The sequence below is a fragment of the Thunnus maccoyii genome, chromosome 15 (genome assembly GCF_910596095.1).
Source record: "Thunnus maccoyii chromosome 15, fThuMac1.1, whole genome shotgun sequence".
Lineage (NCBI taxonomy): Eukaryota > Metazoa > Chordata > Actinopteri > Scombriformes > Scombridae > Thunnus > Thunnus maccoyii.
Window position 1 is genome coordinate 15081810 of NC_056547.1, and position 100998 is coordinate 15182807.

At 39.2% G+C, this 100998-nt stretch overlaps 1 long non-coding RNA gene across 3 annotated transcripts; it reads right to left on the bottom strand.

Annotated features, from left to right (window-relative positions):
- Positions 1-22295: 22295 nt before the first annotated feature.
- On the bottom strand, positions 22296-100192 carry LOC121912548. 3 transcript variants are annotated; one of them, XR_006100101.1, is made up of 3 exons: positions 99441-100192; positions 23926-23984; positions 22296-23468 (listed from the first exon to the last, which is right to left on the bottom strand). It is a non-coding gene; the product is annotated as an uncharacterized LOC121912548 (long non-coding RNA). The 3 variants fall into 3 exon arrangements; XR_006100100.1 differs by having other exon boundaries at positions 99445-100191; XR_006100102.1 differs by lacking the exon at positions 99441-100192 and adding an exon at positions 28992-29857.
- Positions 100193-100998: the final 806 nt, after the last annotated feature.

A 100998-nucleotide genomic window follows, 5' to 3' on the forward strand; every position in this document is an offset into this window, starting at 1 on the left:
TTTACTATCACATAAGACAAAGTAAAAGCAGCTAAAACTCATATTTGAGAAGCTGAAACTAGATAATGTCAGCAGAGGACACAGCTATAACCTGCTGCGATAGTCTAAATCTGCTGAATATCATAGAAGTTATAGGTCTTTGTCAACTTTAATGTGTCTGTCTACCATATGTATGGCCTACTTGGAGGTGGGAGCAATTTACATGTAAATATAAATAAGTCTAAACAATAATGATTGATAGACAATGTCTGTCTCCACAAGAAGCCTCAGTTGGACCTTAATTTAATGTCAAAACCTTTAACTTGACTGTAACAGCTTTCTCTGTTAATATTGGTTTTAAACTACAGTGATTCCAATCACATCTGAATGGGAACATGAAAGCAGCTTCGCTCTTTGCTAGTAATTATATCTCAGACGTCGTTCGGGGGGCTCATCCCATCCGAATGGGGCTTTTGTCTCTCTGTCTCTGTCTCGCTCTCGCCCCACTTCAAGAACACCAAATGAAGACCATATTAACAGTCATGTATAGATGAGTGATGTCATCTTTCCTCAAAACCCTCATTGATGTGAGGGTACAGATCATAATCAACATGATTGATAACTACAACCTTCCAGGACGAGCGTGTGCGTGTGTGTGTGTGTGTTATGCAGGGAGAGACTGGGCAAGGAGGTGAACAAGAGAGACCGATGGAGAGGTATTGAGTGGGTAGGGGGGGGGGGCGAAGAGATTTAGGGTGAGAGTATGTGAGGAAGCAAGATTAAGAGACAAAGAGGCAGTGAACAAGAGAATAAAAGAGAGAAAGACAGAGGGAGAACGAGAGAATGAAATAGAGAAAGAGACAGAGTTGTACAGCACTCTATCACACCAAACAAGAGTAATTTTAAGGCCTTAAGGGTCTTTCACACACTTGATGGATGGTTTTGTGTGTGCCCATGTGTGTGTGTGTGTGTAGGAGTGAGAGGGAGAGAGGGAGAGAGAGAGAGAGAGAGAGAGGAGTGCCAGTGTGTGTGTCATTGCTGCCTCCAGTGGCAGAAAGGCAGAAAATTATGAAAATGATGACTGTGATGGCTTTGTACTGAACTGCATATCCTCCTATTTCCTTCATATTAAACACACACACATTTCCAAATATACAAGTAGCTATAACACAGCAAAACATACACACTATCTCATTTGTGTATCACATAGATGTACCTATTATCATATATACATTCTCTCTTTTTTTAAAGACTGTTTTGTAATCATTTATTCTTCTATACTATCTATAGTTAGTGTACTTTTATGTATTGTAGCCCACATGGACTCATAAGACGCTGAAAATAAAGTAGCAGTAGTGAAGCACTTGTCAGACTTACATAACCTAACCCCTAACCCATCGTACAAACAATAAATAAACTTTGTCTCCTGTCATAAGCTCTAAAAATAAAACCTGGCACAAAAAGGTTTCCTTCCTAAAACAAGTCTTTTATCATCCAGCCAGAAAAAACCCCATCAGAAATGAAGCACATTTAACTAAAGAGTTTGGCCTTTAAATCATAAATAGAGCACATATTCAGTCTCATCTAAAACTCATAATAAACTAGGCCTTTTCTCTTCCAGGAGACAGTTACACCTGCCTGTTTTAGCTAACTACAATGTAGCTGAGTGTGAGTGTACACATAGAGATCTCTGTCTTTTAGTTAAATTCTTTTTAATAAAAAAAAATTAATTAATCATTCAAAATGAAGATTTCACCACACTAATCAAAGGGTGCCCTTGCATGTCACAGGTATATTTACAAGTCAAATAATGTCACATTTATGTTTGGACGTTCCCGTCCCAAATCACCTGTGATGGCCAAAACTTATATATAGTACTATAGTAGACTTGTATGTGGTAGTTACATAGTGAATATAATGTATGTTATATAGTGTATATGTGCAAACAATTTGTTGTCTTTTCCCCTTACATTCTCAGGTATTAAACTTGTACAACATACTCTAGCATTTCTGGTGATTAGTGGGACAAAAACATCATGTTAAATTAGTCTCTGTGAAAATATGATCAGCATTTTTCTGTATTTTCTGCCATTTTAAAGACCAAATGATTTGTTGACCAATCAGCAGATGAATCGACAATGAGAATTATTAGCAACCCTAAAACACTCATATAGTTCAGAGCTGCAATGATTAGTCGATTCATCAATTAGTCAACCAACAGAAAATTAATTGCCAACTATTTTGATAATCAATTCATCGTTTTGAGTCATTTTTTTAAGAAAAACAATGCTAAAATTCTCTGGTTTCAGCTTCTTAAATGTGAATATTCTCTGTTTTCTTTAGTCCTCTATGATAACAAACTGAATATCTTTGGGTTGTGGACTGTTGATTAGAACAAAACAGGTTTGAGGTTGCTTCTTTTTCACTATTTTCTGACATTTTAAAGACTGACCGGCTAATCGGTTAATCTAGATAATAATCAGCCGATTAATCAATAATGAAAATAATCATTAGTTACAGCATAAACACATTTCACTTCCTCCATAGAGCAAGGTCAACATGATAGTGTGATCCAGGAGCATGATGGGACGCATTATGCCTGCTCTATTCTATTCTGTTCTATTGTATTTTGCTGAATTCAAGGTCTCTCTATTTGTGAAGTTGTCTAGAAGTCTATAATTTTCTGGCCTAGTTGTACTGCCACTGGCCCAAAACTCCGCTCATTCATCAAAATGTCTCTTTTAAACAATCCCCTCTGTCTTATCCTCTCTCTCCCTCTGCGTCATTCTCTCCTCCTCTCGTTTCTCCCTGCCTCCCCTCTCTTCTTTTCCTGCTCCCGCTGTCTCTCCCTGGCAGTGTCTTAATTTTCACATCAAAGATGCTTTCTTGGCACGACTGTCAAAAATCAACAATATTTCCTAAGCCGTTCTGAATGCGGTGCTGTTTCGCACAATTGAATCAAAACAGTATAGAGAATTGAGAAAGTAAACAGATTATGTCACGCTCTAAAAAGAAAAGGTACTTTACGATACAAATAATTGCTTTCTGGCTTATATTAACGGTGAAACCACTTAAGGATTGTTTAATTGCCAAGGCAAGAGCTCTGGGTTCTGTGGAGGAACTTTGTTTGTAATGGCACTAAATGAAAACCATCCTGGCATCTTGCAACACAAGACCTCTCTAATATTATTCACATAACATGAATTTTATGCTTTTCTTCCACTCTATGAAAATATCTGTTTCTTTGTCATTCCCTGTCTCTGTCTTTCTATAAATATTTTTCTATCTGTGTGCTTTTCTGCCCTTCTTTCTGGTTGTTTCTATTGTTTCCTGCTCGTCTCATGATGTAAATCTGACTATCTGAATCCCAGTCTTTGCATCTCTTTGAGCTGTGGCAGGAATTTGTAATTATTTTGCCTTCGAAACTCATAAAACATGTTCAGCTAAAGCCCTGTGACACACACACACACACACACAGGCACACACACACACACATATGCGCATATCGGTCTTGTCCTGTTTGTAATTATCAATCCATTTGGGGATTTGAGGATTTTCTCTGTAAAACTTAAAGGCTTGTTTTTCTGTTGAACAAAACCACATCAGAAAGCACACACACACAAACACAAGAAGACACACAAATGATGAAACACATATACAAAAAGACTTCATTGTCTAACATGGAAATTATACGCACAACCTCACGCACTTGTACACACACACACACACACACACACACACAAAAACACACGCACAGGCGCCACTAGAATCTCCAAGGAGTGGAAGCCACAATGTTTGAAGATAAGATTTTTTTTCTTCCTCTTCTTCTTCTTCTTCTTTGTTCCTCTTCTTCTTTGTATGTGAGTGTTTGTGTGTGTGTTTGTGTGGCTCTTAGGCCTCTTGTGAAAAAGGAAGTTTGAGGGATTCAACTTTATGAAACATATTTGTCATAAAATGACGCACTGCACTAACTCACTCTTATGGTGCAAACTTTATACACGTAATTTCATGTACAAAAACTCATACACATGAGCTCCGGTAAACTGTCAGAGATACTTTGCAGATCTTTTTCAGAAGTGGAAGGACTACTTCCCATAATGCATTGCAACAAAGTCCTATCACAGCTGAGAGTAATCATGATTCAATTACAGACTGGATTGAACTCTTACCTCACTGACTCAGGAATTACTTACAACATATCCGAAATATCTGAGAATACGTAAACATACTAACACACGAATTTTTAGACACTGGCGCAGTTTGGTTTTTTTTCATTTTTCAAGGGGGAAAACAATCCAATAATTTACAGGAAGTTGTTTTCAACATTTAAAAAAAAAGACAAAAATGTAAAAAATAAAATGTTGCAGCTCATAACTAGAAACTAAATCTGAGCGGTCCTGACCACAAGAGCACCTTGTTTACGGTAAACTGCGGCGCTCTCCTGCAGAAGTAAACACATCTTTTTAATGCCTGTGGACATAATATTTGGATGAAAATCTCTGTTAACTAACCAACTTTCTTTGAAAATTTTGAATATTTCTCGGTTAAAATCTGTTTAAAAAGGACTGAAAACAGAAAAATAGGATACAGATGCTTCGCAGAGGGAGTGATTATTGAAGTGTCTTTCTGCGCACACCTGACATTTCCAAGCCAGAAAGAAAATGCTCTCTTCAAAGTTGATTCCTTAACTCCTATACAGGATAGTTGGATGAGGCATGACCCTTTGAGAAAGAAACATACTGCAGCTCTGCAGTAACACACCCACACACACACACACACACACACACAGTACAGCTTTGCTCTCTAGACACATAAAAACACACAACACATTTCTATAGTGTGTCAGCGCGAGTTTAAAAACCCATTTGTCATTTTTGTCCCATGTTTCCCTAAAACAATGACACAAGCTTTTGTCCCAACATTGTGATGAATACACAGTATGCACGCACAGACACAAAAGGGGAGGAAGCGTGGCTTTTTTTGATGACGTTAAGAATCTTATTGAATTAATTATATTGCTTCAAAATATATTATTAGTATACCAGAAAATAAAACCCAAACCCAAATTAAAAAAACACACATAAGCTGTGTTTGTGAGCATGTGCTTGTACAGTGTCTGTTTAATAACATCCTTGAAAAACAACTGATATTTGTAGAGCCTGGTTTGGAACATTCTTGTTTTGTGAAGCTATTTGTAATGAAAATGAGAGGAGAGGAGAAAAACTGTTGGCTCTTTTATACAGAGAACCCTCATGATAGCCGTAAAGAAGATCCGTCACTAAGCCGCCTTTGCTGTTTCACATTGAACCAGCTCCTATATGTGCTTTTACAAAGCACGCCAGCGTTCCAGATTCAGAGGTGTGATGTGTAACACAACAGCGTCAGCTCCGTGTCCTGCCATGCCAGCTGTCCCTTTTACAAAGACATCGATCCGACTCTGTGATTACCTCCGTAGCCACCTTATTGGCGGAGCAACTCTGGCCCGCCGACTCCGTGTCCGTACTTGTTTTTACAAAACAGCGAGGAAGAATAAAGGCTCGGCGTTCCCGCCTTGAACAAGCTGTGTAAATGGGGCTTATGTCTTTTTCAAATTATTCAAGGGACACCAATTTTACATGTGAAGATGTGCTGCAACTAACGATTATTTTCATTTTTTTCTCAATTAATCGATTAGTTTGTTTGTTATGTAATGTCAGAAAATGGTGAAAAATGTCAATCACTGTTTCCCAAAGCCCAAGATGACGACCTCAAATGTCTTGTTTTGTCCACGACCCATAGAGGACTAAAGAAACCAGAAAATATTCACATTTAAGAAGCTGGGATAAGAGAATTTGGACATTTTCTTCTTAAATAATGACTCAAAACAATTATCGATTATCAAAATGGTTGGCGATTAATTTAATAGTTTGCAACAAATCAATTATTCATTGTAGCTCCACAACGATTAGACAATTAATCGATTAGTCGAACCTCAGAAAATTAATCAGAAACTATTTTGACAACCGATTAATCGTTTCAGGTATTTTTCAAGCAACAATGCTACATATGTTGGTTCCAGTTTCTTAAATGTGAAGATTAGCGGTTTTTCCTTGTTATATGACAGCTGAATAGTTGACTATCTTAACATTTTAGACTGTTAGTCAGACAAAACAAGCAAACCATGGCCTCTGAGAAATTGTGTTTCTATTTTTTAACATTTCATAGACTAAACGATTAATCTAACTAATCAAGAAAATAATCGGCAGATGAATCGATAATAGAAATAATCATTAGTTGCAGCCCTGGTCGACTTGTCATGGTCAGTGCAGCACAGCCTGTGAAAGCCTGAAAGATGTATAATATCTTCTGTGGCTCCGAAGGAGCTTTGTCATGTCAGAAAATAACCCTGATGATGTAATATTGATGTCATCAGTGTTATCTCGAGCTTGGTGACCAGAATTTTAAATCAGAAAGACTACATTTAAAACTGGGACATAAGCATTTAAGATCAAAACATAATCATTCACCAGGCAGGGAGGGTCGTATGAAAGATGCTATCAAGTTGCATTATGGGACTTTTTTGAACTTTGACCATTACTGATGACAAACAGAACATCTGAGCCTTTACTGCTTTAATTTTGACCTGTGTCTTGCACGTTCTCTATCTTTATGATATTGCAATACTAAATCACTGCCAGGTTAAAAAGACAAATAATATAATTCCTTTAGGGATTATTTGAGCATGTTTGCATAAAATGTTGTTGTTTCTTCTGCTGCTGAAACTAAACATTTTGCTTCCTGTGCACCACAGCTTTTTAATAAATCATATTTCTCCTTAATGGATAGGCCTGAACAGTCTAAGTTGTACCTGCTAAAGTCATTATAAAGATCCTTTTGGTATTTGACGGTTTAACAGCCAACTATAAACAGTATGACAGAGCAAAAGAGTGAGAGGAAAAAGTCAGACACAAACCACAAGTAACAAAAATACCTCTAAATAACTTCAGACTCCAATAGGATTTTATGTTCATAATTTAAAATGTGTTTTTCAAAGTCGTATATATCACATTTCAATTTTGGGCATTTAGATGTGGCTGAGAGCATAAATCGTCACCAAAAATAACAAGAAAACCATCCAGTTGAATTATAACAACAACAGAATGTTAATCACGAATCAATTAGTTTGATAATGATTCAGTAAGTTTCAATATTACAGTACAATAATCTGGAGCTCGACATGGGTCATGCTGAGTCCCTAATTAACACAAGTGCTATTATATTTTAATGAGACTGGGTCCCAGGGTGAGAGACCACATTTACTCAGTTTGGGTCCCCACATGCAGGAGAATTAATATGTTTTGATGAGTCGGTGCCAGGCAGAGTGACTCCATTTACTCATCTTGGCTCCCTGGCTGAGATCTGAAATAACTCTTCCTCAAATGACTTCTTGTCCCTGGTTGAGTATGTTCGACATGAACAGGCAGTATTGACGGCTCAGAAACAGAGAAGTTTCAAAAAGCTCTTAAACTTGTTTAGATTTCAGAACCAGAGCTTTGAGTGAGTCCTGTCAATCGCAAATTTTACATTCAGTGATGTTTTCCTAAAAAACACAGCGTAATATACTGGTTCAGTTTTAAATCAATATGTTTTGATTATTTTCCGTGTTGTTATTGACGCTGCAGGATTTAGGCGAAAAATAAATCAGTGAAACCTAAAGTAACTAGGGCGTTTCCAACCACAAAACCTCAGTGCCTCACAAGATATTTACAAACATATTTATACAAATAACAGCAAATTTATACAAATAACAGCATCATATTTTTTTACCAAAATATGTTAGCATAAATTCCCAGGTCACCGATTAGAAGCTGGAATATATTTGATTAGTTTTGAACATTTACTGGGATGCCAAAAGCTCATTTTGATAACATGAGAGTGCATCTTGGCACCACTGGAATGGGCATCATTTCAAAGAGTTCCTATGCAAATTGTCAACCAGCAGCACTGATCATTATATATTTATCTGATATGGTATCCTTGAACCAGTGGAACAGGCTATTAAACAAATATGAGCAAGGCTGTTTTAGCCTTCTGCAACATTTACAGCTGATGAATCAGTGTTCTCGTTTGACCCTGACCTTACATGACTTTGCTACACTTTGGTACAAGATTGAATCTAAAAAATTAATGCATCGGGCACTCAAATGGGATCATACCATAAATTCAAAAGCTATGGGTGATTAAATATTAGCACAGTGAAGTTTTGATAAAACATCCTATCTATCACTATAACATTTCAAAAAGTCAACATGCTAAAACCACAGTTCTTTGCAAGTGTGTCCAAACTTTTTGGAGACTGGTAGCATATATATACTAAGGGTGTGTGAAATGATACAGATACATTTGTAACAGTATGATACACTGCAATACAAAGCCGATTTGATTAATCTGCCATAAGGAAATTACATCTTTACTTTTTAAAGGGTAGGTCCATTATTTTTTGTTTTTTTTTCAGGTTTTTATATCATTCTGTAGCTTTTAGTGTCAAAATGCCATTTTCCTACGCCCTTCTAAAAACTTTTTCCCATGTGACCTGATGTAGGTTGCTGCATGATGACGTTACTACATATAAACTGATATAAACGCCTTGGCCTGCCTAGCCAGTAGCCACAGAGATGGACTGAGCACTCACTGTTGCTGCTGCTCAACAGTTTAAAAAATGAACTCTGAGATCAAGTAAACACGACGTTACGTAAATGATAAATTAAATAACACAGATAATGACTTAATTTAAAACTCTGGAGCCCGTGTCTGTCGCTATTCAACAACTGGCCCAAAATCCAAGGTATTAAACAAAGCAAACAGCTGCAAAACTTCCAGCTTCATTAGAGGACATTAATTAGATGTGTTGGACATATTTAACAATTAATTAACATTTAATCAAAATTGCCGCAGCCTTCAATAGTACCCCAGTCTCCCCATAACGAACACAGACTGACCGGTTTAATATAAAATAATCTGCAGACCTACATGATGGAGTGATGTGTGTGTTCACTGTATCTAACGTTAGCCCAGCTGCTGGAAACAGCTGCTCAGCTGGACAGATGTCCCGGGGACGAACAATACTGTTGCTCCGACTTTATCTGTCCATTTACTGCCACCACTAAAATGCATTCATACTAAAAGCAGGCGAGTGTTGCTTATACAGTTCATCACTTATGTGTTGATTTTGCTGGAATCATGTGTAATTAGAGTCCTGCTGTCTGACACTCAGCTCTCAGCCTGCATTAACCGAGCAGCTGCTTCTGTTCAAGATGCTAATTTAGCATTAGCATGAGCCTCAGGTGGGTGAACCGTAGAGCCGCCAGACAACAACTCAGTGTAATTTTCACATCTTTATGATTCAGAGTTCATCGACAGGACTGCCTCAGTGAGCAGAGTGAGGAATGCTACGAGTATTTTCTTCCTAAGAGGGCAAGGAGGAGCATTTGTTTTACAGATTGTGCGGCCCTTACAGGTGGTCATCAAACACTCCTGGAACTCAATCTCATTAAAAAAGTAAGAGGCTCCACCTGGTGGCACACCACACAGCCCTCGTCTTCTGCATTATCAGTTAATATATTTTAAGTGGTGAAATTATTAACGGCAATTAACCGATAATCGATTAATCATTGCCATCCCTTAACACATATCCATGTAAATAAAACAGCTCATGGCCTCAGTAGCAGGTTTCCCTTCAACCATTACTCGCCTTGTGCTGAAGCTGCTTTTGGTAACACTGCCCTCATAAATTTGTAGCAACATGTGTGGTTTGCCTGCCATATTTTATGATACTAACGCACATTTTGAAGACTGCAAATGCAATGTAAACTTCAGACAGCGGTGAACACGGTGGTACCGACATTTCTTTCAGTGTGAGAATGTTGTGGATAGATGGGCAGCATGAGAGGGGCAGGCCACACCAACACACACAAACACACACACACACACACACACACACACACACACACACACATACAGAGGTTACAGGCACAGTGCAGTGAGACTTGATCGTTTTGTGACACCCATATCAATTTTTCCCAATTTTATGGAGAATTTGGGTCAAATCTATGGTCGTTTATCAATGTAGCTGAATCTCTGACTCTTGTTTCAGTTTTTCATTACATATCGGTTAATTTTTACACCCGTACAGTACCTGTCAAAAGTTTGGGCACACCTTCTCAATCAAGTGATTGAGAAGGTGTGCCCAAACTTTTGACTGGTACTGTATATAGATGTCTATATATAGATATCAATAGTAGTCTTCTTCTGTGACACACAACATTGGATAACTGAAGTGGCCAACACTAATTTTCTTGAGGCTGGGCCATTGTCAGACTGCAATCATCTTCTGATCCCAAAAGGAGACACACACGACTCAAGCCTTGGCAACCAAGTGAAATTGACATATTACACTGTAAATAGCCCAACAAACAAGTGATTATATTTAGTAATCATTGGCTGGAACTTCCCTGCTGGTGCAGACGAGTACCTCGGACAGCTCCTTTGCTGCTGAAAGCAACAACATCAGCGTCTCAGTGAGCGCCAGCCCCATTTCTAGAAAACTGACAAATATTTGTATTGAAAATAAGTTCAGACGACCTCAGATTACTGACAGAATTTTTTGTGCTACAAAATAGGACTTACTGCAGGACTGAATAACAGACTTGTTAAGGTGGAGATTGGTTGCAGTGTGCCTGACTGTGAAGTGGAAAAGGATTTCTGACATCCAAAATGAAAGGTGCCATAGCCAGACAATCACCTTGGCAGGTGTGAGACTGTCACAGTTTAAAGGCAGATTAGTGGTGTTCAGGTTTCTCTGGGTTTTAAAAATATCAAATACGCCAGTGAACTACCAATTAAATGTGAGAACACGGCATACCCAATTCTCTCCATCTCTCTCTTTCCCTAAATCTCCTTCTCTCTGCGTCTACATTTCTCTCTCTCCGTTTCTCTCGCTGTCTCTCTGCCCTTTGGTGTCACTTCTCTGTTCTGGCATTTAAGAGACAAATGCTAGTGTGTCACCCTTGTCACTCATAGCACACACACACATGCACACGCACAGCTAAATGCTAGAGTGTCAGCAGGCCTGTCAAGTCCAGTGCCAGCGCACAGGGACCTCTCAACTTAGCAGGAAACACATACACACACACACACACAAAAAACGTAGACACAAATCACGTAGAAACATGCAGAGATGCACAGCCGGACACAGTGAGAGGGGGAAATTAACAATATGCAAACAAGTAGCCCACCATGAGTTGTTGACACCTAAGCAATGGAAACACAATTACTCTCCTCTCTACCAACACAGACACACACACACACACACACACAGAAACTAAACAACAGTAGGCTTCAAAGGCTGTGCAGGAGTGAAACAAAGATTCAATTCCCCTGGTGTTTGGTACCAGAAGCAGATGGTGACAGAACTTGGCAGCAGAAGCAGTTTGGTACCACAGTGATGTATAGACAGTCTTTGCTATTACTTTATACTAGACAGTTTGAACCATTACACTTTGAGTAATAGTCCTGCTTGTTTCCACTCTATCTTGGTTCATAAGCTTTTTTTGTTTCTTTAAAAGGAACATGCCAGCTCTGTTTACCCAACTCCGTTTACTACAAATCGTTCATATACTACACTATTGTTGACCATTTTGCAAACCATGTTATATTGATTTTTTACAAATGTTTTCCTACCTTCCAAGGACCTATTGGTTTCCATGGATTTCCATATGGTATAAAAATCAAATGGCAGACTCCTGAAACTTGTTTGAACTGAGTAATGTATAACAGTAAACGTCAAGTTTGTATTAACTTCTGTCAAAGTTAGGTAACTTTTCTCAATCTCCGAAGCAGGTTTCAAGATTATGATATTTGATTTTTATACTCTATACCTCACACTACACTAAAAGTCAGGTTCAAAATGTAGATATTCTATGGCATGCATTGGAAAATGGTCAGCAGTACTATGAAGTACACGTGATTTGTAGTCACAAAGCTAAAATTGCGATTTGTAGTCATGGATCTAAAAGTTGTATGGTTCTTTAAAAGCACAGCATCTAGGGTTTTAGATATTAGAGACAGTAAACAAAGACAGTAAACAAACCTGCAAGAATACATGCACTTCTAACTTGATTCTAACCAAATGCAATTGAGGCAGTGTTTTTGTAGAAGACTGCATTTGATGCTGATGATTTTGAAAAGCGAATCGCATGATATGTTTCTACAATTACCAACAGACACTAGTAGAAAAGAGTATTGATGTCTGGTTCTAAAACACTAGACGGAAGATTTTCAGTCTAGTTGTCGACCTTGCTGTATGCCGTCAGATGTCTATATTTGAAAAGAACAAGTGAAATCAATCTTCAAGAAATATTGTACTTGCCAATACTTAAACCTTTTCGCTGCCATTTCTGGTTTCATTTCCAAACAATAGCTCACTGTTATGTTTCATTTAACACTAAGTATTGTGAATGCAGCCTAGGTTGGTAACCAAAGTAATGTGGCTTGATACTAGTCCATAACATTACAGCACAGATGTTTATTACGTCAGAGTGTACAAGATGCTGACAGCTCAAGTGAATAAAGAGGATATCTGTTAACATTCAAAATTTACAAACAGTATTTCTGCACACACTGTTTTTTTGCTATAAGGCTGAATTTGTACATAACAATTATTAATGTTTTAGTATGATGAGGTAATGATCATGAATTGTTTATTGTACATCATGTATGTTATATATTGTGTTGAGACAAAGATCTTCTATGAACACCATGTAAAATAAAGATCTTTTCAAATTTCAATCCTCCCTCTGTCTCTCTTTGTCTCTAGGGAAGCTGAAGTTGACAAGGTTCAGACACATCGTGCCATCACAACCCCAAACAGAGGACCCACTTAAAGCTGGTACAGAGGTTACAGTGCCCACACACCCACACACACAGATCAGAGTGTCATCAGTTGGCATATGTGACCTGACAGCCTTCAGAAAAGGAGAGAGAGAGAGACATGAAGAGAGACAGAGATAAATGCAGCACTGTACTGTACTGTACTATATGTGTAACTTTGTGCAGAAAGTCAGAGTCAGTCATCTAATAAACTATGTAACAACACACACATACCCACACAGAAACTTTCTCCCACACACTCTGTCCTATCTAGACTTTAGGACAGCTCTTATATAGTAATGTATTATTCATATGAAGACTTGTGTGTGTGGCTCTGAGTATATGAGTGAGAGTGACTGAGACAGAGGATGTGTATATGTGTGTGCACACAAAAGTAAGTGAAAAATGCAGTGCATCTGTCCATGCGAGTGTGTGCGTGTGTGCGTGTGTGTGTGAGGTGGCACTGCATTTAGAGGCGAGCGGCAGGTAAATTGAGGTCAGGTGAAGTCAAAAGAAAAAGCCAGACAAAAGTCAGAGTCCCAACACACACACACACACACAGAGTGAGACAGAGAGAGAGAGAGAGAGAGACAGACAGAGAGAGAGAGAGAGAGAGAGAGAGCAGTAAATCTATAATTATAAACAGCAGTTGGCTTACTTCATTGGCTCAGCATATTTTGGAGTACATGGTCAGAGGAGCATTTCTCGGCATTCGTGTGTGTGTGTGTTCTATTCTTTTTTTAATGTTGTCACATGCTGCAAAATGTACATTTACCACCTTACATTTAGCAAACAAATAAATGTCACTGTTTGGGCCACATACATTTCAAAATGTAAAAGAAAAAAAAAACTATTGCCATATTTGCTTATAATACTTGTGGTGAAGTGCATTTTGGTGATATTTGGTGATAATTTAATGCCAGAAAATGCATTTTTATGAACACTTTATAGTGATTTTGAACACAAAATAAGGTTGGCGACAAATCACCACAGTGGGTTCATGACACTGGTCCATACCAGACAGTGATGAAGCAGGTCGGATTCAGATGATAACGAAACTAAAAGAGACATTGTTGTGAAGTCACTAACCATTAATGTTGATAAAGTTAATGTTAATGTTTGTATTATAGATAATTTCTTATCAAATTTAGCCTGTTCTTTTTCTAGAAAGCAAGCCCACTACAATTCTTGTCTCTGATGTGGAGTTTTTTGACCACAGGCAGGTGATAAGATACACAGTCCTGTCATCAGCAAAGAAAAGGAAAAAGAAGACTGCAAGCTAGTAAACATGGATGTAACAATGCTTCAATGTTTCACAAAGTGAAAAGAAATCAGCTTTACAAATGTTTTATGAGAAATAAAATGCATTCAACATGTTTGTTAGACCTCAGGGAAACACTCCACAGGATGCCTTTAATTTAAGGGCTCATGAATGTGTACACACTCATTTCCAACTCAATGTCCACACAGGAGTATCCATGGCTCTCCAATGGCTGCATGTCAGCACACTGTACAGCATGTGTGTTGCTGTTTTATCCGTTTGCATCCTCAGTCATCTCATCTTTTAACATGAGTTGGATATCTTACCTTAGAGACCATTCATCTCCTGGCTGTTCTGGCATGTTTCACACTTTCAATTAACCTGTCAGTGTGTTTTATCGGATGACTGTACATCTTCAGTTTATCTGCCACCGTAGCCTGCACACATCCTCACAACACTTCATATCGACCTGATGGTATGAGTGATTTACGGCTGTCATGTCCCTACTGTTGACTTTTACTTTTATACTGTGTTTATGCTCAGTTCAAGTACCATCATCTTCCTCTCCATCTATAAATCAATAATAGCCGAGTTGGTTACATGTGTTCAGTAACTGGTATTTTTTCAATCTGTTAAAAAAACAGTGATGCTGCCATTATTATTATCATAACAGCTTTACAAAAGTCATGCTTGCTTGGGTTTCATTCACTGTTGATGTCAAAATGAATTGCTCAGATGCAAAATGAGCAGGATTTTAACCTTTGACTGTTGTTTGTGTGTGTGTGTGTGTGTACCCCCGTCACACTCTGTGTGTACTGTACGGTGAGAAACTGCAGTCACATCCAAGAAGTAATCCCGAGGCCTGCAGAGAAGAGATTCAAAGATTGAAAGAGAGGGATGAAAAGTTCTAACAGCCATGATAAACACCGGGAGAAAGAGATTGGATGGAGATGTAAGGGCATCGACCGACACTTAAGCTTCAACAGGACAAATAAAAACTCCTCAGTGGCAATCAAGCTGGGCAGGAGCAGTGGGAATGGGGGAGTTTACAAGATATAATACCCCAAAAGACAGCGAGAAGAGAGGAGGGTGATGATTCGGCGAGAGAGACAGCTCGATGTTTTAAAATCAGCAGCAGAGGCACACAGACATAGAGAGAACGTCGGTGTGATTGTACTGCCAACCATAAACCTAAGAGACAACCGCTGTTATTGAGCTGTCACTGTGGAGGTCAACTCAGTACCACAAAGTCTGTGTGTATGTGTGTGTGTGTGTGTGTGTGTGTGTATCTTAGAGAAAATCAAAATAAAACTGTATTTGGGCACACTGTGTTTTCACAGCACTAAAAAGGAGAACGAGGTGCCGGTGGTAAACATGAGCTGACGTGTTCCTGCTCAGCAGATTTCAAGATGCTGGTCTCGTAAGTTATCTCCTCTCCACTCCTCCTCATGATATCCCCCTGTCATCTCTTGCGACACACATGAGGATACTATTTAGAGGGTGCAGAAATTATTGCTGTTGTTAAATTCTTTGCAGGACTCTAAACTTTCAGCTCCAACCTAGAAAAGTATAAAAAATAGTGAGGCTGTTATAGGGAACATGAATCCTGGCTGTGCTGCTGTTTGTAAGCCTCACATGTACTTTTACTTGATACTGACCTTTACGCACAAATACTGCATACAGAAATAGCAGCTATGTTATTATTGTGAAAGGTCAGTGTGAATGGCTTATACGTACATACTGTATGAATTTGAAGGTGTGTATGTACACCTGTGTGTGTGTGCAAGTGCATACATATATTTTAGATTACTGCAGAGAGCCTCATAAATCCTTCTCTCTTGTGTTCTCTAACTGACCTGGACTAACTTTTTTGTGGTGTGTGTAAGCATGCGTGTGTGTTCACTTTCAGGTTTTGGACCTGTAATTGCATCGTTGCTGGAAAAATCATTTCTCAATGCAGGTAGAATAAATCAGAAATAAATCAAAAAAGCAATAACTTTTTCTTTTTTTTTTTGCCTCACTCACATACCCTAACTCTGCACACACTGATCCCTTCTCTTTCTCGCTGACACACGCCTATGCAGTAATGTTCATTAGGGGTATTTCCATGGTCACACACACACAATGACTTGCATATGCGCATAGGTTCACACACACTGCTAAAACAGCATTTTGTCCATAAAGTCTATTTCCATGGTTAAGTTGTGATGAATGGGACTCAGTTGAAGTCAATGAGATAGCGCAATGCCATAATTCAATTCAACACACACTCATGCACACGCACATGCGCACACACACCACCAAGTGTGGGCCATAATTCAACATTTTGCATATACACACTTAGAGACACACACTCTCACATTTGTGCACAGAGTCAATGAGACCGCAGTGTACCATAATTCACTGTAAAGATAAATGCCCAGTGTGCATTATCACTGAGTCTATGCGGCTGGCTGCCGTGCGTGTGTGTGTGTGTGTGTGTGTGTGTGTGTGTGTGTATGTGTGTGTCTATGCATTACAGGAAGTGGGAGAAAGTGTGTTTTGTGTGTTTGCATTATTGCTGAGTCCCCCTAATGGGGTGACGTTAGAACATATGGATATACACACACTTTAGGCAGTTTATACTGCCTATTTGTGCTCATGAAAACTTCAATATATTCATTTTTATAAATTGTGTATCTTACTTTAAGGGGCTCTAAGCTGTGATTTATAAAAAAAGTATGTTCTACAGGGGAAAAAATCCTTTCCAGTGAGGTGCGTGGGTTATGGGTTAAAATCATCCAGGCAGACATGTTGCTTCCAAACTTCCAAAAACTCAAATAAATTAGCCTTTAATGAGGGCTTGAGGGAAAAATACTACCTTGAAAGCGCAATAAGTGAGGGCAAATGGTTTAAGTTAAAAAGAAGTGTGGTTTTCTGTGTGTTTTTATCTTTTTCCATTGAGATGTTTGTGAGGTATTTGAGGTGTTTGTGAAATGCGATTGCAAGCCCCTCATATGTTTTGGAAGTTCATTGTGTTATTTAAAGGTTACATTTGGCAGCTCTATATTGTGAGTGCCAGGAAAATATGAGGGGAAAGCAAGCAGGATTGAGCTGATTTTATTGAAAAAAGAATCAGCAGGATCAGGGCCTTTATTTAATGTGAATCACTAACACAACAGGGTGTAAAAGCTTTCTAACATCAGTTGGCGTCACCACATGAATTAACAGGGGTTAATTCCTGACATATGCTGTAGTACTAAGTGGAGTCAGAACAGCTTGTTGACTGAACTACTACAGTTTTACCTTTGGATTGTGGAAATAGACGATATGATTAGATCACAGACAGCGAGGCCGAGTGGTTAAGATGTAAGAAGCCCCATGGAGAGGATTATAAACATATACTGTGAGCAGGAGCACTGACTCTCCTTGTTGCATCCCTTTAGTTGTGGAAAAAAGTGCATTAACTCACCTTTACCTAAATACACATTTGAGGTACTTCACTTGAGTACTTGATTCAGATTGCTTAAGCACAAAGGATTCGCAGAAAAACAATGTGTTAATTTTATCGCATTGATTGTAGCTGTTTACTGTCTGCTCTGTTTACACCATGCCAGAGCTGCATTAAGTTACTGCTAATGCTACTGCCGCAACTTCACAGTAAAAGAATTCAACTGGCAAAACACAGGGTGGCTTTTACTGTGGAGCCACAGAGAACACTGCAGTTGGCGCCGACTGCAATTGTTCATCAAAAATGCATCGGCATAACAAGACTGTCAGTTTTTTTTGGATCATTTATAATTTTTGAAAGCGAGTAATGGAACAAGAAGCAGGAGCCACAGTGAGCTGTTAGATGAAAAGCTACAAGAGACAGGCTGCACACCTCCAACTCCCCAACAAGGTAACCAGCTTTACTGTGCTCTGCTGTGTTGTGTGGGAAACTACTCGTGCAGTGTGCGGTATAAAGTCAGATTGCATTTGCAATCATTTTTTACTGACTTCTTTATTAAAACAAGTTTGTTGGCTGCACCGTAAACAGATACACCGGCTGCTCTTCTGTTGGTTTTCCCATAAAGTAGCTGCTCAAGTAGTGTTTTCTGTAGTATTAAAACACACTTGCTGTTACCACAGTAACCACAGATGTTGCCAAATCAACTGGGACTGAAATGTTAAGGATTACAACTTAAACTCTCTCACAGGGACCCAGCTGACCCTCCGCAAAAAGTCCAGTGTTCAAAATTCGCTGGCTAAGATCACTGCATTATTACTTCATTTTGGTTCTGATGTACTTTATTGTCCCCGTGGGGAAAATGTCAGGCTTCATCACGCTGTAGATCTGCCTTGATTACAAAAAAACACATAGATAAAAATGCAGCTCAACCACATTTCAAAGAGTAACAAATAAGTACGTAACCCCATGTAACACGTGTACACATCAGCACAATCTGTTCTGGCATCCAAAGACAACACCCTCTACTCTTTGAATGTTTTGTGACAGCTACAGTATCACTTTCCTTCTGGAAAACACAGAGTTTTGCTGAAACGCTGTCAGTGAAAACAAGCATTAAATGGGACGACAACTCTTTTCCTCTGGGCCCGAAAAACAAATTAGGTCATGCCGCTTCACCCTGCAGTTCTGGAAAAGATGTAACTTGTAGTTTTTGTTGAACTTTTAACACTCCTGCAGAAGGTGATACCAGATTCCCCATGTTCAGAGTTGCGGCGCAGATGGCTGGTCTAGGCCAAAGGTTAAGAAACAGAAGCTATTAATAACACTTCTCTGTCTGCAACTCTTCATCTTCCTCCCCTCATTAGCCCTCTCTGTCAGTTTATGCCTTTTTAGAGGATAAACTTTATTACCCCTGTAGGGAAATTGGGTTGGTCAAATGCAATAAAAAGGATACACGATGAATTATACAGCAATCTACACTCATCCTTCACTCCCACTCAAACATCAATCCCATGCTTACCCATGTACACACATGCCCTCACACCATCCCGTGCACGCACGCACACACACAACCACCCCCACACAAGAGAGATTAGGCTTCAATAAAAGTCAAAGCATTTGAAAACAAATGTAAAATACAGTGCCTGCTCTTCCCTCTCTCACATTCCTTCTCATCTTTTTCCATCTATCAGTTATTACATTTCATGTCTCAGTTATTCTCTCTGAGAGTAGGTCCACATTAAGCTGGATATATTTGAAAATGCACTCTGCACTTGCATTTTGACGTAATTTTTTTTGTACAGAAACATTTTGTAAAAATCCCTGTCCACAATGAAACATGTAAACTGCAGGAACAGTTAAAACTGCTCATCTTTATCCTATTTTGATTGTGTAGTCCAGTCCGTTCTGTGCCCTCCTGCTCATGATCACGTACACTTCAATTTAATACAGCCAAGATTTAGTTGTTTTTATTTTTATGTTTCTGTTACTGCTGTCAGACAACTGAAAAAGTATAAAATATGACATTGAAAATTCATTTTTGACCATGGGACTAGTGGGCTTAAGAAATAATCATAATGTCCATTTACTAGCTATTACATCATATGTCACGTCATAAATCCTACTACTATGTTAACCAGGCCCTCAGCGCTGATAAGTGGATCAAATCAGTATTTTATGATCACGAGTCAGCTAACAAAATTTATAGGAATTCTGATTAATGACAACATATGTCTTGGAAATGAGTTGAGTGATCACAGAGAGGATTACAGGCGACAGAAAGTTGTGCCCAACCAAGCTTACGTCAATGTTTTCCAAAAGCTTAGTTTCCTCGTTTTACCCTCATCCACGCTCAGATACTTTGCCATTGTTTTTCAATTGATCGACTTTGAAGAGCACTTTCATAAAGCTTTGTTTTCAAATGAGAAAAACACTGGATTAGTGTGGACAGACAGCTCATTATCTGAGGAATTATCTATCTATTTTAATCTATAAGGGACAATTCTGCAACTCTTGATTTTACAAAGCAATGCCAATTTTCAGTGCCAATGCAAGACACACAGTAGAGTTCCTTTTATGTAGCCAGGCGGTGGAGATCATGGTAGTAGTTCATCAGACTTCTAGCAGGAGGACAGAGTTCGTGCACTGTGACCTGCAACTAATGTTTGCTTCCTGTAAACCATAGTTTGTTTATCATATCCACAATGTTTCTCTAATCTTTACTATATAGTTGCTATGTGCAGAAAAGGCGAGAATTATAAAAGCATCATCATTAAGTGTAATGCAGGCGTTTGCAGAATATTGGAATATCAATGTTCTTGTCTGGCGATTGGGTTGGGATAGAGGTCAAAACAGAGAGAAATATGCACTAGTGTGGACATAGTCTCAAGCTGTGTCTCAATGTGCGTACTTCTGTATTTACACTTGGTATTTTGAGTGTGCGTTCACTGACAAATATGGCAAAATGCAGTGCACTATGAGTACCCAGATGGTGCACTCATAACAGTCAAAAAGTTCAGTGTGAAACGCTGGACACTTCTCACCCTCAATGGTCACCATCTTGGCTACGTAGCAGAAGAGGAGTTGTTAATTTAGCAGTCTGTAATGATTTGATATCGCAAACGTTAACACAAGCTAGCTAGTGTGTGTTAATGTTGTTGGTGTGTGTGTGTGTGTGTGTGTGTGTGTGCGGGTTGAGGCCTGGAGGGAGTGTTGACCCCAGCTTTAACGAAAAAACCTGAAACAAAAATATAAGGTTGGTTGACTGTCTTTCCACTATTTCAATTATTGTTTGAGTTGATGAAGAGGTAACTTTAAAATATGTCAGTGTGATACTACATTCATGTTACTCCAGCTATGTGGATGCTGTAATAGAAACTCTACGTAATTACTTACTTTACTTTTTTCTGGAGCAAGTAGTTAGTAGCCCCAGGACATGTAATACCAGTGTTTCCCCTCTATGCATTCAACAGTGGTGGCAGACAGCCAATACTAAATTAAGCACCGCTGTTGAAAATTTTACAGTTTATTATTCATGATGTTTGGTGTACACTCAGTGTACAGTATTCATAACACAAATTAACTGAGGATGATTTTATATTACTTACATATTTTCAGCATACATTTTAGCCTATATACTATTTCTATTAAGCACAAGCTGCTAGACAAAAATCATAGGGGAAACACTGAATACTGTAAGGAATAGGCAAGGAATGACATTTCAAAAGTTTGATTTGAAACTAGAGTGTTTTTTTGTTTTTTGCTGTCCTTCCTCCGCAAGACCTGAAGTGCCCCAGAACTGGGGTCAGCACAGGGGGTGAGACCAGTGCTGCATCTTGCAAGTAGTACAGTTTGATGGATGAGGCAATCGGGGGCAGGCTGTCACTAACGCCGCCTGTCCTCATTGCCTTATCTACCCAGGATGTGGCGATGGTCGAACCCCCCTCTGTGGTGACCCTAGAACGGGACACAGCCACAACATCCATGACATCTACCCCAAATAGGCAGCGGGTGGATGTCGTGGAGGTTTTAAGGGATCTGTGGGAGATAGACGAGAGGTTTGAGCTGAGGCTCAGACAGATGGAGGCGAAGGTGATAGAGAGAGGAGACGAGAGCCAGAGAGGCAGCTGTGAGGGAGGAGAGGAGACAATATGAGGCTGTGGAGAGGGAGGAGAGGAGACACCGTGAGGCTGTGGTGAGGGAGGAGAGGAGACAACGTGAGGCTGTGGTGAGGGAGGAGAGGAGACAACGTGAGGCTGTGGTGAGGGAGGAGAGGAGACACTGTGAGGATGTAGAGAGGGAGAAGAGGAGACAATTTGAGGCTGTAGAGAGGGAGGAACGTTTTTTTTTTTTAAATGAGGGAGAGAGAGAGGAGAGACAGGGAGATTGCTGCTAGGGAGGAGCATTTCCTGGCAATCCTTGAGAAATTAGTAAACAAATAATAATAAAAAAAACCTTTATTATCTGCTCTGTCTGTTGTTATTGTTACTCTAGATCTTTAGTCAATCACAAATAAATGTTCATACATATGGAAAGGCAAGGCAAGTTTATTTGTATAGCACATTTTAACAAGAGAATTCAAAGTGCTTTAGGACAGCGCAAAAGAAACACATTATAAAAGGACATTTAAACACAATTAAAAATAGTTATTATAGAGTTAATATACATATTAATGTTCCAATTAAGCACAATGATTTATTAATTTTTTAAAATGTATTTATATTCATTTATATATAATTTATTTATATTTATTATTATATTTATTTATTTACTTATTTATAAGGACAACACATTAATCAGCATGTGCCAGTGTTAGCAAGCTCGCTAATTTTCAACTGCAGTCCGCTGGCAAGATGTTTTGAAACCTATAAAGTGATCAAATTTACAGAACAAAGACAATAAGATGCCATAAGAACAGCAACAAAACAAGAACTCTCAAGACAGACCACAAGCCGTGCAGGGCAACAGGAAACAGCGAGACATCAGTACAATAATATAGTACAAAAATTTACAGAGCATAGTCGTGATTTGGTGCACAACACAGCATTGTCATCCCGTGCCTGTCCTCTGCTCCACAGATGGCGCCTGGAGGTGCTGGTTCTGGGTGGTCCCCTGCTGCTGCCTCCATCAACATCCTCTGGCTCCAACAGGTCCCCATTGCTGAGACAGATGTTGTACAGGACTGTGTAGCAGGCGATGACCTCCGGGACATAGAGGGCTTCAAGAAGATGGACCTCCACCTGATCTTTGGGATGCCAAAAGCTCTCTCCACAATACATCTCGCTTTAGACAGGTGACTATTTAAGCAAACGTGGAGTTGGTTGTGGAGAGGCTGTCTGTAAGGGGTCATGAGGGTGATGGGTTGTTTGAGGCAGGGGTAGCCATCATCCCCAATGACGCAGAACCCTGGTGGAGGGTATTTCTGTTGCTAATAAATGGGGGTTGTGCTTTAACACCATCGCGGCCCAGGGAAACAGATGAATACATGAATGAACTTGGCTCTGTGGTCACAGACAGCCTGAAACTGAACAGAATAGAATAGTTTTCTATTCAGGTAACAGGCTGCGTCCTCTGTTGGTGGCTTCACACGGACGTGGCAGCCATAAATGCTTCCAACTACCCTTCTAAAGGCTGCTGACCTGGCTAAATGTGTGAAACATGGACCCAGGTGAGGCAAATCCTCCTCAGGTGGAAGGCAGATGACCTAGGGGAGGAGAGAGAAGACTTTCCTGCTGGTTATGTGGACTGCCCGGTGCATGGTGGCTTGGGGCATATCAAAGGCTCTGGCCACAACACAACATGAGGTACCACTACGAAGACCAAGGCCTCAATGACGGGTCCCCATCTGTGGTCACACATTGTGCCTAGGCTGGCCTTCAGACCATTGAAAGATGCCTTGGAGAGATGGAAGCAAGCTATAAGTAACATAGAGTAGTGCATAAATGAATGGAAAATACGAACAGAATCTTTTTTGGTGTTTATTCTGTTGCCTCTGCTTTCACTCTTATACTGTCACTGTATGTTGGTGTGAAGAACAATTAGAACATAGACAATTATGACTTAAAATGATAGTTTATTAGGTAAGTATAGGTACTGCTGCATAACAGTAGGCTGCAAGTTACGTATGTTGCATTTTCACTTTGCATGTCACTATCAGACATTAGCAAATAAATGTAGATAAATGTGCTTTTATGTAATGATCAGGCTAGCTAGAGCACAGATAATTACAACTATAAATCACAGTTTGTTTATTAGGTAAGTTTGACATAAGGGTAACGCTGCACAACAATAGTCTAGTCTATGGGCTGCGTAGATCACAGTAAAAACAATGTGTAAATCAACATACTAGTACCTTTTCAGTTTGTAGGAGGAGCCGGAGGACGCTTCGTCCTCAGTGTAATCCCCACCTCGCTTGAAACAGAGAGCACACACAAGCAAGAAAAATGAAAAGCACGTTCATTTTTAATAAAAATTGAAGTAAGCAAACGAGCTGGCAGATATTTTGGCGGGTGACAATCGCAGTCAAACGTTGGCAATAACGCTCCACCTGGTTGGAATTCACCGTTAAAAAGAAGAAGAAGCGGGCAAATGCTGCGATCGTCATTTCCGGTAAGTGCATAACGGCCGTGTTCAATTTGAGACAACACTACCCTGTCGAAATCCACACACGCAAGTACACGGTGTACAACCATTTTAAAGTCATGCTCTCTACCGTCTCTGTCTCCTTTACTCTTCACAAGTATTGCACTCTTTCACTGTCTCTTTCTCTCCCTCATTTCTTACACATATTTCTGTTTCCCTGTCTCTCTCTCTAGCTGGCTCTTGTAGCAATGGCAGCCTGTCTGTTCAAATCCATCTTCCACCAGTACAACACAAACACACACACACACACATACACACACACACCACATACATCATTGGAGGGGAAACAAATTATTCCAGGACAGGAGAACTGTTTTGTTTGGTTTACCCTTGTTTGTTTTCTCTCCCTCTCTCCATCCAACAGATGGGGTATTTTAATGAAATCAGCCTTGCCTGTTCCCATCTGTGTGAGAAATGAATTTCACCATTTTTTAAATGAGGGAATTTACAATGAGACAGGCTGGAAAGCAGGGAACCCCTGCAACGAGTTTTATTTTTTTCTTTCCTTTGACTCTCCTCAGTTCTTGTACCTATTGTGCTTTGACTGCATTTGTCTGTGTCTCTTTGTGCCTGTCTGTCTATCTGTCTTTCTACTTTTCAGTACAGAGCCTTTCTTTCATATATTTCATGTTTTTGTTACTCTGCATGTTTTTGTTGAAACAGCGTATCCTTGTCAAAACTGTTTATTCACAGTTAACGTACTATGTGTAGCTTTTTAAACATCAGCGTATAATTTCAGTGTTCAGTTTCAATCATCAATTCATTGTCATTGTCAAGAGAATGTGGTAAAGAAAACTGGCTGGTAGTATTAATCAGTTAAGTTATTTTGCCTTTAGTTATTCACCCATTCTCAAACTATCTTCCTATGTGCTTTAGCTTATTTCAGCATCAGTTACCCATAAAGCAACACATGTACAGTAGCTGATTTCACCTGTAAGAGGACCTGGTGGCACACTACGTGTATTTAGTGTGGTAGCAAGGAGAGGTCACCACACCTGTTGGTGAAGGTCTCATTTGATTAAACGATACTAATATTTTTACATTTTGTAATACTTAACTGGTGTTAAAATACTTTTGAAATACACTTAAAGAGGACATAACATGCACATGTTCTATATTTATATTCTACTGGTATATCTTGCATAATTTACTAAATACTCCTTATACTGGTCCTTTATACAGCCCCTTGGTTCAGCCTCCGTCTGAAACAGGCCGTGTGAGCAACTGTCTCTTTAAGGTCGCCCTCCTTAGCTCCGGGGGCTTGGTAAACATACAATAGTAGCCAGATTTCGCTTCTTTTTCCCAATCCTTTTTTTCTTGACATAGAAACTTCTCAAATACATCTGCAAATGTTCGAGCCCGAATCCGATCCGAAATATGCAAGTGAACAATGCAAACAACCCATGGAACAACCTTAGTAACAGACGGACAGCTGTTTGTGGGGATGTGCGAACAATCTGACGTCAGTTTGATGGGGAAGTAGAGGTAACTTTGGAAACAAAGTTTCGAGTCAAAAACCTGGACTTCTGACTTGAAGATGGCATTTTTACATACATTCACCTCAAGTTTTGGAACTCTGTGTATAAATATATAACAGTATATATATAAAAGCATGATTTTTCCCCTTTAACAGAATGTTTTTTGTGACATTGTGTTTTCAAAATTGTTTTAATGGTCCTTATCACATTCTCTCTGTCTTCTCTTTTCTTTCTTTGTGTACTGCTGTGCTGCATGATAAAGTAAAATTGTTTAAACAAATCAAAAATTCTTGAAATGTTCTCTGCAACAATGAGTATTGGTATTTTACTATCTTAATTCATTAAATGGCTTCTAAAAGTCATAATACTCACTTGTACAGCACTCAAAAATTGTTGTCCTTTAACAATTGTCATTGTTGCATTTTATAAATATAAAAGGTTCTGTAGGTTTCTTTATGTGTGCTCTGAGTTTTAAGACTCATTGGACTCATTCAAAACTGAATTCTGTTTTGAATGAGTCCAAAGCGTAGTTTTACAAAAAGGGCTATCAATCAGAAAAGGTTGCTGAATGAAATGTTTACTTTTCGGAGACGTCGGGTTTTCATCTGTCAGCAACTTGAGGTGTGTGTTGTGATTTCAAAAGGAGAGTGTTTGCATGCGTGTTTGCTTGTACACATGCATCTGTGCCTGTGAAAATTTACGCATGTGTTTGTAAGGAGCCGTGTGTGCCGGCACATATGTGCATGGCAGTGTGTTTTCTTAGGTGTGTTTTCAGGAAGGGAGCTGTCAGACATGATGACTGACGTCACCCTCATTATGCACACACCCACACATACACACAAATGCACACAAGTAAGTTGGCAGGTTAAGGCAGTTAACTACTGAGAAAACAGAGAAGTCATTCAGACAAACTGCACCTGCTTTGAAACGGCTTAACAAGCAATTACACAGGAAGAGAGAAATACACACTCTAGAAAACACACACACATAGAGATAGCTAAATTCAATTCCAAGCAGACTATTGGGAAGTAGCCAGAATAATTACTGATATTACTGGTGAAATAGAGACAGAGAAGGAGAAAGAGAGGATTAAAGACTGAAAGAGACCGATCTTAAACATTTAAATTTAACTGAGAAGCACTTTTCTGTCACACTAGCTGTGTGAGTGTGTGTGTGTGTGCATACGTTTGTGTGTGTGCAAGACACAGGTGATGCGTCAGTAATACACTCGTTGCGGCAGCAATTAAAATATGCAAATCCAGGAGTGTCGGGGCAGAATCTGATAGGCTATGCTTAACTGCACTCCGTGTTGATTGATCATGAATATACATGAGCCAATTCTGCATTTGATCAGAAAATCACTAATGCATACACACTTACAGATAGATTAGATAGATTAGATAAACAGATAGATTTTCTTTGTTTTAGTCAAGATTCTGGCTGCAGCACTCTGAACTAGCTGTAGTTTTCTTATAGACTTTTTAGATAATCCAGTAAAAAGGGAATTACAGTAGTCTAAACAGCTAGTAATAAAAGCATGAATAAGGATGAAAAAGGATGTTTGACCTTTTTAAAATGACATCTAAGTCTAAGTCATCTGAGTCTAAGATCACTCTCAAGTTTGTGATGTGAGTTTCAATCTGTTTGCTAAGACCACCAAGCACTGAGTGCAGTTTCTCTCTTGCTGCTTTGGGTCCTATTATAGATAGATAACATATGTGTGTATCCATGTGCTTACATACAGTATACACAGCTGTGAGACTGCTGTGTGTGTGTATGAATATGAATCTGTGTGTTATGATTGTAAACAAATATGCAAGTCTGCATCATCCTTATAACCCTCATCATCAGGACTCGGGCTACATGCCTGGAAACTATGCAAATAATTTTTGCTCCAAAAATATGGTAATGAGGCTTGAACGCAGAATTAATTAGACCTCCAACGTTCTACGGAGACTCTACAAACTCTTCCAGCCGTCAAACTGTGTGAAGTGTGATTATGAGATCATTTGCATATTAGTCCTATTAAGGGACATTAGCAGAACCTCTTGGTCATATTAGACTTAAAAAACAGGTGTTTACTTGTTACATTAATGTGGGATGTGAAAGGTCAACAGGTCAACAACCCACTGTGGCTGGGAAAGTCTGAGCAGCAGGACGAATTAATGAATGAGTAATTTATGCTTCAGCAAAAAAGTGTTTTGAGACAAAGTGCTGGCCGACAGAACTTTGTCACAGGATATTTTGTATTAATAGCTCAGCGTTAATGCACATTGTTACTATGGCACCTAGATTGCAAGTAAGGCACAGCAGGATACAATGAAGTGAATTTCTGGATATTTTGAAAGAGCAGGGAGAAAATTTTAAAGCTGTACTTAATCATTATTTTTGTATGAACAATGGGTCAAATGACAGAGAATTACTGTATCACCTGACTGCAGTTCCCCTCAAGTTTTAGATTTTTTTTTTAAGTCTTTGCTCTGATTTTACTGCCAAGAACTTTTACTTTTTGGTTCACTCTCAACCACCTTCATTAGCGTTGTCTGCGGCTACAAAAGGCATCTGTTTTCAGATAAAACACTCTTATACTACCTGCCCAGCACCAAATGGCAGAGAGACAAAGTTAACAACTAGATGGTAAGCATAGTTGAGCCTTAAGTATCTGAGGAGCCAGATATTTCCCTCAGGAGTTGGTGAAGACTGAGAGCAAGCAAAAACTAAAAGAGTACACTCAGTAGAGTGCAGATCTCTGCCAGGTCTGTACAGTCAAGATGGTGGCAAAGATAACAGAAACAGATTTATTCATGTCGTATCGTGCCTAACTTTAGTGGATCATAACATATCAGGTATGGAATTAATCAGCAGATGCTCTGGTTCAAGATGAAACCAAACCTTTCTATGTACGTCCGTTTTTGGCCACAAGAAAGGCCAAAATGTGGCCTGCAAAAGGCTAGGTAAGCCTATTTTTAGCCTATTTTTAGCCTAGCTGATTGCAGGAAAAGCCTTTTGCTATGTCATAAAGCATATCATAAAATCGTGAGGACTGCTGAAAAGACAAAAGTGTAAGCTCTGCAATAGGCTCATAAGGAATGAAAAATTATGAATCACCAAAACCACGAGAGATGCCTGAGTATACAGTCATAAATGTGCACAAAATGCAAGATTAGCTGCGGACAGATACACACACACACGCACACACACACAGACATGCGCACACACACGACCAAACACATAATCCCCTCCAGGCTTACACCTGGCGGAGATAAAAAGAGCTTAAAGGAGATAATAATGGACTTACATTCATCAGGTGGAAATAAACACGACTCCAAATGAATGATAATTCTCCTGCGTATTAGCTGGATGTGTAAACTGCAATTGTTTGCTAACATATTTGCTATAATAACTCTTTAATGTGCTAGTGTGCCAAAGTTATGTTTCGGACTTGCCATGCTGTCCCCAAGTGGCCAAGAAATCTATGAAAATGTACTTTAAATTTGATTTAAAATGCATTAATCACTTTTGGGCCACTAGGGGGCATAAAAACAAACATCAAAACAAGCTAACAGATGCACAGTCAGTGCTCAGTGTACCCAGTTGGAGTTGTTTTTCTAGTCACCTGACAAAGTCCAATATTCACTCTCTTTTTACCACTAGTTCAGTCTCTTCCAACTTCTGAGAAAACTATCTGCATCTATCGCTCTCCAACTCTTTGTCTTTCTTCACTATCTGTCACTTGCTATTTCTGTCTACTGTTTAGTAATGGAAAGATGTGGGGAGACGCCTTCATGGCTCCACTTGATTCCTAATAACCTGAACAGGGACCTGAGACTGGCCAGATCCAAATTGTATACAGTCAGGCTGGGTTGGGTCTGTATTGCTTCAAGTCTGTGTGTCAATATACAGTATACAGTGTTTCCCTGATATTCATTCAGCAGCGGCGCACCGCTACGTTATTGTGGATTTTTTAGTCATCTTCACTCTCTTTGTTCGTCAAAGGACATCTACGTGTTTTTGCAGGAGTAGTGTTGCGCCGTTAAGGAATAAAGCAGTGCGTGTGTGTGTATGTGTGTGTAAATGTGCGTGTGTAGTTGCACGACCGCAGAGGGCGAGCGGCAGAAATATGACGTGAACGCGAGTGGAGCAGAGGAAAAGTTTAGCAGTAAGTTGTCAATCTGGCAGTAAATGTACAGTACAGACTGTGTCAGTTAATAAATGCTGCAGCTCCTCAAGAAAATACTCATCTATCGAAGGGGGTTAGCCCCGAAGTTAGCAACAACGCGTTAGCTTAACTTGACCAGGTTCACTTAAGGTGGACTGACTTTTAAAGTGGACCAGCAATTCTCATTTTAGTGTCAATCTCAGCCGCTCTTTAACAGAGAACGGAAAAGTGTGTGGCTGATGAGTCTCTGTCATATGCCCCCACATACGCCACCCCCCCCGCCCCCCCGCCGCTCCGAACAGTCAACCTAGGGGAAACACTGGTATATAATACCTAAGTGGATCCAAGAGGACTCTCTGTCAGCTCTGATCACATAATGCATCATGATCATCACAGCAGAAAGATATATTTGCTGACAAAAGAGGGAGAGTATGAACTGTGAAGTGAGGGGAAAAGTAACATGCTTTGCTACTCTTTACAAATGCAGTTGTTTGTTCATTTGTGGTGCATTATGCTGCTGCCGGTGTTGAGTCTATTTAGGTCTGTTTTGGATCAGGTCTAATTATCCTCAAGTCCCATTCAGATCAGGGATCTTTTTTTGCATTTTGTATTTATGCATTTCAGGTTCAGGTTGGTTTTCCATGGGTTTGTTTTGAATGGTGTAAGTTTTGGACTTAAGACGACCTAATAGTGGGTTCATGAAAATATTTTCCATTAAATAGTTTTGGATTAATGAGAAACTGAGACTGAATCATACATATTCATGGGCTGTAAAACCAAAACAATAGATTACAAGAGGCAATTTTTTTTATTTCTATTCATTTAACCATTATTTAACCAGCCCCATTTAGGTTGGAAACCTCTTTCGCAAGTCAGACCATGCCAGGACAGCAGCATTAAAGGACAATATAACAGCAGGCACACAGATAAAACAATACTACAAACTAATGCACTCTATTTATCTCTAGTTTGGGTGATTCCAGGCCTTCATAAAGTCATCCAGTTCAATATTAATATCAAAATATTGATTAATGCAGGTTTCAGGCTGTAAGATTAAAGTGCCCTTGAGCATTTTAATGACCCCACAGCCCATTCGGAGGAGCAGCCGTGTAATGTCTTTTTACAGTGGAGAAGTTACTGAACTGTGTGAATGAGAAGCAGAGCAGCGCTTATGAAGAGGTTGGACTCTCAGCAAACAGCCCCCGGGAAAATAAAGGAATCACTGATACTGATTAGTATTCAGATATTCTTCTTAACAGGGTTGGCTTATCGCACGTCTCTGTGTCATTATGTTCACCAGCTCCACTCGCTGTCTGTCATTTAGCAAGTTTCAGGTCAGTGGGCTCCAAGCAGGCTTTCAGCAGTGTGCCCTCGTTCAAATTACAGACAGGAAATGTAGACATGAATGACAAACAGCGAGAGGCACTGTGCTCAGAGAGAGCAAACAGCATGTACTAATATCTGTGGGTTTGTTTGTGTGCATGTGTGTTAGTGTGTATGTGTTTTAAGGTGCGGCAGAGAGCCCCATTAATTATGCTTTTCTGTAATCTGCTTCTAGTGTGAATGAACTCTTTTGTGTGTGTATGTGTGTGTGTATGTGTCTGTGTGTGCTGAGAGGTTTATCAGGGCTAAGCATAATGCTTGTGTGTATTGGGGAGGATAAAATGAATCATTACTACTACATGATTCATTGCTAAAGTCTACCATTACTGCTACTGCAGGGCCTGAACTTTTAAAGCTGAATAAGTGAAAATGGATTCTGGCTTTTCTTCAGGGGGCTAATCTTTGAGCTTCTGATCTTGCTGCGGTTCATTTGAATGGACATTTTTAATATGAGTTCAAATAACACAGACAGTAGTTTCTTCCACTTTTGACAAAACTGTTATGGTAACTAATATGAGGACAAGAGATGTAATAAGAGGAAGTTCTTGTAGTGTTATTTTCTCAGTGTTTTGAGTGTCATTGCATCAGACGCCTCTGGTTTTAGAGTAAACTGCTGCAATAAATGCTGCCAAGATTATTTCATTCAGGCGGTAACTAAATCTCATGTGAGCTTTGTATGTTTTATTTACTGAATCGGTGTTTCTCCTATAATTATAACGACAAGAACCCCCACCAGGCCAAAAAAATATTTTTTAATGCCAAAAATAAAGCCAAATATCCATTCATTTGGAAATCAATAGCGTTTGGGAGCCTCCATGTAGCACTGTTCCGATACATGAGTCAACCTCTGTGTCGTTACCTGGGAAACTATTGGTAGCGTAGCTCCGTTAAGGAATAGGGCAGTGCCTAATATGTGTGCGTAGCGGGTGGGAAAGAGCGAGTGGCAGAAAAGTGAAAGTTAACACGAGTGGAGTAGAGGAAAAGGTTAGCAGTAAGTTGTCAGTCTGGCAGTAAATGTACAGTACAGACTCCAGTGTAACAGTTAATAAACGTTGCAGCTTCTCAAAACCAAGAAAAGTCACGTCTGTTGTTCCCCCAACTGCTGGAAAAGTGAATGGGGTTAGCTCAAAAGTTAGCAACAATGGGTTACCCCCCCCCCATTGATTTCCTGCATGTAGTCATGTGTGAATGGGAGCAGGGATCGATATTCAGGGAAATCTGTACTGACAATTTCCCACTTCCTAGTAACATTTCAGGGAAAATGCCAGTGCGGCTGTGTTGTAAATGAAAGCAGTAACACTGCAGGGACAAACACGTAAAGGGTTATATCCGTCTGACGAAGGACGTTTTTACGTGGAGCTAGTGAACCAATCACAAGACTCCACTGATGATGTATTTGAATTTGAATGTGACTTATTTGCGTTTGCCTTGTCAATGCTAAACTTGTTAAATATTAAATACGTTACAAGAACATTGGCACCAGACAAAAACAGCTCCTCCACCATGTTCCTGAAAATAACAAGAGACATACATCCGGCCTTGCCCCATCTTCTTCTTCTTCTGTTGAGTTTTATGGCGGTTGGCATCCATAAGTGTTGCATGACCACCATCTGCTGGACTGTCCCTTGCCCCATCTATTCCGGCATTGCCATGGCATGTGTGAAAAGGCGCAAGACAAAAATGTTCCTGAATGTAGCTGCATGTGTGAATAGTGAAAATCACTGGTGGTGTCTGAAAGGTTATCCCAGTAATTTACCAGGAACTATGTGTGTAAGAGGCTTTACTTAATGATGTTTTTATATATTGTATTATATATATTGTAAGATACATTTGCTGCAAGGTATTATTTGCCAATGAGGGACAAAGAAACATCACAAGTTACTGTATATATATTTCAAAATATTGTATTGTAATATAAATTAAACAAAATAATTTTAATTTATGCCAAGATCACTATAAAGTGACTAAAACAAACCACATACTTTTTTACCTTCTACAGTATAATACAGAAATATTATACATATCTGTTTTGGATCTGAGCTGAAACTTAACTAAAATAAAATCTGAAATAGTTTTATGTTTATCTCTGATAAATGTTATCGATACCAGCAGCTTATACTGTATAACTGCTCCACATTATTTTTTATCAGCTCTGACTTTTTACTAACTGCTGAGATTTAGACATGTAACGCTACGGCCATCAGACTGTGAGAGCTACAGTATATCCGTCATTTTCAACACATTCACAAGTGTAGTCAGGGACCGCACACATTGATGCGTCACTTTTCCATCCAACTTACAGTATATCACTCATCACACATAAAATTAAAGACTAATGACTCCCTGGAGGGAGACTGGGTCATTTCAGAAGCAAAAGACGATAAATATGGATACCAATATAAATATTTGCCTAAAATTCCTAACAAATCAATCAGACTTGTATGTGTGTGTGTGTTTTTTGCCCTGTATGTGTGGTAGCACGTCCTCGCTATGTGTTTGTATCTGTCTCCCAGTAAAGCATGACTGCCGAAACTGTGTTTTAATGAATTTAATGGTTCCATCATTTCTCTATCAACAATCAATGCTGGTGTTCCCCAAACACACACACACACACACACACACACACACACACTTCATACACATGTTGATTCTACGTTGGTGTTCCTCATTATTTACTTCTGGAGAAACATGCCAACTGGAAAAGTGACTAAGCAGATGTGTGTGCGTGTGTGTGCATCTGGGGTGTTTATGTGTGCATGTGCAAGAATTTGTTAAGTAATCTGACTGTGGAATTGAATTATGTCATCATAGAAACAAGGATTAGGTTATCGGATGTTTAAGAATGGTCAATTAGTGTCACTACCGCAACATATGTGAGAGGAAAACGAGAAAGGCAGAGAGGCATGAAGAGCATTGAGAGAGAGAGAGAGAAAGAGAGGTGCACGTGGGGAAATGAGGAGGGAAAGAAAGAGGAAAAGAGAAGAAGAAGAAAGAAATCTTTATCACAAATTTATCCTCCTAACATTGGCTTCACTGATGTGCCCATTTTGATCTTTGACCTGCCCAGAGTTGAAAACCAGGAAGAGAGTATCCTTTTTGGAGATTGATACAGAAAAAAATATAATTTCTTTGGATGCCAGGTATGTACAAGAAGCACAAGTAGCTTGTCGGGGAGATGTCTGAACCACAAACAAAGCTTACTTCGACTCAAGACAGAGACAGAGACCGTCATAAAGAGAGATTCAAAAAAAAAAAAAAAAAGCCAGAGAGAGAAAAAAGAGACAAGGAGGAAAAGAAAGGAGAAGAGAGAACCAAATGAAGCAGTCATCAGACTTCAAAGCATCCTTTTATCCGATTTGTTTAGAATTTTAAATCGCCAGTCCAGATCCACCAAAACAAAAGATGAAACGATAATCCGATAATTGTTACAACGTTTCACAGAGGGAAAATATTTCTGAATATATTTACGTGTTTATGTGATCACTGGAGTGAAATGTGCTTAAAGCATTATAAAATGTTTAATTTCCGTTTAAGTTGATTTGTGTTTTTTCCTTTTGTTTGTTAGATTGAGCTTTCTGGTTATAGTGGGCATCTGCGTGTGTGTGTGTGTGTGTGTGTGTGTGTGTGTGTGTGTGAGAAAGAAAGCGAGAGTTAATGGAATAAAGACCAATTGTCTACATGTGTGTTTGTGTATACGTCCATTGCTGTATACATGCCATCCAATCTGACTTCTGGGCATTTTGCAGACAGCACTTTTTGACATTTAGTCTTCCCTATTCTATTTTATTTTATATCTGGATTTGTACTTTCCATTCATCAGGACTGCAATAATCTAACCTGAGCTTTAAGTTTTGCAGTGTGAAGTACAACTATATTGAATGCATTATACAGGCTTGGTGATACCAGCATTCACAGCAAAACACTTTCTCATTTCAGTGGAATCACCACGATCTGCAGATTTGCTCTTGGAGGTAACATAAATTCATGTATTGTTTTCGCACAGAGTTCAAGTTTGGTGAACTATTACTCATAAAATTGTCACTGTTGACCAACTATAAACCATCTTATTAGTGCTGACATTTCAGAAAACTGAGGCAACCAGAGCCAAACTGGAGGAAGCTAACATATTAGCTATGACCACAAGTAAATAGTCTTTACGTCACCAAGCTTCCAGCACCACATATTTCACAATAGTCAAAATGTTGCAAGTCACAATGTTAGTAGTGCCTCTTTCTGGTGAAACTGTGCCCTGAATGCATAGCTGCGTGAGAGCCTCAGTGAAACTAATGAGGTTATGCAAAGGTTTGTGAAATTACCATGACCACTAATGAATATCTTTATATTAACAGTTTAAATGACTATATTGTAAAAAGGGTTTGGTCATTATGATGAAACCACAAAGAATTATCAACTGACTTCCCTCAGCTCTACGGGGCTTTTTAGCATCTTTAAGCTCATCGTTTTGGTTTTACAGCCCACATTCTTACCGTTTTGGTTCATCTCACCGCTCTTATCAACCTTGTAGCAGGCACCTCTGATTAACCAACTATACACTACCTGCTCAGCACCAAACGACATGCAGACTAAGTTGACAAAAGTGAAAAAAGTGGAGCATTAGCCGCTAAAGAGCCAAATATTCCTCAGAAGTTGGTGGAGACCAAAACAGAGCTAGAACAGAGAATGAATATTGGACTTGGCCAGAAACACAACTCCAAGTAATAGGCATAAGGAAGTCTTTGCTAACACCTTCACAATAACATCTTTATAAGGAGTTAAAATTTCAATGCTGTGTTTACAGCTTGTTGTCATTTCAACTTTGAATCCTCGAGTCTCAGTGATGAAAGCACTGATGTTACCAAACACACAGCATGTTTATTTTCTACAGCTAAAGGCAGTAAGGTTATTTCATGTGTATCTTTACAAAAATAAACTCTAAATAAAACTGCCAGTTACATCAATGTTAGAATTATTCTAGTCAGCTACTGTACAGCTTGGTGTTCATGAAATTGTTATTCTAGAGAGAAGTGCCCACACACTGAGTCAGTGCTCCCAAAACTCAGTGTGTGGCCACATTTTATAGAATTTCTTTTGTGTTTGTGCCAACTGCACCTGATACAACATTGGGACATGCATAAACTACGTTGCAGTGTGTGAAGTTGTTACCATGAAGGGCTTGTGGATGATTCTGATGTCTGTATTCTAATCACTTAGCAGGCAAGTTCATTGGTGGGCCAATCTCCCAAAATCCCAGTGTGGTTTTTTTTAACAACTGTTAAATTAGTTCATAGCTGCGAGCGCTTCGTTGAAAGTAAACTGATCAATGCAGCCTGTTCTTCTGAACACTGTTCATACATCCTCGTTTACGTGGAAATGCCTGTTTAGACAATCTGCCCTTCAAAATATCCCAAGGCCATGTAATTTTACACAGAGTGGACAGGGGCAGCTTTTCCATTCGTGGGGTTAATCACATGTTGGTAGGGTACTACGGTGCCAGAGGGGGAGAGAGGAAAAAAAAAAAAAGAGGACACACAGAAGAAAAACAGGATCAAGTGAGGAAGAGAAAGATAGTGGTGATGGAAGACAGAGGAGGGAACTTGATGTTTGACATAAACACTTACCTGCTGTATAGGCAAGGATGGATTACTGAGTAGATCAATAGAAAAACTGCCCCCGGACCTCTGACCATGGAGGTCTCAGCCTGGGCAGAACTGAAGGCGAGACCTCTGGCAGTGAGAGGCCTCTGGGCACAGGGTGAATATTACAAATCTAAAATGTGTGTGGCAATTCAGCTCCTGAATGTGAGTGAATAAATTATAGCATGATGTGAAATAAATCAAGAATGTTTTGGGTGCCTGGAGCAGTGTTTCCCAACAGTGGAGATCAGGCGCCCCAAAAGATGAAGAAAATGAGAGGAAAAAGAGAAAAAGCATTTCAATTATACAATTTTTTTTCTTCTTTTTTTCATTTTTTCATGGTAAATACTTAATATTTTTTCTCTTCAGGTCTGTAAAAACACTAAAAACAAAAATCTGGGAGGGAAAAATCACTCACTGCTCCAAACTCACGTCCACACTAAAGGTCATATAACCTTTAATGAGGGGTCACAATTTTGAGTCATAGGTAGTCGGGGGTAGAGCTAGAGCAACAAATTAATCAGGCTGATACATCAGTCGATATTAGACATCGCTAACGGTCTGTCATGTAAGTTACAAGAAATGTACAGTACAGAACCCAACCCAGCAACATTCAGGGGCTTACCGTGACATTCACAAGTACCTTTAATGGACATTCAGGAGACTTATTTGCTAGGAAAGATATAGAAACAATGATCCAATTGCATAGTTAGTCCACCAAAGAGCACTGACAAGTTTATTTTTCAAGTGTAAAACATCTCATATCTTGTCTTCTTTAATTAAGTTCCAGTTTCGGGGATCCTTGTACACATATTTGAGTCATATTCTTCTTTTTGTAACATAAATATAACAGACTATCAGCTGATACATGGTTATTACATTATTTTTAACTCTCAAACATAGATAATGGGATGGGCCCCAAAAACGCACTATACATAGGGGTTCAGTTACAGACCACAAAACTTAGGAAATACTGTCTTACAGCAGTGGTTTTACAACTTTTTAAAACATACATAAAAATAATTTACTCTGGTGGTCCAATGTTTACAGTGTATTCTTTTTTTTTTTTTAAATGAGAGAAGTCATTTTATAATGTAAAGCCCTGATCAGACAACCAGACTGCAACTGTCATCAGAGGAGGACTTTTCTGTAGGAGACTGCACTGAACACAAGCAATACGATTAACTATTCAACTGTCTTTTTAAAGTATTTCAGATTCTCATTGAACGCAGACAGATTACACTCAATTACACGGGTCACGCCGGCGAGCAGAACATCTCAACACCTCAATTGAGCTTTTATGGTATAGATTAGTTTGAAAGGAAACACCACTGTTTATTATGTTGAATATGTTAGTTTGAAAAGATGAATAGAGTAATAGTTGTAGCGGCTGCAGCGGCCTCTTTACCCCTGAATCTGTCTTTGCCAACATACATACCGTATGTATACAAATACGCACATAAGCATATTCATATACACACTACTGCTTTGGGTTGGCAACAGAGACAGAGACATCTTTGTCATTCCTCCCTCCCTCTCTCTCTCTCTCCCTCTCTCTCTCTCTCTCTCTCTCTCTCTCTGTCTGTATATTTCTGTTTATATTCATCCCACTCTTTGAAGTGGTCATAACATTGCGTGTTAGTTTTGATGCTCTAATGAATAGACTGTTTTCATGTGACGCACTGGAAAATGGAAACTATGATTCTCTCTCTCTCTTTCACTGTTTCTCTCACCCGTAGCACTCCTCCTCCTCTCAGCTTTCACCTCCTCTTTTTATCTCCTTGACCTATCATTGTATTTTTGTTATTGCTTTAGGTAATTATGTCTCATCATCTCCTGCAGCATCCTGCCCTCTGTCTTGTTTTCTGTCTCTTTAGCCGACTCATTGTTTTTTTTCCCCTCTCACTTTGTCCCCTATATCATTATTATCACTTTGCTTGTTATCTTATAATCACGCAATTTTATATTTCTCTCTCTGTCTTTCTTACCCCGTCGTCTGTTAACCCACTTTGTGTTTGAGTTATTTATTCATTTATGTGTGTGTGTGCGGTTTTCTTTTTATAATTGTGTTGGGAAATCTGTATGGGGCAACGTACAAGACGTCATGTTGTGATCATCATCGTATTTGTCGGAGCTGATCCTAATCAGTAGCTTTTAATGATCAAAAATCTCTGATCAGAGAGAGAGAGAGGAAAATCGAGAGAGATGCAAGCAGAAAAGTTTTCTATTTCATCTTGTGGCGGGTCAGCAGAAACTGACTTATTTTTTAACTTACTTAAATATACAAATTCCAAAACTACATGTAGCTTTACAAAGTCTATGAAATGGATTTTTTACAATGAAACACATTCAAACTATTGATTTCTTAAACCAATACATTCGCTGCTGTACAGTGTAACTCTGTTGTTGTTGCTGTCTTGAACTGTTTTTCTCTTTCCCCCTTTTAAATTGTTGCATTTTTCTTTTTTCTTTTTTTTAGTTGTTGCAGCTCCTCTTTTATGTCAAATTTGCATGACAGTTTTTATACAAAGTTTGTTTCATGTCTCAAAGCCTAGCAAATCCAAGTCCTAGTCCTTTCACTATTGTGCAGCCTGTTTCAAAGACACATGAATGTAAGTTTTAAAACATTGTTATTCTTTACACTTAAGAAAAAGACAGAAAAAAAGAAAAAGAAATGATTCTTTTTTTATTGCTGTAGGACTCTGACCTGAGTCAGACTGTATTATAAACAACTTGTTGCTTTTCATTCTTTTCCACCAAGAACTATAAAAAACTTAATATGTGAGTTTAAAATACATAGGCGTATTTATTTATCTTGGTAAATTTGCAAAGGAAAAGGGACAGGAGCTGTGGCCAAACCCTGCTAAACTATGGTAACGGTCCACTGAACTGACACTTTCATAAAAAAAAAGCCAGTTCCCAGACTTTCCACAGTTGTCATATATCCAGGTCTGTGAGTATGCATGTATGTGTAAAAGAGGGGAGAGGAGAAAGAGTGCTTGTGTATTCTGAATATGTGTGTGTGTGTGTGTGTGTGTGCGTGCGTGTGATTGCTTTCCCCCTGTTTTGTGTGATTAGATTTGTCTCCTTTACCTTCAGGGTTGTTGTTTTTGTCTGCCAGCCAGTATATAAAAGCTATGGGTTTACACACACACACCCACACCACACACACACACACACACACACACACACACACACACACACACACACACACACAGAGAGTGATATGAAAGCCCATCGTCTCCCTTTCACACAAAAAAACACACACACATTAAAGACCCTTGTGGCACAGCAGTGCATAGTCATGGATGGGCGCCAATAATTCATCTATACTACAGTATTACTCATGTAGAACACACACACACACACACACACACACAGTACACACACATGGCGAAACCATTAGTTGCTCTAAGCTGCAGACAACACTCAAAGCTTTGTGTAATAACAACCGCTTTTGTCGAGGGTAATAAAAGGTTTATAGTAATGAAATGTATTAACATTTTTAACTGAAGCTTTTAAAGTTATGAAATACGCAAATGCAGCGGCAAAGAAGCATTTATGTGCAGGAATCTATCAGGTCTTCTATCAGAGCTATCAGGTATTCTATAAAAGCTTGAAAAATAATTGCTGAGAAAAGACGCTCTATTGTCATCCTGGGGTTTATACACAGTACTGGAAATTCAGCAAAATGCATTTACTCTTAATGGGAACACAATAATTTACGTGGCCAAGCAGGTAAGTATCAGGAGTGAAATACTGATTTAATATCTTGTAAAATTACCTTTAAGGGGTGTCAAAGATAACAAAAAGGTTATAAGAGACAAAACCCAAGTATATCCATGTACTGTGTCTCTATCGAAAATCAAAAATGAAGCTGTATTAAACCCAGGGCGCTCATTTAGATTAGCCGTGACCTGATCTGTCTTTCTCTCACTGTTTATTTTGTGCTGTGTTACAAAGCAGGGAAAAAAGTAAACAAGCAAAGCTGATGAAATGCCAAAAGTAGCAGACATTTTGACAGCAGACATTTTGACATGTCACAGTAAGATAAACACAGGTATATTTAATTACAGTAACGATGACTGCATTCTATTTAGATGTGTCAGTGAATGTGATAAGTGTTAATTTGAAATATATCATAAACTTTAATTTGTCAGGAATTTGTGGACACCTCCACACCAGCTGTGCAGTGTTTTGGCATCTGATAAGCTTTAAAACTAACGGATGTAAAACTCAAACTGGTCTTCATCCTCTCATCCGTAACACATCCACACCGACGCAGCCGCCTGTGACATGTGTTCGCTGAGCAGCCGAAACTGACCAGCAACAAATGGAGAGGATGTAAGCATATACTCTTAAGCTGCATAACATTTCTATCCGAAATAAAAAAAAACGTATACATTTGAATAATTGTTGTACCAGAAGGACGTTATATGGGTTGAGGAGGCTCTGTAATGGAAAATAAATTTAAAGATTTGCTCTGGATACTGTGACTCATTACTGTTCTAAGCAGGAAATCAGTAACCTGTAATGGATTAAACATCGAGAGGGTAACTTTCCTAACTTTTCAGCTGGTTCGCATGAAGAATGTCTAAAAACGAAAATGGAAATAATTCATTTCAGTGCTGTTTGTGTCTCGCGCTGGCGTCGTTAATTTTTGCCACTGCGACTCTTCTGCTGCAACTTGGTCACAGCTTGTTGATTTTTCAAAAGGTACAGTCCGTTTTCCAGTCTGTGCTGCCACCACCACCACCACCGCTGCCCTCCCACACACACACACACACACACACACACAGATACAGTACATAACACACACAACTGGACAGCAGTTCCCTTGTATTACCCAATGTCATCATGTCAAAGCTGTGAGTCAGAGGATGTTGACTGCACAATTAAAGGAAAATTCCACCCTCAGGTACTCTTTCGCTTTTAGATATCATCAATCCGTGATGCTCGGCAAATTCCAGTAGTTATTTTGTGATTAAGTGTTGCAATTTACTCCTTCGGTGTACCCACTCCCTCTCAACCTGCCATCTAACTCCAGTTAATGCTTTCCTGCACTTCCCAGAATGACTTTAACCAATCCCCTCTGATGAAATGAACTTGTTGCTTGCTTTCTGTGTAGGTGGAGGGAGCAGTAGTGACACGAAGAGAGTGAGATTTGTTCCTATCAAGGAAAAGTGAGTCACACTCTGCAGTCAAAATACAACGTGTCTTGAAGCTGCAATGCATTATGGACTATCCAGGCAACCGTGGGCGGAGGAATTCATACCCGGTTCCTGCTCTGCAGTGGACTTCACACTTTATTATTGTTGACTGTCAATTAAAAAGTCTTAAAAGATGCCCTGAAGGAATGACACTGACTCCTGACTGTTATGACTGATGTTTTAGCCGAATTAAATATGTTGTGCCATTAAAATCTACTTAGCTGCACCGGAAATATCACAGCATGATGTGACTACATCTTCAGCTTCGTACAATATTCATATTCAATATATCCATATTTTCCAAATTTGTGCTCTTATGTTCAGTTCAGCTGAGAGTGGGAACTCTCTCAGATCATTTCATATCTTATTTTCAGATAAATTCACAAATTAGCTTTTACTCGACTAGACAGTCATCTATTCTTCATTGTTCCAAACTTCTTACTAGCAGAAAGTCTATATATTAGTTATTTAGACTTTCAGTTCCTCCCTACATTATGGTCTAAATGTTGTTTCATTTTTTGCCTGTAAACAGCCACATTAATTAAAGTCTAATAAATATCACAATCAAAACAACATGTGTAATATGTACAGTATATTATAGCAGAATATAATGTAATGCAACTTCTTTTGATGTCATGTAATCACCCAGTTTCCAACAAGATACAGAGATCCTTTTGGAACTCTTTTTCTTTTGTTAGTCCTACAACACATGTTTTAAAAAGACTTTTCTGTTATTTAATTATGTTTTGTTTTTGCTTTGACATTGTGAATATTGTTTTATGTTATTTATAAGCTATATGTAATGAATAAGCTCTCTTGGGTCTTTCTTTTTTTTTTCTCTCTGCACACAATTGAAAGTAATTGTATTTTTATCTGTTTAAATGTTGTAAAACTGAAACAAATGCAGCCAATAAGGCGCAACAATTAAGGAAAATAGCACCACAATAGGACCCAGAATTCTTTATGAAAAAATTTGTAAATGGTTTTAAGGTGGATTTTTTCCAATAACTTAATTTGTCAGGAACACAATTGTTCTCATTGTTGGATTGATATTTGTAAGACTTTTTGGCCGACTAGCTTTTTTATCGGTGTACTACCACCCTGAGGCATATTAAATCTGATTCTTCTCCTCTGGGGCTAGTATTTACTCTTCTGCCAGCTGTATATGAGCACTTTTGACAATGCTAGTTTGTACCATCAACAGTGAAATTCAGAGCTTTAACCGCTACAAATCAGCCCATGACACAAGAATATACTGCCCCAATTTCCAACCTCCTGTCTCTGCTGGAGGCATGTTGCCTGTGTATCGTCTGTAGACAGAGCTATCTGATTCGCAGGATGATGCTTAGAAATTAGTATGAAAATAAACCTGCCATCACATCGAGAATAATCACTTCGACTGGAAACCCTTAACCACAGGGTATGTTTCCCTCAGGATGTTTTCGCCTCGCCTCTCCTCGCCTCTACTCTCCTCTCCTTCAGTTTCTGGTTAAATGTCAGAAACAATGAGGTTGTGTGATGATTTTACTACTATAACACTCCGTAGCAGGAGCAGGATTGCACACACACACAGACGCACATTTTATTAATGTAAAACTAGAGCAGCAGGCATGTAACACATGTGGTTCAAATACAGAAAGGGCCCTCATGTATTAGAAACAGCAGTTAGTGAGCAACACACACATTCACACGCACACACACACACACACACACATACACACACACAGGTATAGTGAATAATGGCAGGTTTGTGTGTCTGGCTGGAATATTGAATTTATTATTCCTGTTGTGGAGGCAAGCAGACCGGATACATATAAGGTTGTTATGGCGAGACAGATAGACAGATTTGGAAATATTACTCATGTAATCCACATTCCAGTAGAAAACCCAACTCCACCTCTGCCATTTTTTTCATTTTACAGCTTGACACTGTTTACCACATGCGGCCAAAAGCGTCATTTTTTTTGAGCTTTGTGGTAAAACCAAACAGTTTCCCTTTGACACAAATGTGTTTTAATATTTCAGAATGTGGTATGAAGGGTCTTCCGCAGCGCCAGGATCAACTGAATCACAATGTCAGCTGTCAGTTACAGTAAAGAAAAATTAAACTACAGCAACTTCTTCATTATAAAAGAGCGTAACCTTTTGGGAAAAACTTGATTAAACCCATTAAAACAAGTAATAGGCCATCTCTCTTGTGGTAAAAACTATGCTGATGTTGTGCTAGTCAGACACTTTTAGGATCACTTTGTTGCCCTTTTCTCTGAGGTGTGTTGTTGGGGAAAAGGGAGCCATAAACAGCGGCAGAAAGTGTTTTCAAAGTCAACCATAGTGCATGATGGGACAGCAGAGACCTCCCTCTTCTTAAATATATCTTAAAAATGGTCTTGTGTGATCACAAAGAAAAAGTAAATGCTGCTACATGGCAACACCAACACAGGGGATGAGAACCACTGAGAGATGTTGGAGCATTTCTTATTCCCTCCACTCCACCGGTCCAGGAGCGGCAACTGTCTGGCTGACAGCCCACTTTCCAAGCTGGAGCGTCTTGTAAGGTATTGCATTACCGTATATTTTATTTATCTGCTTTTACATCTATAAAGAATGGTGCTATTCATTGCTGTTGTTCGTCTTGCTCGGCAAAATGGTTCAGCAAATGGTAAAAGGAACGAATAGGCCTGTTATTTCTGAGACAAATAACTGTCTCCAAGGTGAAACTACCCTCCGTCTCTGTGCTTATTCTGTTTTTTTTTTATTTTTTTTTTTATTCTTAGCTCTTTTCTCTCCGGGGACCATTTGAGGGTCAGAAGAGGATTTTCAGGGCACTGAGCCTGGGCCTTTTGGTTGCTGCTAATGATGATTTAGGGGTTGAAGCTTATTCTACTGCTGTGCTCCTTGCTTGTCAAGCTGCATGACAGTAATTCTAATGTAAAAATGTAAAACTGGACAAATATACATTTTAGCAAATATGACTGCTCAACCTGTGACAAAAAGCGTCAAAGACAAAGTCATTTTCTATTTAGTAGACCTGACAGTCTTTTGTTGCTATTTTGTAGCTTATTGGAAATAATCCATGGTAAACAATGCATGTGCACGCACATAAAAACACACAAGCAAGCCCCTGTCAGCTACATAAATGCACAAACTGATATTGTTTATCTAGCTTTCTCTGTGCAACAGACAGACTCACATTGACACATTATTGTGTAATTTCACTGATATATTCTACCAGCCTTTTATATTTTACAGGGGACACATCGTGCACATGTCCAGGTCTTTATTTTTATTCTGGGGCTCTACTGGGATATCTTTGCATGATTTACAGTTTAAAAAAAACTCCATATTTAGGAGGCTTTCATGAAATGGAAACTTCTCAAATACATCCGTAAATGTTCAAGCCTGAATCTGAGCTGAAATATGCGAGTGGACAACAGTCCGTGGAACAACCTTAGCGGCAAAGACTGTGGAACAGACGGCTGTTTGTGGGCGAACAATCTCCTCATCATGAGCAGCAAGTAGAGGTGATATTGCAAATGAAGTGTTCAGAGCAGGCTGGGCTTTTGACTTGCAGGGGAGCATTTTTACATATGTTCACCTCAGGTTTTGGAACTTCGACCATGTTTAACACAGGCATCCGACATCATAACAGTATTAAAAAAGAAAGAACAGAAAATCACAAAAAGCATAATATGTCCCCTTTAACATTTCTTACATTCTCATGAATCAAAAAGGTGTTTTTTCCCTACTGAAAAAGGAGAATTTGATAACTGTGATGAGCAGAAAAGTCAACATAAAAATTCAAAAGATCATACTACAAACAAGCTAGAGTCTTTCAAAGTAATTAAAAAAAATAATGATGAAACTACTTGTGCTGAAAATACTAATTTTCTTATCTGATTTTCACCAGAATATCTGCATATGTGATTATTGGGTTTTAAAAAATACTAATATATTCCTACATTTCCTTTAAAATACTGCAACAAACTATATAAATACACAAAATCACACATAAAAATTAACTAAACAAACATTCAGAAAATATCTCAAACACACAGATACACACAGCCTATTATCAATGATCTACGCCTGCATTGCAACAACACACGCACACAGACACACACACACCAACACGGACAAACACTCAGGCAGTCCAGCTCATTGCCAATGATGTATGTGTCCAATAGAGACAGTATTGATTAGCACTATGTGGCAACAACAGATAGCTTACTGTCAACTGTAAAATATTCTCAACTGTGTGTTTGTGTGTGTGTGTGTGTGTGTGAGCGAGTGTACACTGTGCAAGGACAGTTTAACGTATAGTTAACTTTGTTTGTGTGTTTTTATGTGCACATTTGTGTCCTCTGTTGACCTCGTCCTAAAACTATAAATACTATACGTAACTGACTCGTACCATCCATTGCGCATGCGCACCCCACATGCGCACAAACACACACATCAACAGCCATAACTATAATTTGTGATCTAACTGCATCACCCTGTCCAAGGTACCAGGATATTTATACACACATTCTCACAACATAACAAATTAACTGCTCCTGTACACACGTACACACACACACACACACACACATACAGCTATATTATAGAGAATAACTGAGTGTTTGTGTGTCTTTGTGTGTGTCATGGCCGGTACGGTGCATAAAACAGGTCGTTACTGGTCAGAAGTCTGAGTTTTTGTCTGAAGGGAGTCTCAAACACAGGCTAGGAGGCTGAAGTTGGGGACAGTTAAAACACCCGGAGTCATTTACAGCATATATGGGAACATTAAAGGAGAAGTCCTCCCTAATATAAAATTCAGATACAGTAGAGGATGTTATATTACCCATACACTGTATATACATCAACAGGTAATTGCAGGGTGCAGCTGACAGGTGAGTGATGTTTCTCTCTGTCATATCTCCACAGGGAAGCTTTTGTTATCAATTAAAATTATCAGTGTTCATCATGTCTGTCATTTACTGTTTTATAGTGGCCATTAGAGACACACAACACAGCTAGTGTATGCTGACAACAACAAAAATGCATAACAACACAGTTCCTTCTTTTTACCACGGGGACAATTACATTTTATTTTCCTAATTTGAGACACAATTCCTTTTAAAGCTCGGAAAAATTTAAGCCCAAAAGACCCATCAGAACAGACTTTCCAATTCGCTGTCTTTTTAGTTCATTTTGTTGGTGCTATGTGGTTGATGGGGTTGATTAAAAGCCTGCAGCTTGTTATGGTTGAATAGATGAGAGAACTAGGGTAATGGTATTTTGGCATGTGCTTAAAAAGAAGCAACTTTTGAACGTGCAAGTCTGAATAGTGATCAAGGCTCAAAAGGCTTCAAATTGTGCATCGTCTATTAAAAAGTTGTTATCAAAAACAGCGGCGGAAAATGCAACACTTAGTCAATATTTGTAAATACATCAAAAAATGGCATCACATAAAACATCCCTAAAATTCAGCGATTTCAACATCATCAGTAGTTTTCTTCAAGCCATCTTTTTATCTGGGTCTACGGAGAAGAGTGTATATTCAACAGATTCACCCAAAAACATTCAAGTCAGGTCAGATCAAGTTAAAGATCCTACACATCTATGGTATAAGTGTTTTAACTTATGCTGATTAGACCACGACTCTGTGGACGATGGACATCTCCTTCACTTTCCTGTTGAGGTGGGACAGCTGATGTTTTTATCATTCTTATTGGATGATTATCATGTAGCTCCCAGCACAGCCCCACACAGCTTCACCCTGAGCAAAAGTCTAATCAACCATCGTAGCGAGTCTGATCAAAATTATTTAAAACACCTGCTTGTGTACAGCGCTTTTCAAGCTTTAACCGAATAGAAAAAGTGTCTAAGTGAAAACCCATTGTGCTGTGTTAAATGGCTTTTGGAACAGTATCCTGTTTTCACATTAACATAGAAGACTGGGGCAACATATACAGATTCCTGACAGCCTCTACTATTGATAGATTACCATATTTAATGGATAAGCGCACAAGAACTTCATAAATATTATTTCTATGTTCCAGTCATAGGTTCCAAATTTTATTACATCTGGGAAACAGGGGAGTGTGAGATTTTCTTTCCCTTTTCAGGTCTTCTAAAGCTGTATAAATGCCTTTGGGGAACACGCCCCGGGTCAAGATCTCTCCCTGAGGCACTGGTTTAGCTGTACTGGAGCTGGAGGTAAGGGTGGATTTAATGATCCCTGTCATTTTCCAATATGTTACAGGAAAATCAAGATCAGAAATCCAATGTGATCCAACTCCCTGACGTGTTAACATCTGACAGCATGGGAAGGTTTTCCCATGAGCTGCAGTTGAGCTACCCTTTGACTTCTGTCCATGGAGAGGACAGACATGTTGAATTTCACTGGATGGATGGATGCAGTATCACATTATCCAATGATCTCAGTTCATTCAAGGGTTGTGAGAATAAGCCAGTCTCTCTCTCCTGAAGCTTGGAAACATCAGAACAAGGATATCTTTATTTTATTATGCCATCAGGACATAAATCCTCAAGCTGCGAGACAAATCCTTAAGCCGCTTCAGTAGCGGTGAAAAGGAGGCTGAATTTGTGGTCACAGTGGCAGCACCCAGTGTGATTTTTCGGGGATACAGGGACATTTTTCTGCTTTGCACCTGTTGGCTTGACAATGACATTGAGCTCAATCGTGGATAACAAAGGAACTCCAGGTTGTAGCGTTGGCATATGAAAATTTTGTACCAAAGAGAAATGCAGATGAAAGACAGAGTCATTTCAAGGTGACAAGGAGAGTGTTCAAGCTATTTTATGCTCATAAGACAAGTGCAGGTACAGTACTATGTACTATGTCATACAGGTATGTTAACTTGTTAGAAGACAATGAGGAATGCTCAGTGTTCGACATTTCTTTAGAGTGAGCAATCAAATTATCTTTTAGCTGTCACGTTAAATGTAAAGCCTCAGACTAGTTTGTTACTTTGAGACTTTGTTTCCGTTAAACATGGCTACTGTTATTGATACGTTTGATCTGCCATACAGTTAAAAAAAAAATAAAAAAATGTATATATATATATATATATATATATATATATATATATATATATATATATATATATATATATACACATACTTTTATTCTGGGGTAGAAGGCAGAGAAAAAGGCAATGCGGTCGGTGTGTCCACAAACGCCAACTGAAGGTACAAAGAGAATATATCATCATGTAAACAAACAAGAAAAGAAAAGAAAATATGACTTCTGCTGTTTGAAGATGTCAGCAAGTTGTTTTATGTGATATGCTTACTCTCAAGATCAAATTCGAGTGTCCCAGTAAGGCATGACAGTGAGCCAGGAAGCACAATCCCAGGACCTTGAAACTGAAGCAGCTAAATGGAATTTAGCCATTATTGATTGTATTATTTACGCTTGTGCTTTTATTACTGACATGTCAAAATGTCTTCCTTTAAAAAAAAGGCCTGTGGCAACGGCAGAACACTTAACCACGTTTGACATCCAGTGACATACTGGTTTCATAAAAGGAAACAGGTTTGATTCTCCTGCACTGAATTTCAGATGAGTGCTTGGCCTAAAAAAAAAAAAAAAAAAAAAAGTCAGTATTTCTGCTTTTCCCAAAAGATATTAAGGATAAAAGGCGGCTTTCCCATTGTAATGGAAAAAGTCACCTCGTGTTCATTATTTTTGATTATTTCATTACCAACTGATTTCCATTAACACTGGAGTGCCTTCTTTCCTAAATATCTTCGGGGGAAAACAAACATAATCAGTGGACTTTGATCTGACGAAATCTGACAGGTGTGAGACATCATCAGACAACAGGAAGTTTTGACTTTTTGACATGTTGGCTGACACTGTCAACAACACTATAAACACATTCATAAAAAAAAAACCCAACACATGCAGTGATTCTTTTTGCTGATTTCTAATCATGGAGAGCTGCCTTTTTTTCCAGGTTTTGTTCTGGGGAAAATAGACACTGTAAAAAAAATGCTTTTCTTACTGTACAAGTATAAGTTTAGAGAGAAAACACATACAGTAGTGGTGCCACTATGAAGCATCCATGCCCTACATCACGTGTTATCAGCTGGTGGATCTAGAGCGGCCGGAAACACAGAAATAATAATGTTGTGTTGATATTTTTGCATTTAAAGAAAGGCTTCTACATTAAAATCTGTACAAAAATGTATTACTGGTTAGTCAGTCCATCTTATTGTGCTGTATGAAGCCAGGTATGAGATCCTGGCAGAAGATAGTTGAATATAATACGGTTCTAAAAAGAAATAACAAATAGGGCATCTTGGAGTATAATTATAACAGAGTATCTGCTGTCAGAGAGAGTAATAATGACTGCTAAAATACCAACAAGTGTAAAAGATCATTTTTCACACTGAGAAATAAAGCAAAAAATATAAACAAGTAAATCTGACTAGAAACATTAAGACTTCCACCCTGTTAAGAGCAGACAATAAAATATAAAATCTCCTTTAACCAGAAGCACTACATTACATTATACACTACATTATCTTAACATCATTTGTCCTTGAATATCCCACATATAAAGTATAGCATAAGGACATATATTTAAGTATTGTATATTCAAAGCCATTTTAGTGTATTTTTCTGACACTCAGGCCAAGAATCCATGTTTTGAATTAATTTAATTTAATACAACTACAGTAAAGTCAACTAAACTGAATTGAGTTGACAGATTAAATCGTGAAAGGATGAGGCAGACAAAAACCAAAAGACAGAAAGTAGAGAACTGGTGAGGGACAATACACTGATGGACAGTGTAGCTGGGTTTAAATGGTAACTAAATGTGGTTTTTCTCAATTGATCAAAAGAAATGGATTTTCCCTCATTTCAAAATTTATTTAAAAGGGCAAGCGTCCTCACCTTAAATTGTCAACTCTAAACGTGGCGGACTGGAGGGAGGACTAACCGTCCCCTACTTCAGGTTGTATTTTTGGTCTTAGGTGTTGCGCCCATTATCAATCTGGTTAGACCTCAATGCATCAGTTTCATGGCAGGCTCTAGAGGAAAACTTGGCATATCCACATCATTTACAAGACTTAATATATTCTAACCTGTCTTCTTAACACTCCAAATCTAATCTGGGCTCTGTAATGTCTTTTCTATTATCAACTTGGCACACAGTAGAAAAAGCAACTCACTCTCAGTTTAAGTGGCATAACGACAGTCCCATTTTCAATAATTTTGCTGTTCTTACGGGAGGAGTCCCATTTTCATTTCCCCAGTGGAGTAATAAAGTTATCCATATTCTGTCTGACATCTGAAAAGAGGATGGTCTCAGAACATTTAATGACTTGCGGGCAGCATTCAACTTACCCGGCTCTTTGTTCTTCCTATACCTGCAACTCAGAGCATCCGTGTGCGCCTATGGTGTTCCCTGGAGGCATTCTTTACACGCCCATGAGCTCCGTGTCTAATTGAATGTGGGTGTTCGGTCAAGTGGTTTAGTTTCTAAGATTTACAGTTTGTTACTGAACTCCTCTTGTGGTCCTCTCGCTGTTCACCAGGTGTGGGAAAGAGAGTTTGAACATCTCTCGGTGGTGAGGTTGATTGGTTTACTGTCTGGGACAACTTGGACCGCATGTCTAAAAACCCTAATCCCAAACTCATTCACTTCAATTTTTTACATAGGTTTTATGTTACACCTAGAAAATGTCACCTCATGAAACTTACACCCTCTCCAATCTGTCATCTATGTACTTAAGGTCTTGTGGGCTCATTTATACACATGTACTGGGAGTACCCTGGGGTGGCCTCATTTTGGAAAGTAGTAACCTCTACATTATCAAATCTACTGGGTGTGCACATTCCTCGTTGTCCCAGATTGCTGATTCTGAACGACACCTCATCACTTGACCTATCAGCCACCAAATCTTTTATTTTATTTGCAGGTCTTATGGCAGCGAAAAAAAATGCTAGCTGGAAACCCTCTCATTCTCTTGCTTGTAGACAATGGTTGATGTCTTTTCTGAGCATTTTACACATGGAACAATCTAAAGCTAGAATACAAGGGGCTAAAGAATCGACTGTCCAGGCGTGGGCCTCTGTAGCAGCAGAGGTTAAACAGCTGCTGGCTTGAATATGAACAAATCTGACACTATAATGTGTGTAACTGCAATTTTATGTATTGTTATTGCTAGTTTCATGAATCTCTGTATCATGTAATGTTGAACTATCGTGGGGTGGGAGGGAGGGATGACCCTTTTCCGGTCATATTGGGGTTGGTTTTTATTTTATTATATTTTGTTATTTTGTGTTGTCATTGCAATGATTATTGCTCTGCTTTTTCTATTGGAAATGTAAACAATTGATAACAAAAAAAGAAATAGATTTTTCCCTACTATTAATAATTTTAAAAAATTGTTTAATTCATGAATATTCTGGAGATATGAAACCTGACTGTTCTTAGTTTGCTAAAGGAATTTTCTCTTTCTTCTGAATTTTACTGAAGTTGAACTGTCTGAAAATTAGCAAAAATTATTTTGGACTTTTTATACATTTTATTTTCAGTCAAAGATGCAGTGGTACTGAATCAACTGTTGCATAATTGCAAAATTTTGCAACATCTCTCTGTCTTTCTCACACTCTCCCCGTCTCTGTTATTAATTCATTTTTACATCTTTCTCCAATCTCTCTTTCTGCACTGCTTTCTTTCTTGTCTTTGTTGTTCACTTTCTCACCAAAAATGTTTCCAGATTTTTAATCTCCAGTTTTAGTTTGATAATTACAGTATTGCCAAAGAGAAAACAATGGGTTGGAGAACTACTAATCTTAGGAAAAGAAGGGGACACACTGAGCATAGAATGGTTAATTGAACACATTGTATAATGTATAATAATAGTAATAATGTTTTGCTTACTTTGTGTAGGACCACCTTTCCCTGCTGCCTACTCAGCTGCACAGATAAATAAATGAAACCAAATTAATTTGTTCTCTTCGAAGCAAGCTTCCAGCTGCACGTGTGAGCTGACATGACATACGTGACAGAGAAAAATATTTAAAATTCCTTCAAAACAGTCCTAGTATCAAAGTCAAATGTTGTCCCAACCTCATGAAAACATGGAGTTTGGAATGGAAAACACATTTCTATCTTTCTATTTCTATCTCATTTTCTCTGTCATACTCTCTGAATTTCCCTCCCCTTCTCCCATCATAAACCTCACGAGTATTCAACATCAATTCTGTATTCATTCTTTCTTTCTATTGCATTCAAACAGAAATGTAATTTGAGAAGACTTGAATAGTAATAAAATGAAATGACACAGAACAGTTAAAGCAGCTAATGAGAGAGAGGACGAAGAGAAAAAGAGACAAGATGCTGGAGGAGTGCAGGGTAGACTAAATTGTGTGAGTAGCAATTCGGCACATGTGAATATTAATGTTTAAAAAGCTAAATAAGGAAAATTACTTCATTACCCTAAGCCATGTCTCTTATCTCTCTGTGTCTTATACTTTCATATATTTCCCCATTTCTGTCCATATCAAATTCAAAACCATACTTTCTCCTGATTTATTTCAGCCATGTGTCATTACATTTATGTTCATATACAACTATCCTCCCATGACATTGACCAAGTGCAACACTATGACCGTCTTCCAGGAGAGACTGTCTTAAAATATGCATCGTTATTCCCGTATTTAAATGATATCGCATCTCCCCTGTCCCTTCTCCTTTCTGTGATGCTCGGCTTTTCACTCCAACTTTGAGTGAAGCAGTTCAGAACAACACATTTGATTTCCAACATGGTCAGACAACACATTGTAAGAACCAGTTCTGAGTGACCATAAATCAAGCTGCAGCATCACAGAAAGCAACAGCTGTCAGTAGGTGTCCTGACTCCTTGCAGGAAATAGAAAAGGTAGTTTTCTTTTTCCACTACAGCACAACTAAACTGTTTCAGCAGGGTTTTCCCTGCCTATCTAACTCAAAGGCCTTTGTAATACTTGCCGCCTCCTTGATTACAATTCCGGCATTTAATGCTGATGGAACGAAAAAGGCGGAACTCAACTGTGAGGGCAGTGCAGCATGCATGCGAGCGTCACCGACAAAATCAGTTTGATTGCTTTGTTTTCTATTGGAATGTCCTAACTGGCAGCAAGCAATGCAGCGCTGTGCAGTGCGATGCAGAACGCCGTTTTGAGCTGAACTTTTGTAAGACGCCCTGTTTCTATTTGCTTCCTGTAGCTCGCATTGAAAGCACTGTAAGACACGGTGTCATGGACGAGTAACAGCTGGTTCATTTAGTTGAAATGAGGAGGTATCGTAGAGATAACTCCACTACAAAAACCTAAATAAGGTAGCAGCTGGAGGAGATCGCCAGGGAGCTGAAAGTTTCTAGTTAAGTTGCTGTTGGCTATATTGTATGTCATTTCCAGTAAAGAAACTAAATATTACAATATAAAACATGTGTTTTCTGTTTAAAAAGGTCAAACATAGGAAGATAGCAAGTACTCACCTATCTTTTACATGAGTGGTTACGTCTCCGGTCTGATCTTGAGTGCACAGCTGATAGGTACGTGATTTGTTTACATGAAGTAACAGAAGTGCATATTTAATGGATTCAATGTGGACAGAAAGCAACGAATGTTACGTGACGCAACATGATAGTCGCTGTTAGGACACGGTGTAAGAACTCTTGCTGGATTGGAAAGCCAGCTATTACACTTCCTTCAAACAATTGTGGCATGAATTTAGCAAGAGAGAGGATTGTTATTCCATCCAATCCCGTTTTCTTCCCTTACATGCACTAGAGCCAGTCAGTAATCTGCTTGCTGTTCAGTTATACCAAATTAGCTGCACCTGTAACATGCTTCCTGTTGTTTCTAACAATGATGCATCACCACAGAGACATTGCTCTGCCAACAACAGTTGGTTTCAATAGTTAAACATTCAGTTGCTAGTAGCAATCATTACTGGTATAGTTCTATAGTATACATCCAGCCTGGTATCCGGGTATCAGGCATCTACTCCCCACATGCCTGGGGCATTGTTTATATTGTAGGTGATTGTCAATTTGTTCATTCAATTTTCCTGCGATCAGTTTACTGCTAATCACGCTAGTCATTTTACTAGCTGTTTGAGGCTAATGTGTTGCCAACTGTTTGTTATTGTTGGGCTAACTGTTTTTATTTCTACTCTGTGAACACTACATGTATGTTTACTGCTGTAAATTAATTACTGTGTTGACCTTCCCATGAGGACTTCATTTTAATATTTCATTAGTGATATTTTGTCTTTCTGCCACAAGGAACACCATAACTAATTTGACGGCTGGTCTATATTTTTGTAAATACATTTGTTACTGTACTAATTCTCTTTTTCTTTTTTTTACATTACATTTGGTCTAACTCTGGTTCCACAGTCTCACAATTGCTTCCAGAAAAAACTTCAAAAGCCAACTGCTGTGTTCAACTTTTACTGGAAGTGTTTAACTCTCTGCACAGCTGTGCACCTACAGGCAGAAGAGGCATCATTACTCCATTCAGAGTGATGATGACCTTAGTTGAGGGATATTGTTCCTACTGTATGATAAGTCATCAACCACAAATGGAGTCAGCACCAGATTCTTTTTACTTTTTGTCAGTAATGCTAAAACTAGTCTCTCCTTACTGAAAGAATTCATGATCAATCATTTAAAGGGCAAAAGAGATGGTATCTACGCATCAATGATATAGAAACTGCCGGTAAAGAAAAAGAAAAATCATAAAGTGGTTAGTGAGACTGTTGTCTACATAAAAGTTGAATAAATTCCCAAAAAAGTCATGGCACCCAATGGGCTCCAAGACCCAGATGTGGCTGTGAAAATTATCACATGTGTGATGGAAGCTTATAATCAAATCACTTGTCTATGTGTGTGATTGTTTGACCCTGAGAAATACCGGTGTGCAGTCAATACACTTTGGTCTTGTTTTTATCAAGTAGCCGCTATTATAAAGGCTTTTCAACTTTTGTACAATGTGCCTTGACTTTTTCCACCCTTTTTTATGGACACAGTTTTATGGATATTTGTTTTGACATTTGTTAGTTAGACCATCTCATAACCACTGTAAACCTGCATCATTTATGCAGTGGCTAAACCCTTCACAAAACAGACAGATCTCATTAAAAGTATTGTACCATAATTATCATTTGAAATGGTCCCAATCTCCATTTCAATTAAATGACAGCAAACAAGTATTTGAAACAATCAATACCTACTTTACTTTCCAATATCAGCCTTGAGGATGAATGTGCCAGAAACACAGACAGAGCAAGTGGTTCTGATAGTTTTAATGAGATTCTTTTGAACAGCTAAAATGGATTTGCATGCTGTTACTCATGTTATTCAACCTAGTGTTCGGTTAAGCTGTTTTTTCTCGACATCTGGCATCAAGGTTTATATCCTCATTTTGTAAGAGCGGAGACAATTGAACTTGAGTAATTACTGAGGGAGATGTGCGAGCAGCAGTCTGGGGAAGTTATTAAACAGCAATATAAACAACAGACTGATCAACATCCTTAATGAGCACGTCTTGAGAAGAAAATCGAAGGAACTCTCGTCCAGAATGTTGCACAATTGACCATGTCTATAGCCTACACATCCTCATTAGCAAACAAGAGCATCAAAATTCGAGGTTTCTTTATGATTTAAGAAAAACAGAAGCATTTGATTTATTTTGGCTGTAAATACTTCAGGTCTGAAAACAGATGTCTAATCAAAAATCTTCCTCATGCAGTCTTCACTCAGGGAAGAAAGTGCCCATCACTTTGTCCAACGCTGCCCAGTGTTTATAGAAATCAGTTAGTGGTGCAGCTGGACCAAGCTTAAACCCCTTTTCCTTCTGAGGGATCTGTCTCTTGGAGTAAAAAGCCTGTTCTATGCAGATAACCGAGTGTTGCTATACTCCACGCATCAAAGACAGCCTCAATCTGCTGGAACCATGCAGCTAAAATGGGGCCCATAGCATTAAATCCAAAAACACACCAACAATGATGAACTAAAAAGATGAAGAAGACATCAGTTCACTCCAGGTACTGTGCAGTGCCAGCCTTGAAGGCTCAGTGAGTGACACTCACCTTGGTCAAATAATTAGGACGTCAGGGAGTTACGTTATGGCAGTTATTCATACAGTGAGTGTATAAACGGCATTCACATATGTACATAATTAACCGGATGTACAAGCACAACAGTGTGTGTGATGTTTGCTTATGTGTGTTATGTAGTATGTGTGTGTAGGTCACTGAAGTTTTGAGCAGATTGCTTGCAAATCTATCTATTGCTCTGTCACCTTGCTGCTTTGACCCACAATTTACTACTATATGGCCTTGGGCTGTCTGTGTATGTGTGTATGGCAGGTTTACTTCCACCAGAAAAGAGTTGTGAGCATCTTCACAAGCTAAAATGCTTTTAGGATTAGGGGTTAGGGTTACAACAAGGACAAGGGATGGTTATAGTTAAAGTCAAAGGCTCGAGATTTAGCATTCGAGATTTCCCTGTATGGTTAGCTGTACCATTAAAAAAGTGTGCGTGTGGAGGGGGTCTCTGGAATAAGAGGCAGGATTTGAAATGGAAATTAAATGAGAAGAGACACGGAGGGGGGGAGTGAGGGGGAAGAGTGAGTGAGAAAAGATGCTGAAAACTTTGAATCAGATAATAAAATTCAGCTCTGTAGCTTTTTTTTAATAAATTATTCACAGAAAGAGAGCTACAGGGAAGGAGGGTGACAGACAAACAGTGAGACAGTGGAGAGTATATGAGGAAAGGATACATGCTCACATGGATATGGTGCAACATTTTGCACTGAAAGAAACCCGTCCTGCATGACACACCATTAGACTGATGCAGTGTTCCCTGAATGGCTTAAATAATAAATATTGTAAAATTGACTAATCTCTCTGAACAGTCACTGTGAGGTTACAGGGTTCAGTGTTGGTTAGTAGAAAATTGCCATATACAGTGATCAGAATGGTGTTGTGAAAATAATAACTGTTGTTTGTCTCTTTAGTCATGTGTGAGGCGTACATCGCCAATATTTTGAAGTTAGCGTACTCAACTGTGTCACAAGCGCTCTGGTTCCCAAAAAATCAAACCCAGCGAATAAACAATAGATGAACGTGGTTGGAACAAGGGGACAAACTACATAAATGTGTAATGTTGTAAATACATAGACTGTTAGCTGGTAGCCTGAAGTCATTGTGTCCTACATCAAATGAACACGCCCAAACACAACAAGTTTCAGCTACACAATCACAACATAGCATGCAATAGATCAAGCACAATAATAAAATTTATAGAAACTTAAAAATAAAGAAAACGAAACTGAATGTGTTGTTCTTAAACTGAAGGCTTAGAAGCAACAAAAGGATGAAGAAAATAGACAAAACACTAAATTATACAAAATTTAGAAAATATTTATAATGCTTTTTAGTTAAAGGTTCTATATGTAAGAATTGTGAAGCAAGTTACATTAATTTTTTGCTTGTCAATGAGTGAGCGGGTTATAACATAACATAAAAAATAAGACGTTCCCCGACTTTCTTGGTTGTCTGTAACAGCCTGTGAACTGATATCTATGTGACGGACCTGGGCCGGATTTTCCACAAAAATCCAAAGGATGTGACGTTTTTGCACACTACTGAGTGCCTTGCCTCTCTACCGCAAACATCAACAAACAACCGGCATAACGACACAACACAACAGAACAAAAACTGTGCTATCAGAGAAGAAACACCCTGCAGATATTAGCTCTCCAGCTAAAGACGGCTAGCTGTCTCCATCGACCACTACACATTTTACAGCAAAACACCCCCGCGATGACAAGTCACCCTCTCCCAAGCACGCACAAAAACAATATATTTCCCTAACAAAGGAGCAGAAAACAAGCTCCAGAGCGATAGCAGAACATAGCTTACCCCTTTTGTTTTTTCTGTTGGTAGTCCTAAGGTCGTAATAAGCACACATTTCACAACAAAACTGCAGTGCGTTGCTCCCCGGTCACAGCTCAACACCGCATTCATTCTGCAGTGGCGGACCGTTGACTGAGTGTGTGGTTGAGCAATTGTGAGAGAGCGAGCGGCAGAAAAGTGACAGTGAATGCAAGCGGAGCAGAGGAAAAGGTTAGCAAAAAGTTGTCAATATGGCAGTAAATGTACAGTATAGGTTACAGTGTGTCAGTTAATAAATGCTGCAGCTTCTCAAGATCAAGAAAAGTCTCATTCTGTTGTTTCTCCAACTGCTGGAAAAGTGAAGGGGGTTAGCCCTGAAGTTAGTGACAATGGGTTAGCTTAAAATGACCCGTCTCACTTAAGGTGGACTGACCTTTAAGGTGGACCAGCTATTCTCATCTTAGTGTCACTCTCAGCTGCTCCTAAACAGAGAAGCGCTGAACTGCTGAGTCCCCCTGGATCATTAAATCGTTTTTGTAACTTTTTACATTTGTTGGTTGGATCTTTGCGTATGTGATGACTTAGAGCTTTTCTGTGTCATACATAATAATAAACTGAATATCTTTGGATTTTAGACAGCTTATCAGACAAAACAAGGCATTTGAAGACGTCACCTTGGGCTCTAAGAAATTATAACGGGCACTTTTCACTATTGTTCTGATATTTTATAGACAAAATGATTAATCGATTAACCAAGAAAATAATCAGCAGGTTAATTGATGATGGATGTATTCGTTAGCTGTAGCCCTACCATGATCCACCATTAATATTAATGCACAACGTTACATACACACTAAAGGTCAGGGTATGCACGGACTCATGGACAAACTCAAGTTAAAACAAAAAAAAAAGATATGGAAAATCAAGAAGGAAAGGAGGCAAGAAAGAAACAGGAGGAAAAAAAATACTGAATGAATGTGAATTACATCACAATTATACTATAAAGACTGAGGAATGACAGACGAAGACGGGATGAATCAATAAAACCTGTAGAAACTTTGATGCTGTCATTATCTCTTTCTTTCCCTGTATGACGATGTTTGTCTCTCTCCAGAATTAGTTTGCTGGGTGAATGCTTCTGAATGTAAAGTGTCTGCATCTATAAATGTGTGTATGTGATAAATTGCAGATAGTTTTCCTGCATGTGTCAACCAAATTTTCTGAAATCTTCCAGGAGGTTGTGAGTTTCCAGCATTGCCTTCAATATTTCATAAGCTCATTTACATGAGTTCAAAAACACGTTCACCTCGGCTTTTGCATTTTGATGTGCTGCAGTGTTCTTTGATTCATTTTACTTTTCTGACTTTTATACAAAGAATCACTTGCTATTCAAGCAAGAGAGACATTATAGAATACAACCGAAAAATAGTATTTACATTGTTAATGAGCAGAAAGTGTTGGGATTGTTAAAGCGAATAAACAAACATCATCATCACATATCCAACGATATAGCAAAGATGGTGCAAATTCATTCAGAATTACCCCCCAAAAGTTCCAAGATTGACTTTCACGGTGAAACTAAAGCCAACAAACATTTACAGCCTCCATTTGGCCCTGCTGTGATTTAAGTGCATTGTAGGAAGTATGAAATGGGATTATGTACTTGCTGACAACACGGTTCACTGAGACACAGACTAAAACTTGCCATGAAACTAAATATTTTTAATAAACTGAAGTAACAAGGAAAGATAAAGGACATAATCCCACGCTCAATTAAAATTATAATGATGTTTTTTTTTCGGGCTGGGGTCTTTTGCCTTCTCTCTTAAACATTAATACAACACACATACAGTCTACCATATATACTGTACACACATTGACCCAGACAAATTACATTTTATCAAGCAGACGCTACATTCGGTTAAGTTTTGTCGTCACTCTAAACATTAAAATACCAAAACGTAAATGACTCAAGACACTAAATTAAGCAGCTTTGAATAAATAATTAAATAAAAATAAATATATGCTTTTTTAACTTAAAAAAAAGACTGAAAATGGGATGGATAATGCTCCTGCCAGTCACCACAGTCAGTCTCAGGTGACCTCATCACTTAGCTAAAGAGCACCAGCCTACCGAGCACAATAAAATCAACAACAAATAATAATCAATTTTAAGAAACGCAGCATCCATTCACTCAGGCTTTGTTTCCCATGAAGTATCCTTCCCCCGTCTATATCAATTTAACACTATTTACTGTATCACAGTGTGAATATCAATCAGCCTGTAAAGATGACTAACTGTTGTTCAGCAAACACAAAGACGGGAAACATGAGTGGCTTGCCTGCAGTGATTGGATCAGGGCCAGCGCGCTTCTGGCATCAATGTCGAAGCTAGCGGGAGTGTTGATGAGGTTTTCAGTGGGAGCATCAACAGGTGGCAGGGCGCCCGTTTTGGTAGCATCTCTGTGCAGCCGAGCAGAGCGACTTCAAGGTCTGACTGCTGTCTGTCAAACTCAGAGGAGTCGGAGGTCTCCGCTCAGCGTCCAAATTAAGTCTTACTCCTGTGGCCCATGACGCGCTGACGCACACACACACACACACACATCACTGTCAATCTCCCAGCGTCGGTGCACTTTGACAGAGGAAACTAGCAGCATGAGTCACTACGTGTGTGTGTGTGTGTGTACTTTTCTATCAGAGTAGTTAGTTAGATAAAAAAATGTTAATTTATCTTGTTATCTCGAGAAAACAAAAGGCTGATTTCTCAAGATAACGAGATAATTTATTACAAGATTTATCAGCGGTGGAGCTCCTTCACATGGATAGCTCACCGATTTAGATCAAGCACAAGAAGCCTTCGAGTGGCTCTTAAGGACATGGGTTCAAATCAGTCATATGTTGGTTCTCTCCACTTTCCTTTCTCTCATTAAGTCTAATAAAATGAAAATGCTTGAAAGGTATTATTTGGTACTTCTCCTATCATATTATGACCAGGAGTTAATCAACCTGCCATTTGGCTGCGACACAGATATCATTAATATAGTTGCTGTTAATAATAATGGGTACTCCTTGATCTGACATTTTCAGCTTAAATCAGTTGCTGCAGCTGTCAAGACACCATCTACACATGCTGGCGTAGCACTCCTGATCTCTGATAAACATTATAAGTAATAAGAGGAAACAGCCTTTTGTTTTCGCGTGATAATGGGTTGATTATCTCATTATCTCGAGATAACAAAGCTTGTTTACTTGAGATAACGAAATAATTAACTCGAGATAACAGCATTAAAAAAAAAAAAAAAAAATTGCAAGCTGGGCCGTTCTCAGCTTCTGTAGGAAACAGACAAAGTATAAACAGACAGCTTGACTTTTTTCTTCACAAACACACACATGCAAACGCAGCGTTCCCTTGCTGGCTGACCAGTACCCTTCACCCTGCATTGCTCCATGCTCTTTATGTGGTATAGTGACAATTTATCTACCGTATGTGTGTGTGTGTGGGTGTGTGTCTAATGCTTATTGCGATTGGGATAATGCATCTGTGTGTGTGTGTGTGTGTGGGTGGGCTGTGGACAATTCATCTACATTAGCAAGAGATTAACCTGCTCACCTAACACATCCATCACTCGCACACACACACGCACACACCCGTGCGCGTACACTGCTTTAGGCAAGGGCAACTTAGGCGGGGGGTGAGACGCACCCGCGTGCACGTGCAAATATGCAAAACACAGTGGCGCAGTGCCGGCACAGTCATGCACACACTAAATTATTGTATAAAAGACAGCCGTTTGAAGACCTTGACCCCTTCCACCAGTCATATAGTTGCAGATGTGACATGCTCAGATTCGCTAAGACGTCGTCACACCAGCGTTCACGTTTGGGATTTTATATGTGGTGTCAGAGATTTTTGTCATGGAGAGACAGATGTGATGTAATATAATGGAATTAATTAATATATTAATCATCAAAAGAGTACCAACATTACTCAATAACCTCCAATCATTTGTCTGCGCCTTTAAAAACAACACATACGACCATTTCCAAAATGATTCAAATGAGCATTTTCTGATCTACTACTAGACTGCGGCCACAGTTAAAGACATGTGTTAGTTAAGGTTGTGGTCATTGTTTAAAGAAAGCAATGTTGACTGTTATCGACTGTTAGGTGACAGACTACGAGCTGCAGTCTCCCGTGTCGACGTCTCCAAATAGCCCACCCAGACCTCCTCCCTGATAGGTTTTGCAGCGCTATACTGTATGTCTCATGACTTTACCAGTTCCTTGTGAAACACGATGGTCAACAGTCATTATTTTCTGAGAGGTCTCTTGTCAGAAAAACGTGCTTTCGAACAATCAACCGACTAAAGGACAGTATCCACTAATCTAAAAAGTCCTGCAGAGTCTGGAACAATTCAGCAGTCTGAGTAACACAAGACAAGCAGAGAAAAAAAAACAAAGGATAACAAGTTTATCACCAACCCTCTACTGCTGCAAATTATGTTTTCCTATAATGTCAACAACCTAACAACATTTTAAAGCTGCATTAAATGTGCAGCATGACGATACTCCAGCTGTTTGCTGCAGATAGCTGCAACAGTTTCTACTATTGATGTAAATACGACGAAGTTTCGTGTCTGAATTTAAAAAATGCTTTCGAAACTTTAGAAAGTACTTTGTTTGTCACGTAGCAAAGCCATGATCAGTGAGCCATTATGCCCTCATGAATTATCTTATTTTAAAATCAACACGCATCATTTTGCATCATCTATCATCATCGTGCATCATCTGTTCAGATTTTTGTTCATCAAATGAAACAAAAAACAGTAACAGCACTGATTGTCTGCACTCATACTGACACATACACTCAAATTCTTGTAACACATTCTCATCAATCACACATTTTCAGTTTGTGAAAAGCCAACCATCACTGAGAAGGGGATGGGGGAGACGCGATATTGTTTAAATACGGGGATAACGGCACATATTTCAAGATAGTCGTTGCTTGGGTCTCTCGTTTTTCATTCCCACGGAGCATACCGAATGGTTCGGGACAAATACATGTACATGTATACCCCTAGTAGATTTAAAATTAAAATCCAGTTTTTACAGAGCAGTAAATCTGAAATCATCTTGCATAAAAAGTCAGAGAAAATAGTCTTGAAAGTAAAAGTGTGTCTACAAAAATAGTGTGTGTGGGTGTTTGTGTCAAGAGAGAGATGAGCCTGTATTTGTGACGGTGAGGATACATGTCTTCCTTACTTATATCTAGTTATATAACCACTGGTTATCTTACTGGAGTTATGAAAATGTAAGTACTGAGGGACTGGCTTTAGAAATGACTGAATATGGCTTTAAAGGATTCAAATATCTAGTAAATAAAAAACTGAAGGGAAAAAAGTTATGGCAAAATCAGCACTGAGTGTAAAGAGAACATAGTGGTGAGGGAAATAAGATGCAATGATCCTTGAGATGTTTGTGGGGAAGATCTTAGTTTCCTCTGTCTGTGATCCCTTTTTAAAAAAAATCTATGCAGCCATGAAACAATTCCAGATTAAATAGTACATTAATGAACTTCTTCAACACTTAATATGAAGCTATGACACAGAAATACTCACCTGAATGTTAGTACAAAAACAACTGGACTAAAAGTTTATTTAAAAGAGCACTGACAAAGAGGCACAGAAGAACAATATCGACCAAAGTTAATGATGCCGGACACCGCACGCACACACACACACAAACACACACACACACACACACACACACACAAATATCTCTCTCCTTTTTTTTTACTGTTTCATCCCCCAAAACACACATACAGACACAAGCACACATTCCTTCTGTTTCTCTGTCTCTGTGAAAACCATAACTCTTTTTCCATTTCATGTAGAAAGGAGAAACAGAAATTCAATTTAGTCGCCTGATTGGCAGAGTTGCCTTTGGGAGAAAAGACAGAGAGAAAAAGAAAGAGAAAGGGAGGCGAGGCAGAGAGAGAAAGAAAAAAAGTGAGAGAGAGAGAGAGAGAGAGAGAGAGAGAGAGGTGGGGGGGGGATGAGAGAAGTAAGACAGAAAACAAAGTTAGCAAAGCAAGAAAGAGAGAAGGAGGAATCTAGACTGGGAGGCAGGGAGGAGAAGATGAGAGCGGGAATGAGAATGGGAGAGAGGAGACGAGGGATGAAGCAATGAAGGAGAGGAGAGAGGGAGAGAGAGAGAGAGAGAAGAAATGATGCAGAGAGGGAGCAAGGGATGGAGGGATTAAGGGACTGAGGGAGTATAAGAGAGAGAGAGAGAGGGGAAGAAGAAGGAGAGAAAGACAGAGAGGCATTGTGCTGTGTGGCAGCCCCCGGCCGCTGTTTGCTTTGGTTGCTACGGCAACCGCAAGAGAGAGAGCTGATAAGTTAACCAGATGGTTAGAGACTGAGAGAAAAATGTGTGTGTGTGTGTGTGTTTGTGTGTGTGTGTGTGTGTGTGAGTGTGAGTGTGTGTGTGTGTGTGTGTGTGCAGAGCTCTCTCAGTGTCATCTAGGCCCTTTCTGAATCTCTGGTGATAAATGGGTGATGGGTCTGAAGAGCGTTTGAACCTTGTTAGTGTTTTAATTTCTTCATGTTGTTCCAGCAAGGTGAGAGAACAGGTGAGGAACTCTGGGACACAACTTTGCTTTTTTAACTTTTTTTTATTTGATCTTTTCCTTTTTTTATCTGTTTTTTCTTCCTCCTCATCACATTTTTGTTTCTTTTTTTCACCCTGCATCTTTTCTTTTTTTTCATTCCCATCCCCTTTCTTTGTTTATGTCATGATTCCTGCTTAGGTCCTATGTGTTATCCTTGCCCATCTGTCCCTGCTTTCAGCCCTTTAGCACTCTATTTTCTAGTCTTTGCCATTTCTCTACCTGTCCTGACTTTCCTTCCTGTTTACCACACCCACCTGCTCACCTGTTCCCACCTAGTAACTGTCTGCAGCTGCTGCCCCTTCCCTCATTAGCTGCTCGTTACTTATACCGCTCTCTATCATCCAATCCCTGGCAGTTCCTCATAACTTCTTTCTTTCATGGACTTTCGTTCCCACCAACCTGATCTTGAGTCTGCCTGTTCCTGATCCTGATCACATCTGTTCCTGTTCCTGCCTGATCCTGTGGTTTAGACCTTCAGCCAGTTTTTGACCTGCTTGCCTGCCTTTTCCCCTTTCGGACTTTGCTTGCCTGATTTCAGACTCATTCCCCGCTGACTAACTGTAAGCCTGTCAGCTTTAAGCATTAAAAACACCCTCATTCAACCTGTCTGTCTGCCAAGTCTGCATTCGGTTCCTCCACCTGTCTGTCCCATTCTCATTTGTGACAATTTATGTGAGGTAGGTGTGTGTCTGTGTGAGTGTGTGTGTGTGTGTTCCTGAGTGCAGGTCGTTGTCAAGGCCAACTAGAAAGAGAATTTTATCAGTTCAATTTAAAAGTGAGAGAAAGTGTGTATGTGTGTGTTTCTTTGTGAAGGAGGACCAAAGGAGATGAAAGAGGAAACTTTTTTTCCTTTTATGAAGATTAATTTTTACAACCTGAAGGCCTAAAGCAGAGGTAGAGGGAAGAACAGAGAGTTCAGGGAAAAAGGGAGGGATGAAGGTAAGAACAAAGGAGAAGTAAAGGAGGTAGGAAAGGAAGGATACTCAAAGTCTTTTAGGCCGACACTATTTGGGAGTTTTAAAATTCTGACAATGATATTAGCCGATAGTACCTTTTCTTGATACAGATCCCTTAGATTTGTTTTTTGTTTTGTTTTTTAAACTATGATCAAGGTACACGATGAGAAGATCATCATACTCTTACTCTAAAACATTAAACTATGGCACAAGAGACTGCTGTCCGCTTCACGTTTCCTACAGTCACACAACATTGGTGTCTTTAAAAAAATGACCCCAATTGTTCAATGACCTTAACCAAGTAGTTGTTTTAATCCAAACCATGATGTTTCTCTGACATTTACCAAGTTGTTATTGTGCCTAAACCTAACTAAATCTTAAACCTGACCACTTGCAGGCCGTAGAAACAAGCTGTGAACACAACACTAACATATCATCACCTTTTACGTTAATATGATGTACTTGTTAGCAAACACATCCAGCAGTTGATGAGCAAGATTATCATTCATTTGGAGTCGAGTTTCTGGCCACCTGGTGAATGTAAGTCTAAATTTAAATCAATATTCACTCTCCTTTAGCTCTGTTTTAGGTCTCTATCTACTACCTAAGGGAAATATCTGGCTGTTTAGCCACTAAACGCTCCATTATGTTCACCAGCTGGTCGCTAACTGTGTCTGTTTGCCATTTGGTGCTGAGCAGGTAGTACACAGTGGGTTTTTTCACTGAACACAGCTGCCTGCTGCAGCCAAAAGACACTATGAGAGCGTTAAGAGTGAACCAAAACAGTAAGGTTGCTGGTTGGACAGATAAACAATGAGCTGAAACTCGCTATAAAGCTCCATTAAACTGGGGAGAGTTCTGCAGAGTCGGGTGATAATTCTCTGTAGGTCCATCACTACGAGCGACGCCTCACAAATTACATACTGTCATTTGATACATTGTTATTATAAAAACATCATTTATAACCACTTTAACCATGGTGGTGTCAGATCAGAAAACATTTTTGCAACCATCTGTAACAGCTTTGGGAGACACTGACAAATTATGTCATTCTGTCGGTAGGGGCATTAGATCTGTGCTCGTGTTGTTCTAAGGGAAATAGGCACAGCGGCAAACTGTCGCCTACCACCGCAGAGATCTGCAGTTCTTTTCCCACAGGCTTCTTTTCCCACAAGCCATTGCAGTACCATATCTTTGTTGCTGCACTAACGACTCCAATTCGTTGCACAACCCACCTGAAGCAAATGGGATAGTGTGAACGTACCACATGTTTTGCCTCCTCATTGGCAGATACTAAAAAGCAACTGCTGGGCAAATAGACACTCAAAATTAGAGTAACACAATAATAATAATTTACATGGAATTTATGAGCCATTAGTTAAGGATTGACTTCTCATTATTAAATTATTGATATTTAATGATATAATTTATAGCTGTAAATGACTAATAAAGTATTTATGATTTTATCAATCTGTTACATGTCATCAATAAAACAATAATGAACTAATCAAAATATACATTGGTGTATCAACATGTCTATAAATTGATAAATGTATGTAAATTATATGTGAAGTCATATTTAAAGATAAACTTATTTTTTTATATTGTGAATTTATTATGGGGGTAATAAAACCTTTTTGGGCTTTTCTTCCTGTCCCTTCACATTAATTTGTCATTTGTGTGATTTTTAACCTGTGCAAATAAAGAAAACTAAACTAAATATTATCATTGCTAATGGATTATAAATAATGATGTGACTATTCTTAACATCTCACACTAGGTTGTATATACTGTGCACGCATAAGCTTCTGAACATAAATGTGACACACACAGACAGACACATAGTCATACTTTCCCCAAAGGTGGTTGAGTAGTTTGAATATGTATTATGAATTTAAAAGATGAATAAATAAAGAGAATAAATAGAAAAACAGGTCACCGGCACTGCACGTTATCCGGTGTGTTCGTGTGTGTTGCTAATTCTGTCTGTCTCCAGTCTTTGAGGTGTCCCACCCTGATGCCAGTCTGGTTGGCAGTGCCACAGACACACACAAAGTCGTCGTTAGTCTTTTACAATATTGATCAAATACGTGTAAAAAACAAACAAAAAGACATAGACTAGCAAGGAATTACAGAAAGGTAGTATTTGTATAAATGCATACACACATGCTAAGGTGTGCTATTCTTTTGCCAGGAGACATCCAGTGAAAGACAACTTTGTCTGCAAGAAGAGAAGTAAGGGGGAGAGTAGGGAGGGAGGAGGGGGAAAGGAGAGAGGGAGGAGGGGAGAAAGTGAGAGGCGTAAGACAAAAACAATACGAGGGAGAAAAAAGAGAAAGAGGAGATCAAAGATCGGCATTATAGGCCTTTTAGGTGAGAGAGAGGAAGATAAACTGTGAATCTGTGGTTCAGAAAGCAAGAAAGAAACCCAGAGAGAGGCAGGAAGATGCAGACAGAAGAGGGGACAGGCAGATAGATAGATGGTAGATATGTGTAGATAAAGAAAGAGAGAAAATGGGTGGAGAGATAAAGTGGGAGCGAAAAAGGGGGGGAGCTGCAGAGAAACAGAGAGTGTGTGTTAACAGTATGGCAGCAGTAGCAGTAACATTCCTGGCTGAACAGATCAGCTGGCTTGAGGAGAAAGACAAACACAGGAGAGGAAACCACGTCTAGACTACTGCTAGACACACACACACATATTAGAGAAACACACACACACACACACACACACACACAGGATCTTGTGCACACACACTGGACAGAGACACCATGAATGTGCAAATACACACATACACACACACACACACACACACACACACACAGACACGCAGCAACCTGCTAGTTCGACAAGGTGGGCGAGTGCCAAGCATTGCCAAGAACCTGGTGGGGAGGAGGGGATGGAAAAAAAGGAAGTTTGGACATAGGAGAAGAAGAGGCCAGGACTAGACAGAGGGAGAAGTGGGAGAAATGGGTGGAGGGTGTCAGCGTCAATAGGACACTAGCTTAGCATCAGGTTTTGCAAACTTTAGTTTATGGAAATCCACATTTGATGGAGGACACTGAAATGGAAAAGCACTGCGGGTGTGTGAACGATACAGGAGGTAGCTGAAAACATAGGTGCTGAGCAACTATGACATGTCTTGAATTAGGAACTACTTACGACTAGTGGTTACTTCTCAGCTAGTAATTACTCTATTATTTAGACTTAACAACTCCTGACTTGTCCTTGGTAGTCAAGCTTTAAAAAGGTGCTACATGCCAGCTTTTTGCTGCATGACGGATCAGTGGCACATTAAACAAAAACAATCATTGCTGAAAAGACTAGTCCCTACAAACCTCTACACTGCACTTCACAATCTGTACCACAGGATCATATTTCAGTGGAAATCTTTATGGCACAAAGGCTGACTAATGGTGCAAACCAAAACTAGGGCTGCTTTCCCTCAGCAACCAGGCTACATGAAAGACCGTGAGATGTGGCTGAAAGGTCCAAAAGCTAGTAAGGGGACCTTTGATTCTCTTTACAATATAGTTCTTAAAGTTTCTTGTCAACCAACTTATTTACAAGATCAATAACGACCCTTCAAGCTCAATATCATTAATTTGTGATTTTTCAGTTAAGGCAACAAGTGAAAAGCTCATAAATTGATTCCTCTGATGAAGTTAATCTATACTTTTGTAAATAAATAAGCACATTGGGCCTCATGCAAGAACATTTTCATATTTTTATCCTAAAACTCCCTTTTCTGTGCAGTTCACTCAAACAAATGTTCCAAGTCGGATTCAGCGAACTCCTTTACTTGTCATAAATCGCTCGTTTCAGTGTGATGAATGCCACCTGTTCATGGGTAGGTGCACATTGGTGAGATTTGATCATTAGCATAATAAACACTCCTAAAATTACCATATGAGGTGACCTGTTGTGCTATGTTTGTGGGCAAGTTTCATTCACAAAAATGTGTAGAGACAAGAATGTCACATAATGGAGCTCCTGCTTTCAGAAATCAGCAGACAAAAACATAACAAATTTAGGAGTGTCAGTTATCGTATTAGTAGACCCAAAAAATTGTAAAATATTAATACAGCTGCCAACAATGTGTCATCAGAGCAGCACTGTAGTGTAACAGAAATAAAGAGGGAAGAGTTTGACGTGGAGTTAGATGCTAAAAACTAAAGCAAAAAGGTCTGTGGTGGGATTATGTAATGAAATCAGTCAATTTCCTTACAAACTTCACCAATAAAGCTGATTCTGAACTGGTAGTTTTTAATACATGATCAAATGTTATATTATTTATTGCTATCCTATAAAAGGGAATCTAAAAATGGGATTATATAAATTTATAGGGTCACAGTAAGTGGATGTATGAGCCTCGCCAAGCAGAGTAATTTCTGCCACTCTTGCTAACTGACTTTGCCCCCATTCTCCGCTAAAATGTGACAAGCTCATACTGAACAAGGATGTTGTCACCGTGTAATAGGAGGCCAAGACAAGCGGTTTGACATTTGAACAGAAAACAGGCTTTACTGATAAGTCTCTGGTGCAGGGTGAGGAAGAAAGTAGAGTTGAAATGAAATTCCCCAGGATCCCACATATTCCTCAGTCAACTGGAGACTGAAAAGACATACAACCTTTGCAAAAGCTAGACAAAAGCACAGTGAGGGCTGACCCCACGTCTCATCAGGTCAGGTATTGGTGAAATTGGAGGAAAGTGAGCTTTCTCTAGAGGACAGATAGTACATCAAGGGTCCATGCCCATCATTAAAAGCAGCTGTCACTGACCTATGAACTAACAGTGTAGGATAGAGATATGTAGAGAGCAGTCCATCCTTCCAAGAGCTGTCCAGGTCTCTTGAGAGAGTGGCAGGTCAAACAGGCTGTGCACTGATTGTTAATTGGTCACAGGTAACTCTAAAGTCCAATCAGCTACAGTACCTGGAGTGGAAAATAGACTTCCTGTGACACTTCAACAAGTTTCACCAAGCAGTGTCCTTCAAGTTGACCTGCTGCACTCTTTCACCTTATCCCTGCTACTGCTGTTTACTGTCTGAAATCTCATGGGAAGCGTGTACGGCAATATCCAAGCCCTGTAACGCTAGCCAGTTTTTGTGACAGTTTACAATGGTGAGTATGAACATGAAGGCTGACAAAGGCTGTTATGATATTGCAATTTGAAATAAAATTGCATTCACAGTAGAAAGGGAAAATGCAAGTACAAAATGTATCAGTAATTTGCAGACATGACTGTGGACTGTAATGTTGCTTTATTTCATCAAAAAGGTAAGCAGGGGATTGTTTCTCTTCAGACTAAGAGACCCTGATAAGATTATTTACGAGGAATTAACCCTAACTGCTATTTAAATTGTAGAAGGGTAATATCAAAGTATCAGGGGCTGAATAAAAAGTATTTAGTCCTCAGGTTGTTGGATTTCAGATTTATCAAGGCCCCTTTACACAGTGCGATTTTGGGCTTTCTCAGATAAAAGTCTCCCAATCAAGGGAGAAAAGTGGTAAAATCCTTGGTGATCAATCCAAAACGGTGGTCTGAGGTTGCGCTACGAGGCACGTCCACCGCCAAGCTTTGGAGCTTTGGTGACCAAATACTGTGAGGCATAATTCTGAAAGTGTCTGAAATTACATGAAATGACACAGAATACACTGGCTGGCATGAGATTTGGTGTATTTAGTTTAGTGGGAAAGCACATTTGTTCTCCTTAATACATTCATGGCACACAAAAACTGAAACGAGGGAGGTGAAACGAAAAAGAAGTGTGTGTAATTTTGCTGCATTTTCAAAACATCTGAGCAGCGCAGATGGATGACGCGAACTGATGACATGCCTCTGCTTTCATAAACTGTTTTCTATTTACATAATTTTTGGGTTTGTTTTTTTTTTTTACAAAAAAATGTGCTAATAATTTCACAAATTTACATAACGCTATGATTCACCATGTATTCATCACACAATCTGACATGCCTCAAATCGATATCGTACAGTCTGACATAGATTGTCACCAAGATTTTATTGTAAGCGTCTCACACAATGTGACATGCAATAAACTTATACGACTGTTGTTGTCTAAAGGTGCCATTAGTCACATAAAGACTTCCACAATAATAAATCCACTGACTCAAAATATGCATACAGCTCACCACAATACCGCACAACCGACTGAATGGAAAACATATTCTACACCAACACAAATATCCTCAAATATATCCAACTGCAGCTATCAGTGGCATATTAACTACAATTAAACCAGAATCATTTAACATAGTTCAGTTTGTGAAGGAAATTATGGAGAGCTGGTTAAGCCAAAATGAAGAAAGTTTCAGGAGACTGGGATGTCTTATGCAGGAACATTTATTGAAACTCGATCGAGGAGAACAGAGAAACAATACAAGTGAAACCACGGTGCAATGCCACTCAATTCAGCCGGTTTAATTCCAGACGAGGTGTATCTAAACCCTTCAACAGACCATTACCCTCACTACGTGTCCAAATAAGGCTATTCTTTACTCATCATCTATGCCTCATCATCTATGCCTCTATTCTAAGTAAGAAACTATGCTGACTAAAGTTAACTGAAGTCAAGTAGTCTGCATACAGGTCACATGCAATAAATTTTAAGAGGAGACCAGACTGACTGTCTGCACTAAGCACAGCATATCTCTACCCGACCTTGGTTACCATAGGAGACAGTCAGCCTTATCAGGACAGCTGCATGGCCCAGCCAACCTCAGCAGGGAGAGAGATGAAGCACTCTGCAAGAGCTCCCAGGATTGCAGATGACCAGAAAATGACCCGGGGAACAGTGTCATATTACTTTAGGTCAAAAGGGGAAATTCCCCCACACAGCTGTGGTAAAAGAGAATGAAAGAACCTGAATATGCAAGTCATCTGTGATGCACACTTTGCTTTGCTGAATGTTGTTGCTAAATGACGGCGCGACACGTACTTCTTATTCATCGCCCACAGCAGCTCAGTGAGGCTGTGTCTCCTGGGACGAGCTGTTGCAGATGGATAGCTTATTGATAAATGTAGCCTTTCTCATATTTTGATGTGCTAGGTTTATGGAAATCCATTTAAATGTCACTAGAGGACACCAGACAATCTATTAAGACATGGCTGAGGACTCTTGCCAACCCAACAGGAGGAAAGCAGTAGATTCAAAGTGTTGGGTCCATATCAGCCAGGAATGCTCTCCCTCTCTGACCTCTGCCTGTTGCCTTTGATGAGTAGTCACAGCGTTTTTAGTCATTTACTGTAACTAATCCTAGAAGCTTTCATATATGGAAGTTGTTTTTTTTAAAAAGTTTTCATTCCCTTTAAAGTTTTGATTGTCAGAGGCTGATTCTCAGCTTAGATTACTACAACCATCAAGTCTTTAAATATGGAACATAATGTTCTGGCTGCAGCTGAAAATGAACCTGATATTTAAAGCCCTTGAGTGATTTAATGATACATTACATCATATTGTTGGGGTCCACTGAAAACAGTGCATCTGTTTTTCTCATGTCATTTCATGAAATAAGAAAAACATCCTTGTGATAATGCATTTTTAGATCATTCAATTTTCTTTTTTCAGAGGAACATTGGAGATTTTTCAGAACTTTCTAAAGATCATTTAGCTACTATCTTTATCTGAAAAACTAAAAATCATCAAATATGAACATATAATGGTTTTAACTGGACAGCAACAACATGTAAAATGTTGTGATCAATACATATAAAGATTAGGGGTGCAACAAAATTCACGGTTATGTATGTACTTTGGTTTTGGGGTCAGAGTTCGGTATGTTTCGGTACAGCAGGAAAAAAAAAAAGAAAGGTAGAAAATAACATTTTGGTCTTGTGCTGCAGTGGAAACTATTACTGAAACAGTTAAGTTGTGCTGCAGTTGAAAAGGAAAACAACCTCTGTTTCTTGAAGGAGTCAGGACACCTGCTGACAGCTATTTTATGCTGATTTATGGTCTAACTGTATATAAAGTAGTTGAAACTAGCTCCACCTCCTGCAGCTACAGCAGTAACATGCTGCTTACACACTGATGCTTCAGTATTAATAATGTAATGATGTCATATATAATAATATATCAGTCAGAGGGACCCAACCACTACTTTTATTTTCATACTTTTCGACTACATTTTTCTCTCTCAGAACTGACTCATACCACATGTTGTCTGACCACCTCAGAAATATGTTTATAGTTGTTCTGAACAGCTTCATTCAAAGTCAGAGTAAAAAGCCGACTGGGGAGATGTAGTATTGTTTCACTACAGAGATAACAAAGCATATTTTAATAATAGCGTTGCACACTGACAGCAGGGTAACCAATGTAACCAGGCTACCATAGCTAAGCCAGCTAGCATACCCATGAGCATGCTAGTGGTGCGCTGCCAAAATGTTTCAGGTGTAACTTTCACTCTAGAATTATTGTTCCGCATGTTGGACTAAGTGGATTATTAAACTATTTTGACAGCAATTGTTTGGGTCACGGAGTGTATTCTTCATACAAATGCATGCACCAAACCGTACTGTCCAAACCGTGACAGTTCAGGACGGATACATGTACTGTTACACCCTTGATAAAGATTAATAAAATTACAATGCCACACTATTGCTGTTCTCTGTCCTTAATCTCTAATACTTTTTCCTCTTGCTAAGATTAACAGTAGTTGGATTTTCAAGTTAGACACACTTCCTTCCACAACTGAAACTGTGTGTTTGTATTATGCATTCACTTTGTAGCCTACAGTCAAAATGTTCATGTCTTTCTCAATCTTCACAAAATGTTTGCGAATGAAAACAACAGTGTACCTGTGAAATTCAAAATGTCTTCTGAACCTATTCCAGTGTTCATTTTGCTTTCAATGCTTAGGATCACTGTCATTTTGAAAAATACATCACCGCCCCAATCTAAGATGTTTGGCAATCCCAGGTGGGCTCTGCTGAATGATTTGCCTCCCTCCATGTGGCTCCTTTCATTGTTTCATCTTTCTTTACAAGTCTTGCCACTGAAAAGCCCCCCAAAGCATGACACTACAGTAACATACCTGTGCTTTGAGGTAGAGATGTTGTTACATGGGTCTGTGTCTGGTATCTGCCAGATATAATACTTTTCACCATATTGTGAGTTCAGTTTTATCTTTATCAGAGCACTGGATCTTTTAGCTGATGCACTCTGCTAAAAGCTACTGCCATGTGCCTTTTTGCAGTTTTTTTGTGTAGTTGGTCCTTGTGTTATACACCCCAGATGAGTAAAAAGCTGCACTAACTAAAGGAGATACAGTACCTGAAGCTGATTTAAAAGAATACGGATGGACCTGCACTCAGTGTCAAATAAAATTTTATTTGACTTCTGTTGTATTGTGGGGTTAGTTAAGGCTGTGAAAAAAGTCGATGTGGATGAATACATTGAAAGTGCTACATGTCAAAACCTATTGTGTTCTCTCTACAGACTTTGTCTGAAGAGAGTAGTGTGTAGCCTTCAGTCAGGAAAATTGTGGTTTGAATGTCTTCTTTCTGTCGTATTTACTATTGCTCTCAGGTCTACCATGGTTGGTTTTCCTAGTTTATTTCCTTCTAAAGCATTGCAACAAACTATGAATATCATCTGAATCCATTCTTACAATTAACACCAATAAACCAGTGACAACACAATAAAAGAATCATCTGCATGTGTGATTCTAAAACCTACTGAGGCGATATCAAATTATGTGAGCATTACAGTGTCCAACACAACATTTTTGCCCCACTTGGCCAGTAAATCAGCGTTTTACTGGCCCCGGTATACTTTCACTGGCCTGACAGCCAAAGAATGAAAATAACTCTTTTTTTCCATAATTTTGGTGATTTATTCATTGTATACATGATACATACAACAGTGAAATTCCCTTTATATTTGGTTGTTTTCCTTTAATTATAGATATGTAATGTTTATTTGGTTGTTTTTCTTTAGTTATAGATATGTATTGTTGATATATTATACAAATATGCAAAATATTAAATTAGGCACATACTGGATCAGGAAATGAGTGTTGTATAGATGTAGGTTTCTCCATATTAAAGCCAGAGAGTATGAAATACATAAGGAGTAGAGAAGAGAATTTATAATAACATTTCAACGAGTGGATGACCTTGATAATAAACTCTTGTGTCAAGAACTGAGGCAATGCTGAGAGATGTATAGAAATGTACTCTTTAAGATAGAACAGAGAGAAAGAGAGACAAAACATAACGGCATTTGCTTGTGTGCGCGTGTTCACTCCAAGCTCCTTCTGTCTGCTTCCGCGAGCCACCTGTCCACTACAGACATGGAGTTAAACTGTAATGAATGAATGAGAAGGAGAAATGCAGAGGAGGAAAATTAAACAGGAACTAAGAGCATCTGTCTCCACACTAAATCATTTGTTGAGTGTTTGATGGTTATTTATTTGTGCTTTAGAACATAACCGCTGTGAAGCAATCAGAAAACAATGTTTTATTTCTCTCATTTACCGGCTTTGTTCTTGCTACCGCCGCTTGCTCTCCTCGTTTGACTACCGCTGCGCTCTCTTGCTCGGTTGCACTCCCATCCTAAACCGTACACCCATGACTCTGATTTGGGCTAATGACTGGCCAATCAACTTGCCCTTCATAAACTTTTACTGGCCTCAGACTATGTTGGCTCCTGCATTGAAAGAATTTCAATAAAACCCTTGAGTCATTCATATAATTATTTTTTAATCAATTCTAATCAACACTAAACACAATAAGCATGCCTGTAGTTGTAATATGAAGCAATATGATACATGTTTGGGGACATTAAATGAACAGTTATAAGTCCAATACTGCAGTGATATAAGGGATTATTTTTGAGGGATAATATTTTACCATCTTTTTCTGGCACATATGGTAGTTAAATCTATCTGGAAATTGTTTACACTTCTGTTGTAATGCCAATTAATGTATCACCTCTGTTGCAACTCTCAACAATGTCATTTCTCCAATTTGAAAGGTCAATTTACTTACTACAGTGGCAGTAGCCATCTGTCCAAGCATAATAAATAGGTTATCTCTCTGAAGGGCAAGACCGTACTGTGTAAATGCAAGACTGGCTCTATAACTTATTCCATTTGGGAGATATCTGAAAGTATGGATCAAATTACCAGTGGAAAAAGTTTCTGGGTTTGCCACCAATACTGCACTTTGCATTCAGGTCTGTGCACACAATCTGAAGTTATGTGGCTGTAGCAGCCTTTCACTTCCTCAATCAAATTATTCGCAACCCCAGAATTTTTGTGGTTTATTAACTTGTCACTTGAATCAAACACTTCTTCCATCAAGCTGTTGTTTTTTAAATAACATCTGTTTCTTAAAAGAGGACCACTTCAGAGATTTACAAAATTTAGCACAGGCATTTTTGTACCACAGATATTTGTGGGGTTTTTTTAAATATGAAAACCTGCTGCTATGTAAACAGTTAATTGTTTATGCAATTTGGACAGGTTGACACTATCTGGTAGAGGTTTGTGGATTACCAGACTGACCAAGAAATTTGCACAGAGAAATTAGTTTGGACAAGACTCAAAGCCTTAGAGTGTACTTAGAGCTAAATGCTAATGTCAGCTTGCTAACAATAACAATTCTAACATGCAAATGTTTAGCAGGTATCATTTTTACCACGTTAACCGTTTTTGTGGGTTAGCATGCCAAGATTTGCTAATCAATACTAAACACATATGATGTCAGATTATTTTCTTTAAGTTCATTAAATACCTGAAGCATCACACAGCAGCTGAAATGGTAAGTGTGTCTCCAAAGGCTGTGCGCATTTATGCACACAGCACAGTAGCGGTAACTTCATTAACACCGGATCAGTCAGGATCTGACAGTAACTGTTCTGTTCTCTGCTCCACATCTACACAGGTCAGCTGTTACACAGCTGCATCTCAAGGTCAACCTTACAGGGGCTCCATAGTCTCTCATTTATTCGGTTTCTGATCCTGTGCCACTGTTCCCCCGACAGTTCTGAAACTCTTTGGGTCACGTAGAACTGGACCTTCTCCTTTATGTTCTGTGGCAACTCCATTTTCCCATTTGTTGCGCTCCAGTTCACCTTCTTTGCCCAGCTCTGATATGACTTGAATGGTACAAGAGACGTGAGGACATGAGCCACAAACACCTCAGGCCGCATAAAACAGTCTCTGTACAATTCCTCGTCCAGTTGGGCAGTTAAGGCTCTGACAGAGACCTGCTGCGTCTTGTTTGTGTTCAAGTTCAGCAACAGTGAAAAGCAGCTGTGAGCACAGTGCCAAAGCTTTGGGTCTGTCCTGTAGGTCCTGGGGGCTGCCACTGTTTCAGCCCTGAATGTTTTGAGCATAGCCCCATATATTTCAGCGCCTCAAAACTGGTATTTTAATGTAACAGAGCAGAAATTAATGTGGAGCATCAGAGGGAAAGGGCTAAAATATGGTCCTGCACATAACAAGAGCTATACAGGCCACTGATGTAGGCTATTACAGGCTGTAAAGTTACTGTTTACAGTGAGTGGAGCAGTTTCCAATGTTTCAGGCTTTTCTCCACCTTTAAGCACAGAGATCAGTCCATAATGAAAACCGCAGAAAGCACAAACGCCACAGTTTGTGTGTCTTTAGTCAGCAAAGGTGCACGCACACAAAGCTCTCCAACATCACAAATCCACTTTAATGTATTTTGCTTCTTTTACTTCTCTGTAGTATCACATCTTTTACATGACATTACATACAAACCATTACATACCAAATGTCAGTCAGAATACAGGCAGATATGAAAAGTATTTGATTAACATGTGAATTTTACAATAATGTCACTCAGGTGTCACTGAATGTAATCTGGGATGTTGCAGAAACATCGGTACTGATGTTCTGTTCGATGTCCACAGCTGGCTGCATCAGATTCTTTCCTTTGGGTTCATCAGATACTTGCAACATCACACAGCAGCAGAAACGATAAGTCAGTCTTTACATTGAGCATGATGTGCACATTTGTGTATGCAGCACAACAGTGGTAACTTCATAAACACAGGATCAGTAAGGATCTAATGGTAATTAATGTTCTGTGTTCTGCTTCACATCCAATAGGTCAGCTGGTACACCTTGATTCCAGGTTTATACAATGGGATTGCTTGTAATAAAGCAGCCCTTATGGATAAATCCTAAGGTCCATGAGCACTGTCAGGACATTTTTATTTTTAAGTAAAATACATTTCAGCATTTTAATTGTGTTCTGGGACTGGAGCTGTGGAGGTGAACATTTTAGCCGCTCAGTTGAACCTGGGCCTCTTTCCTACCGGTCCATTTAAACTGTCAGTTTACCTCCTATTTCCTCCCATACCTCTAAGTAGTATCTGTCATTCAGAAAGTTTTAGGTTTATTTGTCCAGTCTCTGAGATTGTTGCCTCCATCTCAACGCTGTGGCTCCTCAACAGACTTAATTGTTAATTAGATCGATTTCCTATTCAAAATATGATGATTTTGAATAATCTAGTGTACCCCCACCACAAACCCACTTGGTTGCCTCCAATCAAGTATGAATTGGCCTGAAGCTACGTCAACCCCATGCACACATTATGGACATGCTAATTTGGCTGGCCACACTGTTTTGCTTAATGACCCTCTGCTGTTGTTGACAAACCTTGCAGAAAGACATTCCTAAGAACAACACAGGGCAATCAGATCTCTGTGACTACCTCCAGAAAATTAAACTTTTAGCTTCTGAAATAATTTTTTAGACAGCTCTGCTGGAGCTTTTTTTTCAGTGGGTGTTTAATAGTCAGCAACCCCACTTTGTGCAATAAAATGGTTAATTAACAGCCTCTTAAGCAGTTAAGCAATTTATTATATACAGTACAACAAAGTGGTGGAAGGCCTGAGATAATTGAAGTTTAAAGAGCTATCCCCTGAGGAGCATAGGCTACATGTTTCTTTGTGGGTTGTTAATTTGTTCATACTGTAGCATTAATCAACATTTATATACAGTAATGCATTGTTCAGTGCACAAAAGCTCCTTCTTATTAAGTCATTTTAATCTATAATTGAGTCCTTAAAGTCTTATTTACTTTTTTAAAGTGCATTAAATTTTACCTCTATTAATTTTATTACAGTGGATCACTTCCGTCCAGGTCAAATTGATCACTATAAGCAGACGATTATTATAACCGATTTATTTCTTTTTCTTAATTTCTCATGCAGATTACCATCTAATTGACATCTGTATATTTATTTCATTTAAATAATGAAACAGGCAGCTTCACTATTTACTGAATTTTATTGACTGTTTCAAAATACAGAACAGCTGTTTAAAACACTTGTTTTGCTGCTGCATCTCGTTGGCTCATTTTTGGCAGTTTGTCATAAGCTTCAAGGAGACTACATTTTTCAATGAGAGAAAATTACTTTTTCCTTTTCTTTTTCCGGTCATGATTTCAGTGTGCACGCATCACCAGCCTCAGGTCACCGCCACAGCGAGAAACTTGAACCAGAATCAACTTTTGGAGAAATGCAACCTGTAACACTGTACAACCCTGCCATGAGGGTAGACAAAAACATTACTAGGAAGAGGGGAGGACATTTCTCTTCATTTGATTACGTTAAAAGTTTGAAGGCTTTGCTGACGGCTTCCCAACTCTTAAAAAGTCGAGTGAGTGAGAGAGAGAGAGAGAGAGAGAGAGAGAGAGAGAGATAGAGAGAGAGAGAGAGAGAGAGAGAGAGAGAAGCAGTGGTCGAGTGAGCTAGAAAGTGGATGTGGAGAGCGAGCAGTGGTAGCGTGAAAGCCAGTAAATGAGAGGAATTTTCTGATTGTTTCACAGCGGTTAAAAATAAACATGTCCACAACCGCATCCCGCGCCTCCACACAACCCTGCGGAGGTGTGCTGCAATGCCTGATAATGGTGCCGCAGTCGCTAAATACACATCATACATGTGCTGTAGGAGTAAGGTAAAAGGAAAATAGAGTTATTGAAGTTTAAAATGTTTTTTTCCATATATTTTCATGCATGAAAAGACCCGAATTGAACACTGTAAGCGGACTACTTGATTACTATAAGCAAATTATTTAAATAGCATTTGTATAGGAATGATTCTGTCCCAAGCTTTTTGATCCATATAAGCGGTTGATCGCTGTAACCGTGATCACTATACGCTGTTTCCACTGTACATGTAATGAAGCATTGTTTTACAGTATTACCTTTAACTAACTAATGGTTCTGAGTACTTCTATGGATGAAGCACTATCTCATGGTGACACTCTGCAATTAAATGAATGGGCGTGTTTACAGTGGAAACTAGATACGCCCAGGAAGGGGGGGTGACTGGAAACTGGCCAGCTGGGATCTGGCAGGGAACAGCAATTCTCAGTGGCTGGTACTGTAAACATTTTCCTGCACATTAGCTTGCTACTTTGTGTAGGTCTACATGTTAGCGCAGGCCAGCTACTTTGTATCAAGTACATTTATCTGTATGTTTCCATTTATTCCGCAACCAGTGAAATAAGAGTCTGTTGACAGTCGCTTTGGTGGCATGCGTGATTATAGCTTGATCAGACAGTACGTTGCTCCATGGATGATCGGTAACAGTAACTTTTTAGTGAGCTTTCAGACCTGCGACTCATTATAAATCACAATTCACATTGTAGTCCTGTATATTTATATAAAGAATCTCACCTATGCCCACTCACTGCCATGATCTCCCTCGCCTTGAGTCCCACATCAGACAGTTTCTATATGGCAGTGGTTCTCAGGCTGTGGTTGGTTTAGGACGTGTGTGTCCCTGTCTCTTTGCACATCCTGGGTAACATCTGTGACAGCTGGTTTACTCACAGGGGAAGGGCAGTATACCAGAAGCTGTCTGTCCCAGCTGTTACCCTCCTAGGCTGCAGAGGTCTTTTGCACCAGGCTGAATTTTGCTCAGTAATTTTTTGAGAGATGCAATCATAGCCCCCCATAGATTTTGTCATGGTGAAATACTTTGTTCCATTCTTATCACGTTTTAGGATGAATAAGTCAGGTTTGAGATCCAAATTCCCCTCTTTGCCCCTGCATCCAAAGTGCAACTGAATATCGTACCAGACCTTGTTCTGTAAACCTTTTGGATTTTCTGGACTTAGTGTTGCAGAATATTTTAAGATGCGCTGGTCTTCAGGTAAAATCAGGGGATTGGTGTGCTGTTTTGTCTTTCCCTGCCTTTCTAATCTCTTTTATAAATACATGTGAAAATATTATTAGCTGATATAAATTCTGGGTCCTGCATTAAATTCCATGAACGGCTAACCTGAGGCTGATAAAACAATTTAAACCAGCCCGAAGCCCAAGATAGCTGCTGATACTGTAGAGCTCCCCTTTAGATGTAGATCCATAAAACTGCCTCAAGTCAGTATTCAGCTCGGTCTTCTTAACGGACTGAATGTCGATGTTTATATTTTTGAGACCTAGCCAAGTCTGAAAGCAGTTCAAAGCCCATGTTGTTTGCCTTAGCTTCATTTTTGCTCTTCTCTAATTTGTCTAGGTCAGCTGATGTCATATGAGCACACCTGGAGATTTGCACTGAAGTACTTTCCTTCCCTTCGTCCTCTTCTGACAACCATTCATAATTTAACTAAAATGGTATTTGTGGAAATATGTTCATCTTAGCGGTGCAAAGTTTGTTACAATCTAAGATAGATAACAACCATTAATGTAATTAAGAGTAATTAGAACACCTGTAAAGCAGAGTGATACATGTATAGTTAAAAGTCCCAGTGCCGTTATACTCTATATCAACATTCATGGAATGCCTCTTGTCTAATCAAATTCCTTTGTCGAAACAAACTGTTGTATAGTAGTTAATTTTTGTGAGTTTGTCAAAGTGTGTTTGGTGGGTCGTTCAACAAGCTAAGGTGCAGTAAAAGATGTGTGTTTAGGTTTGTAAGTTAGATAAGAAGGAGACTTTCACAGGAAAGCTAATGTGATTTTTTGTTCAGAGATAGCAGGATACTATCAGGCTCAGTGTGACCATCTGCTCCACCTATGATAGAACGCCACGTTATTGCCTTATTAAAGATTTGATTTGCTGTATTGAAATAAGGATTTTTTTCTGAAAGGAAGGCAATTTGATTTCAATTAGACAATTGGACAAGGGAAAATTGTGACCTGATGGTGGTGCTAGATGAAAAATTATTACAATTCATCCTGTGGAGAACATGAATGTCTGCACCACTTCCAATTTCACAACAATTCATACAACAGTTGTCGAGACAGTTAACTCAAAACCAAAAATGTCATACTCATTGTGGTGCCAGAGGAAAGGTCAGGGCATCACCAAACCATGAATGTCTGTACAAAATTTAATGGAAATCCATTTAATATTTGTTGAGATATTTCAGTCTGGACCAAAGTGATGAAACAACCGACAGATAGAGCAGCCGACAGACTTACACTGCCATCCCTAGACCAACCAGCACTGCCAAGGCTCGTCTTCTGAAGGCTAAATGTGTGTGTGGTCTCTCCAGACAGGGCCTGCCGCCCACTCCCCTGACACTCGGGTGAGATATGAAGAGAGACAGAGTGCTGCAGAGGAAATATCTGTGTTGACATGCTGAAAAACACACTGTCTTCCTCCCTTTTCCCTTTCCTTTCCTCCTCCTCACTTCTCTAACTCTCTCCACCATCTGCTCCCCACCTTTCTACTTTACTTCTCTCTTAGGAAAGGACCTTTAACCACATGAAAATAGATGGTATTTCATCTTTATCTGAATGTGTATGTGTAAATGGAGCATGCTACATCACTGCAGCAGGTTGGTTCACATTGTGGGAGCTTAAATAACTTTGCTCAGCAGTACTTCATCAGTATTAGTCAACCCAACCCCATCGTCTGAATAGTCTGAGTTCAGGTCTGAGTGACCTGAAATACAGTAGCTGAGTGTTTAATTTCGAAGATTAAGATGGCCTCTTCTCATACAGATTTCCTCATGCCCATGAAATGTTAAATACTGGCAGCCAGCCCAGTTTCACTCATCTAAAAGATTCCATGGGCAGCGAAACACCTTTCATTTCAGTGTTTTCTGTGATAATTCAAGGTCATTTACTCTCCAGGTTAACTGTTTGATCTCTGTGCAGGAGGTGACATTGAAACTGCTTCCCTTGGTACAGAGAGCATGACAAATGTTCAGTTTCAAGGCCTTGGCCATATAGTTAGTAATGGTTTGTGCTGGGCTAGAGTACAAGGTGCTGGGAGGAAAGTATTCTCTCGTTCCTGAAGAGGAGGAGGAGGAGGAGGAGGAGAAACTACTGATTTGGATCCCAGCTTGAAAAACTGAAGAATCCCTGACTTGCAGTATTGCAGATGGCCAAACAGCAGGTTCAGTGACTGTTATTGTTTACACTTTGAAAACTGAAAGAAAAGAAAGTTTTTTGTGGAGTTTCAGGGATTCAGATCTTTTACTTCCGTAAATATTGCATAATATTTAAAAAATAAAAAATAAAATATCAAAAGTAAAGGTAATCGTTAGGCAACAGAAAGGCCAAGTTAGTCTTATATTGTGACTGTTATTATTATATTATTATTGAATTATATTATTATTAGTAGTAGTAGTACTAGTATTAGTATTAGTAGTAGTATCAGTATTATTAGTATTATTAGGGCTGTGCAATATGACTAAAAACTCATATCCCAATAACAATACATATCACAATATAGCAAAGCAAAACACAGTAGAGACTCTCACGCGCTAAAATGAAACAAGTGCACATAAATAAGGTAAATAACATAAATAAACATAGTCTCTCCTGCTTTTTGCTGTCATTTATGGTTGCGCTCTCTGCGGTTCATCGCGGGCAGGGCTATGTTTGTGCTGCACACAGCGTACTCGAGATGACGACAACTACACTCGTAACATTACTGTTACCAAATTACGAAAAATACTCCCGTAAAGAGTGTGATTTGTGACACAACAAAATAAATGATAGAGCATAATATGAAATGATAGATGTTTTTCTATCGTCACACGATATATATATTGTCATATCACACAGCTTAATTGCTGTGTGAGAAATAATTCAATGGTGTAGCTAGGTTTTGCCACAGTGTTTTTTAGCAGAGGTGGGCCCTTTGCCTCAAATAAAGACCAATTAATAATTGATTCATTGCAACATTAACCTTCAAGGAAAAAGAGAAAGTATGTCATTTCACAAATTAAATAAAACATATTAAATGAGTTACTTTATGAGTTATTGTTCAGACCATCATCTGCTAACTAAAAGGGTCACAAGATGAGATGCATAAGGATATTGGTGGCTTACCATCTATGCTAAACAATTTCCAGGAGAAAAGTAGACTTCGTCATAGGAAGAAAAGAACAGATGTTACTTATTACATTAAGAAAGGCTATATTCAACTGTCCCAGTAAGCAATGACAGTGTGACAGTTTGCATGTATAATACCAGAATCCTGAAACTGAAGCAGCTAAATGGAATTCAACCATCATTCATTTTATTATTCACACCTGTGCTTTCCCTTCTGTGACATGTCAAAATGTCTTCAGTCTTCAGAAAAAGGCATTTGTACTGTGTCTTCTTAGGTTGTTTAATATGCATCATATTTTGACAATTACAGGTTTTGTATTGACAATCTTAACCTGCAAAGCAACTAGTACTTGAGCCTTTCAAAATGAATATAATGGAGTAAAAAGTACAACATTTCCCTCTAAAATGTTTTGGAATCGAAGTATAATAGAGCATTAAATAGAAGTTCTAAAGATAAGTACAAATGCCTAAAAATTGAACTTAAAAGGGACATATTATGCTTGTTGTGATGTAATTCATATACTGTCATGATGTCAGACATCCACGTTAAACAAGTTTAAAGCTCCAAGACTTGAGGTGAACATTAAATGCTTCCTCTAAGACAAAAAGCCCAGGTTTTAGCCTGCCCTGAATGCTTCATTTGCAATGTTTTTTTTGTTGTTTTTTTTAACTTTATCAATGAGATGACAACTCATCATGCATGTCCTTAATTGCATGGAACAGATACAGTATCCTATTATATCTGTCAAAACATTTAGTTTAGAGTCAGCTGGTTTTAATAGCCATCCTTAGAGCAGGATTGTGGTTTGCAGAATATACGGCAGGTGGGTACACTTCCTGTGGGAGCACTGTCAGCAGAAGCAGCAGCAGTATTGGCCACTGTCAGAGTTAGGAGTCTACCAGCAACTTTTGTTAAATCAGATGTGATGGCTGAACTGTCAGCCATTGGCGTCTAGGGCCAAACTTCGCAGCCACTTTTGTGTCTCGCTAAACGAGCAGTCAGTCAGACTGTCCTCACTTCCTACTTCACTTTAACACCCTGATGCAGAGCAAACTGCTTTCTGGTCAATTTGGAAAGTTTGGTTGAGTGTGTTCATGGGTTTGTGATTTACTCGTTTGCTTTTATTGACTCTGCAATATTCGGCTTCTTGGCAAGCATCTTCGTGTTTTAACTGTCAGCTCCACAAAAGAGAAAATTAGTTTTACCCTTGTGTTTCAGAGGTGTACTTTACTGGTTCACTAACTGAGATGAACAGAGGTCAAACTTGAAATTTTGTTGATGAATAGTGATCTACTGTCTGCAAATCCTGACTTAAAATTAACTGTCATCGTTGACTGTCCTCTCCAGTTATACAGTCTGTGTACTCAATCAGCTGCCAGGTGACTGAGTACACCTAGCTAAAACCAATGCTGTCTAATGCAGCAGAAGACTTTATGGTCATTTTGGAGGCTGTAGTTTGTTATACTGCTGAACTGTAGTGCATTTTACTGAGGTGTTTCTAGTATTTTGTCGACCCTCATTTAAATCAACGATTGTAAACCAAATATTGTTTTTGACTGCATTAGTTTTAGATAGCTAGACCTAATAAACTGGCAACTGAGCAATTTTTGTGAAGCATTTGACTGTAACATACATTTTGCTGTCGGGAGAAACAAAATATGTCTCATGATAAATATTATTATCAATTATTCTGACAATTATTTTTTGAGGTATTTGCTTAAACATTCAGTCAAGTTTAGTTAAGTGTCATAAATAATTAAATAATAATAATTAAATGCCATCACAAGTTTCCAAGATGATGTATTTAAATTAAATTTGTTTTGTTTGACCAAAAGTCCAAAACTAAAAAGGTATTACATTTATAATGACATAAATCAGAAAGGAGTGAATCCTCACATTTTAGAGGCTGACAGCAGTGTTTCCCCCAGGTTAACTGCTTTCAGGTGGTGGGGCGGGCCCAAAGCTAACTTTGGGGCTAACCCCCTTCACTTTTCCAGCAGTTGGGAAAACAACAGACAAGACTTTTCTAGGTCTTGAGAAGCTGCAGCATTTATTAAATGACACACTGTATTCTGTACTGTACATTTACTGCCAGACTGACAACTTACTGCTAACCTTTTCCTCTACTCCGCTCACATTCACCATCACTTTTCTGCCGCTCACTCAACCACACACTCTCTACGCACACACATTACGCACTGCCTTATTCCTCAATGAAGCTATGCTATTATTATATAAGTACCTTTCACATACATGTCCTTTGATGAAAGAGGAGAGGGAGGATGACTCAAAACAATTCCATGGTAACGTAGGTTGTTATCATGCTCGCACAGTGTGCAAGTGAAAATCATGAGTAGCCCATTGATATTAATAATTGTGTGAAATTTTTACAGCAGCACTTATAGCAATGGTGTGCTACTGCAGAATGAATACAGGAGAAACACTGGACAGTGACTGACTGGCACTCACTGGCATTTTCGTTTCATAAACGACTGAAACAATTAATCGGTTGTCAAGATGGTTGTCAGCTAATACGTCATGACAAAAGTCAGAGGATATAGTGTGTATTGCATATCAAGGAGATGTTGATTTTATTGTGACTTACTCTGCATGCAACAAGTCCTCATACATAACCAGCAAAATAGGTCATTTGTCATTGCCTTCCAAAACAGCTCATGAGTGTTTTCTGATCTAGTGCCACACATTCACTGTTGGAAGGAGACAGGATGCAAACCGCAGTCTTCAGTGTCAAAGTCGTACACTCAACCACCCACCCCAACCGCCTCTCTATGAGGTTTTGTGGCGCCACAACAACATTATGCTACATCCACTTTTACTTCTGAGAGGGGACAGTCATTATTGGCATGACCACAAGAAGTGGCTTGTCAGGAAAATGTACAAGCACAATTGACAAATGATGCTGTTGTTTTTCTGGGAAGGACAGTCTCTCGCTTGTATCTGCATATGTGGTTCCCTCTTGGCATGTCTGTTTTGATAACCAAGTAGAGATGAGCGTGTTTTCTTACTGTTAACTGAGTCTATGTCATGGTTCAAACCCTCATCTCTCTCATCTCTCTCTCTAACACACATACTTCACTGAGATTGGATAAAGTGTATTCTATGACACAGTGAAGATGACTACAAATGCACAAAAATTGTTCATATTTGATTTGGCCTCTCATGGGCGCCGGCCTCCTCCAAAGAGGAGAAGTGGTTTGGTGACCAGGCAGACGACACTTTAAATCCCCACAGTCAGAATAAACTGTGGGAGTACTGGCTGAGAGGTAATCCACTCTCCTGAAGTGCTCTTCAGCAAAGCATTTTGCCAAAAAAAAAAAAAAAAATTCCAGCAGAGTGACAGTAGACGACTGCAGTTGCATGCAGCTCAGCTTGTGGGTGTGAGTGATGCAAGTGGATGCATGTGAGGCTCGGTTTTTCTGAAAAGAACAGCCCGTCTTTCTGTACTGCAGCAGCTTATGATTACATGCTACACCGTTTTGTAATTTCATGAGTCACACAATGCTGTGTATGCCTACTGTAAATCACTTTGACTTTCCATCATTTGGCTGCTGTAACAATGGGTTTTAGTATTATGGGGGTGTCTGTTTTTGTAATAACGATACATTACAGTGGATGAATAGACAGAGGTAATGTAAGTGTGTGTGAAAGAAGGAGAGAGAAAACAGTGAACCGAGAAAGAGAGTATGTATGTGTGTCAAAAAGAGAGAGAGAGAGAGAGAGAGAGAGAGAGAGAGACAGACAGAAAGCGCCCCTCCATCTCTTGAGCCTTACGTAGCGTTGTGTTTGCCAATCTCTGCTTGTTTGTGTGTGTATGTATGTGTGTGTGTGAAGTGAGATATGGCAACAGTGCCATCTAGTGCACGCACTTATTTTTCAGACTATTGTTTAGCTGTGTCCACCGTGTTTAACAGCTCACAGTGGAAACACGCAGACAGGATCACATGTGATAAACATCATGAGTCAGATTCAACTCAACCTCAACTATCTGTGTGTGTGTGTGTGCGCTTCATTTCTACTGGTTTTGTCTCCCTGACTAAAAACAAAACATCCATTCTTAGTGTGTTATGCAGATGCATCTGCAGATACTTGAAACTTGCTTAAGATGGGTAATCCATCACAACGACATTTAATCAGCCTTATTTTTTTATATCCAAGTTACATTATCGTTGCATGCAACTGCAGCTGTGAGCAGAAACTGTTTATCAGCTGTCGTCCTTGGTGCGTTCAAGGATGCTCAGACACATGACATTTACTATAGTAGTCAGCTGCTGGCCAGTATCTTTTATAATAAATATAATGAATAATAAATTCTTGTTTTGTGTGATTTTCTGACAGTGAAGCTCATTAAATAAAATTCTTTTTGGCATCAGACCTTTGAATCTCTTTCCCATAAGATAGTATAGGAATCCATTACGCTGTCATGATATCCAAGGGCACTTATAGTTTTATATTAACATTGTATTAATATGCTTTCATTTATTTCCTTTAATTTGTTCCCTTGGGACATCCCTGTGTGTCATTTTGTTTTCTACCTATTGGAAAATCAAAACTAATGGTGCTCTTGTGTACCATCACTCATCATGAGACTCAAGGGATCAGACTGTCGAGTATTGTGACAACAGAGTCTACATAGAGCAACTAAATGAGAAGAGGGATCAGAGAATGGATGGATATTGGGTAAGGGGATGGATGAGGAAGGGAGAGGTAAGGTTTAATGGTTGAGAAGGAGTGAAAGGATGGTAGGCTGAGAAATCTGAGACTATTAGGAGAGGCTGAGTTAACCACATTCAGTATGAGTAAGACTAACAAGACGTGTGCTTCTTGCTTCTTTTTTTTTTTTGGTGCAAGCTGTCCACAAATGTGCAATATTTTCTCCCAGCTCACCATTAACTTCTTTTTTCCAATGGAGGAATGACAGAAAAAGTTTGAGAACCACTGACTCAAACAATGAATCACTTATAAAAATTGTTGCTGATTAATTCTCTGTCCATCGACAGTCAGCTAACGGTTTCAGCTCTAGATGACTGAATATGTAGGAGGTCCGGTAAGGAAGGATGGTAGGCTTAGGCAGTATCTATTTTTGCAAACCTTCATACTTTCCTGACATAAAAAAAAAATGTATAAGTTGAGCTGCTGGTAGATTGAAGTCATTGTAGCATATATGATATTATCTAGCCTACAATACTGTGTGCCTACTTAGAGAAGTCTTGCTGGATTTATATACTTATGGCCCATAGAATAATGAACAGATAGGAAATAAGCGTCCTTCTTCCCTTCTTCTAGATTCTTGCTTGAGGACCCGATGACACTTGTTGTTGCGGCGGCCACCAACACATAAGTGGGCTGAACGGAGACAATGCAGCTGTCTTAGCTCTGTTTTTGGTCTCTATCAATTCCTGAGGGAAATATTTGGCTCTTCAGTCACTAAATGCTCCCTTGTGTTTACCAGATAGTCACTAACTGTATCTGTTTGCTGTTGAGCAGGGTCGGAAAGCTAAACAATGAGCTGAAACTCACTATGAAGCTTTGTAAAGCCAAGAGGAGCTGCAGAGTCACTGATAATTCTCTGTAGGTTCATCATTACGAGTGACGCTTCTCACATAAATTGTCATTTGATACATTGCTATTATGAAAAATATCGTCAAATAAAAAAGCAAGTAGGCTTGATGAGTGATTACAGGTGAAGTTGAGATAGTTGGCCTTTACTTTTGTTCAAGTGCCCCATATTACCCCCAAATCCCCCAAACCTTACTCTGAACTATGCAGAGTCTCAAAACATCACAATTTGATCCAAATGCTGCTCAAAGAACTTCTTCTTTCATGCACAATGAAACCAATAAGGCAAATAGAGCGTTATTCAGTTGAAGCCATTTAGATGAGTAACCCCATGTACATGACAGAAAGTCCTGGTCCTGCACTTCTAAAATTTACATTTTAAAGGCTCATTATTATGATTTTGTATTTCTCTGTAATGTAGCACAGTGTTGACAATGTTACTTATAGCATCTTTCTCAGCTCTGGAACTCAAACTATTTTCTGATGCCCCCAAAAAAATATACATTTAAATAATTAAATTAATATCATAAACGTGTGGCAACTAGACGACTGACAGCTAATCTTTGGTCTGGGGCAGCTGTAGTACAGTCATGCTCTCTTGGCCGCTGAGCAGCCGGAGCACTTGAAGGTCAAGTGCCCGGCCCAGAGGTACTTGAGTAGCGGTCGGGAGGGCAAAGATGGTTATTCTCACATTCTGTACAAAACTCACCGACTGGTCCAAAGGTTTTAGCCACTGTGGATTTCTCTGCCCATCAGGCTACAGAGGCCAGACTAACAAGTCCGATACTTGAGGTCACACTTTATTTGGATTGTCCAATACAGATAGTCATCCTACTAACTAGAAACTGCAGTGTGCCAGTCATAAACAGTTGACTTTCTAATTATGTGAAAAGTGTTTTGAGTGTCTGAGGTTAATCTTAAGGTTGAGTTTAGGGTTAAAAGCGAGGGAAAGATTAAGATTGGATGAAGTTAGGATCAGCAGTAAGCAAATATTCAAGTGACATCCGCTTGCGTATCAGCAATGGACTATCTGAGTGTTATCCCATTTTTGTCACTTTTTACAGTCTTGTAAAATGGTAAATGGACTGCGTTTATATAGCACACTTCTAGTCTTTTCAACTTCTTTTTCACTCAAAGCGCTTTACACTACACGCCACATTCACCCCTTCACACACACTATCATACGCCAATGGCAGAGGCTGCTGCAAGGTGCCTGCTCATCAGGAGGAGTTTCTAATCACTGACACACACACTCAGCACAGCCTTCGGAAGCAATCTGGGGTTCAGTATCTCGCCCAAGGACACTTCGACTTGCGGATCGGGCCAGGGATTGAACCGCCGATCTTCCGATTAGTGCATGACCCGCTCTACCTCCTGAGCCAGAATGCAGTCAGTCCTAGAATTACAAAACAAGATGTTTGGATTTCGTTGCTGACATTCTGAATCGAGGAGCAGTGCGTGTATAAGTGTGTATCCTGTAGTATTGGGCAGAACTTGCTCAGCTCTGCCTCTTCATGGAGATCTATTTCAATGCCTTCACCTACAAATTAGTGTTTCAGGTGCTGCAGTCATTGGTGTTTTTGGAATATAATCTTATAAATATGCTGATAGCTTTTCCTCTCCAAAATCTTCTGCAGTGTGTGTGTGTTTCTGAGATGAATAGAGTCTAAGATGAGGAGAGGGTCATCAGCAGTGCTTATGTTTACCATCCTCATCCCCAAAGACACACACACATACACATGGGCTAGCTCTCACACACACACACACACACACACACACACACACAAACACATTTTGTCTGCAGGGCCTTTTCCCTTCACAACACTGGTTGCCGACAGCAACATGCCCTGAGCTGATAAACTTTATCAACCGACACACACCTGTTCCTGTGTACAACCACACACATGCACATAGCTCCACATAGGCACGCTTCTTGCTTTGCTCTTCTCACAAGGTAGACACCTGCTAGTGTGTGTATGTGTGTGTGTGTGTGTGTGTGTGTGTGTGTGTGTGTGTGTGTGTGTGTGTGTGTGTGTGTGCGTGTATGTTTGTGTCTGCGTTAGTGTGGAAACCGTGTAAATGATGTTAGGGGGCCTGAGGTGACAACAATACACTCCTGGCTTGAGTACACGACACACATCATTGCACACTCACAAACACACAATCACAAACACTTAAGCTACACACAAAAACATGAACATACACACACGGGCAAACACACACACAAGAATAAAAACACACACACGGTGAATTCAAATAACATTTACACGTCTCTTTAGAGATTGTCATTATCACTGCTTTCCCACCATGCAAATATGTGTGACTGTTTGTCTTATTGTGTGTGTGTGTGTGTGTGTGTGTCGCTCACCCTGTCTCCTCTTCAAACTGTGCGTGTGTGTGTGTGTGTGTGTATTTGCATGCGTATGCACACTGTATGCAATGCTGATCATTATTATGGCTGGGTAGACCAAACCTCAAAACACCAACCAAAATACGTCATCAAGTAAAGAGTATTAAGTATTAAGTTGGCATCTAATCAGGAAACTTAAGGCTTTATTTTATTCAGGCAATTTTCTATATGTAACACTGATAGATTAAGCAGTTTGGCTTATTTTGTTTAATGAAAAAAAGAGTTAAAACATATTTATATCCACTGCACCAAGGTATCGAAAAAGTAGTTTGTTGTCTTTACCAAAAGTCAGGTGTGATATTGGTACCGATATTGAAAATTGTCTATAGTCAGAATAGTTAGAAATATTTAGTACCGCAGTACTAAACACCTGATCCTAAATATAATGAGTAACATATCAGCTATAAAACTCAAAAAAGCTATTCACGTTATTCAGTAGATATTTAGAAAACATCCTATTAAACATATAATACAGTGGTTTCTTTGGTGGACAGCAGATATTATGTTTTAAAAAAGTAGACGAGAACATTCAGATGAAAACTAAAACAAAGCGTTGAACAGACTGACACAGACTGAGTAACAATGTAAAACAACAGTGAAATCAAACACCATTTATATACGACATGCTGCCCACAACTCCGCGACCCGAAAGCGCCCAACTCAGAGTGTGTGGACGATCCATCTGTCAGTCTGCTGCTGCGCTCTACTGCTGCGTGATGGATGCAGGAGGAAGTCTGTACATGCTGCTTTGAAAATAGCTTGTACTTAGTTTCTCAAAAAAAAAGGGAAAAGAAGTCATTTTTTAATTTAGGATTGAGGTACCCTGTTAATAAAACAATCTTTTCTGCTGAGGAAGACTGTTCACTACAATCAAAAGCTCCAGAACAGCTACTAAATGGACCTGGTTGTGAGGTTGTTTTCGTCAATAAGAAGATCAAATAATGGTTTTAAACCTTAATATTCTAAATAGCTCCATTACAGCTCAACCTTGTGTGTGTTTATGTGCGTAAGAGCAAGACTGAAACATTATAATACTGGATGCTATGCTCATAATGTTAAAAAATGTACACTTAATTTCATAATCCATAAACACTACTACATGTCAACAGATCACTTTTGTTTTCCTGATCCATAATGATTTTGTTGAAACATTTAAATATTTTTCTGTAGTTTTACAGTAAGAAAAAAGGCAACATGTAGACGAGATGGGGCTTTTTAGTTTATCTTCATTTATAGTAGGGCTGCAACTAACTTTTTTTTTCAAGATCAATTAATCTGCAAATTATTTTCTTGATTAATCAATTGAGCATTTGATCTATAAAATGTCAGAAAATAGTGAAAATAGCCTCTCACAACTTCCCAGAGTCCAGGCATCTTTAATTTGTTTATTCTGTCAAAACAAAACAGTCAAAAACTCCAAAATATTGTTTTATCTATCATATTATCATAGAAGACTTTTTTAAAACTTGTAAATGAATTTCTGACACTTTTGCTTAAAAATTATTTAAATGAATAATCAATTATTAAAATTGTTTCGCATTTATTTTTTGTCAATCATTTCTTATAATTTTCTTTGGGTGTGGGGGGGGGGGGGGGGGTGGTATAAAAAAAAACATCATCCAATGATTTTCACCAAGTCTTTGTGTCAGTCAGTAACGTTGCGATGATGAACGCCAGTCACACTGCTTTTGTCACTCTGTCAGCCTCTCTGTCAGTCACTCTGTCAATGTCAACTAGCTAGCTAGCTCCGCAAGGAGGGAAAACCGGCATCAATCAGGCTCTGTCAGCGGCAGGGCCCATTACTTTAGAGGGATTATGATATCAGAGATCATAGGCCTATGGGCTAACAAACCAAGAGACAAATAAATGTTGAACTCTTGAAAAAGTGCTTCCATTAACGCCTCATTCAGCTCATCTAACTGTGCAAATATTTGCAGTCATAAAGCCTATTGTTTCTGAATTTAAAGTACTTGCACGCAACAAGAATATCGGGGGATCTTGATGGTTTTTATCTAAACACACACACACACAAAGTTGTGGCCTTGAGAAAGGCATTAAGGCATTATGAGTGTGTATTATGGATTCAAACAGAAATTAAATGGAAAATAAAGGAAGAGGTTACGAGCAGAATGGCATTTATTCAGCGTGGATTGTGTTCATTTCAAATTATGTCAGTGCATCAAGGTGCCATCCCGGCCGATGCCAGTTTGCAGTCTAGCTGTGACATGGAAACGCAAATACAGACACAAACACACATATGCATGCATATAAAAACCTCCCTGCATTCACGCACACCTCTTTAAGTCATTCTTTCTCTCTCACAGTGCCACAGTGACCCTGACTGGTGGAAAAGCGGTACTGCAGTGCTGGGAGGCGTGACTGGCATACGGTGTGTGCATATGTGTGTGCATGCGTCTGTATGTGTGTGTGTGTGTGTGTGTGTGTGTACTGTAATTACTACAGAAGATAAATCTTGTTAATGAAACAGACGGAAAGAAGAGGACTCTGGAGAGGGAAAGGAGGAGCAAGAAGAAGAGAGATGAGGGGAGGAAGGGAAAAGGGGAGGAGGTGGAGACAGAAAGCAAAAAGGAAGGAAGGGTAGAAAAAGGGGATAAAAATGAAAGAATATGAAGGGTGAGAGAAGAAACGATGGAGAGGAGACAGGTCTCAGGGGAATAGAGTAAGGGGGGAAAAGTTGACTGTCACGTTTTGTTTCATTGCATTATATATCAGTATTGAGAGAGTGACGCAGAGGAACAGAGGAGGAAGGCGTGGATGGCAGGGTGAGAGAAACATGGAGAGAGAGAGAGAGAGAGACAAGTGAGTGCAGACATAGAGAGGAGGAGACGAATGAGGAAAGGAAAAACGCAACCTGGAGAAGCTCCATTTTCCTAAGAAAATATGCATGTGAGTGCGCTCGCTGAGTTTAAAGTGCTGGAGTGTAACCGGTCATGCATATTAATACGAACAGAGTGTGTTAGATGTCTATTGGAAGGACACTGAATTAGTGTACAAAGCCTGTAAGACACATAAGGTATAACAGCCTGCGAGGAGTAGACATGTGTATGTGCAGGTGTTTCTGTATTTGGGAGATGAATAGGGGCATGAGTAGACGAGAAAGTGGAGACACTGGACAAAAAAACCCAATAAAATCAGATAAGAAAGCTTCATCCTCCTGGAGTGGGCCTTAAGCCTCTTTCACACATTGTTCCTGGTAAATTACTGGGTTAACCTCTCAGGCACCACTATTGATTTTCACTAGTCACACATGCAGCTACATTGAGGAACTATTCCAGCTTGCACCTTTTCACACATGCAATGGCAATGCCGAAATAGATGGGGCAAGGTACAGTCCAGCAGATGGCAGTAATGCAACACTTATGGATGCCAACCGCCATAAAACTCAACAGAAGAAGAAGAAGAAGCCGAAGAAGAAGAAGAAGAAGCCACAACGGAAAACGTCGCTTATCATTTTCAGGAACACGACAGGCAAGGAGCACCTTATTTTTTTTCTCACCTGCATTCTGCGAAGACCCGTTCTATTCTGCTTCTGATTGGCTGGTACTCGTTGTCGTCATTGGTTGGGTTGGTGTATGCATGAGGAGAGCCAATCAGAGGCAGAGCAGGGGTGGGTCTTCACAGAATGCGGATGGGAAAATGAATGACGTGCAAGGAACTGTTTTTGTCCGATGCCAATGTGCTTGTAATGTATTTAATATTCAACAAGTTTGTGAGACACCTGCAAAAGCAGTGGCAAGGCAACCGTAAACAAGTCGGGGATTCAAATACGTCTTCAGCTGACTCTTGTCATTAATTTGTTCGCTCCACGTGAAAGCGTCTTTCACCAGAAAGATGTGACCCTTTACATGCTTGTCCCTGCAATGTTACTGTTTACATTCACAACACAGCTGAACTGGCATTTTTCCAGAAATGTTACCAGGTCTTGAGGTGGGAAATTGGCGGTACAGATTTCCCTGAATATCGATCCCTGCTCCCATTCACACATGACCCCATTCAGGAAATGTTCCTGAACATTTAAGGGATAGACTGCATGTGTGAAAGGGGCTTTAGTAACTGACAGCGACAGACTGCATCCCTGGACTTTGACCCAGAGCAGCCCAACACAACTGCCACATGAGTACTACATTGTCCTTGGAAGGACTGTTTCGATAGCCTAACTTCACATCAAAATATAGATTTAAATTAAGCTTAAATCAGATTAAGGTTGTTTTTTAGGATAACTGGAGGCATATATTGTATAAGATATCTCTTTCAGACCATTTATTCACTGTAATGTAGCCGGAGGGGAAAATGTGAAGAAGATCTAAAAACCAACAAAAGCACAAGCAAGTTTTACACATCTCCAAGATGTACAGACAGGGCTGAGGATGCAGAGGTCATGTCATCTACATTTTCTTTTTGGAAATTTGGGGAGCTGAAGTGTACAGTTTACATTTAAGAACTTAAAGTTTTCTCCAAATTCCCAGAGTGCAATTAAAAACTAGCGATAGAGCCTTCGGTGTTTACGCACCTAAAACTTGGTGCATCTAACCTGCTGAACTGAGATTTGCATGAATGCTATTTTCTCATTTTCTTTTTTATTTAATTTAGCTTTTAATTAATGTTGTGCGTGTATGTATAGGTGTTTATATGTGCATGCCTAAAGGATCAAAGTTGAATACTTTTTAACAGTTGATGCTGATACTTTTGTGCTTAGACATATGACCTCTGCAGTATTTCTAATATTCTGGTAACCCCTGATGGTGCTGGTTTACAAGTAAAGTTAACCTTTTTAGATCTGAAGTACTCTCTACGACACAAATCCTATATCAAAGCTTGCAACTAGTAGATGGATTATAGGCGACAGAGTATTATTCAAATTCAAAGGAAACAATGCATATACTGTGTCCTTTGAATTTTAATATAACATCTACATATACCTACATAACTAACAGTATATGTGTGTCTACTCTATCTAAAAACGTATAGAGATTGTACCGCAAAGCTTTTTCCTATCTCAGATACAAATACAAACCAGTGCTGGACTACAACAACACAACACTCAGTAACAGGTTACATTTAAAGATTTACCTTCACGTCAATGCATGTATCAGATACATGACTTACACCCCTCCTGTTTTAGGGATGCAAAAGGAGCTGACAATACTACTTTGCAAGTTACTTATTAAAGCTAATTCCTCAGGACCAATTAAAAACAAAAGCAAGCATGAAACAGACAGCAAGCAACCCCCAGACCTCTCTGCACAGACTACAAACAATCATAATTCACACAGAGCAGTGACCTGACAACTGAAAGGGTCGCAGATGCCAAATTACTTACCTTTTTAATTTAATTACCCTACCAGGCTCAGTCTGTGTCTTTGTTGGCGACACACAGTGGAAAAAGCCCAACAAGCAGTTAGATTTTGCCTATTATAAGCTACTTAATCACATCAGCAGCTGTATAGTAAGTTTCGTTCATACAGAAAGTGAGTGAAAGGATTAGGAGAAAGAGAAGGGGATGTGTTTGCCTCACCTACCAGTATTTGAAGAAGGCTGTTGCTGCACTTCCCGGCGGTTAAGTGTCCAATAATTAGCTTACGTCAAATAATTTCCCTCTGGACTTGAGTTCTTCCTCCTCAGATGATTCCGTTGATATTCCTGTTGGAGACTGTCCAACTCTCTCCTGCCCGTGTAGCCCAACAAAAATCATCTTCTTCTTCTTGGGCTGAGGTCCAATTTCGAAATAAGCCCGAAATAAATCCACAAACATCTCAGTCAGACATTTTGCGCGGTCGTTTTCGACCAAAAACTCCCAGAAATCCGCCCTGCATCGCTGCTAACGGCCGTTAAAGTTAGCTTAGTTAGTTAGCTTATTAGCTTCGTTAGCTAACATCAGTACTGGAAAACTTGCCAACTGTCCCAGTTAATTTATTTAAATGACGTTGCTCACTTTTGTGGGTTTGTTAGCCTCCCTTAACTGTTTTTTTCCAGGACTCAGTTGCATTCACGTTACTCTTTATTCATATTTGCTACTACCTAGTTAAATTACAAGTCAAGACACCTTCACCTGTCTTCATCAATCACCGTTTGATCCAGAGGAGCGCTGTTTCACCCATTTGAAGAATGATAACTAGGAAAGACATGGCCACGACAATACTAAATATAATATGACAAAGAAAAGGGTAGAAACCCATATTTAGCATTTATAAGCAGTATACAAACATTACATACAAAGACAGTGGTTTGTAGCAAACAATAATGTAGTTAGGCTATGTTAAGTTGGAGATATAAGGGCATTTTAAGTGTTTAGTATTTGTCAGCAATAAACTTCTCCTGTGAATACATAGGCTGCAACCAATGATTATTTCATTATTGATTAATTATTTTCTCAATTAATCAATTAATTGTTTTGTCTATAAAATGTCAGAAAGTTATGATTTTCTTATGATGTCTTCAAATGTCTTGTTTTGTCTGATCGACAGTCCAAAATCCAGAGATATACAGTTTACTATCATGTTTGACACCGTTAGGAATCAAACAGCAACGCACATAGATAAAGGTTTGTGTGTCCATGTGCCTTCTGTTTTGTTTTTGTGGGTTTTTTTCCCAAAAGGTTGGTTTTCATTTACCCCTCCTCCCAAAAAAATGCAAAAAAGAACAAAGCAGTTGTGATTAATAATTAAATTAGGCCATCAAAAGAGGTCAACAGGATAGAACTGAACTCAAAATACAGCACATCGCACTGCATAATTTAACTGACCACAACAGGGACAAAACTGACCTAACTAATGACCCGAGGTGAACATATATACTGGCTGACCAAACCATTTAACAAACATGAGGGGTGGAAAAACACCATAGGCTAACTAAAGTAACTATGAAAAAACACTACATAGACAATGTGCTTCTAACTCAATATTAACTAATAAAGATCTAGACACAATAACTATATTACACTCACAATATTAACTGCAGAATTCACAAACAACAGGCTCTCCCCCCAAATCCCCCTTGCTGTTGCAGGAGGTTGGTATAGTCCAGGGCCTGGGTGTAGGTAACAGTGCTCAACCACAATAACTCAAAAGGAAAAA